Source organism: Camelina sativa, chromosome 8, assembly GCF_030686135.1.
Source record: "Camelina sativa cultivar CO46 ecotype springtype chromosome 8, ASM3068613v1".
NCBI classification, from domain to species: Eukaryota; Viridiplantae; Streptophyta; class Magnoliopsida; order Brassicales; family Brassicaceae; genus Camelina; species Camelina sativa.
Genome location: NC_141887.1, coordinates 6492578 through 6629632, shown reverse-complemented (window position 1 = coordinate 6629632; position 137055 = coordinate 6492578). Strand labels below are relative to the sequence as shown.

Here is a 137055-nt window from a genome sequence, read left to right as displayed (position 1 = left end):
AAAAGAGCTGATCTTGTTTTGTATCATTCCATAAACGGTTCACCATCTGACTCTTCCACTCCAAGATTAGACTCTGGTTCATGACGACACAACTGTATTCTTTCACCAGCAACCTTGAAATAAATCTTTTGAGTTTCTCTGGGGTTTTATATGATGTGATCTAGACACTTGACTATCTAAAAACTTTTCTTCACTAATACATAATAGGAGTATGAAAAAACCAGAGGAAGAAAATGAAAATGCTGCTTTCTGGGTTAAAGCTTTACTTTTGATTTGCAAGAGTCATAGAAGGTATTCTCCGATCCTCTTATGTTAAATGAAAATGACAGTCTTGAACCGACAAAATTGTGTTGTCTTAACTCTTTTCCCGAGTTCTTGCTATCAGCCATAAGGTTTTTAACCGGAGTTAGATTCTTAGAAAGTAAAGAACATTAACTACCAATGATACCAAGACATTAGCTCGATTGTTCCTGTTGTTTGCAATATTAGATTCATGGGGAGAGACGTTATTGAATTGCAGATCTCAGAGACGTTATTGAAGTGTATTCTATGGATTGTTATTGACTACGTAGAGACTCACTCTTTTCTCCTTATTGTGCTTTTTTGTTCAGGTGTGTTCCACCGCCCCGAACGTATAGTGGAAGGTTCTAGTGCGGCCAAACGCATCCCTGTGGTCGCCATGGCGTTCATGGTGGGAGTCCGGTTTGCTAACAATGTAAATGGCGGTATGCAATTTGTAGATTGGGCTAAATTTTCCGGCGTCCAGTAATAAACCGGTTCGGTTTTGTTATGGATAGTAGCCTAAGAGTGTATTGAAACCATGATTTTGAAGGTTTTGTGATGTTTTGTGGAATTGTTGGATATTTCATTTGAGAAAAGAAAAAATAGTTTGTGATTTGGTGAGATTTTAAGAAATTATGACGTGGTGTGTATTCATTATGATCATTATGATAGAAACAAAATAGTTTAGTTTACTTAAATCAGTATCATAACTAATAACATAATTACAAAAGTGATGATTGTGTGTGTGTCTGATTTGTTTTTAAGAAAGAAAGACAAAAAGTATAAAAAAGAATAAAGTTATTATTAACCTTCTATAATTATCTTCCTCAAAACAATTTTACTATTATAGTAAAATATATTTGATTGTACAGTATCCAAATAAACAAAAATGTAATTATTCAGTTATTCACCAAATCTCCTATATATTAATAGAGAAACACTCTCATAAAAAAGCTGATGTGTCACGCTCACATTGCTCATGTGCTTTTTTTTTATATATATAAATGACCTTACATCTCATTATTATTTAAATAAATATGTCATTGACATATATAAGTCAATGTTTTTCCTATTAATTTTTAAAAATGAAAGATTTCATCAACAATTAAAATCCAGAAACTTTCTACACCATCTTAAAATTATTTTCCAAGTTCAAATTTTCACTGGTAAAATGTATTTTACAGAAAATAAACGCAAATTTGAATAAACGGAAAAAGCTTTACTTACATATTTTGTTTTGTACAAATGAATCTTAAATCTCGAATAATAATTTTACTCATAATATTTTATTAAGATCGATTTCTCCACATATAGTGCGAGTTGGTATCTAGTTATTTCTTATTAATAAAAGTTGATGGTATTTTTCCCCCTTTTAATGAAATAAAAAACGTAAGGTGTGAGAATAATAAATTAATACTCTTGTTTGCTTCTGAGGTGTGTGAAGATTATATTTGTAGAGAACCACCAAAAAAAAAAAAATCAAACCTTTTCATGTTCTACACTTCCACCATGAAAGACTAGGTATATGATTTTTGTTTGTTCTACATCGAAATCATTTGGAATCGTTCAATGTATCTTGTTATGATCTTCGATTTCTACCTTCCATGTTCAATCACTCTTGATTTGTGAGGGTATTTTGAGTTTCTTTTTTTAGATTTCTTCTTTGTTAGTGTTTATCTGTCTTCTTCTTCTACTAAGACTTTGACATATATATATATATATATATATATATATATATATATATATTTCCTTCAGCATTCCTCTATTTTGATCATAATGTAGCGTCTCTAACTTCTCTTAGCTTTGGCATATATCTGTGCTCCAACTTGGAATTGCAGTCCTCTCTCTGAGTTTTTAAGTTAATTTCAAAAATTCTAAGAAAATGTCAAATATCACAGGATTATCAATTACTTAATTAGGAAAGTGGATTGCAACAACATATCAACAAAATTTAGTATGGCTCCTTTACCTGTTCTTTTCAGTAAATTTGTTGAGCATGTTGGAATCTTGGTAAGTGAACAACATCCTTATTATTGATTTAAGATTGTTTGTGGCAGTGAATACTTTTTATACTAAATAATTATGTATAACTTATGATGTTGCAGAAAGATGCGTGCCCATTATAAAAATACGCAGTACATTCGCTGTTGTAAGATATGCTTAAGATAGTGACTCCAGATATGATGAAATATAAATACAGGTTAGTGGAAACTTTCATTTGCAATCTCCTAGCCAAATATGCATTACAATTAAGTTTATTAAGTTCACAATGCGTCTTAACATCAACTTTCCCAGGCTAGAAATACATTGCTCTATTCACACTCATTCAAGCATTCTGTCTAACATTTTTGATGCATAGAAAAAGCTAGAGTCCAAAACAATGTGATCAGTCCTTTTTTAGAATTAAGATCATGTGAATCAAAGAACCTAAGGATTAAGAACTCCAAACAATAATTAAAACATCAATTCAATGAATCTCCTAATTGGAACCCTAAAACTCAATTGGAGAACTACTTACACATAGTAAAAGAGAAAACAAAAGTCATAGATGAAGAAACCATGATGAAATTACAGAAATAATAAGAAAGGGTTTAGAAATCTTCTTCAAATTGTCAATGAGGATGAATCTCTAGAATCCCAAAAGTGTGGCTTACAAAACGTTTCAGGTTGCAGAGTTTTTTTCTCCCAACAAATAAAAAGTATTTATAGAATTTTCAAAATAAGGTAAAAAGGTAACGGCCTAGTTAAGACATTTTCTCAGCCAGGTGGGTTTCTCAGATAGGCAGGTTTTGACGTGAAACTTGCCGATTAAGACTTTGCTTCTCAGCCAAGCAGGTTTCTCAGATAGGCATGTTTTAACGTGAAAGTTGTCGGTTTTGACTTTGTTGCTTAGCCTGGAGGGTTTCTCTGGTAGGCAGGTTTTCACGTGAACCAACATCAATATCATATGCCTGTTTGTATCCAGAATGGCTCATTTTTCCTCCAACGTGTCATAAAACCTGTAAAGACTCAACAAAGAACTAAAAGATTTCAAAAACACACTTTGACTTAATAAAAAGTATAAAATAAGAGAGAAAACAGACTCAAAACCAATAAAATCACTATATATCATTCTGCCTAACAAATACGCCCTCTCTTTAGCTTCTAAAATCTTCTTCTGATTCCTCCACTTACACATTTTCCAGACTTTGGTTCAAATTCTCAAGTTTCTTCTCCTACTTGCTCACTCTTTCTGCAAATTAAAGAAACGCCCAAATGCTCAAGCTTGTAGAAGAATTGGAATAAACTAACTCGAACGTCTCAACACTACCTACTCAAGCAATTCTGTTGTTCTATAATATGTAGTGTGCATGAACTTGGACTCAAGAATGGATTCCTCAAGTAACATCCGTACCGTCACAAAAGACGGAACAACATGTAATCCATCTGGTTTGGCCAAAAACGTTTCTTTCTTTAAAATTCACCAACGAACAAACTTCCAGATGCAACTCTTGAAATTTACTAACCTGGGAAAAAGGAAAAGAAGGGGTGAGTAAACAAGTTTACTCAGTGAGGAGATCAAACTCTTCCCACTGGACATAGAGTAATAACGTTCCAAATATAATAAATAACTATTACTTAGCATAGATTCAGAATGTTTATCAATCAAACAAACAAGCAAACATCTTATTTCTCCTTAATAACTTTAATCTTCTTTTATGGACTTTTGTGGCAACTACCACAATCAATTATGTTTCTTACATTACTTAAGAAGTTTTACTTTCCTTATAGGTTTGACCATTTTCACTTTTTCTGGCTCACAAACTCCATTCCTAGAAGACCACGACCCATAGCTCGATTCTTCCCGTACTGCTCTTCAGCGGTTTATGACTTGCAATAAACTCGTTGGTCCATTGCAGTCTTATATCCTCAAGTATCCTTTCCTTTCTCATTTTCATTATACGTTCATAATAATTTTTGTAATATAATATTTACATTAATTCATCAAATTGTATTACTAATGTGACTCACATATATCATATTACTAGCAATCTATTTTACCATGTACACAAATCCACACAAACACTTTCAATCAACAAATAATTATTGAGTTTATACTCATCAACTATCGAAGAGTACATAAGGAAAGAGGTTACTGTTATCCGCAAATACCACCCTCACCTTAGCTATTGGATTGAATCCGTAGTTTAGATCTAGCATCAACAGAAGACCCATTTCAACAACAATCTTTAAGCTGCAGCGGTTTAGATAACCCGATCAGAAATTAAATCCAAAATATTAATCCATAATATTTAATCTACAGTACTTAAAAGCAGCCCAAACCAAAGTCTTGATTTAACTGGTTATTTTGGTGTTTCTTCAGTTAAATTAATTAGACTAAAATCTAATAATTTAATACACCACAATTTAACTCCATGTGCACATGCACATGATCGACTTCAGTTCAATAATCAAAGCCCAAATCACTTTAAACATACAACACCATAATCCCACACGTGACCTTTAACGACACAAGCCAACGAGACACAGATATCACGACAATTAATCGATTGTAATTTCGAAAATGTTCTTCAGCATTTAGTAAAGAGATTTTTGTTTTTAATATTTTATTTTATTTAAGGTGGTGATGTCAACCAATACTGCAGGTTGGGTTGTTACTATTATTATTATTTTTAATTATTAGATTTTTGGAGCAAGTGAAAAATCAATTAACTCTAATTAATATTGTTTCCGTAAATGAGATGCAAGTGAAATTGTGAATGGAGCAAATTATACATTGCACCAAGGCATGTTCTGAGTTATGTACCAAGGGCTCATCCAATACAATTGAAACTGCCTAACAAGCATACCAACGAACTATGTGTTGTTTTCCCTGTTTTCAATAATTGTCGTGTATGCGACAAAAAGATGCTAGAGTCTTGAGCTAGCTTCTACTATTTCCAGATTTTCTATGTGACGTAGAAGAAGATCATTGATTCCTAGATTGTTTACCCCTTCTACTTGCTATTATTCAAATAAAGAATAATAATGTGTCCTTATCTTTTATGATCAAGACAAACTCTCGATTTAACGTAATTTTCTTACAATCAGTGTATACATATCTTCACAACATCCAGTCCCAAAATCTCGAATTATATAAAGCCTTGTATGAACAATTCAGAATGCAATCGATAGGTTGAAGTAATGGAAAAATGACAGTGATGATTGTTAAGAGTAGTAATCCAACAGACCTTTCGTTTTGATGAACGGTGAAATTCTCGGTAGTATATTGTCGACTGAATGATTACATCAAATCAATACAATAATAAAACTAGAATGTATTTCTCTTCGGTTGATGACACTTCAGCATTTTGGAGAAACCTGGAGCTGATACATCATTTAAAACGAAATGACCAATCAAAATATCAGAATTAATACAACTCAGCATATTCATCCAATAATATTTTTTTTTTTCATCTTTTCCACGTGTACACATGTGAAGCATGATATAACTTTAGTCATTTAAAAACTCTTCAACGCTTAAACAATTTCGTTTTTATATAAAGCTTCAAGAAATTTTTTAATCAAGAGTTATGTTGAATGGTAGCAATTCAAAATTCTCCAAAAAAGATAGAAAAATAAATATATCAGTAAATCTCTACAGAATTATCAATTGGATTGTAAATTTGTAATTTTTCTAACTACAAGGTTACATATCAGATAAAGAAATAATTTTGTGCAAATAATATAAAGAAAAATGGCTCCGCCGGTGCTGCTGCTTTCAAACAAAATGCATAGATCCCTTAATTCTATTGTTTATTTTTATTTATCAGAAATTGGGTATAAGAAATTTCTAAATTCTCTTTTTTTTTTATCATGAATATTATGTATAGAATCGGAGGAAAACTCTAATGTTGATTTTGGGAAAAACCTTTGGTTTGTTTTGGTTGACTAACTCGAATAATCTGAAAATTTTGGTTGTTTTGGTTTGTTTCCATCTTATGTGTATATACTTATATGGCTTCTTTTATGTGTCTCTGATCTGATTTGATGGTTTTAGAACTTTTGATGAGTTGAGGGAACTTCATATTTTCTTCATCAAGGGGACACAAGGTTCTTTAAACATCTTGGTTACATATTATTTGTAATCTAACATCTTTTTGGCAGTTTATTTTATTCTAAATAACAATCCACACTATGTTGTAATCTGACATTTTTTTGGCAGTTTATTTTATTCTAAATAACAATCCACACTATAAGCAGAGTAAAATAATTATTAAATAATGTTACTGTAATTTATATATACAAAATTTATAATATTTATCGGTAAAATTATTATTTGGGATCTAAAATTTATTTGTGTAGTATATATTTTCTGTTTTAATTGAATATATAAAATTCTTGTATAATAATTGTAACATCCGCGAACCAAATAGTGTGATTTGGAGAGTGTCGATCGACACCAGCTTTTCTGGTTCGACGAGATTGTTTTAATCTTCAATTTTTGGGTTGGTTTGATTTAACTGGTTTGCCTAAACCGAGTATATAAGTGGAGAAGCGACACAAGTCGAGGGTTTTTACGTGTTTGGTCGTCGTTTGCAGAAGAAAAGAGAGAAAAGAGAGAGTTTGTGAGTTGAGAGATTTTGGGGATTTTTCTTGGCTGTTTTGGTGAGATCTGTGGCTCAAGAAGGGAGAGTTGTTTCTAGGAACGAAGGAGAAACTTCTTGAGGTGGTGCTTCCACCGTTTCTCCATCAAATCTTCATGCAAAAGAGGTGAGTGTATGACCATGGCTTATCTAAGCTTGAGAATTCTATGTTTTTGTGTTCCTTGAGTTGTTTGATTGATTCCTTGCTTGCTTGTGGTCGATTTGGGGTTTCTATGGACTTATGTGGCGTGTGGAAGAGTTTGGGACGCTTGGGAATCGTTTGGAGGCGGAGATCTGCAATGGAGCGTCAAGGAAGATGATGTTCCACATCAGTGTCGATCGACACCAAAGCAAGGACGGCTCGGGAATTCTATGGAGTGTCGATCGACACCATGTGGAGGTGTCACTCGACACAACTAGGGTTTCGGGAGGTGTCAACAGGTGTCGGTCGACACCAGGTTGTCAGTGTCGGTCGACACCAGGTTGTCAGTGTCGATCGACACTGGTATGGTGTCGGTCGACACCAACTTTCGTTGGTTGATGATTGCTTGCTTCCTGGTTTGATTGTATTTATTTGATGATTGTTTGACATTGGATTCTCAAATGCTTGTGTGTATAGCCCAATAGATGGAAGGATTGCCTCACTAAGTATTTATGATAATACTTACACATCTCAATTGTTGTTTGTGGTGTGCAGGTAAAGGCAAAGTGTGATCGTGGAATCAAGGCGATAAGGAGGAGGATGTTCTAGAGGCTTAATTGATTGTGGTCTAGCTATTGTTAGGTTGCCCAATATTGTAGGATGTTGGAATTTGGTTATTGGATTATTTATTGTTGGAATCTTTATTGGTTTAATGGAATTGTTTGGTTATCCGCTTTTGTTGGTTGTTGCTAGGTTGTTAGTGGGTATGAGACCACTAGAGAATTATTATTATTAAAAAAAAAGCGGGAAAGGTTCTTTCAATAATTAAGATTTAATATATAAAAATTATTATAATATGAATTTTCTATTATCTCACTATATGAATCAAGAGTTCTTAAAACTTTATGAAAATATAAGTAAGTGATACAATTAAGTTATAAAGAAAATATAAGAACTAAATTTTGGGTGTCATTTAAATAAAAAAAATACATTGGTATGTAAATAGAAATACTATTAAAAATTGAAGACAAATAAAGAAATCATTTCTCGATCTTTGTGGGTGTATCACGTCAGTATTTTTTTGTTTTTGTGAGAAAGCTTATACGTATAAGGGATATGAATCAAACTAGAGTAATCTCTCAAGCGTGATTGGCGGATAAACTCTCTTTGTGAAGCATACATAAACTAGAGTAAATCAGTTACGTATTATCAAACAAAAATTCTCATACGTCTATCTTATTAATTCATTTTCACAGTGATGATTGTAGTGTTTGTATTTTGGCGTGTGATAACAAAGGTTTTTTGTCTCTTAAGATTGACATATAAGAACACCAATGACAAATCAAACAATGTTTAAGATCGAAAACCAAATATTTTAAATTAAAGAAAACTAAATTATTTATAACTTTTAAAATAACTTTGACAATTAACATAATCCTTATAAACGTTGTATACAGTTTAACATAAGAATAATATTTAAATAATAACACAAAACTAAACTAAAGTAAAAATATGTCTATTTACTTTGACATACGTTGACTTGTTATAAAAAGAATAGGTAATCTACAAAAGGAAACAAAACAAATAATAATGTAACAACAACACAAACTATATAATTAAATTTGTAAACTACAAAAATACACTACAAAATAAAACTACACTAATATATCTCCCATAACAAGTAACAGGAGAAAAAAAAACATAGCATACAGTAGAGTTAAACCGATTATATTTACCCGACTTAAATGTAAATGATTGTAATAAAAAATACTACGGAGTTACAAACTATTGTAGTTTTCTTTTTCAGTGCATTTCTAAATCTTAGCATCGTAAGGGAAGAAGAAACCATCAAATGTGGTTCCAGTGACAAAAGAAGACGACAGAATCCACAGCTACAAAGTACTATCAGATGACTGTTTTGCACATCTTGAGGTTCAGTTCAGATTCTTATGTGGTTCAGATGACTGTTTTGTACACCATCAAATTTTGGTTCGACCTAATTGGTTTTAATTGTCTTTTTGGTTTGGTTTGGCTTATTTGGGAATCCCTAACCGATGTATATAAGGGAAAACTCGACCTAGGTCGTGTAAAGAGGTTGTTTTAGCCGTTCTAAGAGAAAAGAGAGAAGTGAGAGTGTTCTTGAGGGGATTTGGAGATTCTAAGCTGGTTTGGTGAGATTTGTTCCTATAGAGTGGAGATCTAGTGATAGGAACGAAGGGGAAGACTTCTAAGGTGTTGGATTCGTTAGTTTGGATCAGAAACTTCCTGCAAAAGAGGTGAGTGCATGACCATGGCTGATCTAAGCATGAGATCTCTTATGTTTTGCTTGTTCTATGTTGTTTGTGGTGTTGTTCTTGCTTGTGGTGGTTGTTTTATGGTTCTCATAGGTTCCTAAAGCTTTTGGGTGAGTTTGAGACGGATTGGAGATGATTGAAAACGGAGAATCGATGATCGGCTTCGAGCAGAACGTGTCTGCGGGGTTGGTGTCGATCGACACCAACTTGTCTGTTGCGTGGTTTCCTGGTTTGTTGTGTTTGTTTGTTGTTTGTTAAACATTGGAATCTCAGTTGCTTGTATGTATAGTCTAGTAGTTGGGAGGACTACCGATGTATTTCCTTTTATCTCTGAAGTTTCTTTTGTAAACTCCTTCCCTCCAGCTTGGACAACTAACCGATGTATTTCCTTTTAATTTATTGTCTGGTTGAAAAAGGAAAAAAAAATAAATAGATACACTTCTAGTTAAAGAAAATAGTTGTAAATGAGTTCAAAGTTATTAAAAGAAAATTAAATTTAACAAATAATATATATTTAATTCTTTTCGTAAGTAAAAATAATGTATAAAAGTAAAGAGATAAACTTTTAGTTATAGAAAATAATTGTTTTTTTTTTTGCTATAATCTAATGTATATCCATTTACAAACCTACTATCTACATTACCATTAAAAGTGTATTTGTACACACAAATATATTTTACGGTTAAAATATACTCTTTAGTCTTTACTACTACCAACAAATTGTCTTTATGAACACATTAAATAAGCTACTACATGTCTCTTCACTTTAACATTTTTATAGTTACAAAAATGCATACGTTAATCACATACTCCTATCTTATATATTACAATAGCAGCCTTTTGAATAAATTATTTGATTGGTGAAAATAATATGAAACGATCTATTTTTTTTTACTTAGACAATCTTTTTCTTTATGTAAAAGTGAGTATTTACATTGTTTTTAGAAACAATAATAATTGTCGAATTTTCACAATCATTTTTTTTGGTCATCATTGAATCATTTTTTTATTTTATATAAAAAGTAATCATTTTTCTTGTAAAAAAAATTAGCAACTTAAAATTAAGATAAGTAAAAAATATTATAATTTCGAATTCTATGATATATATGTACATAATTTCCTGATAATGATCTTTTCTAAATTTTAAAGCTGTTTGAATTTTATAATTTTCTTATAATTGCCTTTTAATATTTTTTAAACTGTTAAAAACAAAACTTTTGTTTTACATTTGGAAGTTTACAAAGATTTTTTTTTTAAGATTTTAAATAAAATTAGGTTTTCTTTTTTCTATTTTACTTTTATATAAAATATTTTTATGAAAGATTTTGAACTTTTACGTTTTTTATTTTAAATTTTTTAAATAAATTTTAGAATTAACATGTGTCAACATCTGAGTGATATAATTGCAGGTTTGCAGGTTCATAATTTTGGCAGGAAATTTCGGATTTAGAATTTTGGCGGGAAAATTTTAAGATGATGATGATGACATCATGTTGTTGACTATGATATATATTGATATGATGATGGTGATGTTAATATGATTATGAAGATATGATGATGATGATGATGATGATGATAATAATATGACAATGTTGATGATGATGATAGTTACATGATGGTAATATGATGATGATGATAGTATGATGAGGTTGATATGATGATGGTAGGATGATGATGATCATAGTATGATGATGTTGATGATATTAGGTTGATAATGAAGAAATTGATGGGTTATTGGTTAACTCATAAACCCATTATAACCAAATTCATTTGACTCATGAATTCATTTAATCATCAACTTATTTAACACATCAACTCATTAAGGTCTAAAATTTTAATTCATTAAGATTCATGAGTTGAGTTGAATTGAGTTGACTTATTAATTTTGACCATTTTGACACCCCTATAATTGACACATGTCACGATTTTGGTAATGATTAACTTTAGTATCAAGCTTTATATAATAAGATATATATATAGATATATTGTTATTTTGGTTAAAGTGAATATTATAGTTTAAGTGAACATTTCGTTTTTATTGATCACGGAAGCGTGTAAAATATTTACTACTCTAGAATTATCAGTTAACTCTAACACACTTACCCGGATGGATGATTTTTTTTTTCAAATATTTTGGCACACCACTCAAATTATTTAGGCACCAAGCATTTATTTGGTCCCAACATATAATTCAAAACTCCAATACAAAGAAAAAAAGAGTTGGTTAAAACAAAAAGAAACACAAAACACGTTGTAACAAACTGTTTGGATTTTTGTCTCATATTTTAATTTGCCATCAGCTAGACAGAACTAGAAGGAGATTTGGTTATAACTTATAACTAGAAGAAATTTGGTAGAAGCTCTGACAACCACGAGAGAGTTGGTTAAAAAATAAATTAAGAAACACAAAACACGTTGTAACAAAAGTGAGAACTCAACCATCAATATCTACGAGTTCGCTAAACGTAAACAACATTCAACTTCCTACTAGCTAGTTTTGAAATCGTACTCTTTTTCTTTTTGTTCTGCGTCACTGCGTGTTATAGGCTTCGAAGAATTGTCGCTTTGCTCTGTAATCAAATACTTTTTTCGTCTGAGTCTTTACTACGCTGGCTTCATGTACATTTCCTCTCAGATTCTCAATAAAACATCCTTCCGTTGAACGTATTGCATTTTCAATTGATGAGAGGTGTCGATTCACCAATCTTGTGCATCCATGAACGCTGTGTAAAACTCTAAAACACATCGAACTTATGCTACTGTGTAACAGCTCCAAACATGATGTTATGGTCAATTGGTTTATATCATATTTAAAAATATTTTCTCCATAATTTTATACTGTAAGACTTCAAAAGTTTTATTATATACCCAGACATGCATCAAATCAATGACATGAAACTGGAAGCATGCCCTAAGATACCACACTTAAGAAGACATTAAGTCACAAGACTTCCTGAAAAATCTCTGCCGTGTCGAATCTGTGGTCCTAAATCGTCGACTCGTTCCTGATTCGATGTTGAAGGTAATTCAAACACCCGAAGAATCCTGTATCACGACAACATACTAGTCTACTCTTTTGAATGTGTAGATATAATTACACTGGGGAGATGGTATTGTGGATTCTAGAGGATGCTATGAAACATGAAGAGTGGTCGGACATGACGTATGCCCTAGATTCTGAATGGAGTTTTCAGATTAGTCCTGGGCGTTCGGATATTCGGTTCATTTTTGGATATATCCATTCGGTTCTGGGTATTTCGGATATAGGAGTTTAGGATCCATTCGGTTAATTTACAATTTCGGTTCAGATTCGGTTCGGTTTCGGTTATTTTCGGTTCGGTTCCGAGTACCCGGAATAGTACAATTTTTTAAAAAAATGTGAAAATTGAATAAAATTTTAACATATATGTCTAAACTTTTGAGGATATTTTGATTATATAAAATATTTTGCTATTTGGTGTACATATATATGATATTAGTTCCTTCTGGTTTTGGGTTTTAGTTTAATTTGTACATCCTTATGTAAGTCAAAATGCAAATAATTGTTCTAATGTCGTTGTGGTGCAGTGGTTGTGCTTGCATGCTTCAAAGATGGGAGGTTTTATGTTCGAATATCGGCGAATATACATTTTTAACATTGGTTCGGTTTTATTCGGGTAACCAAATGGATATCGGTTCGAGTAGTAATCGATATCCATGGATATCTGAAACACTATCCATTTGGTTATTCCCCTTTAACCGAACTCGAACCAAAATTTACGTTCGGTTCGGTCCATTTGGTTCGGTGAAATTGCCCAGGACTAAGTCTTCTACTTGGGGATTATGTAAGGGCCAAGGGAGAGATCCATGGTTAAAGTCATCTAAGTCGTTTAGTGTTTGATATTGTACTATTTACTAGATTATGATCCGCGGTATATCGCAGGGTAAGTTTTTTTTTAATTTTTTTTGTTAATATACTATTTTAATACTAATTTTGCTAATATACTCTTTTGTTAATTTTAGTGATTTAATATATAAACTGTGGTATATAGCAAAATAACTAGATACGGACCCGCGGTACACTGCAGGAACATTTTTATTCTAATAATATATTATATTATGCTGTAATGTTGTTAGAATGTTATAATATAGTGTTACATATATTAGTACTAATGTTATAATAATATTATGTAATTGTAATGTATATATTTTGATATAGATATCAAAATATTATATTATGTAAACGTAGAATTTAACTAATAGCAGTATGGTTGGATTGGGATAATAATATAATAGTGTATAGTATATATGTATCTTCGGTAATTTTTGTGGATAACATATATCCGCGGTGTTGGTCTAACTGGTCAAACACTAATGTATAATATAGTGTTACATATATTAGTACTAATGTTATAATAATATTATGTAATTATAATGTATATTCTGATATAGATATCAAAATATTATATTATGTAAACGTAGAATTAACTAATATCAGTATGGTTGGATTGGGATAACAATATAATAGTGTATATATGTATTTTCGGTATTTTTTTGAGGATAATTATGTTTCTTACTATTCAGTGATGGTCAATATTGAGGAATTTGATTGGACTAACTGATCAAACAAAAATTATATATTAAAACACGAAAAAGCATATAATGAATTGAAACATAGTTATGCATACGTTGGTATTACTATTAAGTAAAACGCTGGAATAAATATTAATAAGAAAATAGTAAGAAACACAGTTTTGTGCCCTTTTATTGAAAATACATAATAAAAAACCAAAGCAAAAACATTGACTTCTCTAATAATCCAAATGGACCAAATGCGATAGATGCTTCATCGTAAGAATCATACATAACTCCATTAATTGTTCTTAAGTCATCATAGGATGTTACACCTTTGAGAATTTTGAAAAGCAATTTCAGATTAAAGATCCTCTCACTCACCGGTGAAAAAAATAGCGGCATGTAATTACATCCACTTTTGTAATGACGTATCCACTTTTTGGATGTAATATCCAAGTGCGATAGATGCTTCATCATAATATCCCATGTGAACCATGTTGACATCCACTTCTTTTATGTCATTTCAAACATTGAGATATCTTTTGAAACCTAGATATGGATCCACGGTACATCGCACACACATGTTTTACTTTCGATTATTTTATTATTCAATAATTTAATGTTTTTAATATAATATATTATATATATATATTGTATACTAATAAATAATGTAAACGTATGGCAGTAATTTTGGAGTGGGTTAGTACTATTATAGTACACACGGGTACATCGCGGTTTTCTATCATTATGTATATGATATTTTGTTATTAATTAGATATTAGTGTATAGAGTACTCGGTTTGTCGTTCCGTGTTGAAGCCAAGTTCAAAGTATATATTATATAGAGCAGATAAAAAAACCGTACTTAAATACCCAACTCGGAAACAGATCCGAAAAGACAGGTTTGTGTTAGGTATGGATATACCTAAATAAATGTATTGGATTTTATATTACTAAACCCATAGGTTTGGATTCAGGTTTAAATAATACCAGCTATCCAAAGGCGTACCTATAAAACCTAAAATACAGAAATATCTACAATATTAATAATATTTAGCATTGATATAATCCAATTAATTATCTATTATAATTATAATTATAATTTTAAATATATCAATTAGTTTTATACCTAAATACCCAAAATAATCAAAATATGTGATATGTCAAAATTTAGCTAAAATTATTTAAATTTATCAAATTTTTAATGATTTTTTCGATTACCCAGTAGTTCGGGTAGTAAAAGTTGTAACCAAACTGAACCGCGGTACACCACAGGTATATTTTTCCTTTTATTTTGTTAGAGATGTTATATTTGTTAATGTTTGGTCGTTCGTGTCTACATTAAATTCTAAAATAAAGTGTTTTATATATTTTGTGTTTTATTGAATAAAAATCAAATATATATATATATATATATATTCTTTTGGTTTGATACATGGTATACTTGACGCATATCACACTTTCTTAAATTATATATTGTTTTGTCTGTTTTTTGTGTTAAATCTGTTTGTTTAGACTATGTGTCAAATGGACCAACCCACATCCATCTGGACTTATCTGCGAGATTTACAACCCGCATGGCCTTTGCTATTATATTTAATATATAGTACTATTTACGATTATATCTAGACTTTTAAAATAAAATAAAATAAATTTTGAGATACAAAATTAGTGCCTTATGGCATTAATAACTTTAAATATTAACTTTATGGCATTAATAACTTTAAATTTAAATTCTTACTGCAAAATAATTTTTTTTATAATTATATTGATTATAAATACAATTTATTAAGTTTTTACTGCAAAATAAGATTCTCAAATTCAGATCTTGTCTTCATAATTTGGATGTTAATTCTTATGTGATTTTTTATTGTTTTATTGGTCGTTTAGATTTATTGCTAAGATTAACTTTGAGAAATCGTTTTTAAATATCTTTTTTTTGTTTATAGAGAAAAAATACAATTAATGTGTTTTCATCCTTTTAGAGATGTTAATTTACATAACAAATAACATAGAATAATTTACACAAAAATTTGAAGTCAAAATCTTAGTATCATTTAAGACAGTAATTTAAATCATAATATTAGATAAGAAAATTATTAAAATAGAAATATAAGATACAAAATAATTATTTTTGTAGAGAATTAAATGAAAAATATTCTTCATGTAAATAAAAAGTTCATATTTGTTTTTAGGTACATGCAACAAAAGGGAGTAAATTGGTTAAATAATTGAATAATAAATACAAAATTTATTTATAATTTTTGTTAAATATATTAAAAATCATGGGATATAATCGACAAAACTAAAATAAAACGTAGTGCTTCCAAAGGATCTACATGACATGATCCCACATGCCATTGCCTTCTTCATTTGAAGATTGTCCCACATTACCTTTGAGTTTTCTTCATGTCATATCACATAATTAAAAATATTAGATAAATATTAAAAAAAATCTCAAAATTTAAAAAAATTAAAATTAAAATGTTACTTATCTACATCTCAAAATATTAATATATCAAGATTGTTAATGTGAATATATAAATTATTTAAATGATTTAAAATTCTTTTATAATAAAATTCTTATTGTAAACTCTTAATAAGATAATAAAGAATATTTCATTTTACAATTAATGTTTAATAATTATTCAAAGATAATAAAAAATAAATACATCCTATTTATAATACTTTTTAAAAATGTTTGATTACAATCTTAATATAATAAAATAATTAATATTTAAGATAACAAAAGAAACTAATAGAGATATTGTAGGAGAAAATCTCTCAAGATTTTAAATAAAAACTAAAATAAGGTATCGAAAACCCAATTATAGGAATCAATCACGTAACATAAAAGTAGGAAACAATTATGATTAGTATGCGACAATTATGATTAATAATTAAGAATCAATAAGTATTTTTTCTTAAATCTAAGAAAAAATAAATAAATTATAATAATAAATTTAGGTGAAAACTCACTTAGTGCTTTTGGTTTCAGTATTCAATTTATGCTTTGTTTTATTCAACACAAATGTATTGTGTGTGTTAGCTATGTTAAAAAACAAAAAAAAAACATAAATAAGAAAAGAGAACGATAAATTTGGACGTAATTGAATGATGACCTTATTGGTATGAATGGTCTCTTACATTTGAACTGTCAACAAAAGAATAACAAATATATATATATATATATTAGTGATACATATTTACATACAGAAATGTTTCACAACAACAACAATAATTTTATTACAAATTTGGAAATTCAAAAAAATCTATGTAGTAAATAAAATAATATAATTAAGATGAAAACTCACCTCGTGCTTCTGATTTCAGTTTTTGATTTATGCTTCTGATTTCAGAATTTGATTCATGCTTCACTTGATCCTACACAAAAATACAGTGCATGTTAGTCATGATAAGCTAAAGAAAAAAAAATGAACATAAAAGAGGAGGGGAAAAGATTGGACGAAACTGAAGTGTGACTCAGAAAGATGTTGAAAATGGTCTTAATATAGTCGTAGAAACATAAATTTTGGATCAAATTGTACTAAAGGATATTCCTTTAATAAGACTAGGTTTTGAACCCACGCGATATATTTTGATAAAAATTATATATGATTGATGACGGTAACGAAATATTATCTTATAAAAAACTTTAAATTACTATTAAGGAAAATTTTAAATTTCAGATACACAATTTTTAAAAATATAAAAATCATTTGTGTTTTAAAATCATGAATTTAACTCGACGTCCAGACGAAACGGATCAAACTGGTAACCTCACATATCCTAAACCATTTCTTTGACCACCAGAAAACGGAACAGTTTTATAATCATGAATTTATCCCGTTTTCATATTTAATTGATCGCTATCACCTATGTTTTCGCGTTTTTCATTCAATGTTTTTTTATTTTTCATATTCTTTCTTGTCATTTTCACTGTCAAATTTTATGGTAATTGTCATCATTACTTTTACCGTCTGGTTCTTCGTTATACTCTTCTTACTGTTTTTCCTCGTCAACTTCTTCACATTCTTCCACTGAAAAACATTTTTTTAGACTACCACACAACTTGTTAACCCATCAAACTCCAAGACCAAAATCATATATTTTCTCATAAAAATTGTGCAATTCATGAAAACCAGCATAGTCAATACATGCACCCAATTATTGATAATTTCATCCATATTATTCGATTTTAGATCCACACGGTTTGAAACTTCTCAAACCAAAATCCTTACTTGCAGAGAAAGTAATACAAACACATATATAGTTAAAACAATATTTATGCTTTTCGTCAATCCTTCTTCTTTAAACTCAAATAACATCAAATCAGATCTTGCGACGTCAATCTTTATTTTTTATACTTGAAAATAAATCATATGTAAAGTCATACACAAAAACATGTTTTACAGCTTATAAGATATATAAAGCACAAACGGAGATAAGTAAGATATTTTCAAGATATTAAAAATTTGATATATAATATTTTGTAATTCTTAAACTTTTAAAATTTTAATAGAGATTAAATTTTTAAAATATTTCAAACTTTAGATGTAGTTTAAATATTTGTAACATTTTTTTTGAGTTAAATATTAATGACACTTTAACTTTGTATAGAGTTTGAATAGTTATAATTTTTTAACATTTTTATTGAGGTATTTATAATATTTCTAAATATTCTATATTAAATATTTAAACCTTTATATATTTAATTTGCTAAAATAATCAAATAAAATTTCTAAATTTGGAAACCTGATAAATAAGCATAAATCAAGCAAACCTGATAAATTTATAGTTAAAAACATATTAGTTTTATTTATAATTGTTCTCAGCCATTGTCTAAAATTTTCTAATCGATGTGGGATGTTGTAAATATTTCTTTTATTGCTATAGATTTTACTTTTTTTTTCTAAAAAATCTTAATATATAGATTACTACTATATTTCTAAAAATGTTATTAGTGAAATATCTAATTCTTATTGATTTTTTTAAAATTTTATATCGACAGCTTCAACTTTTTATTAGTATAGATAAAATGTCTTAAAATTTATATGGAGATTAAGTAATTGTAATGTTTTAAAACATTCTATGAAGTTTAAATATTTTTAATATTTAAACCTTTTAAAATTTTCAAGTTTCAATATTTATAATATTTTAAACTTTTAAAATTTATAAATTATAATTTTTAAAAAAACTTTTAAATGTTAAGAAATTTTTAAAATTTAAAAATTATAATATTTTGAAACCTAAAAAAGCTAAGACTTTTAGAAGTTTCAATATTTATAATATTTTAAACTTTTAAAAGATTAGAAATATAATATTTGAACCTTTTAAAAATTTCAATATTTATAATATTTTAAACTGTTAAAATATAAAAATTATAATATTTAAAAACTTATATAAAGCTAAGAACTTTTGAAAGTTTCAATATTTATAATATTTAAACTTTTAAATTTTTAAATATTAAATATTTTTTGAAACTTTTTAAAGTTTTCATTTGATCAAATAAAAAACCAGATCAAACCAAATAAAACTTTTAAACTTGGACGCCTGATAAATCAAGCTTTCCTGCTCATTCGTTGTTGGAAGCATATTAATCTTATTTATACTGGTTCTGAACCATTGTTTAAAAAATTTCTAGCCCATGTGAGATATTGTGTTTAGTTCTTTGATGTCCATAAATTTCAAATTTTCCTTTTTCTAAAAAATTCTGTAAATTTTAAAAATGTTAATAAATGACATGTCAAATCATGATAGGTTGTTTAAAATAATTCTTAATATAGAAAATTCTGGAAATTGTATAAAATGTTAATAAGTGATATGTCAAATTTCTATTGGTTGTTCAAAATCCTATGTTGACGGTCTTAGGAGCTTATAGCTCATACTTTTTATTAGTATAGATTTACATTCATTGGTTGACTAATTATTTTCCTAATATATCTGTTTAAATTAGGTTGCGAAATTTTAGGAAATTTAAAATTTATGATAACTAAAATTGTAATATTATATAAGGAAATCATTATAAAATAGTATTAAAATTGTAATCAAGAATTTGAATTTTTTTTCTCCTTAAAGTACCTTGTTTGGTTAATTATCTCTTTAATAAATGCAAATTTATTATTAAGTTGATAAAATAAAAAATTAGGTAGAGAAAATTTAGGAAATTTGAAATTATACATTAAAATCGTAATATCAAATAAGGAAATCATTAAAATTGCAAAATTTGGTTAAAAATTATGTAAATATGAATAGATGGTAATGAAATAATTGTTGTTTGTTGCAAAAATTGTCAAGAATTAACTAAGGTCCGAATACATTAAATTTAAATATACTTGTTTGGTTACATGAATTGTAAAAATAAAATTTAAAATATATGTCTATTTTTAAAAATTCGAATCACAGCATATGAAGGAAAAAAATTCTAAAATTTTATAATCTATATAAATTATATAATATTTCAAAATAATTAAGTATAAGATCAAATATTAGTGAAAAGGGAATTGTATTATTATTTAATGTATTGCTTTAAATTAGGTAGACAGATTTTAAGAAGTTTGAAACTAATATTACAAAATAAGGAATCATTTTGTTTGGTTGTGAGGATTGAAGAGAACTAATTAAGACTTGTTTGGATACATGGATAAATAGAATAACGTTAATCTGAGTTTACCCTTAATGAGCTGATTTTTTTGTCTTTCAATCAATGGCACATTTCGTAAATAAGTGAGTAATTTTAGACATTTTCAAAATGTACTTCACTTTTAATAATATTAAGATACCCAAATTAATCAAAATATCCAAAAAATATTTGTTACATATGTGATATGTCAAAATTTAACTAAAATTATTTAAATTTAACCAATTTTTAAGCATTTTTTTGGGACACCCAATAGTTCGGATAGTAATCAGATTCTAAAAGTTGTAACCCAAACTGACACGTGGTACACTGTGGGTTATTTTTTTCTTTTATTTTGTTAGAGATGTTTTATTTTTTAATGTTTTGTCTTTCGTGTTTAGATTAAATTGTAAAATAAAGTGTTTTATATATTTTTTTTTATTGTACGAAATCAAATATATATTTTTTTTTTTGTTTGGTTCTGATTGACGGTATACTTAGCTTATATATTGTTTTGTCTAGTTTGTTATGTTTATTATGCTTGTGTAAACTATATTTGTCAAACATACCTGTCCGCATCCATCTGGATTTGTCTGCGAGATTTGCAACCTGCATAGCCTTGCTACTACTTGCATAGGCTTGTCCGCTAAATCTGCTACCTGCAAGGGCTTGTCCGCTAAAACCCCCAACTCGCGTAAACTTGTATGTGAGACCCCTTTTCAACTGTTTTAAGAATAACAAAATCTTTAAAAAAAAAATTGAGATTTAAAATTAGTACGTATATGACATTAATAACATTAACTTTTTATAGAAATAATGTTCCATTTGCTAATCTTTTGATATGAGATATATATTGGGTTACTAATAATTTGCAGGAAATAAATTTAAACTTAGTTAATTTATGTCTTGTTTGAAGTGTTTTTAATTATATTGATTTTAAATAAAATTATTAATCATAATAAATTTTAATTTTTACTGCAAAATAAATTTTTATAATTATAATGATTTTAAATAAAATTTATTAAGTTTTTACTGAAAAATAAGATTCTTACATTTAATTGGAATTAATTATTCAACTGTTTTCGCAAATTTACCAGGATTGTGAAAAGATAATTAGTGAGGTAATAATTGAAATTATTGGATCTTAATATCATTTCTGATTGTAATGGCATATGAAATTAAATATATGTTTGTTATTCCTATAAAATAATTATACTAATTATCTATATTTTGAAAATGAAATAGAATTCACTAAGTAAGATGAATCAATTAAGTAGCATAAAAATAGGAAACAAATTTGACTTAAATTGCATTCAGGGAGGAGAATCATAATAATCTAATGAAATTATGGACATTTTAAAAATGTACTTAATTATTAATAATAGAAAGATTCCTAAATTTTATCATCATTTTTCTTTATAATGAGAATCCAAACTTTTTTTTTGTTTTTAACAAACACCAAACTTCAATATATAAAGGTTTTAAGAAGATACATAGTACAAACTGTTAACCAATTAGATCATTAAATAGGTGGTATTGCATAAGTCAAGTACATAGAATAAAAAAACAGAGCCTCCTTGCATAGTAAATATGTAGCTGAGTTCATCCTGATTATGGTCCTTCATAATATTTGTGAGTTCCAAATTTTCAGCTCCTTCAAACCAGACATGAGGTCAGTCTTAGATTGTTGAAGCAAAATAATAAGAAGATCCAAATCTCATAATAATAATAATCATTTTTTCTCTAGATCTAAAACAATATGTATAATAAGGATATTTTTCTTTAGACTTCTTTTCAACTGTTTTGAGAATAAAAAAAATATTAAAATTATTTTTTCGATGTTATGTCCAAGTTCGCCACGATAAGTCCAACATGTTAGCGAGAAGACCTATAAAATTAATTTTAAAATAATTAAAAAAATCAATTTGTTTTTAATATAAATTAACGATTTACATATTTTAAAATTAATGTTATTATATTTTATATTTTTGTAAGTAATTTAGTTAAAAAAGAATGTCTACAAAGGTTAAAACAAAATATACATAAGAAATGGATCTCTTGCTGAACAAAATGATATTATCTTATATATAGGTAGATTTGGATATCCACTTTAAAAAAATTTAAATCACATCATATACAAAAAAAAAAACGAAAATTTTAAAAATTATAGAAGTTATATAATACCCACCAGCGACAAGTCAAGAGATGATAAGATAATTCGAATAAGCATAGATCTAACAAAGCCAACTTTTTACATAAACTTTTGTTTTTTGAACTCACTTGGTTGTTAATTTGTTATGCGAGTATATATATTTATTTGCTTGCATTAGATACATGAGCTCAAATAAAAGTAATGTAAAATTTAATAAGTTAATTTGTTACTACAGACAAATATTATTAATACACAAGAGATAATAGTGGACAAATAAAATTAGTGTTTATAGAACCATATGCAAGAGGAATATAAACTTATTGATAAATTTGCTTAATACATAGTTGACTGCATACCTTAAAAATCATATAAACCATAATAATTTAAATTTTTTATATATTATTCTAATTAGCAAAAACCCTGTTGATGTTTATTGTTGTTGTGGTCTTCATCATTATCACCTCTCGGTATTATAATTAGGCTTTTTCATGAATTTGGTCTGCTTATGTTCAAGAGAAATACAAAGAAAAATTAAGAAAGAAATAACCTAAACAAAAAAAAATACCATTTTCTCAAAAAAATAAAAATAAAAATAAATACCAACATAGTTTTAAACAGGAAATGAAACCTTATCCTTAACTACGTTTTTTAACCAAAACAAAAAACCTTAACTACGTTTATGCTTTTTGTTGTCACCCCGTTTGACATTTTCTTTTTAATGTTGGGTTGCTTAGATAGTTTGTACTTGCAAAATAAAATAATAAAACCACATGCATTCATATAAGATATCATTAGAGTTATGTTTCTATCTATCTATGAAAACAACTGTATATATATGTTTCGATAATTGAAACCGAACCTTTCTAACTCATGGTGTTGGATAGTATAATATGGTTGGACTTGGACCTCGACAGCAACAATTTACCATTTACCAAGTTATTGGCACACACACAATAACATATTATTAAAGATAATGCGGACCATTTAAAAGCATGAATATATGTTAATGGTTGAATGCCATAACATACAATAAAGAAAACTAATCTTACTCACCGATTTTTTCATATTCGCATATAAGATCAACATCTGTAGATTGCTAATATGATATTAGTGGAGTAGGAAGTAAATTGCGAATGTGAGCCGGTGATGGGAGAGTCAGGAATGGGAGGGTATATATAGATTTTTAAATAAGGAGTAGGTTTTCTAAAAAAATTCAATAATTTGCATACGCATTTAATCCAGTTTATCAAATTTGGAATTGTTACCAAGTTAAGCGGGATTATGAAAAGATATTTTGATAGGTAATTAATGAATTGATTGGATGCAAGCTATACTACAACAGATTTCCGGAAATTTTAAAGGCATATAAAATCGAATATATCAAATGTATATATATTGATAAATAGTCAACGTATATATATTGTTATTCTTTAGCAATAATTATAGTTAAAGAATATCTTACGTATATGGAATGAAATCACTCATACGAATCAATCATTAAAATAGGATACGAATTTAATTTGAATAACGAATAAAAGGAAAATCTTATTAACTTCTAAACGTTAATATGGTAATTAGATATGAAAATATTTGATAGAGATCTCTATCATTTACCATAAATGTAGTTAACAAATTGTCTGAATTATTATTATAGGAGGTAAAAGTAATGACATCCGATTTATATTTCCTTTTTCCAATATCTCGGTTTCAATTATATAAGATATTTTAAGAAATTCGAAATCAATACAATATCGCCTACTTATTTTGAATTTTAGAGGTTTATATTTTAAAAAAGAGATCAATCAATATCTTAATTATAGGAGGGAATATCTCAATTTCCAAAACGATTAACATTAATTTTGATCCAAGTAAGATCTGCGTCCCTCTATTCATGGTCCGATTGGCTTATCCCAAACCCGAATATAGTTTTCTCCGAAGTAGTAGTGTTTGGGAAAAAATTTAGGAGTGTCTAGCCGAATTTACCCTTAATGAGAAATTTGCGAAGACTGTTTTGAGTGGCAGATTTCGTAAATAGATGACCAATGTTAGACATTTTCAAAATGTACTTCATTTTTAATAATATTATTATAAGATTTTTGTTTAATACAATCATAATTAAATCAGTTCGATTCGACATATTTTATATTGGTGTTGTTAAAACATTAAAATGAGAATTTAACCCATATTGAAATATCATATTACTGATAGTTTATTTTTTAGTATTATTAAGTCAATTATGTAATATCATATAATTCGTCATGTAATATAACTCATTTGTGTAATTTTAAAATTTTAATATGTTTAAAGATTCATAATTTTAAACTTTTTATTAAGTTTCGATATATCAGTTATAAATTATAAACTTTTAAAATTTTATAACTTACTATATACAGTAAATTTACTATATATGTATGTTGAACACACACTTTTTATATTAATTGAGTAATCTATGTTTGTTTTAAAAAAATTCAAAGCACAATATATGCAGGAAAAATACATCTTTTTATTAACTTTATGTATTATATGATGATTCACTGCATTTGAATTTTAAAATCAAAAAGAGATGATAGTAGAATAATTTTTTTAATCTGAAATAAATCTTCTAAATATCTATATTAATTATAGAACATTATATATATAAATATTTAAAATATTTTAATTGTGTTTGGTTATAAGGATAAAAACTTACCAAAAAATATTTTTGAGAAAAAACTGCTGCAAAAATACTAGTATAGATAAACTTAAATAGCATAAGATTTATAAACTACTAGAATTTTTACCCTTGCACGTGCGAGATTTTAAATTAAAACTTTTTCTATTAATATAGATTATTGTGTTCAAATGTAATCATTCAAATTTTGAAGTATAAATTTATATAAACACTAAACTTAATTTACTAAATGATATACAACATATATATTTTTGACGATAATGTTTCCTTGACAAACAAATAATTTGATACTCCCTCTGTTTCATTATATAGGATGTTTTAGAGGTTTTTTCTTGTTTTATAAAATAAGATAAAATAAGATATTTTCAACTTTCTAAGTAACTTTTAGATTAATTTTCTATTTTTTATTATTTATTTTATGCAGTCTTGTTTAAGATTCTGTAAACTTTTTTAAAGTAGTCATTTCTTAATATGCGTGCTTTTAGCTAAAACATCTTATACTTTGAAACGGAGAGTATATATTAGGTGGTAACTAAGATCATTTTAAAATTCGTAGAAAAAAAAACGTCATTGATAACTATCTCATGATCTTTTATCCTTAAGATAGTTTCTTTTTTATTCATATTCCATGAAATCATTCTTTAAAGACTTTGATGTTGATTATTAATTGTTGATCTAATTGTATATTTTATTTATAATTAGATTTTGATACTTACATAACACTATCCCTTTTTAATAAAAGGGAAGTACACAACATAGCTTTTGTAGACTTTATATTTTTAATAAATGGTTACAAATGATTACAAATAGGTTATAGATTGGTTATAGATTAATATGTATATTAATATTAACATTAATGGTTACACCTAAATATTAGAGATATTCCAAATTGATAGTTGATATATTAATGGTAACAAATAAAATCATAGAAATTCCAAACTGTATTTTTGGAAGATTTTAGTCATATATCATGTTGTTTCCAAAGATCTTTAAGCATAATATTACACAATTGTTTTCCACAGATTTTATCAATAGACCACAACGTTAACCAAATATAGATTACGAAATTGATAGATTGATTGGTTACAAGTTAAATAGTGGGTTACAAGATAGATTACGAAATAAAAGTTAACCAGTATTATAGCACGAGTACTTATCTAGAATCATTAACAATGGCCCTGTTTGTTTGTTAATTGCAGCGACCAACATTAGCGACACAAAATATAACGGAAAACAGAAGGAGAGATGGAGATTTGATGAATGGAGAGTCGCTACAATAAAACTTACAAAATAAGTGTTTTTTTCAAGCTTTGATATTTAGCATATGATTTTATTGCATAATGTTTTATCCAAAAAAAACTTTTAAAAACAATAACATAAATTATATTTTATATAAAAAATACAATATAAATAAAATGAATTTCAACCCGTGCTCTAGCACGAGTTTTAATCTAGTTTCATATTAATCTGAATACACCAAATCTCATGAGTAATTCTTTTATGGTACGTTGCACTTGATTCGATGAGTAAAACTTGATATGATATCATTATAACACCTTTACCGAGCTTGTTTTACTCATCGAAGCAAGTGCAGCTTACCATAAAAGAATTATCGACTAATTCATAAATGTGTCGATCTTATCTAACTTGCCATGATTATATGGTCAAACGGTTAAGCCCAACTTGAAATCTAATAATCTATTTAATAATGTATGTTATGTATTTTTCTACAAACTCATTCGTATCACACAATGAATGAGATGTCAAAGATTTTAATTTACTCATATGCATTATTATCATTTCAAGTATTAGTAATTTAATTTCAATACTTTTAACTATGATTCCTTCATCATTATCTACGATGCACTTATTGCGTTTCGACATCTACTTTTTTTTCACCTTTTATTGGTTAACATATAACACATATTAGACTGTAAATTGATTTTCAAGACATATTATAATTATTTTCTATTTAATTACTATCTTTCAATACTCAAATTTGGATTAAAATCATTTGATTCAGTTTATGAAATATCAAATTTGTTATCCTTTTTGATTATGTTATAAACTAAATTTCACTTTCCAATTTATTTTTCTTGTTTAAAATTTATAAATACAATTACATAAATTTTTAAGTTCTAGTATGAATTTAAAATTTACTTCCATTCTAAAATTCAATAATACATTTAAAATTTTAAACTATCATTTTAAAATAAAAGTCTAATTATATTATTACCACTAATATAAAAAAGTTATAGTATTTTTTTCTTATTTTAAAATTTCATTTATTTTACATTATTAATGTTATATTTGTTTAAATATTTTATTAATTATAAGTAACATAAATATGCAATAAATGAATATTTTAAGTAAAAAATAATGATGCTTAGGTGGCTGTTTAGGTAGCAGAATGAAAAAAAAAGAGAAAAATTAACTTTATATATATACTAGATTACGACCCGCCCGATGTGCGGGTTTAGAGTTTTTAAAACAAAATATAAAGTAAATATTTTTAATAAGTAAAAACTATCAATAAAAGTAAATAGATAGACCGAGGTGTCCAATATGATATTCGGTGTAATAGGTACGACTCTGTGATTGAGACTATTAATCATGTTTTCTTTGAATGCACACGCTCGTGTGAAGTTTTGGATTTTTCACCGACTCCGGTCTCGTCAGAAAGTTTTCCATATGAGTCGGTGAACTCGAATTTGGATTTTGTTTTCTGGAGGAATGCCACTCAACAGGGTGATCCTGATCAACTTCTTCAATTACCATGAATTTTATGGGCAATATAGAAGGCCATAAATAAAAACATTTTTCATGGTTTTGAGATAGAGACAAATAATATAATTGTTCAGGCTTTGGGCGATAAGTTAGGCACTCTCTTTTACGGCGGTCATGTCAGCTACATCTCCTTCTTTGGATGTTCAGGTTTCTTCACCTCGTTGTCAGATTGATAGTTCTTGGAAAGCAACCAATGTGCATTCAGGATTGGGCTGGTGATCCAGCATTCGGATTTAGAAGCGTTTTTGTGGGCCATGGAGCGGATACGTGTTGCAGGGATCTCTTGTCAACATTTCAAGACTGATTCTGCTGAGTTACTCACTATGGTGTAGTCCCTTGAAGATTGGACGTCCTTCTCCAACCAGCTCGATGAGTTTAACTCGCTGGAGTCCTTCCCACTATTCTTCATCTCTTAGATCCCGCGTGCGTCAAATACGAAAGCGGATTGTCTTGTATCTGCTTTCCGTTCTCTTATCTCTGAAGTTTTTTTTTTGTTAGCCTCTTCCTTCCGGCTTGGGCAACTAACCGAAGAATTTTCTTTTATTTTATTGTGTAGTTGAAAAAAAAAGTAAATAGATACACTTTTAGTTAAAGAAAATAGTTTTAGATGAGTTAAAAGTTATTAAAATTAAATTAAATTTAATAAAGAATATATATTTAACTCTTTTCGTAAGTAAAAACAATGTATAAAAGTAAAGAGATAAACTTTTAGTTATAGAAAACAGTTGTTCTTTTTTTCTTTTGCTATAATACACTAATGTATATCCATTTACAGATTTGTGGATGGGTGTCGATCGACACTAGCTTTTCTAGTTCGACCAGATTGATTTAAATTGTCGATTTCGGGTTGGTTTGATTTAATTGGGTTTTCCTAAACCGAGTATTTAAGGGGAAAAAGTCGACCTAGTCGTGTTGAGAGGTTTTGGTCGCCGTTTCCAAGATAGGAAGAGAGAAAAGAAGCGGTTGTTGAGTGTTCTTGAGTTTTTGGGAAGATTGTTGGCTGTTCTTGGGAGACTTAAAGCTAGGAGATCATTAGAAGCTTGCTAGGAGTGTGGGCGTCGTTTGTTTTACTTAGCTTTCTGCTCTTGGTGATACAAATGGTTTGAGGTGAGGATTATGTTGGCCGCGGGCATGGTCGTGGTCGTGGGCGTGGTCGAGGATGAGGTCAGGTTCTCGAGGCCAGTGAGAGTGTGACCTAGAGCATGGCCAGTGAGGAGGTGGCAGAGTCACATGTTCAACTTAGAGTGTCTGGAGACCAGGCTGGTTTGGGTGGCGGCAGATTTGATTATCAGTACGGTGGAGCTGTATGATGTAATTTTGGGGATGGATTGGTTGCATTGTCATAGGGTGCACGGGTTACCACCAACTCGGTTGCATTGTGGAGGAGTTTGAGGATGTGTTCCAGTCGTTGCACGGGTTACCACCATCTCCGTCTGATCCCTTCACGATAGAGTTGGAATCGGGGACAACACCGTTGAAGAAGCAGCTGGAGGATTTGTTGAGCAAGGGATTCATCCGTCCTATTTGTTCACCGTGGGGAGCACCGGTGTTGTTTGTTAAGAAGAAGGACAGGGGTTTCCGCTTGTGTATCGACTATCGGAGTTTAAAACGGGTCATTGTGAAGAACAAGTACCCTCTCCCAAGGATTGATGAGTTGTTGGATTAGTTGAGGGGTACTACTTGGTTCTCTAAGATTGACTTGGCATCGGGTTACCATCAGATTCCGATACATGAGGCAGATATGAGGAAAACTGCCTTCAGGACGAGATATAGGCATTATGAGTTTGTGGTGATGCCGTTCCGTTTGACAAACACGCCAGCTGCGTTTATGAGATTGATAAACAGCGTGTTTCAGGAGTTTCTGGACGTGTTTGTCATCATATTCGTCGACGATATCCTGGTATATTCCAAGAGTCCTGAGGAGCATGAAGTACATCTGAGAGCAGTTCTGGAGAAGCTGCGGGAGCATAAGTTGTTTGCTAAGCTGAGCAAGTGCAGTTTCTGGCAGCTTGAGATGGGATTCTTGGGTCACATTGTTTTTGCAAAGGGAGTTTCAGTGGAACCCGAGAAGATTCAAGCCAATAGGGAGTGGCCGAGGCCGCAGAGTGTGTAACACCCGCGAACCAAAATCCCAGTTTGGGGATTGCATCGGTCGATGCAGAAGGTGAATCGGTCGATGCAGGTTCAGTTTTCTGCGTTTTGACTTAAGTGAAACACTGCGTTTTGGGCAAAGGGAAAAGGAAAACCCTTAAGTCGTTTCTTTTGTCTCATTAGTCGACTTTGGCCGTTTTTGAGAGAAACAAACGAGAGAAAAAGTGTTCTTAGTGTTCTTGGTGATTTCTGTGGATTTGTGATGTTTCCTGGTGAGATCTGAGGCTTAGGACGTTGTAGGAGCTTGTTAGGAGTGTTCTATTGCTTGTTTGAGGTTCAGATTCTTCTGTGGCAAAGGTAAGTGCAGGATCATGGCTTATCTAAGCTAGAGAACTCTCTAATTTGCTTGCTATGTGTTACTAGACTTGTTAGATCGTTATTCTGGATGTTAGGAAGCTTTCTTGTGGCTTGGGATCGAGTTTTGTGGTTGTAGGAACGAAGATCCGGCGAGAAGCTTCAGGGAAAACACGATGCTCGGCATTGCATCGGTCGATGCATATCTTGCGTCGGTCGATGCAAGTGCGAGGACAGCGTGTAAAACCCTAGAGTTTTTGTGTTATGTCGAGCATGCGTCGGACGATGCAAGTGCATCGAGCATCGATCTATGCAACCCTGTGTCGGTCGATGCATATTGGTGTCGGTCGATGCAGAGTCCTGGTTTGTTATTTGTTGTGTGTTGATTGTTGTTTGATGGTTAGAGATGACTCTATTGCTTGTGTGTATAGCCCAGTAGATGGGAGGATTGCCTTACTGAGTGTTTATTAAATAGTCATGCATTGCAATATGTGTTTGTGGTGCAGGTAAAGGCAAAGTGTGATCGTGGAATCAAGGCAATGAAGAGGAGGATGTTCTAGTGGTTCGCTTGGTTGTCTGGCTTCTGTTAGGTTGCTAGAGTTGAGTCCTAGAATGTTGTTCAGGATTGCTGGTTCTCTGGTTTATGTTGTTTGGATCATTAGTTTATGATTTGGAATTAATGTTGGATATTGAATTCTTATTGGTTATTTATGGGATATTGCTATTGGTTATTTCCGCTGTTGATTGTGATTGTGACTAGGTGACTAGTGGGTATGGGACCACTAGTTGTAGTTTATTATTATTATTTTATATTTATTATTTATTATTTAAAAAAAACGGGTCGGGTCGTTTCAGTTTGGTATCAGAGCCATTACGGTTCTAGGTTTGGGTTCACTAGGTTTCTGTTATGATGTTTGGGATTGCATGTCTTGATTGATTATGTGAGTTAGTCAATTTTGTGTGGCATGGAGTCCTAGAATATCCTCTTTGAGCCTACATTGTGATTCCACGGTGAATATATGTTTTTGTGTTATGTATAATTGCGTGCTTAGCCTTCTGTTCATGGTAGTGCAGATGGTTAGAGGGGATGCTGTTGCTGGTCGTGGTCGTGGTCATGGACGCAGACGTGGTCGTGGACGCGGACGTGGTCGTGGTAGGGGCAGAGTCCCAGTGGTTAGTGAGACCGAGGACCAGAGTGTGACAGCTGAGGGTGTTGGCGAGTCGCAAGGTGACCAGGAGGATTCCATGAGTGTGGCCGGAGGGGGCGGTGTGGATGCTCCAGTGGTCGGTGATGATAGGGTCCCGGGTGTGGGAGTCCCAGCGGATGGAGTTGTAACACCCCGCTCCCGTGGTACCTATCACGGTACACGCAGTACGTGACGCCGTGTCACGGTACGTATAATGGTATGTGTCACGGTACGTCCGACAGTAAAGGTCAAGATCCGGAAGGATCGGGACATATCCGGAAGGATCCGGAAGGATCCAGACGTTTCCGGAAGAATACGGAAGAATCCAGAAGGATCAGGAAGTATCCGGAAGGATCAGGAAGTATTCGGAAGTATCTGGAAGGATCAGGAAGTATCCGGAAGGATCCGAAAGGAAATGTCGCGCACTACCGAGAAAAGGAAATTATCGGCTAAGTGGCGCAGAAAAGGAAATAGTATGGCGGATCGGTTAATAGGCCATACTAGATGGGCCGAACCCTTGCAAAAGGTTAGACCGACCTAAGGGAAAGGAAGGATAAGGCAAGCTTGTGATAAGGCTGATTTCTTTAGGAAAGGATAGGGCGGTTTACTAACCCTATATATATGGGATCCGCGAAGGATGAAGGTATTCATCGGTTACTAGCGCCGCAAAAGAAGAGAGTAAGGTTCTCTAGGGTTTATTATGCGTGGATGCACGCTTAAGGAGTGCCGCGAAGAGTTACACTAAGAAGTCATGGAAGAAGAAGGATCCCTAGAGAGTTATCGAAGGGTTCTGAGAGAATGATCGACTAACTGGTCGAGAAGGGGTCGATCGTGATCGAGGAAGAATGAGTATAAGATATGGTATCGGACGAGTATCGGAGACGACATCAGACGAGTATAAGGAGACGATAGCGGTACATTGCTAGCGGTGATAGCGGTACGGTATCGAGGACAGTCGCGGTACGAGGATAACACGTACGGTGATGTGATGGTTGGTACGACAGTCCACGATAGACGGTACAGGAGTAATGCAGTACCATGCCCGATGGGTGGTATGGGTAATGAGTGAGAATAGACGACAAGGTCTTGGAGTACACCGAGACTTGTTATGGAGAATTGGCGGAGCAGACTTCCGCGGCTGGACGGAATAAACATTCCAGCCCATCTTTTATTGTTCTCTTGGTCACTTTGGGGATGGCTGGGTGGACAGGACTTGGTGCATCAGTGAGAGAAAATCGAGGGATGATGAAGTGTGTGAGTTTGTTGGGCGGATAATCTGGTTATTGGGGATGTAGTTTCTGTTCCTGGTGTTGTTGATGTAGTGCACATCGTCTAGCTGAGCAGTCTCCCCATCTTGTTGTAGAAACTGGTCTTCCTCTGATATAGCATGTACATGATGCTGCTGGCTGAGGAGCTTATCCAATTTGTCATTGAGGGCTTTCATGTCTCTCTTATACTTGGTATCATCCTCCCTATTAGATCGCACAGTGTAATCATATTCCTCATTGTAATGGCCATCAGATTGAGCTAAGTTCTCCACTAGATCCCAACCTTCATCGACATCCTTGTTGAGGAAGTTACCATTGCTTGCGCTGTCCAGCAACATTCGTATCTTAGGAACCACACCTCGGTATAGTGTACTTAGCAATGAAGCATTGCTGAATCCATGATGAGGGCATCTGCTTGTGTATCCCTTGAAACGTTCCCAAGCTTCACTGAACGTCTCATTGCTCTTCTGAACAAAGCTGGAAATGTCATTTTGCAGCCTTGCAGTTCTGGAGTTGGAGAAGAATTTGGCTAGCAACGCCTTCTTGCATGCTTCCTAGATGGTGATGGACTCCTTGGGGAGCGATTTCTCCCAGATGTGTGCTTTGTCTCCCAAAGAAAATGGGAAAAGGCAGAGTTTGAATCCATCTTCACTAACTCCATTGATCTTGGTGAGGCTACAGAGCCTATCAAACTCATCCAGATGGTCCAATGGGTCCTCCATTGGCAATCCATGAAACTTGTTGCTCTGTATCATCTGGATGAGACTACTCTTGATCTCAAAGTTGTTGTTCTGGACAGCAGGTGGCACAATGCCATGTCTTTGAGTGTGAGTAGATGGAGCATCTCCTGCTCCGATGTTAGTCCTCTCATGAGGAGCTGGTGGACCATTATGATTGTTCATTATCTCCTCAATTGTGTTTGGTTGCGGTTGTTGAACTTGTTATGGACGGAGTAACCTTGGTCTATCGATGTTGTCGATGAAAGGAATTAAGTTTTGGCTACCCTTGGATCGTGTTTGCATGCACAATCAGTTGACCGAGTGAGTACACGAAGGTCAACTATATCCAGGTGATCGAGTGACGGGTTGGGTGGGTACCCGGAGTGTACCTAAAATGCAAAACAAACAAACACGAAGGTAAACAAGTCAGTACCCAACCAAAATGTAAGATAGAACTTGACCTAGCAATTCCCTATGCAGTTGTAGTAGAACCAAATGGCAACGACACAAAATTGATAACTGGTTTTTTCTTTCACCCAGGGTATCAATTCCCTATGCAGTTGTAGTACAAAGGGTTATCAATCCAAATGGTTGTTATGCTAGCAGATGAGATATGATCAGAACTATGCAAGTCAAGCAAAGCAATCAATAGGTTTGATCTAACAGTTTTAAAAACAAAAGAGAGCAGATAAACAAGAACCACACGACCTAAGCACTCGATGCAAGCATTCGAGTACAGGATCGGGTGGGGTGATCGAGTAAACAAGAACAGTATGAACAACTCGAAGGTTTACTCGAAGCAGGTGATCGTGTACCTGTTCGGGTAAGGGATCAAGTTATGAATAAAAATGTAAACAATCTAATGCGAAAGCTCCTATGGATGGGGTAATCGACTCCTAAGTGTTCCTGACCAATATGGATGTCCTACATGCCTCAAGCAAATATTCCCTAGACAATGAATCTCTAAAATCTTGTGAAAACACTCTCGTGATAGAAACAATCAACCTTGATCACTCCCCTACCCAACTCTCGTTGGAGAAACATGACCAAGCAGACAATACGAACCGATTCATTATTGTCAATAAACCCCTTACTCATCTAATCTCTTAGGCTAAGTGAGTAAATCACTAGCATTGATTGATTCAAGCGTTTCATCTACACCTCTCGGTGGTAAAACACCCTAGATCTAATCTCAACCTCTCGGTCTGTTGATAGCATTAAGAACACCAATCTAGAAGAAAATTTATAAAACACAAGCAATCAAGTTAAGACATCCTAACCGATCAAGAACACAAAATCGTCTATTCCATCCCTAGAAACTTTGTTCACTACTCAGATCTCATTGCAGAAAACACAAAAGCATAGATAAACGAAAATTGCATTGTATTGAAATATAAAAATAGAAGTGAAGAGTACAGAGTAGTAATCTAAAAGAAGTGCAAAAAGAAGTAAAATAAATCCTAACAAAATGGAAAAAGAGTTTGAGTCGCTCTAGATCTCTCTCATAAGCTCTCGCTCTCTGGTTTGAGTGTCTGCGGCGAGAGGAAGAAGAGGGGGGTTTATATATGGAAATCCATTAACCCTAGCTTCTCAGTCCTGCCCGAGGGTCTGCTCGATGAGGTGCTCGAGGATGAGCTCGGGTTGCTCTTCGGATAGGTCTTCGGATTGTTCTTCCTGCTCTTGGATCCTCTTCGATTGGGTTGGGGTTCAGACTGTTCTTCCTGCTCCATAGCTCCTTCGGGTACATGCTCGGATTTGACCTTATTTCTTCCCATTTTAGGTTCTAAAGCACCTGTTTTCATCAAAAAAGTGCAAATGCAAGAATGCAACACCCTAAATGGCCTAAATGTGGATTTCTACAGTAAATGACCTAAAAATGCTAAGGTTAGGGTAAATACTATGTAGAATATGGACAAAAAAAGATGCTTAAAACATGTAAATTAAAGAGTTATCAATACCACAAACTTCTAGTGTGGAAAAGTTTTAATTTAGATACACTAGGATCGACCGCTCTGAGACCATGTAGAATCTAGAGAAGGATTTTAGGGAAAAGTCTTTATTATTTTCTTGCTTTATTAATCAATAAGACAAGGGTTTATATAACACCCAGTTCTTAGGTTTACAACAATATTAAAATTTATAATAACCGACATAAACAAAGCCCAACATGGACTGTCAGCCCATACACCAATAACACTCTTCATCAATACCCGCTGAAAATAAATCCCATAAAGAACCACAAACTCGTTGTGCTTGATAGTATAAAGCTTCTTGCGCTTGATCGTGACTCCTAGAGGAGGGAATGCGAATTTGAGAGGAACCCTTAATGGAGGCCGAAGATAGCGTTGTGGAGCGTCATGTTGGATATCCTTGTCCTAGCAAGGATTTGTGGTCTTGAATCTTGCATCATTCACATTAATTGAGGTTAATTTCTGAATTTGCATCATTTGTGTGGTGCAGGTTGCATCATCCCCAATGGAGGCTGCATATGTGGTGGTGGTGATCGCAACACATTATCCTCCATGTTAGCAAAATACTCAAAAGCAAGCAATCATACATGGCCATCTCCACTCACTCCTCCTCCTCCTCTTCCTTTTCAAAATTTTGATAAACAAGATTGAGGTAACCATCAAAAACGGCCTCCATATTTGTCCTCAGGTTTTGGGAAGGTATCAACGCTCTCGAATACCCATCAAATACCCGCATGTAAAAATGATAATTACTACTAGTTTGCCTCACTAACTCAAACAGATGGTTCACATGCGACCTGATTGTCAACTCCAACTGCAAAGTCCTCCCATAAACAACCGCAAACAGTGATGCGAGCTTGATGGTATCAAGCTCCTTGCGCAATAAACACAATAGAATTTCAGGTTCGAATGCAAATTTGAGACATGGATGATGAAGAAACGGACACCTTTGTCGCATTCTGTGCTGGTCATTTTTCCCTACAACAACCAGAAAGAAAATAAAACACAAAGAAACATTCAAATCAGACTCGATAGATTAAGAAGAGGAGTGAATACTTAGGGTTTCAGAGAGGGATAAGAATAAGATGTAAGAACTAGTGAACCACCGTACCTTAGTCGGGAAGGTAACAACAAAGTTACGTCGAGGAAGCGGAGAACGAACGGCTTTGAGATCTTAACCAACAACACGTACACAAGGAAACGAAGAAGGTACTACTGTCAAGAAAAATATATACCTTTATCCTTATATGCTTCCCTCTAGTAAATTGAAGAACACAAATTAAAGGTGTTACGTTAGGAAAAGAATTATTATTAGACTCTCAGTAGAGATCATTTCCTAAACTAAGATAAGAATGAAGAAATGTAGGGGGGTGTATTTAAACAATGATTTTGGAGGATTTTATGGGATTTAAGAAATTTGGAATTTTGATAGATTTTAGGGAAGTTGATATGATTTATGGTAAAATTCTTTCAAATCCCACCTAAAACCATGAGATTTGGATTTATGTTTTTTTAACTAAACAAATCCTCTCAAATCCTCCAGAATCCCTAAAACTTATTAAAATCCAAATCCACAAACTATTTTAAAGTAGATTTTTAAATCATCAGTTCAATAACAGTGAATTTCAGGAGACTTTTTAAAATCCATGATTGAATAACATAGGATTTGTACTTTTACACAAATCACCTAAAATATCAAGTTGAATACATCCCCCGTATATTTAGATATAATACTAAATTTCCTACAGTCTAGATACATTCTAGGAAGCTTCTGGATGGTCTTGAGAGTCTCACATAGGCGCAGCATTGAATAAGGAAAAAGTCATTGTGTTATAAAAAACGAATCCAGATAAGGAAAGTTGCACTTTAAGTGGATCGGTCTAATCAAGTGAGGTGGGGTGCATCCTAATATGTGTGCTGAAGTCTCGAAGTGATATAGAAGCTCTCCAGGGAGCCAAGTGATGCTTTGGTTTGAGCCATTTGTGGAAAGATCCATTTTGAGTGATAATTGACTTGCGGAAAGGCTTCCTGAACCATTTCTTGAACTAGCTCAAAACAAGGGTGGTTTTCTTTGATCATGCACCTTAGAATATGTGTAGGAAGATGTGGAAGGATGTTGCCTCATTAAAAACCTTTCTAGGTAAACCCATTGGGAAAAACCCTAGATAAGAGAAAAAGAGTGCAACGGTCTCATTCCAACGATATGATCTTTCGGCTCGTTGAATGTCTGGATCACTTTTTGTTCCAGCGGTCAGATCCAAATTATGTTTGGTACTGATTCTTTCACATATTGTAAGGAGATGATAGTTCTCCTTAACTGTTACAAGCTGGTCCTCTCCAAAAAGTACTTCAGACAGTCTAATGGAAAGTTCGTCAGATTGTTCATCAAGCAGTCTGTCAAGTAGTACTTCAATCACTGCTTCAGCCGCTAATTCAGCTCCCATTCTTACATCACATCATTCCATAAATGGTTCACCATCTGACTCATCCACTCCAAGATTACACTCTGGTTCATGACGACAAAACGGTATTCTTTCACCAGCGACCTTATCTGGCTACTTCTCAATGATTAAATAAATCTTTTGAGTTTCTCGGTGGTTTTATATGATGTGATCTAGATAGACACTTGACTATCTAAAAAACTTTTCTTCACTAATACATAGTAGGAGTATGAAAAAATCAGAGGAAGAAATAGAAAATGCTTCTTTTTTTTCTCAAACAAAACACAATTAAAGAACTCTTAACCTAATTAATTTTGTGATCGACGACGTGAGAAGGTTTTTTTGCCTCCTCAACTTTTTTTTTTGGGTTTAAATGTGAAATTTATATATGAAAGATATGGCTATACAATGTGAAAAAAAAATTAGCAAAAAACAGGGCCCTTTAAATTAAAACAGAGGCTGTACGTACGGGAGTATATAAAAAAAAACTGGCCAAAACTATGTCATCGTCGCAGCTCCTCCCAGCGGGTCTATAGACCATGAAGCTTCGATGTCGATGTACGATGTCATCCCTAGGGAAGTGATCCGTTCAGTAATGGCTTTGGCAATGGTGCCAGTTAAAGCGGTTGTTGAACCCTTGTCCATGATCCCGACCGTTTCTCTCTCGCCAAACCATGTAGAGAGTAGTTTGGAAAACCATAAGGAGGAGTGCATGTCATGTCATGTCTTTGTGGCTGTAACGATTCCAGCATAGTGTGGCTAAAGTTCTCGACCACTCCGGGTTGAGCTGTCGCCGGAGTAAACGGTGGGTGAGGTCAGAATATGTGAAATTTTCTAAAATTGTTTACCTCGCAAACTTTTAAGAATCATACACTCAATCTTTTTCATATTATTTTTTCTAATGAAAGTAGTTGAGTTTGATTTGATTGATATTTTTTTTAGTAAATAATTTTTATAGTTGTAAAACATAAAATAATAGAAAAAATAATAACTTAATGTTTTTTAATTAACTATGTAAAAATAAGCAATTCCCTTACTAAATTGATTACAATAGGAATTTTCCAGTTTTAATTAAAAATTTAATATCTTAATATAACTAATTAATTATTAATTAGTAATATCTAAATATTACTAAACCTGATCTAAGTTATATTGCTAGGTTGAACTCTAATGATTTTTGATTTATTCTTTGTAGTACAACTCATTGGAAGTGAAATATCAATTTGTTTTTTTATATAGAAAAAAATTTAAATTACAAAATTTGAATTAAATAAACATTATAATGATCTTTTTATAATTATATGTTGGATAACAATAACTAAATATAATAATGACTATACTAAAAAAATGTAATACTTTTTTTGGACGTAAGAAAGACTTAAGAAAAGTTGATTTAATAATTGTATTACAATTTTTTATTTCGTTAAGAGATTGCATACTTTTAAAAATAAAATAAATATGTAATAAATAATCAAACATTCAGATTAAAGAATGAAAATAAATTCTTTAGCTTGATTCTCTCATTTTGCAATGATCAAAATTAATATTTTTGAATCTGCATCGATAATTTTTGTATAGCCATTAAAATTTTATTGTACATATGCAATTTAAAAGTAAAAATAATATGAAAATAAAGACGTAAAGAAGAAATACATAAAAACAAATAAATAACATTGAATACATATATATAAGATATATCTAACAAAATATACAGTGAGTTTTCAACTCATGCAAGAACATAAACAAAACAAACAAAATATTTAAATTTTTAGATATGGCGGAGGAGGATGTGAGAATTGTTATTTATAAGATTTCCAGTGATAAAAGTTACATTTTTAAAATAATTAATTAAAGGAATTACAATTATAATTTATAGTGGGTTAAATGAAAATGAATGGAGAAAAGAATAGTCAATTCATAATTAGTGTTAAAATGTGGATTTAAAGTATGGATTAATGTACATGATTACATGTGTAATAGTTTTTGCTTATTTGAAAATAAATATTTTAAAAATTTAATGCCAAATGAACCAATAAGGAAAGAGTGAAAGGTACTTTTATATATATATATGAGTGGTATATGTTACATGAGTGCCTTTTATGTACATTAATATGAAAGACACTATTTAATCCGATCTTACATGAGTGGGTTTAGGTATATTAGATCATCTCCAACCCATTTTTATTTTCATCTCCAAACTCTATTTTAGAGAAGAAAAAAAGCTTCTTTAACCTCACTATATTTTCATTTCCAAAATAGGTATCTACATATTTGAAGATTTTGGAATTGAATTTTTGTTTAAATGTTTATTTTTGTAGATTTTCATTGCTGACATGATTCTCAATATCAACAAATCTTTTACTATGAACAATTTCGTTTTAAAGGAGTCAGAGTCCAAGGAGATCACTGCGGCTAGAGATGGTTTGGAGTGTACTTCTAGACTAATTTGGAATGAGTCAATTAGATGCGCATATCTCCATGCTTGGTTGAGATTTATATTTTAACTAGTATTGGACCCGTACTTCGTATGGGAAAAAAAATTATAAGATTAAGATGTAAACAATTAAAATTAGGCTATTTACCTTGTCATCCACCAGTATTAAATCAAGTCCATCCACATTTTTCTCCAGTTTATTGTGATTCGATAATCTTCTCAAATTCAAGTAGGTTGCGACCACAATAATATCTGAAATCAAATTGAAAAAGTGACATTAGAATTAATAGACAAACATTCTGATAATAAAAACAAATTCTAAAAAATCAATGAAGAGAAAGACAAAATCTAGAAAACTAACTATCAAATCTTCCAAATGAATAGATAAATTCAAAATCAATGAGTTCAAGAGAAAATGAATGAATAGAAACAAAGTTTTAAGTATTCACCTTTCTGAGAATTGTAACTGTCGGTTTATATGGCAACCATAAGAAGAAGAAAAATGGAGAGGAAAATAAAGAAAATCGTAATTAACAAAAAAATGTATGAAAGAAACAAAATTTGGTGTTAAATATGAGATGAATTCAGTTATAAATCTTGATCGTGGAGGTGATAGTGGGAGTAAAATTAGGGATATAATTTTTTACAGTTTTTGTTTAAAAATTCTCAGAAAAAGAAACGATGAAAAGGGGATAATTAAAAGTATTTGTTTTAATTTTTTTTTCCACGATATCTTGCATTTTTTTTGTACATATTTTTTTTAATTTAAATGTAAAATAGAAATCTATGTGACATGATATAATTGGCCAGGTGATTTGTGTTTTATAGGATAAAGAATATAAAAAACAGTGAAAAATATGTATTCTTTGCTTTTCAAAAAGAGAAAATGTCAGGAACTAGAGAAAACATCTAATTTGTGGACTTGCTAATTGCGACTTAAGGTTTCACCAAAACTTTTTTTTTCTTTCGTTTTCACCTTTTTCCTTGTTAAAAAGGTGAAAAGGAGAATTGTTGGTAGATGAAGAATCAAGATAGTAAAAGATCAATAAATATATAAAATATTTTAAGCAAAGAAAAATAAAATACTTATGATATGTTTGCAAAAAAAATCAAAATCCAAATCAAAATATTCTTAGGATACTTGATGGCAAGCATCATTTTTATAGAGATGGAGGGATCTTCTTAGTGACAGCTTGGTCACCACTGTCATCCAACTGGTTCATGATCCTCCTCATCTTTTTTGTTCTCTTGTTTCTGTTTTGTGCCCCTTAATAATATTTATACTCCTTTAATTAACTTTAATAATTCATGTTACTGTTCCATTTAATATATTAATAATAAATTTTAATTTTTTTACCCATTCCCATTCAATATAGTTAAAGTATGGAATGTTATACTTTTTTCTAGACCGACAACTTCATGCCTACTCGATCCGGTCCCTTAAACTAAAGTTAGTGAAAATTCATGTCCAAGATTTATAAGAAAAGTCAATACTAAAGTTAGTGAAAATTTTCTTACAAAGCTAATTATGAAAGAAGTTATAACTTTGTTTGCTCAAAAAACTAATACTATAACTAGAGTTGTCTACAGAATAGTGTAGACCATTATCCAATAGTTAATTTGTGTACGCAAATAATACCTACACTGTCTACACTTGCTGTGACAACATTGAAATTTCTCTATATATCTATATTATTATTTTTGAAATACATTTTGTGTTATGCCCTTGAAGTTTTGGTTATTTAATTTGTTTTATTTATAACATTAACCCCTAACTATTTTCCTAAAATAACAATTCCTGGAAATTAATTTAATGGAACTATATTAATCAAACAAATTTATTTACACTTATTGCCATAATAAGTTTGACAATATCTATACTTTCTGATGTTCCCAAACACAACTCTACGCATTAAATTTTAAAACAAGATTAAAATCTGAAAACCTATTTTAATAGATCTTAAAAGACTGTATGTGATAGTTGAATGTAAATCGACCGACTTTGAGAAACACATATTTACAATCTCAATAATTATTATGATGTAGATCTATATCTACATTTTAAGTACATTTTTGAGTTCTACCCTTTTAGTTTTACTTATTTAAAATTTTATTTACAAAATTGATCCCTATATATTTGTCGAAAGTCAATAAGTAAAATATGGTAAATCGTCCACCAAATCAGTTTAGTTGTTAAGGAATAAAAGATTAGCATTCAATTGTCTATGAAATCATAACTTTTTTTAAAAAATTCAAATTTAAATATTTTACACAAACATAGAAACTAGAATATATTTGCTTCTTTTTGTCGTTTGTTATTATTGATTGAAAATATTATAATTAACCACATTTACCTTTTACATACAATCATAATCAAAAAACAATCAAAATAAATACATAAATCTCGATAGTTTGGAAATATGATCAAAACTAATCAAATCTAAATTGCCATATTCGCAGACCATATTCGCAGATTTAACCTACTTGATCACCAAGCATATCTAAACCCGACGACATCTATATATACGTCTAAAACAAAATTAAACACACCAGCACCTAAAGCGACAAACACATACTAAAAAACATTGTGAGAGATATGGTGGTTGTTTCATTTCCGTATCTTAGAGACGCCTTACATAGCCATATGGTGCGTTCAAATAAAGATCCTGCATTCACAGTTAAAAAAAAAAAGATCTCCATGAGATAGCCACAACCCACAACAATACTTCCTACCTTTAGTCTATAGCCAAATCACAATACTTCCTAATACAGCTTCCGGCAATATGAAGTCCATGATCTTTTTCTATATTATTGAGCTTAAGGTCTTTCTTTGAGATTAAGAGATTTAAGCATGTCTATAAATTCGTGACTTATGCTGATGATATGGCGTGCACTTTTGTCGGAATGGTTGCATATGTTGCTCCTGAAGTTCGATACTCCTCTCCAGCAACTTGCGGGTAAGAATTTTACGTTAGACCAAACTTTGACCACTATATGATGATAGATGGACTTTTCGGTTTTGTGGATTACTACGCGCCTCTTACTTAGAACAACTTTTCTTTAAACCAAGGTCATGTCTGGCTCAAAACAATGTAAGCATCTAGAGTAAAGGTATGACTTATCGTAACTCCAACTAAACTATAATAATTGGTCTCTTGATTTTAATTTGCAGGCTCCAAAGCAAAAGAATATAAAAAAGAAATCAAAAAGACCCATAATGATGAAGAAGCTTGATTTAATATACAAGCAGATATGATTGTCGGATTTAAATTTCTATTTTGATCTATTTTTAGGAACGACATAAGTTTATTTTGAAGTTAGTATGGTTTTTATTAAGGATGTTTTTGGTTTAACTCTCATTCTCTATTCTTAAGTTTTTTAATTGTATAAATTAAAGGAACGATGAGAGAAAAAGTTTACTGATTGTGCATATTTCACGTGTTCAAGAACATAAGCTAAATCTTTTAACTTTTAGTATTATGGTTTATTATTATTGGGCTTAGTTTTAATGGGTATGATTAAAAAATTTTAAAAATATAATTATATATTTTACACCATGGGTTAAATCTTGAAAATCATTATTAAATATATATAGTTTTAATACTAAAATTAAAAACCTGTAAAATCTTATGAAATTATATATAAATTTTTTTTTTTTTTACATTTTTACATATTATTATTGATACCAACTTAATAAAAGAACATTAAAATATATTGAATATGTAAACTTATAAAAATTTCAAAATACTTTAGAACGTGGTTATATGGGTTTTAAATAACATTAGTATAAATACGGGTTAAATCCTCATTTTATTCTTTGGTAAACACTACAAAAATTTGGCATATCAAATCAAGTTGATTTAACTAAGATTATGTAGAATAATTAAATCATTAGCAATATTATGACTCAATCAGATAATAGCTTATAAATTACTTATTATTTTTTCTAATAATTAACAATCCAAACATAATCTAACACTAAACAAAAAAAAAAACTAAATATAACAAACAAATAGAAGTTAAAATTTAATATTTTAAATATAAAAAATTATACACCGCGGGTTAAAATCTAGTCTATATTAACATTTTTGGAGTACATTTTTGTGTCATCCTCTCTTATCTTTGTATCTAAACAAGTCTCAACTAAATTCTCTACAATCCTTACAACTAAACACAATCATTTCTTTATTTGATAATATTAATTTCCTAAAATATATCTATCTAATTTAAATCAATATGTTAGATTAAAATATAATTCTCCTTTCATTATATTTAATCTTATATTTAATTATTTTAATCACTATTTAATATATAAAGTTAATGAAATTTTAGATTTTTTTAGCATATAATGTGATTTGAATTTTTATAAACGGATATATATTAAAAATTGTCTTAGGATATTTGTAACCAAACAAGTATATCCACATATAGAGCTCGGATTACATTTTTGGAGTACAATAGGGTGTCATCACTTTTTGCCAACTTCGGATCGAGTTTTTAACTAAAATTATAACCGATTCAATTATTCGGATCCTCCTTAAGATTGCCGAATATTTTAGGCCAGTTTTTAATTCATAGCATACTTATTTACATCCAATTAATGTCAATTAATGTCTATTATACCTTAGGAAATATCTAATTTGCATGCCGAATTTTTAGGGCCGAGTTTGATAAAAAGAATTGATAACCCAAATTATGTAATCACATCCTCTTAATCACATCCCTATAATATAACAACTAATTCAAGATGAATACATCTTAGGAAATATCTAATTTGCGTTTAATAATCGATTACATATTTGGTAATATCTTATTAGCTTTATATATACACTATTAATCCAATAATATCAATTGATAATCATAATAAGAATATGGCAGATCATTCATTCCTAAATCATAACTAACAAATCGTAAAATGTATATTCTCAACTTGTGAATCAAGAGTTTCTACAAAACTCTACCTACAACCGTTAACAATATATATATCAACAAAATAATAGACTTGTGGTGTACCACGGGGTAAAACCTAGTGTGATTATATTATTATGTCTACACTTCCTTTGACAAACATTGAAATTTCTCTCTGTAATAACAGTATTACGAGTCATAAGGATTAATTATTTTTTCTGCCTCTTCATTTGATATAGATGGAAGAAAATATAAAGTTTAAGAAGAAGATGTCTGAAAATTTTCAAATACTATTACTAACTAGTAAACTAAATATCTTGGACATGAATTTCACTTACTGATAGCCGAGATAAGTGTAAATATTCTCTTGATTTTTTCTTCTAGTAATTGTAGCAATGATAATATAATATAGTTCAATAAATGTTGTAATGTTGTAATGAATTTTTAATAATATTTATACTCCTTTAATTAACTTTAATAATTCATGTTACTGTTCCATTTAATATATTTCTTCAACTATAGTAAAAAAAAAATGAAAGTTTTTAACCCATTCCCATTCAATAATCTGAAATAGTTAAAAGTATGGAATGCTATACTTTTTCTCTAGACCGACAACATCATGCCTACTCGATCCGGTCCCTTAAATATTGTGGTCGGACAAGCTAGCCCAAAACACCAACGGTATGACCCGACCCGACTCGATTGAATGCATTGACCGCGACCGAAAAATAAAAAGGTAAAACAAAATAAGAGCTGCAGTAAATAAAATATTTACCCAAAAAGGTAAAAGGACACGATTTTTGACAAAATAGTACGCAAACTTATAAATTGTCCAATTAAGTCCAAATGACTAGACGCGTAAATTTCATAATTTCCAAAATTAACAGTATACTACAAAATTGGAACAGTCATTAGTTGTAAATAAAGAAAAGTATAAGTCGTCTGAGACTCTCGTCTCTCCCCCGCAGGCTTCTCTCTCCTCCTTGTGTGCACAGATCACTCTCTCCTTTTTTTTTATTGAATTTTCTTCTTCTCCATTCGGAGGTGTCATATTTTACGTTTCTAGATTAGGGTTTCGATCTCACCTCCCGCGAATTTGCTTATGCTTCAGCTGTAGTTTGCGGTTTACTTTGTTGGTAGATTAGATCCGGTTTCGATCTGCTCCGTGTGAGGCGGCGGAGGACGGTGGATCTGAGGGACTACGTTCCACCATGACCGGAATGAGAGGTCTCTCAGTCTTCATTAGCGACATACGTAATTGCCAGAACAAGGAAGCCGAGCGACTCAGAGTTGATAAGGAGCTCGGGAACATACGTACATGCTTCAAGAATGAGAAGGTTTGAGGCTTCTCTGTGGTCATTCCATTAATCTTCGTTTATGTTTTTATCTATTGAGAGTGGTAGTTCAGTGTTTAAGTACCCGTAGAGATTCTGAATTGGTTAGAGATATTGGAGATATTTCCCCTTTACAGTTACCTATTCATCTGAGATGCCTAATGTTAGAGGTGATGATATGTTGATTAGGGAGTTAGAGAAGAATGTAGTTGAAACGAAGATGCAGTCAATGGGAGAATCTTTTGTCGGAAAACCCCACAGTTGACGAGAGGGTAGCTTTGACAGGGTGTATAGAGTTTCCATTGTATAACTAGCTCATATGCTTTGGGATTAGCCATCAATTACCCTTTGAAAAATCATTACTGCTTTCTACTTGGAATGTCGTGTGTCTAGATCAAGTTCATAGATGAGAGACTACTTTATGTTTAAACTACTTTATATCTTGTGATCAATCAAGATATATAAGAACAAAGAATATCTGAAGATATTAAGGAGCTATAAAGAAAGAACGGCCAGACAGTAAATTCGGTTACTGAAAGATTGGAATAGCAAATTACGAAGTAGAGTAAGCTGTGTTGATGTAAGATGTTTTGGGTGGAATTTTGGTTCGATACCATAAGTAGCAGATCTGTACCCGGCCTGTAGTGGCCAATTGAACCAACACCAGATTTATTCTTTTCTGAGTTTCATTGTAGAAATGATTTATTCATGCACTCTTTGATTGCTCTCCATGTTGTTTTAAATTTTACAGGTTTTGACACCATATAAAAAGAAGAAATATGTCTGGAAAATGCTTTATATACATATGCTAGGCTACGATGTGGATTTTGGCCATATGGAGGCGGTTTCTCTTATATCTGCGCCAAAGTATCCAGAAAAACAGGTAAGCCAACGTTTTGTTTGCTCAAGAAATGAAATATTACTTTCTAAGGCTAGGAGAAGAGAAGAGGCGGGGTTATTTGTTTGACTAGTCTAGTGATCAAGCTGAAACGGAAAAAAAATCTCCGAAGATAGTGGAAAGCTAGATTTAGATACTATTTCACGTGCTTGGAACTTATTCAGTTTGACTGGTTCTGTGTAAGTATTGGAGATATTTATTTATACGCATGAGTTACTAAGTTACATCTTAGCAACTCTTAACCAGGAACCAGTTATTGCTTTCCTAAGGGTTTGCAATTTCAATTTATAGTAGTTTATGCTCCCTACCTCAACTTTTCATCCATGATTACAGGTTGGCTACATTGTTACATCTTGTTTGCTCAATGAGAACAATGATTTTTTGAAGTTGGCAATAAATACAGTGCGGAACGATATTATTGGTCGGAATGAGACTTTCCAATGCCTAGCACTAACCTTGGTATGTGGTCTTTTGTCCATACTACGTTGAGATCTTTACTTACAGCATAGTGAGCTCTTTCTGATTGAGAGATGTAGTTAAATGACTATTTTTTTGGAAGTCTTTGAATACATTATGTCTTGTGCTCTAGTATTTCATGATTCGAAGCCATTTTACTACATTAAACTGGTATTACCTTTTTTCTAGCTTTCTTACCTTGCCATGCTTACTTTGTCCTGTAGGTTGGAAATATCGGTGGAAGAGATTTTTCTGAGTCATTGGCTCCTGATGTTCAAAAGCTACTTGTAAGTGAATCCAAAGGAGGACAGGTTATGGGTTATTTTCAATATAAGTAAAAATATTAATTTTATGGGGCTTCTCTGCTGTAGATTTCTAGTAGTTGCAGACCTCTTGTAAGGAAAAAAGCAGCATTGTGCCTGCTGCGCTTATTCCGAAAAAATCCTGATGCTGTCAACGTGGATGGCTGGTACGTATTAGCACTCTGGGTTACCGGTTGTTTGTTTTTACTACTGCACCTTTCATATATCCTCATTGTTGTATATATTCAGGGCGGATCGTATGGCACAACTTTTGGATGAACGAGATATTGGTGTCTTGACGTCTTCAACAAGTCTTCTTGTAGCTCTGGTATCTAATAATCATGAGGCGTACTCAAGTTGTCTACCTAAATGTGTCAAAATTTTGGAACGCCTTTCTAGGAACCAGGACGTTCCTCAGGAGTACACATACTATGGCATTCCATCTCCGTGGCTCCAGGTTTGTCTTAACAAGGCTTATTTACTCTTGTTTTGATAGCTTAAATTTTTTTTAAGCACTTCTTTTTATTCACGTGCATTTTAAACATTTTATGTGAAATTAGCTTATAGAAATAGAGGCTTGGCCCATCTTTGGTGTATCTTTGTTGCTCAGTTAAAGGTATCTTAGATACTTATATATCTTTGGTTAGTACAGGTTAAGGCAATGAGGGCTCTTCAATATTTTCCAACCATCGAAGATCCCAGTACCAGAAAAGCTCTCTTTGAGGTTCAGTTTTTCTTGTGTAAGTCTCTAAAATATGTCTTCGAATTCTTTCTCATGGCATTTCATGGGAATTTCAGGTCCTTCAGCGAATATTGATGGGGACAGATGTTGTGAAAAATGTAAATAAGAATAATGCGTCTCATGCTGTGCTGTTTGAAGCTCTATCCCTGGTAAGTTCGTGAGACAGCTGAGAAAAATTGATGCCATGAATTTTACTAGTGCACTAGCATCTATTCCCTTCCCCTTCACACTTCCTTAACTTCCGGTTAAATCACAGTTACTCAAAGCAGGATACTAGTGTGTTTTTGGATGTTTTAAAATATGTGTTTGGCTTCGCTGGAGAAACTTCGAGTGTTGAATTGCTTGCAGCTACGTGTACAAAATACTCCGTCTGTTCTTATTCTTTTTTGAACGTAAATAATATTACATGCTCTGCTTGAAGGTTGCAACACTATTTTTAAGAGGTTTATCATGGATAGTTGACTTGACTTTGCTCAACAATTCTCTGGCTTAGTGTGCGACCTTCTAACTTATTAATGTGTTTCAATATAGGTCATGCATCTTGATGCTGAGAAGGAAATGATGTCACAGTGTGTTGCTCTTCTTGGCAAGTTTATTTCTGTCCGTGAACCCAACATCAGATATCTAGGCTTGGTGAGATCTCACATACCCACTTCCTGCATCTAAGCCTAGCTAGAACAGTAATTTGTAAAGTGTTTGGTGGTGCACTGTGTGGCTTCTCATGATGCATTTGTCGAGAACATTGCAGGAAAATATGACACGAATGCTGATGATCACAGATGTTCAAGATATCATAAAGAAGCATCAGTCTCAGATCATTACTTCTTTGAAAGACCCTGACATCAGGTTGGTTTATATGTGCCATCTCAGCATCAGCTTTTATGGCTTGCGAACCTCTTTAATAGTCTACTGTGGAACCTTTACAACATTATTTTATCCAGAAAAGATGACTAGCTTGGATGAATATCACTGTCCATTTGAACTTAATCCTATTTACGTTGCAAATTGTGGCTTCTGTTTCAAGAGTAAATAGATATTCTCTTGGCTCTTATGTTATTGGTATCAGATTCACTGTTTGTTGAACTTTCCTGCAGTATTCGTAGACGTGCTCTTGATTTGCTATATGGGATGTGTGATGTGTCAAATGCAAAGGATATAGTTGAAGAGTTGTTGCAGGTAAGTCTTTGACCTTGCTTCATATTAATAATTTCTTGATTTGTAGTCTCCTTATGACTTGTGAAGTTTAACAGAAAGGAAGGATTAAGTTGTGTAGTCTTTAAGCTTACATGGAACCCAAAAATACATTGCAGTATCTAAGCACAGCAGAGTTTTCGATGCGGGAGGAATTATCACTTAAAGCTGCTATCCTTGCTGAGAAGTTTGCTCCTGATCTCTCATGGTAAGGAGAACTCGATAGAAGTATATGTACACGTTTTTCATGCACACAATTTCGGTTACAGTGACATGCATTGGCGATTGGCCATTTGGTGTGACCTTTAGATCCTTACACAAGCAATTGGTTAAAGATGTTAATTTTGATGTTCTCAGGTATGTAGATGTGATCCTTCAGTTGATCGACAAGGCTGGGGATTTTGTTAGCGATGACATTTGGTTTCGTGTTGTTCAGTTCGTAACAAATAATGAAGACCTACAGGTTCTTACAATTGTTAGGATAAATATATCGTTTATCCTATCCATGACATTTCAAAAGCTTACAAATTTCTTTGATCTGACAGCCATACGCCGCATCAAAAGCAAGAGAATATTTGGACAAAATCGCAATACATGAGACCATGGTGAAGGTTGTACATTCTTGCTTCCCATAAACAAATTCTCTATATTGCATACTCCAAATAAGTTATAGTATCATTTAAATTGAAATTAGAGCTACTACCTTGCTACACATTCTGATACAATCGTATCTGTATCTAAATTGTTGGAAAAGTAAAAAACAACAATGCTTAATACAGAAATATTGGTTATCTTCTAATTTTTCAGGTCAGTGCTTATATTTTGGGGGAGTATGGTCACCTTTTAGCTAGACAACCTGGAAGTAGTGCAAGTGAACTCTTTAACATCTTGCATGAAAAGCTTCCCACAGTATCGTAAGGACAACACAAACGCTGCATTGTGCTCTTCTTGTGTTTGGGTATGTCTTAAATGCTTCCTCTTTTTTTTTTTTTGCTCAGGACTCCCACCATTCCTATTCTTCTTTCCACATATGCAAAGCTTCTTATGCACACTCAACCCCCGGATCCAGAACTACAAAAAAAAATTTGGGCTGTATTTAAGAAGTGAGACTTGCTAACCTTGTTGTCCTTCCCCAATGTTTTGCTTATTATATTATGTTCTGTTCTTTTCTGGTAATCAAATCAAGTTTCCTAAAAGAGTTTTGTTTTGGCAGGTATGAGAGTTGTATTGATGTAGAGATACAACAGAGAGCAGTTGAATACTTTGAATTGAGTAAAAAAGGGGCTGCCTTTATGGATGTATTAGCTGAGATGCCAAAATTTCCAGAGCGCCAGGTTTCTAAATTATTTTATGATTCTATGAGAAGTTACTGTGATGGGACTTTTGTGCTATAAGATTTAATGCTGGATTTTTTGTGTCTCTACTATAGTCTTCACTGATAAAAAAGGCAGAAGATGTTGAAGATACCGCAGACCAGAGTGCCATCAAGCTAAGAGCACAACAACAGCCTTCGAATGCTTTAGTTTTGGCTGAACCACAGCCTGTTAACGGGGCACCCTCACCTTTGAAGGTTCCAATTGTTAGTGGAAGCACGGTAAGTACTTCTCTTTGTAAGATTGAGACATTTTTTGTGTGCTTTGTCTTATATAGCACTTACTGTACTTTTATCTTACTAATATTATCTCTGATAGTCTGTTTTTCCTTGCATTTCTAGCAGGACCCCGATTCAGTTGCTCGATCTCTTTCTCAGCCTAATGGAACTATAGGTAATATAGATCCACAAATTCCATCACCCGATCTCCTCAGCGACCTGCTCGGTCCTCTTGCAATAGAAGCCGCACCTGAAGCTGTCTCAACTGACCAACATGGTCCTATAGGGGCAGAAGGCGTTCCAGAAGAAGTTGATGGTTCCGCCATTGTACCTGTTGAAGAGCAAACAAATTCAACAGAGGTATTCTTTTCTTCTTCCTTTGCTTTCTTTGGCATAGTAGATTTTAGCATGGATGGAATTAGACTTCTAATTTCTTGTAGCTCATTATTTCGCTATGTTTTTTTAACTATCCGCCATTTTCCGTTATGATTCCTCTTTTGTATTTTCCATTAGACTTCTAATTTCTTCTAGTATAATGTTTACTTAGATGGAATCCTACCTGAGATGTTCTATCTCAAATAATACTCTCTGAGGAGTTTATAGATTTTGTTTCACATAATAATGTTGCAGCTGCTAAACTTGATGGACTTGTCGTAATTGACATTGTATACATTTACAGTCGATGTCAATAAAAGAAACCAAACCACTTTTGTACCCCATAATACTATTGGCATGCTAGAATTGCTTTCTTATACACTTTTGTTTTCTTAACAGCTGATCGGAAATATTGCCGAGAGATTCCATGCTTTATGTCTGAAAGACAGTGGTGTCTTATACGAGGATTCTCATGTTCAGGTTTGTTTTTCTTATCTCAGTTTTGTTCTCCCTGCTTTTATCTATTCCAGTACGCAGATTGCAGACAGGCAAAGCTCCTACTTTTTGAGCTTTCTTATGTTTCTCATTATGTTGATTGTTGCTATTCCTCAGATTGGCATCAAAGCTGAATGGAGAGGACACCATGGGAGACTTGTTCTCTTCATGGGAAATAAGAATACTTCTCCACTTACGTCAGTCCAAGCTCTAATACTACCCCCTGCCCATTTAAAACTAGATCTGTCTCCAGTACCTGATACAATTCCTCCTCGAGCACAGGTACTTTTGTTTGTTGACTTTTTGTTTTCAGTTTACTACTCAATCCGTCAATTCCTACTCATTTCTGCGTACGTTACGAAGTGTTGCAATTTCTTTCATGGCTATAGGTACAATCTCCACTTGAAGTGATGAACATCCGCCCTAGTAGGGATGTTGCGGTTTTGGATTTCTCCTACAAGTTCGGTACAAACATGGTACTTACTGCAACCGTCCTATTTGATGAATGGTTTTAGTATAATAGTTTCTGTGACTCTTTCTGATATGCTGGATATCTATAGGTCAATGCCAAATTACGCATCCCAGCAACCTTGAATAAGTTTCTTCAACCTCTACAATTGACGTCTGAAGAGTTCTTCCCGCAGTGGAGAGCACTTTCAGGGCCACCCTTGAAACTTCAGGAAGTTGTATGTATTTTCACCGCTTCTCTGACCAAATGCTCCTGAAAATTTTGTTTTCAAAGGAATTAGTGAACTAGCTTCTCCGTAAAACCCTTGTAACAACTAATGATTGTTCTAGCTAAATCACAACACTAATAAGTAACATCCTATATCCACTGATAGATTATTTCCAACACTTCTACATATGCTTGTTAATGCGGTATAACTTATACGTGTATCATAATCTGAATCTGCAACTTTTTGCAGGTTAGAGGTGTAAGACCTCTAGCTCTTCCGGAAATGGCGAATCTGTTCAACAGTTTCCATGTGACCGTTTGTCCTGGGCTTGTAAGTAATTGTTTACGATCTCTGTTCTTCTTTCCCCATGCTTGTGTGCTAACATGTATGGTTTTCTGTTGTAGGATCCAAACCCTAATAACCTAGTGGCAAGCACAACCTTCTACTCAGAAAGTACAGGAGCCATGCTCTGTTTGGTGAGATTTCAACAAAGTTTCTCTTACTGGTTTTGGCACTTGTCCTTAATTTCTTATACGTACACACGTGATACTGCACCCTCAAAAAGTCTGTTTTGTGACATCGTTTGTTTGTGATTTTCAGGCAAGAATTGAAACAGACCCAGCGGACAGAACCCAATTGAGAATGACAGTAGGCTCCGGGGATCCTTCCCTTACATTTGAGTATGATAATCTCTGCCTCTTAGTACGAACTCAATTACAGACGCGAGGTGTTTTCATCTGCATTTGTTGACCGACCTCTTTTATGTTCAGGTTGAAAGAATTCATCAAGGAACAACTTATTACTATTCCAATGGGATCTCGAGCTATAGTTCCAGCAGCAGGATCAGGACCAGCCCAACCTGTAGCTCAACCACCTAGCCCAGCGACTTTGGCTGATGATCCTGGAGCTCTACTTGCTGGCTTACTTTAAATTGATTGGGGTAAGATATTACTTGCACATGGCGAAAGTTTTTTTTTTTTTTTTTTTTTTTTTCCGTTATTGTAGAATGTAATGTGGAAAATATGGAATGATGGGAGAGTAAATGTAGAGAAAAGGGAGAGAGAGGGGGAGGGTTTTATTAGAAAAGCTAGTTTTTGATTATATTTGTGCCTGGTATCCAAAGCGGGCGAGTTGAGTTAGCTACGAAATTTTGCATTCATTCTTGCACATTTGTATGGTGAGGTCAGTGGTTGTATCAGCTTGTTCTTGTTCCTATATATTTTCAGTCACTTTCTTCTTGATTTTATCCGAGTGAAGGTCTATTTTTTTCATAACCGCTACCAGAACATCCAAATATATAGTTACTATACCAAAAATTACCACTACTAATCGTCTCATCTACATTTTACAGCTATCATATTGTATCGTATAGTAGTATTATATGACTACTAGGTTTAAAAAAGATGTTCAATACTTCATAAAGAAGTGTACAATATCGTCTCAATCCCAAGCACGAATAGCATCGAAGGAGTTGAGTCAATCCCATTTTGAGGCAACAACAAATTGTCATATTAGAAGTCTATGTGAGATGGCTTCATACAAATCTAATTTACTCCATCTGCTTCCGATGCAAGTATATTCCTCCACACCCTCCCATGAAGAACACAGAACACTGAGATTTTATTGCCATATTAGAAGTCTATGTGAGATGGGTTTCGAAGTCCATGTCTTCGTAGTTAAAACATTAGCTCGCCTTCAACCATGTTGTTGCCAGATGCATGCATGACAGGCAATGTTGTCTTCGTTTCTGGTTTCGCAATAGGCATTGATTCGGGATGCATCTGCGTCTTGTCTTCACGTTTCACTAGCCTCCTCCTAACTTGTAGCTTGTGCGTCAAATTTGGATAAAACATGAAACGGCATGACCCGACCCGAATTCACTACCCCGGTTTTCCCACGGTAGACTGAAGAAATAGATAAACCAATGTTGTTGCGTTGACCGCGACCGGAACGGTAAATATTAAATAAATGAAAAAAAAAAAGTGAAAACAGAAACAGAAGTAAATAAAATATTTACCTAAAAAGGAAGAGGGAGACGAGTTTTTTACAAAATAGTACGCAAGCTTATATATACTAAAATTCAGTCCAATTGCTTACACGCATAAATTTCGGATTTTCGATCATTTGACATAAAACTAAACTAAACAAAATTGAAGGGTCAGAGTTGTAAATAAAGAAAAATAAAAGTCGTCTCTCTCCGTTTCTGAGATCGTCGTCGTCTGCAGATCACTTAGCTTTTTGAATTTTCTTCTCCATTGGAGGTGCCATTTTCCCGTTTCTAGATTAGGGTTTCGATCTCAGCTTCCGCGAATTTTCGTATGTCTCATCTGTAATCTACGGGGTTTACGTCGTAGTTAGATCTAATATCGCGAGTTTTGGATCTGCGCCGTGTGAGGCGGCGGCCGGAGGACGGTGGAGATCTGAGGATTCGGTTCCACCATGAGCGGAATGAGAGGTCTCTCCGTATTTATCAGTGACATTCGTAATTGCCAGAACAAGGAAGCCGAGAGACTCCGAGTTGATAAGGAGCTCGGAAACATACGTACATGCTTTAAGAATGAGAAGGTTTGTGACAATTTCCTCTATATTTTTTTTTCTCTCCAACGTTTTGTTCTCAATTGAGAGGCAATTCAGTGTCCAAGTATCCGCTGAGGTTATGTATTCTTACGAGATTGTTTCACTTAGACTCAGTGAGAGCTTTTAGGTTGATAAGGGGGGTTAGAACTTAGAAAAGAATGTAGTGGAAACAAAGATGCTGAATTTTTTTGAATCGGGAGAAACGAGAGTTTTGGAGCCTGTAGTTTCTGACTTTATCGGATTGAGAGACCATAGCTTTTTATTTAACGCAAATTCTGTACCTGGAAAGGCAGTATAATGTTTCTGTTGTATAACTTTTGACACATCACTACTACTGCTTTATACTTGGAATATCATTAGTGTATTTTCAGGTTGATAGATGGGAAACTATAAACTACTATTTGTTCATTCTTTTTCCTAGTGATCAATCAAGATATATAAGATCACTGAATTTTCTGAGGATGTTTAGGAACTAGAAGGAAAGAATGGCCAGGCAGTAAACCCGGTTATGTAGTAATGGTCTAGGAAAAGAAATCAAGGTTACTGAAATATTTGAATAGCTTATTACGAAGTAGAGTAAGCTGTGTTGATGTAAGATGTTTTGGGTGAAATTCTGGTTCCACACCATAAATAGCAGATCTAACGTCGGCATGTAGTGTCCATCTGTGGCGAATTGGACCAACACCCGATTTATCCTTTTTTTTAGTTTCATTGTACAAATGAATTATTCATGCACTCTTTGATCGCTTTCTCCATGTTGTTTTGAATTTTACAGGTTTTGACACCATATAAAAAGAAGAAATATGTATGGAAAATGCTTTATATACATATGCTAGGCTACGATGTGGATTTTGGTCATATGGAGGCGGTTTCTCTTATATCTGCGCCAAAGTATCCAGAGAAGCAGGTAAGCAAACGTTTTGTTTGCTCAAGAAATGAAATATTGCTTTCTTGGGCTAGGAGAACGGAATAGGTGGGGGTATTTGTCTGATTCAAGATTTCAAGTCTAGTGATCAATATTAGGAAACAAAAAAAAAAAATTCTCTGAAAAGAATAGGTGGGAAAAAGCTAGATGTAGATACATTTTCACGTGCTTGCAACTTACTCAGTTTGGCGACCTGGTAAAGTACTGGAGACATTTACTTATACACAATGCATGACTTACGTAGTAACATCTTAGCAACTCTTAACCAGAAACCATGTTTGTATCCCAAGGCTTTGCGTTTCCAATTTATATTATTTTCTGCCCCTACGTAATTTGCAGGTATTAAAATTTTCAACAATGATTACAGGTTGGCTACATTGTTACCTCTTGCTTGCTCAATGAGAACCATGATTTTTTGAGGTTGGCAATAAATACAGTGCGGAACGATATTATTGGTCGGAATGAGACTTTCCAATGCCTAGCACTAACCTTGGTATGTTTTGTCCATTCTGCGTTGAGATCTTACTGTACAGTGAGGTCTTTCTGATTAAGAGATGTAGTTAAATGACTGTTTTAGTGGAAGTCTTGAAAACATTATGTCTTTTGTGCTCTTCAAAGCCATTTACCTCAACAGAACTGGTGCTTACTTTGTCATGTAGGTTGGAAATATTGGTGGAAGAGATTTTTCTGAATCATTGGCACCTGATGTCCAAAAGCTACTTGTAAGTGACTCCTAAAGACGATAGGTTATTTGGTTCTTTGTCAGTATGAGTAAACATATTTATGATATGGGGCTTGTGTGCTGCAGATTTCCAGTAGTTGCAGACCTCTTGTAAGGAAAAAAGCAGCATTGTGCCTACTGCGCTTATTCCGAAAAAATCCTGATGCTGTCAACGTGGATGGCTGGTACGTATTAGTACTCTGGGTTACTGGTTGTTTGATTTTACTCCTGCGCCTTCTATTTTATACACTCTCATTGTCGTATACTTTCAGGGCGGATCGTATGGCACAACTTTTGGATGAACGAGATCTTGGTATCTTGACATCTTCCACAAGTCTTCTTGTAGCTCTGGTATCTAATAATCATGAGGCGTACTCAAGTTGTCTACCTAAATGTGTCAAAATATTGGAACGCCTTGCTAGGAACCAGCACGTTCCTCAGGAGTATACATACTATGGCATTCCATCTCCTTGGCTGCAGGTTTGTCTTAAATCGGCTTACTTACTCTTGTTTAACGTAGCTTAAATATTTGATCGTCACATCCTTTTTCCAATCCCATGCATTTTAAACATTTTATGTGAAATTAGCTTATAGAAATAGAGGGTTGACCGGTTGACCCGTCTTTAGTGTATCTTTGTTGCTCAGTTAAAGGTATCTTGGATACTAATATATCTTTGGTTAGTACAGGTTAAGGCAATGAGGGCTCTTCAATATTTCCCAACCATCGAAGATCCCAGTACCAGAAAAGCCCTCTTTGAGGTTCAGTTTTTCTTGTGTAAATCTCTAATACATGTCTTCGAATTCTCTCTCTCATGGTATTTCATGGAAATTTCAGGTCCTTCAGCGAATATTGATGGGGACAGATGTTGTAAAAAATGTGAATAAGAATAATGCGTCTCATGCTGTGCTGTTTGAAGCTCTATCCCTGGTAAGTTCGCGAGACAGCTGAGGAAACAATTGATGCCATGAATTTTAGTTGACTTGTTGAGTTGCTGAACTATAGTATTCAACCTACTAACTTGTTAATGCGTTTCAATATAGGTCATGCATCTTGATGCTGAGAAGGAAATGATGTCACAGTGTGTTGCTCTTCTTGGCAAGTTTATTTCTGTCCGTGAACCCAACATCAGATATTTAGGCTTGGTGAGATCTCGCATACCCACTTTCTGCATCTAAGCCTAGCTAGAACAGTAAATTGTTAAAAAAGTGGTGATGTATTATGTGGCTTCTCATGATGCATTTGTTGACAACATTGCAGGAAAATATGACACGAATGCTGATGGTCACAGATGTTCAAGATAGCATAAAGAAGCATCAGTCTCAGATAATCACTTCTTTGAAAGACCCTGATATCAGGTATGTTTTAGATTTGCCATCTCGGCATCAGCTTTTATGGCTTTTGAACCCGGATCAATATCTCTTTATTTTTCGAATTTGGAACCAGTACGACTGTTTTTTCAATATTGAGTCGGTCATAGTACTTTTCTTTTTCTCCAGAGTAGATGTGGATTTAAGATCATTACAATCAGCATTGAAATTGTTTAATTTTGGGTTGTCTATATGAAACTCTTAGACAATCGAATATGTATCATTATTTGTTGATTTGTTTTCTTGTGAGAAATAGTTATAGGTATAATTATCTATGAGCAATTCCTTTACGGTCACATAAGAAATATTGTACTATTGTCTGGTGGGTCAGTCTATTTCTTTGACGTTTTGCATAACAAGATGACTAGATTGGATGAATATCATAGTTCATTTGAACTTAATCGTATGTCCGTTGCAAATGGTGGCTTCTATTTCAAGAACAAATAATTTGATTTATATTTTCTTGGTTCATTTGCTATTGGTATCTGATTCACTATTGGTTAAAACTTTCCTGCAGCATTCGTAGACGTGCTCTTGATTTGCTATATGGGATGTGCGATGTGTCAAATGCAAAGGATATAGTCGAAGAGTTGTTGCAAGTAACTTTTTGACCTTGCTTCATATTGATATTTTCTTAATTTGTAGTTTCCTTGTGACTTGTGAAGTTTGGCAAAAAAGAAAGATTAAGATGTGTAGTGTTTAAGCTTACATGGAACCCAAAAATACATTGCAGTATCTTAGCACAGCAGAGTTTTCCATGCGGGAGGAATTATCACTCAAAGCTGCTATTCTTGCTGAGAAGTTTGCTCCTGATCTATCATGGTAAGGAGAACTCGAAAAAAAGCATATGTACACTTATTTTCATGCACACAATTTTGGTTACAGTGACATACGTTGGCTATTTGGTGTACACTTCTAATTTTACACTTTGGATCCTTACACAATCAATTGGTTCTCAGGTATGTTGATGTGATCCTTCAGTTAATCGACAAAGCTGGGGATTTTGTTAGCGATGACATTTGGTTTCGTGTGGTTCAGTTCGTAACAAATAATGAAGACCTGCAGGTTTTCAAAACTGTTAAAAGAAATATATTTTGCTTATCCTAATTATGACGTTTGAAAGTTGCTTACAGATTTATTTGATCTGACAGCCATACGCGGCATCGAAAGCAAGAGAATATTTGGACAAAATCGCAATACACGAGACTATGTTGAAGGTTGTACATTCTCGTTTCCGATAAGAAATTCTTTATATTGCATATTGCGGATTAGTTATAAGATATTTCTAAAATCTTGTCTGTATCGAAACTGTTTGGAAAGTATAAAATAACAATGTTAATTAAAACAAAATTGTTATGGACAAGAAATAATATTTCTTTCTCTTTTTCAGGTCAGTGCTTATATTTTGGGAGAGTATGGTCACCTTTTAGCTAGACAACCTGGATGCAGTGCAAGTGAACTCTTTAGCATCTTACATGAAAAGCTTCCCACAGTGTCGTAAGGACCACACGAACTCCGCATTGTGCTTTTCTTGTCTTTGGGTATCTCTTAAATGCCTCTTCTTCTTTTTTTTCCTCAGGACTCCCACCATTCCTATTCTTCTTTCCACATATGCAAAGCTTCTTATGCACACTCAACCCCCGGATCCAGAACTGCAAAAAAAAATTTGGGCTGTATTTAAGAAGTGAGACTTGCTAACCTTGTTGTCCGTCCCTAGTGTTTAGCTTGTCATTTTATGTTCTGTTATTTTTTGGTAATCAAAACAAGTTTCCTAGAAGAGTTTTATTTTGGCAGGTACGAGAGTTGTATTGATGTGGAGATACAACAGAGGGCAGTTGAATATTTCGAATTGAGTAAAAAAGGGGCTGCCTATATGGATGTATTGGCTGAGATGCCAAAATTTCCAGAGCGCCAGGTTTATTAAGTATTTTATGATTATATAGAAGTTACTTTGATAGGACGTTTGTGCTAATAGATCTGATGCTGGATTTTTTTCCATGTCTCTTTCATAGTCTTCATTGATAAAAAAGGCAGAGGATGTTGAAGATACCGCAGACCAGAGTGCCATCAAGCTTAGAGCACAACAACAGCCTTCAAATGCTTTGGTTTTGGCTGACCCACAGCCTGTTGATGGAGCACCCCCACCTTTGAAGGTTCCAATTGTAAGTGGAAGCACGGTAAGTACTTATATGTAGGCCCCAATTGACGAGACATTTTTCTTGTGCTTTCTCTTTTTATAGTACATACCTTTATCTTATTATCTCTAATAGTCTATTTTTCCTTGCATGTCTAGCAGAACCCCGAGTCAGTGGCTCGATCTGTCTCTCAGGCCTATGGAACTTTAAGTAGTATAGATCCACAAACTCCATCACCCGATCTCCTAAGTGACCTGCTCGGTCCTCTTGCAATAGAGGCTGCACCTGGAGCTGAACAACATGGTCCCATAGGGGCAGAAGGAGTTCCAGAAGAAGTTGATGGTTCCGCCATTGTACCTGTTGAAGAGCAAACAAATTCAGTGGAGGTATTCTTTTCTCTTCTTTTGCTTTATTTTGCATGGAGAAAATTATATCCCTAGGTTTTTTAACTATCGGCCATTTTCTTTCTGTATCCTCTTTTTGTATTTATTACTTGGAAATGGTATTGCGATTAGGTGGAATCCTACCTGAAAGATTCTATTTCTCTACTCTCTTAGGAGTTCTTTCACAGATTAATGTTATAGCTGCTAAACTTGGTGGACTTTTCGTAATTGACATTGTATACATTACAGTCAATGTCAAAAAAAGAAACCAAACCACGTTTGTGCTCCATAATACTATTGGCATGCTAGAATTGTTTTCTTATACACTTTTGTTTTCTTTTAACAGCTGATCGGAAATATTGCCGAGAGATTCCATGCTTTATGTTTGAAAGACAGTGGTGTCTTATACGAGGATCCTCATATTCAGGTCTTATCTCAGTTTTTTTCTCCCTGCTTTTGTATATTCCAGTACGCAGATTGCAGACAGGCAAGGCTCCTTCTTTTTGAGCTTTTTCATGTTCCTCATTATGTTGATTGTTGGTATTCCTCAGATTGGCATCAAAGCTGAATGGAGAGGACACCATGGGAGACTTGTTCTCTTCATGGGAAACAAGAATACTTCTCCACTTACATCAGTCCAAGCTCTAATACTACCCCCTGCCCATTTAAAACTAGATCTGTCTCCAGTACCTGATACAATTCCTCCTCGAGCACAGGTACTTTTGTTTGTTGATTTTTTTATTTCAATTTACTACTCTATCTGTCAATTCCTACTCATTTCTGCGTACTCTACTAACTGTTGCAATTTCTTTCATGGTTATAGGTACAATCTCCACTTGAAGTGATGAACATCCGGCCTAGTAGGGATGTTGCGGTTTTGGATTTCTCCTACAAGTTTGGTACAAACATGGTACTTACTGCAGCCGTCCATTGTGATGAATGGTTTAGTATAATAGTTTCTGTGACTCTTTCTGATATGCTGGATATTTATAGGTCAATGCCAAATTACGCATCCCAGCAACCTTGAATAAGTTTCTTCAACCTCTACAATTGACATCTGAAGAGTTCTTCCCGCAGTGGAGAGCACTTTCAGGACCACCGTTGAAACTTCAGGAAGTTGTATGTATTTTCACAGCTTCTCTGACCATATATCAAATAAAAGTATTTGAGTAGTGCAGGAAAGAAGTCAAATGCTCCTGAAAATGTTGTTTTCAAAGAAATTAGTGAACTAGCTTCTCCGTAAAATCCTTTTTCGACTTATGATTGATTGTGTTTAATCACAACGCTTATAGATAACTTCATATCTACTGATGATCGTTTAAGCTTACTCAAAACGCTCATAGAGGACTTCCAACAAGTTTACTTATGCTTGTTAATGCAGAATTACTATAACCTGTTATATAATCTGAATCTACAACTTCTTTCAGGTTAGAGGTGTAAGACCTCTCGCTCTTCCAGAAATGGCGAATTTATTCAATAGTTTCCATGTGACAATATGCCCTGGGCTTGTAAGTAATTGTTTACGATCTCGGTTCCTCAACATGCTTGTTGCACACCCTTTAAATTAACTTTTATTGTTTTCTGTTGTAGGATCCAAACCCTAATAATCTAGTGGCAAGCACAACCTTCTACTCTGAAAGTACAGGAGCCATGCTGTGTTTGGTGAGATTTTAATCAAGTTTCTCATACTGGTTTCGGCACTTGTCCTAAGTTTTTTATACGTACACGCGTGATACTGCACTCTCGAAAGGTCTGGTGTATGACATTGTCTGTGTTTTTTTTCTTCTTTTCAGGCAAGAATTGAAACAGACCCAGCAGACAGAACCCAACTGCGAATGACAATAGGCTCGGGAGATCCTGCTCTTACATTTGAGTATGATATCTCTGCCTCTTAACAAAGAACTCAACTTCAAACAAAGCTTTTTGTTCCTCTGCATTTGTTGACCTCTTTATCCGCAGGTTGAAAGAATTCATCAAGGAACAATTAATTACTATACCAATGGGATCTCGAGCTCTTGTTCCAGCAGCAGGGCCAGGACCAGCACCTGCACCACCTGTAGCTCAACCACCTAGCCCAGCCGCTTTAGCTGATGATCCAGGAGCTCTGCTTGCTGGCTTGCTTTAACTTCATTGGGGTAAGAGAATACTTGCAGATGTGGAAAAAGATTTTTTTTTTTTTTTTTCGTGATTGTAGAATGTAATGGCGAAAATGGGGAATGATGGGGGAGTAAATGTAGACCGATGGGGAGTGAGGGAGGGTTGAATAGAAAATCTAGTTTTGATCATATTTGTGCCTGTCATCGGAAGCGGGCGAGTTGAGTTAGCTACTAAATTTTGCATTCATTCTGCACATTTGTATTGTGAGGTCAGGTGGTTGTATCAGCTTGATCTTGTTCCTATATATTTTTAATCTGTTTCTCCAATGATTTTATCCGAGTGAATGTCTATTTTTCGCACTAGCCTTGTTTGGTCTTATTTTATGTCTCAATTGAGAGGTTTTTTTAATCTATTAAATACAGAATAGAATTGGGCACATCCTAAAATCATTTCGTCTCAAAATTACAAGAATTCTAGTACCCAAAAAAATATTGGCATTACGTCACTACCAGAACAAAAAAGAATGAAAAAAAAAACAAAAAAGAATGCGAGCTACAGCCACTCACGGCAACGACCGCATCTCCAGCTACCTCCCGTGCAAGTAGATTCCTCCTCCCATGGAGAACAGTGGGAATGAATAGTCATAGTACAAGTCTTGCATGTGAGATCAGGTCCAGGATCTACATGCATACATATCTGGCATGGAATTGTATTGTCACAGAGAAATGCTCTACACTGTTCCACTGTTGTCTCAACCTGGGGGTTTGGGTTATCCGTGTTTCCTGAAGCACCCTTGTCATCTCCATATCCATCGCAGTGTCCACTATCCTCTGTTGTGAGTAACTCGGTAAGCGAGAAATATGTTTGGGGTTCGAATTCCATGTCTTCGTAGTCAAACATTAGCTCGCCTTCAACCATGTCACTGTGGCCAGATGCATCCCATTCCGTGACAGGCAATGTTTCCATTTCTGGTTTCACAATAGGCATTGATTCGGGTTGCATTGAAAACTCGGTATAAGACAGATTATTGTTCCCGTCTGTGTCTTCACGTTTCAATTGTCTCCTAACTTGTAGCTTCTGGGGTCCCGGCACAGAACCATCCCCGTTCCATTTGACATCCAAATTGATAGGTGTAATTTGTTCGATTTTTGAAACTGACATTAAGAGAGGATCATCATCTGGAACAAACGTATCTTCAAAGGGGAATGAGGGAGTAGAGGGCATGGAGTCTTCTTGTTCAGACATTCTTTCAGAAGTAGAATCCATTCCGATACTTCCTTTCCCATGTTTTTGCCTCCTGAAGACTACTGGTTTCATCTGCTTCTGTTCCTTCAGTATGGGATCCATGTAAGGGCAATCTGGTGATCGTATACGACGGCATTTGCAACACTTGAACCCAACAACTTCAGGAATTTTCGATTCCTCGAGCTTAATCGCTTCAATGTGGTACCACTCTGCATACAAATGCTAGGATTAGATGTATAAGAGGAAAACTGGTGGCATTGACGAAATTTAGAATTTTAGAGTAAAATTTTCTTACTGTCACAATTGGTACAGTGAATATATGTTAGACCAGGATTATACGGCAGTTTGCAGAGACAGCAAACTGGTTCCGGATTCGGCTGATCAGAGCGTGCAGCCAACAGAACATGTTGATGTCTGAAGCTAACACCTGTGTCTTCCACGTTCTTTTTCCTCCATATGATCCCCCAAGACAATGTTTTGTGTTTAGTTTTAGGTGCCAAATTGGAATCAGGAGTGATTTGTTTAACTCCTGAAGTGGTGCTGCGTATGTTGGAAGATGGTAACTGTTGATTAGGAGGCTTAATCTGTGTCTTGGTGACTGGAGTGACTGCATTTTGAAATGGTCTGTCGATCAGGACAGCGGCTGTTGTTGGATGTTGTCTGTGATTGATATTGATTAGTGAACGGGCTCTTGCAAGGTAGCACCGTTTGCAGGTTACCAAAAGTTCATCTTTCCCAACTGTATGTTGTGTACTCATAGTACATTCCTTATGACAGAAACCTGAGGGGGAAAAAGAAAATCCATGATTATATCGCCACATTTTCATATAAACGACAAAAAAAAATATGAGTGAGATTCATGAGAATTTAAGAACCAAGCAAAGTAAACAAATATAAGCACACGACACTATCCTCGGAAGATATGAAACAAACAAATATAAAAATAAAAACTAGAAATGCATCAAGAAATACAAATGATTTTTAGGCGTATGCTGGAATCTTTCTACTTGTTCTTGAGATAAGGAAACAGATCCTGTAACTTTAACAAGTAAAAACAAAGAAAAAGGCATAGGAAATATTGACATCTCTTGTCAAATGCATATAGATACCAATAACTTGCAAAAGTCTCAATTCTAAAATGCAAAATTAAAACAACAAGCAGGTGTATTGTACCTTGGCAAGTACTGCATGTTGTTGCATCCCTGTACACATGTGGAGAACGGGAACAAAAAATAGTGAGGTACATAAGATTTTTAATTAAGTATCCTGAAAGGTGAAGAAAGCTAAAGAAAGTACCTCACAAAAACATCGAGATGGCATGATGCACAAGAACACTTCTCTGTGTTGTCCCTCCGAGAGGCTAGGAAAGAAAATATGTTCGCTCGAGAAGCTTTAAGTTGCATTTTCTGGAGCTTTGATATTTTTCGTGATGGCTTCTTGATGAAAGGTATGTGTACCCTAGGCAGACTTTCTTCATATTCTTTGATCAAATATAAGGGAACGCGTGCTTCATGAAACCAATACTTTTCCTTTCCATCTTCAGTTTTCTCGACTTCAGTGATCTTCTTCATGACACGGGATGGCAGATGCTTTTGATTCCCAAAGACAACTCCATATCTAACCTTGTTATCTATAATCTTCTTGTCACAAATACTAGCGTTCCTAAAAACAGTGGCATCTGTCTCTGGACCTTTAACATCTTGCACGTTTTGCTCTGGGCGTACAAGTTCACTCCATCTTATATTCATATCCAGGTATCTAACCTGGCCCAGATTCAGTTAAATTTCAGGGGATCATCAATAAATAATCATAGACATACAATCATTTGAATAAGCATTGATGATAGAAGACAAACCTGAAGAGCAAGCTGAGATATGTTTTTGCTACTTTCAACTGCTGCTTTCCAAACAGACCGCCTGCTTCTCTTAGGAATGTAAGAACCATCACCATAACTAAATTCAGGAAACTTTTTAATACCACCTAATGTGAAAAAAAAAGGAAAACAAATTAGCATTATCTTGAGAGTAGAATTTAACAGGATATCTCCGTTAGAAGTATCCAAAAAACAATATCAATAGGAAAACATTGTATGTTTACGTGAGATTTGTTGACAAGCACCAAAAACATAACCTAACATTATTACCTTGCCAAGCTGCTTTCCTTCTCTGAGGCTTCAACAAGACTGCCTTCAGGAGTATAACTTCTGATAACTTCCCCCCTCGCCACCAAGTAAAGCTATCATCATCAGAACCTTGGGCTGTAATTTCAGCTTGGTTCCTCTGCCTCTTACCAGGTCTACGTTTCTGTGTGTCCGCAACAGTAAATGGAGCGCTTTGAAAAAAAGAATGTTCTATTAACCAGTCATCCACTAGTTTGAGCCAGTCACTTGACAGAGAAATACTGCAAATGTCTTCCTCAAGCTGCGAACAAGTAAAATGAACCATATCATGCCAACGAAAACACCATAAATATAATGACAAACCAAGGACTGTTAACATATCACTATATTGTTGACAAGTAACGACATCACATCCGAACAGTGTAAATGACAAAAAAAAAAAAAAGCACAATTATTTGTTAATAGGAAAAGACAGTGAATATGAACAAAATAATTTTTGGAAAGAAAAAAATATATATACTTACTTCAAGCAAGAGGGCTTTCATCGCTTTGCATGTTGAAGCTTCCACTAACTTCTTACGCCACTGATACCTAAGACTCTCACTAAGAAATGGCCCCGCAATGAGACCACGTAAGCTTTCCTCGAGATAAAGGAGATATGCTGCAATACTAGACAGTACTCCATCCCCATTTTTTAGTGGAAAAAGGCCACTGCAGACTTTCATGGCACTTTTGGTGGCCCCTGTTACAGCTGCATTTAACATGCATCCTCTCCTACTTGCAGAAGTGAGTTTGCAAGAATGACACCATCCACACCTTTCCCTTGTAATTTCCTTTTTCTCAGGACTTGGCCAGAAGAAACTTAAGGCTACTAACGAAAATGCTTTCACCTGTAGCAAGATGTTACTTGCTGCAGCTTTCTTGGCATTACTAAATTTTTGTAGATCAGGTTCATGGGTTTCCTCTGACGAAAGGACAGCCAAAGTAGCAGCAGCTGATGCAGCCAATTCTCCATTTGTGTAATGATTAATGTAAGTATTAGGTTTAAATGATAAACCCTTCTGTGTAATACCAGCAACCAAATTCTTCTCTTGCACTCCACTTGATCTTCCTAATACAGGACTGCCAGAAGCAGATGCGTGGAGGCCAACCACATTCTGAATATTATTTCCAATGGAACTACTTGCACTATCAGGTCTAATTGCGTCTGACGCCTCGTCGCACACTTCTTTTGGCATGTGTGCTAAATCAATCTCCACTTCCTTCAGATAAGAGATCAAACCTCCAGGCAGATCCCAGTATTGTGAGATCGCTTTGCATATATACAGATATTCCATTCTATGGTTCGTTGCAGACAAAAGTACCAGGACAACTTTTGGAATGTCGGTGGCATTGTAGTATTTGATATCTAAATCCGCCTGAACAGAAATTTTAAGCCTGTGATATAAGCGAAATATTCATCAGCGTCAAGTGATATGGGTTTTCCAACTTTAAGCAAAATCTAGACAAGATGATAAGTTTAAACTACAAAACCAACTTGTCAAGAATCTAAATGAATATGGAGAAATATAAAATTGAAAGATCAGCTTGAATGACAAGGTATCTGAAATAAGGCGTCGAAAACATACACCAGTAAGTGATTGCATGTACCCAAGAAGAGTCGCCCATGTGGATCCACTCCAAAATACACTGCTCCCCTGAGTGACGTTTTATGAGCAATAGTTGGCCCCATTTTGTTGATAGTGCATTCTGGACAATACCACGGCCCATCTGGTATGTACATTTTGACCACACCAATGCATCTCGAGTGATATGCTAAAGGGCATCCATCACAGCAAAGCAACGTCCCATCCATGCCGCAGAGCCTACATTCATCACTGTTCCCATCCAGATCTGAGCTATCTCCATGACCACCATCAGTATATCTTGAGCTCAAAGTTTTTGACTCGCTCATTGAGCTTATCACATGGTTCATTGCAACATATTCACTAAGCTCTTTCTCCTTGCAAGCTGAGGTTTTAGCAAATCTGGGATGGACCCTTCTAGGTCCATTTTCAGGAAGGTCAGCAGTAACGCCATCAGGATCAAGTCCAACTTCAGATTCTTCTCGAGAATCAATTTCAGATCTTACATCTGCTACATCAAAGACGTCATCACACAGAATTTGCAGGATCTTCAACTTCATCACTACAGGTGAGGAATAATAATCTTTTTCAACAACGTATTCATTAAAAACTCTCCAGAGAGGCCCACTTGCATGTCCCATGGCAGCGAAGTAGTGAACCAAATAAACAGGCCATGTTAGCGCATCGAGCAAGCTCCAATCAATGCACCTGCAGATGGCAATGCAATAAAATCCCTGAATTGTTATCCACTTAGATATTGGGGATCCTAAAACAAGCTTCACCTAAACTATAAATAAGATATTTATGTTACAGTCTCTCTACAGCCATATGCCTTTCTCTTCCAGCTATAAAAATAACAGAATTCATGAGCTTCAAGATTAATGTCAGCTAGTCTGCTTCCTTGAAGTACATATACCCAACAAACTAATCTGCTGTTTCACAGAATGATTAAGGCACTAAAAAAAACTAAGGATACGGGAAAGTTAACTTAAAACATCTCCGGAAAGCAACACAAAATCAAGAAAATAAGTTAAACAAAGACATCTGTTGAAAACTGTAAACAACAAAAGTTGTCTGCGCTTACCTCAGGCACTTTGAAGCCACTTCAGACCCTTCCGAGGAGAGTCTCTCAAGATGACCCTTCAGTGCCCGCATTAAGGCAACATGAATGGCATCCAGCAACGAATTGGGTCCTCCGAAATTCAATGCTCCCACAAAATCATCCAATCCAAATGGGAGGATATATAACTGAACACTGAATGATCTTAAGAAACCGTATACAGATAAAAGATGCACCACAGCCTCCTCAGGGATACAAATCGTTCCTGATGAAGAAGGCAAATCCACTGGTGGAACTGGGACAAGAGGCGACATAGTTTCTATATCTGGATCTCTGCTATCTTCACAGCCAGGTAAACCACAAGATGAATAACCACTTTCAACTTCTGCCACAGAACTTGGGCTAGTGGATGTGGGCACCTCAACTTCACTTACTCGATTTTTCAGCTCAACTCCCTTCTTCTCCATGTCATCTTTTTTCTTCTTTTCATCCTTTTTCAGAATAAAGTCATCTAATTTACTTCTTCTAACACGTAATTCATCATCAAAGTAATTATCCCCAATAATTAACTGACGAAGAGAACAAGTTTCCAGATCCTCAAACTCACCATCCTCATATTCAACTCTGTACAAGCCAGTATTATACGAAACTATCTTCCCAAGAGAAACTCGACAGTCATCAAAATCTTTCAACACATAACGACCAAGAAGAGATCTAGGCACTGTCACTTTCAAAGTCTCCAGAACCGGCCTCTTCCCTCGATTAGACGACACTCCATTTTGATCCTCTGGTCTCGGGCGTTTCCTCGGTCTACCTCTAGGTCTGGCCACCTTTCCTTCCACCACTTCCATCTAAAATCAGATCCGAAATCAGTCCCCAGATTCCAAAAAACCGTTAATCCATTTCCAAGCAACTCCTATGATTCCAAAAAAAATCACTCCTTTTTCCCCATAAATCGAACCACATCAAAATCTAAGATCCACGAAACTCGTAAAAATAGAAGCTGAATCAAAATAAATCAGAACCATGATCCAACAATAAAAAAAAAAAAAAAAAAAAAAAACACTCCCTACCGATAAATCTGAAATCGTTAACTTCTGAACTTGGAAACGGATAGAATTGATACCCCAAACCTTGCTAGATTTTGATAAAAGCCCCAAAATGCCAAACCTAGCGACGTTGGGGATCTACTGAAGACGGCGACGCGTACGCAAAGGGGTGATTTTTCTCCAAACCCTCAATCACTAATCTCGTTCAGGATTGAAGAAGAAGAGCGTTAGGGATTTTTGATTGCAGAACGAAGAAGAAGAAGAAAATTTTGAAGAACCAAGGAAAAAATATTGTAGTAAGTGGGCTGGGCTGGGCCCTATTTTAACCCGAAATGTTTTTATAAAAGCCCTTTAATAATCCCAAATTGTTTTTGTTCAACTGAGTACAACTCGGGAACCGGGTTACTCGGATCTAGACCCGCTGGATACTTCGAAAACGTCGTCGTTTTAGTATTTCTCTTTTCATTATTGTCTATTAAATAAATAAAAAATAAAATAAAGGCGGGAGTTTGGATACTGAGAGAGAGACTCGTCGCTAATTTACGCGGGTTTCTCGGGGCCGGCAGATTTCGTACGCCGTCGTCGATCTCCTTCAATTTCTAAATTGGGTATCCTTGTTTCGGCGTTCTCAAACCACAATCCGTCTGAAATTTCAAGAAAGTTCCAACATTTCCCCCTGAAATTTTAGGGTTAGGGTTTTGAAATGGGGACGAAAGTTTCAGACGATGTGGTTTCCACAGTCAGATCAGTCGTGGGTTCCGATTACTCGGATATGGACATAAGACGGGCTTTACACATGGCGAATCATGATCCAACGGCAGCCATCAATATCATCTTCGACACTCCAAGTTTCAGCAAACCACCTGATGTTGTTGTAGCCGCCACTCCTAGCCCAAGCGGCGGCTCCTCTAATGGAGGGAAGAAGGTCTACAATGGAATAAAGGGCTGTGCTTTCGCAAGTGTTGGAGCGAATCATCGCGTGGAGGAAGAAGATGAGAGTGTTGATGGTGGTGAAGAGAGTGTTTCAGGGAATGAGTGGTGGTTTGTGGGTTGTTCTGAATTGGCGGGGTTGTCGACATGTAAAGGAAGGAAATTGAAGTCCGGTGACGAATTGGTGTTCACGTTTCCGCATAGTAAAGGATTAAAGTCTGAGACTACGCCTGGGAAGCGCGGCTCTGGACGGGGAAGGCCAGCTTTGCGTGGTAGTGCTTCTGATATCGTCAGGTTCTCTACAAAGGATTCAGGAGAGGTGCTTTTTTATTATCTGGTTGCGGATTCTCACTTTTTAATCTGTTATGGGATGAAAATTTGTTAACGAATTCTATCTATATTGTGGTAGATTGGTAGAATACCAAATGAGTGGGCACGGTGTCTTCTACCGCTTGTGAGAGACAAGAAAATTAGGATAGAAGGGAGCTGCAAGTTGGCGCCTGAAACATTGAGTATCATGGACACAATTCTTCTTTTTGTAAGGTATGCATACAAAATATTGTGTTCCAATTGAAAATGCTAGGATATAGATGCATTGGTTTTTGAAGTGGTGTGTTTGTATTTGAAACAGCGTGTACATTAATAGTTCCATGTTTCAAAAGCATAGTGCAACATCATTTAAGGCAGCCAGTAATACGGCAGAGGAGTCAATGTTCCATCCTCTCCCAAATCTCTTTCGGTTACTCGGTTTGATCCCCTTTAAGAAGGTACTGGTTTTTCCTTGCCTATGATACTTTAAATTGCTGACTGTTTTATAGATTGCAGTCTACAGTTCCCATATGATGTGACTGCGAGCTCTTGAGATGGCAAATGAATATTTTCATTCTTTGATTTTATTTTAGTTGGCTAGTTATCTGTGAAAATGTTTCATCGTTCTTCTCCATATTTAGGCTGAGTTTACTCCTGAGGACTTGTCCACTAGGAAGCGACCTTTGAGTTCCAAGGTAAATATTGCATATTGTATTAGCAATTTGAACTTCGACGCCTTTCTTGTCTAGTTTTACATCTGCTGTCTGCTCCTTTGGAAATAGGATGGTTCTGCTGTTTCAGCTCCGTTGCTTCAGTTAAACAAGGTCAAGACTCTGAATCAAGATGAAAACAGAAATGAAAATGAGCAGTGCATCAGTGATGGTGATCTTGATAATATTGTTGGTGTTGGTGACAGTTCTGGATTAAAGGTATCCTCATTCCCAGGAATGTTTGCGTACTTATATTCGGCCTTCGAAACTCATTTGGCAAATTACGTGAAATATTTTGCAACAGGAAATGGAAACTCCACATAAACTTCTGTGTGAGCTTCGTCCATATCAAAAGCAGGCACTTCATTGGATGACCCAATTGGAGAAAGGAAATTGCACTGATGAGGCAGCAACAATGCTTCACCCATGTTGGGAAGCGTACTATTTAGCAGACAAGTAAGCCATGTTTCTGTTACCTGCCAACTTTAGTGCGAGTCAGATGAGATATTTACTATCTAATTTATGTCAATAGGAGGGAACTTGTTGTCTACCTGAATTCTTTTACTGGTGATGCTACAATACACTTTCCTAGCACCCTTCAAATGGCAAGAGGAGGAGTATGATCTCAAAAACCCGCCTACAAACAATTTTTTTATTTATCATCTACATTTTGTCACTTTGTTATATAGCTGTTTTGTAATATCTTAATGATAACACTTTTGCAGATTTTAGCAGACGCAATGGGTCTCGGAAAGACCGTAATGACCATATCCCTTATGCTTTCCCATCCTTGGAAAGCTGAAGGAGAGAAAGTGACCAGCAGTTCTTTAGATGAGTTCACTAGTCTACCAAAGGCAACCAAATTTCCAGGCTTTGATAAGAAGATTCTTGAACAGAAAAGTGTACTTGAAAATGGTGGTAACCTGATTGTATGTCCGATGACACTTTTAGGACAGTGGAAGGTATTCTATAAATCTGATGCTAACAATTTATTTCTATTCTTGATGCACATGCAAATTTAGTTTGGTTATACATCCAAGTTGTTATTTCTTCTTTGTCAGTGGTTAGAGTGATTTTTTTTTTGCCCCTGCTTTATGATCAGTCAGAGATTGAAATGCATACAAAGCCGGGGTCTCTATCTGTCTATGTTCATTATGGGCAAAGCAGGCCAAAGGATACAAAACTTCTTTCCCAGAGTGATGTGGTAATCACCACATATGGAGTTCTTACATCCGAATTTTCGGCAGAGGTGGTTTTCATAGTCTTATTTCGGGTCATTATTAGTCCATGTATATAGTTTAGAAATGCATCACATGAACAGATTTTTATCTTCTCTTCTTTTTATTCTTCTTCTTAGAACTCAGCAGACAATGAAGGACTTTATGCTGTTCGATGGTTTAGGATTGTTCTTGATGAGGCACATACCATCAAAAACTCAAAAAGCCAAATTTCCTTGGCTGCTGCAGCTCTGGTTGCTGATCGGCGTTGGTGTCTTACGGGTACTCCTATTCAGGTGATTGATCTTTTTGTCGAGGATTTAGAAAGATATCTTTGTTTCTGGGTCCTAGGCCAAACTTTCTTAGGACAGTGCCATTCTATTTGTGAAATAATTTTAGTAGTTGGACATTTCATATTCATTTGAGATTTGAATAGTCTAAATCTCTACTAGAAGGATATCAACTTCTTGTGCATGTTTTTAATGCACAGAAGTCTCGATTCTACCTCAAAACTTGTTTTTAAGGATGTGTGCTATAATGGCTTGTAGTTTACTGGCATAATAATATCGGCTCATTCAAATGGATGATGGATAATGATTTGTTTATCATATCTGGGACTTTGTGATCATTCCACATGTTATCTTATTAACAGAACAATCTGGAGGATTTGTACAGCCTTCTACGGTTTTTGAGGATTGAGCCATGGGGAACTTGGGCATGGTAAGGGTCCTTATCTCTCTTTGGTTGAAAAAACAGTACATTTGGTATGGAATGACTGAAGCTTGTTAGTTTGGAACATATCGATTCGTAGGTGGAATAAACTTGTCCAAAAGCCATTTGAAGAGGGCGATGAGAGAGGCCTAAAGCTAGTGCAGTCAATCTTAAAACCCATCATGCTTAGGAGAACCAAGTCTAGCACAGATCGAGAAGGAAGGTAGATATACTACAAGTAAAAGATCTGTCATCTGTTACTTCCTGATACTTATAAAATATATTATTTTCCTTTGAATTTCCTCGGTTAACGTGAACCATGTTTGATTTATATTAGGCCGATTCTTGTTCTACCCCCTGCTGATGCACGGGTCATTTACTGTGAACTCTCGGAGTCTGAGAGGGATTTCTACGAGGCGCTATTTAAAAGATCCAAGGTATTGTTTGTCCTCGTGATTATTTAGGATTTTTTACTCGGACTTTGAGATGCCTTTACTGAAGATACTAACGAATTTTTTCAGGTCAAATTTGATCAATTCGTTGCACAAGGCAAAGTTCTTCATAATTATGCTTCCATCCTGGAACTGCTTTTGCGTCTTCGACAGTGTTGTGATCACCCATTTTTAGTGATGAGGTGCGTCTTGTATCCCCTTGCTTTGTATTTAAGTAGAGACACATAGTGCTGGTTGTAACTTCCATGGCTTCCATATCAAGTATTATTCTCACATTCAATCTACTTAATCTGTTGCACGACCTTGTCTGAAATATCAAAGAAAATATCATAGACAATATATGGGCACTTTGTTATATGAAACATGCAACTGTAGCCCTTTTCTGTTTGACATTTTGTTGACACAATTGCCATATTTCTTATAACAGTCTCTTGTTTTTTATGCATCAAGTCGAGGTGATACAGCGGAATACTCTGATCTGAATAAGCTCTCTAAACGTTTCCTTAGTGGAAAGTCTTCTGGTCTAGAAAGGGATGGAAAAGATGTACCATCAGTGGCTTTTGTTCAGGAGGTGGTAGAGGAACTGCGCAAAGGAGAACAAGGAGAGTGTCCAATATGCCTTGAAGCATGTGAGGATGCCGTATTAACACCATGTGCTCATAGATTATGTCGTGAGTGTCTTTTGGCAAGTTGGCGAAATTCTGCTTCTGGGTTATGTCCTGTGTGTAGGTATCTTGACGTTCTTCCTGCTATTACTAGTTTCCATTTGATGACGTTGCTGCCGATTCCACCGAATGTTTGAGTTAGGTCAAGGTTGGCCAATAATGGTTAATCTCTATTTTGCAGGAAAACTGTAAGCAAACAAGACCTCATCACAGCACCAACCGAGAGTAGATTCCAGGTTGACGTGGAAAAGAACTGGGTAGAATCATCCAAAATCACTGCTCTTCTGGAAGAACTTGAAATTCTTCGTTCTTCAGGCTCTAAGAGCATTCTCTTTAGCCAATGGACCGCTTTCCTCGATCTCCTCCAAATTCCCCTCTCTCGGTATAGCATTTACATGTCTTGCTTATGTTCACTTGCCATGGCAATTATGAGAAAAGAAAAAAAAACTGTTTTCAAGAACATAAACTAGAAAAAAAATTATTTCATCTCAGGAACAACATTTCATTTGTCCGTCTTGATGGCACTCTAAATCAGCAGCAACGAGAGAAAGTCCTTAAAGAATTTTCCGAGGATGCCAGTATAATGGTTGGTGGTACTCCCATTACATTGAGATGTGCAAACTTATACTTTTCTAGGTTTTTAAATTGACGTCAATACTCTTTTTTAATTGTTGGATAGGTAATGTTGATGTCTCTAAAAGCTGGTGGTGTCGGGATAAATCTAACAGCTGCGTCCAATGCTTTTGTCATGGTATGGCATATCTATTTGTGTCCTTAGAGATCATACCAGTTATAAAAGACCATGTAATAGTTCATGCCACATTGGGTTTCAAGATCTTGTAAATGATTACTGCACAATACTAAATAGGTTTCGAAATGAAATAAAACCGAACTGTGTCGTATAGGATCCATGGTGGAACCCAGCGGTTGAGGAACAGGCTGTCATGCGTATCCATCGTATAGGACAGACTAAGGAAGTCAAAATCAGAAGATTCATCATTAAGGTACCCTCTTCATTTTCAGCGGTTAATTCTCATTTTCCATATCCAAATCATCAAATGTTGTTGCTGAGTATTGATCATTAGAAACCTTGTGGGATATGTTTGTCTTTACCTTTGTGAATCCCAGGGAACAGTTGAAGAGAGAATGGAGGCGGTTCAGGCGAGGAAGCAGAGAATGATCTCTGGGGCTTTAACGGATCAAGAAGTACGAAGTGCGCGTATAGAGGAACTCAAGATGTTATTTACCTGAAACTATACAAAACTGTTCTCTATCATACAAGGGGTTCTACATATGTGAAACTTGTCACATTCTAATGCAAAGAGAATCAGAGATTATAACGTATCTGAAAGCGTGTTTTGTCCTTTTCATGAGATATGATGAACAATTGTCACAGTTTTGGGGAATGTGCAGTGACGGTTCCCAAGTGTATCATAAAACCTATCTGAGTTTTGTTGTTTTGTATTATAGAAAGCTCCCTTTGTAATTGGAATTCAGATTATTTTTTGTACTTGCGTTCGTTTAATGAGTTGTTGCAACTTTATATCATACAGTTAACTCAATGTGACAATCTGCGCTGGTGAGAGTTGATCGTGGAGCTATAGGTACTAGTATATGATAATGTGTTTAGAACAGATGTTTTAGGTATTGTATTAGCTTCTTCGAAGCCAAAATTATGAACTGATTGATTGAAGTCGTCAAGTCGTATTACGTGTAAATTACTGTATCAATGGTAGATCATATGTCAAATGGATCAGGTGCTAAATTCTATTTTCTAGGGTTTATGAGTTTAGTCACAATTTGTTCTCAAGTTAGGTAACAACTAACGTGTGCGTGAGTATTATTAAGTATCTTATTATATAAGATGTATATAAAAAAAGAGAAACCTCTAAAACCTTGTTGAAAAATTATCAAATCCGATCCTAACTCGAAATAGTTTTGGATATAATCCGAAACTATACATACCTGACGAGTGTTTACCCGAACTTAACTTGAAATCTAAAATTATATGAATGGATCTTATTTCTCTAAATCCGATAAACTCGAAATACAATTCGAACCCGGATACCCGAATGCCCACCACTAGTTCACTAGGAAAATAATTATTATTAGACTATCATTAGTAAAATAATTTCCTAAACTAAGATAAGCACAGAAATATATATTTAGACATATATAATGCTAAATTTCCTAAACTCAATATTAACATTAATCGATTGCCAAAATGTGCATATAATATCCGGTACTATTACATTTTTAAAAAATATGCAGTATTTTTATGGCCATGCGTCCACGGTCTTGGATCATTTTAATATCAAAATGATGATCCTAATGAGTCGGTTTCTACTTCTCTTCGTCGAAACTTAGATGAAGACAACATAGATAGCTAACTTACCCATAAATTTATCCGTCGCCAGTTTGTAACACGTCTTGGCTAATGGTTAGGAATTCTTTTGTGGTTAACTGTGGCTATTAATAGACACAAACAGTTTTGTAGCGATTTCGTGGCTATTAGCTACAAACTCTGTTATGGCTACGTCGTGGCAATGTAACAATGAATAGCCACAAAATTCAATTAGCTACAACGCTATATAGCTACAAAAAAAATTTGTGTCTTTCCATTGCTATAGGCAATATAGCCACAAGATTTGGAGCATATGTGCAAAAGAAATTGTGTCTTTAGACAGTTTTTCTTGTAGTGAAGGAAAAGTGTTAAATGCAACTTTGATAACCATCAAGTCATATCCATTAAACTCTCTGGGTTGGCTCTAGGTGGCGTAATCTCACCTGCGGTAGGACTTCTAGCCAATTTAGAAGAGGTTTATCTCCAAAGAAACAACCTCGAAGGAGAAATTCGGTCATCCTTGGCTGCACTTCCCTTTCTACGGATTCTCAACGTATCCAACTTAAGTGGAGCGGTTCCAAAGTTCGAGAGTTCCGTACAACCTAGGGAATTCTCTGCCCAAGCATAAGTCGAGAGGAGGTGTTTCGGTTTTCATGATTGTAGGGATTGTAGTTGGAGCTACAATTTTCATCCTAACCATTATTGGTTTATTAATTTGGATGTACAAGTGTAGGAAACCTATGGAAACAGAGGAGATAGCCTTTGATTCGCCAGGATATTATTGATGAAAGTGAATGTGGTCATACATACATAATAGACATTCTTCAAAAAGCCACTAACGATTTCAGCAATGAAAACGTCTTAGGAAAAGGAGGTTCCAGCATTGTTTATAAAGGAGAACATCCCCAAGGAAACATGATTGCTATCAAGCGAATAATCTCGAAAACAATTGATGAGAGAGAAGGATAAATGAATTCAAAACCAAATCGATGTGCTTACCGGTTTGAGGCACAAGATTTTGGCCTATCTTTTCGGATATTGTGAAAATAGTTAAGAAAAATTAACTGTTTAGAGAAAATTACTGAGGTCTTTGACTTGTTCAGTTGTTTGGAGCTGATGTTGTTCTTGCCGGCAACTACATTGTGTGGTTAGTAATTACTGAATGTTAACTTTTTTTTTTTAATATCACAAGTTTTAGATCTTTAATTTTGTATTTAGTCATATATTTAACTTATGTTTTACTCAGTTTTTTCTTATATTTTTCATAGTTTTTGCTTACCTTTAAATAATCAATAATTTTTTTATTATTATTGTGTAACTTATTTCAAGGAGAAAAAGTCTAAGAAGTCTCTTTGTTGCAGGTATATACATCCATGTTGAATCTGTGTGTTTATAGTAATTTGAAAAATAAACACTAAGTGGACTTTTATGCATTTGGAGTGATCAGGGAGAGAAAAATTTGTTGATAAAACTTTCGGAGAAGAGGTATCAAATTTGGCGATGTGGTTACGCCTGAAGTTAAGAAATGGGAAGTTCTGGGAGGAACTAGACGAAAGCATTGTTACAAACAACAAAGAAACAATGAAGAGCATTAAAACGGTTGCGAAGTTGGCAGAAAACTGCATAAATATAGAGCTCAATAGCCAATATAAGACCCACAATGGTTCAAGTGATGAAGAAGCAAAATCACGTCATTCTACAAGTGATCTCCAAGAAATCCAAATGGAAGTCTTTCAAAAATTGAGAGTGTATAGATGTCCACAAAAACAAAATCCTTAAAACAAGGTTCACATTGAAGGCAAGGTTAAACGATGGCAAAACCAGTCAGGCTAGCTAGTACAATGTTGTGTTTGCAAATATTCTCTATGCACGTCTCAAGTATTTATTCGTAATATGTTTTATAAGTCTTTGGCTTTCATGATAAATATTACTTCTTGTTTATGTCGAAATTTTTTTATATTACTCTTAGCCTTTTTTCAAGCAGCTTCACATCAACTACATGCATAAACGTTAACACTAGATCCATAATTTTCTTGTTATCTGAGTGAGCAAAACATATTTTTATCTCTTACAAACACTCTTAAAAAAAAGACATCTTCTAGATGACAGAAGGATTAAGACTATGTATAAATTGTAAAATGCGTATAATAATCTGTGCATGGCTTCCTTTAACTCTTTTGCACAACTTTTCTCGGTATCTAGTTCACGTTCCTGCTTTTCCATTAACAATTTGTTTGTATCAAGATCAGTTCCGAATTCCTCACCAAAGTCCTTGAACAAAAACATAATATTACAAGAAAAAAAATCTATACTAGTATTTTTTTTTTTTTCAACCTAACATTAATTAAAATAAAACTCCTAGACTGGTTGTCCAAACTGGAGGATAAGAGTTTACAAAAATCGTTTCAGACACTAGCTTTCTGGAAGAACGAGCTAAACAATCAGCCTTCACATTTGACGTCCTTGGGATCTTGGAAAGGGTAAAAGGAGGCAAGGAGGCACTAAACACCTGGAACTCATCAAGAAGCATTGAGAAAACCGGCCACTCTTCCGGATCTTGCATCATCGCTAGTAACTCTGCGAAATCCATCTCGAACCTCTGACAATCTATTCCTCTGGACAGAATACACTCCATCGCCCATAGTAATGCTTCTAGCTCTGAATGAAGTGGGGATGCACTGCGATGTTGACATCTGGCACCCATAACTAAAGTCTGATTTTCACCATCTCCACACCACCATCATAAACCTGAATTTGGTTCCGTAGCTTTCCATGAGCCATCAACTTGACAATGAATTATCATCTCCGGAGTATGCAAGGATTCCGTCGAAACGGAACCAACCCTTGCAGCTATTTGGGTTTCCGCCCACCACAATTGTTCACGTAAAGCCTGATTAATGATATCTATTGGCTCTGACTGTAACCCTTGGAAAACTTTTTTATTCCTATCTTTTCATAAGAACCAGAGCAACCACGGTATCGAACTGTGAGTAGTTCCAAAAGCCATAGGGTCTGACCCTTTACCATATATAAAATCTAAGTTTGAATAGATCGATCCAAAAGGGAACTTATCCTTGTCTGATCCATTAAAAACCCTCTCCCTAACCTGTCGTGAATAAAGTATGAGGACACTCAAATAAAGTATGAGGACACTCAAATAAAGTATGATCTATACTAGTATTTTTTAGAGTTTTTTGAGAATTAAATCTGTTTTGGAAACTATTACCATTGAATTGAATGCCAATAATTATTTAAACCCATATCCAAACAACATTATTTAATTCTCTCTACGATCCTTATAACCAAACACCATTAAAACATTTTATATATCCATATATATAATATTTGTACAATTAATATAGATATTTAGAAGATTTATTCCAGATTTAAATTTTTTACTCTCCTATCATCTTTGTTTGAATTTAATTTAATTGTTGTGAATCATCATATAGTACATAAAGTGAATAAAAAATATATTTTCTGCATATATTGTGATTTGAATTTTTTAAAACGGATTTATATTACTCAATTAATATAAAAAGTGTGTATTCATACATATATAGTAAACTTACCATATATAGTAAATTTTAAAATTTTAAGATTTTTAAAATATATAACTGATATCTTGTTTAGATTTGAGGATTAGATTATAATTTTATCAGAATTAGATTTGAGGATCTTCCAAGAACGAATAACTGTGAGTCTCATATCTTGTTTTCTTAGTTATTACTTATATGAACTAGATTATGACCTGCGGTACACCGCAGGGCAAATTTTTTTTTTGACTTTTTTTTATGTACTATTTTAATACAAATTTTGCTAATGTACTATTTTGTTAATTTTAGTTATATAATTTTATAATTTGTGGTATACCACACAACAAATTTTGTTTAATTCAGTCTTAATTAAATCAATTTGATTTGACATATTTTATATTGGTGTTGTTAAAATAGTAAAATAAGGATTTAACTCGTATTGAGAATCATATTAATTATGTTTAATTTTTTATTTTTTAGTATTATCAATTCAATCATATAATGTCATATAATCCGTCATGTAATATAACTCGTTTGTGTTACTTTGAAAATTTAATATGTTTATATTCATAATTTTAAACTTTTATTAAGTTTAGATATATTAATTATAAATTATGAACTTTTTAAAATTCTATAATTTACTATATACGGTAAATTTACTATATATGTATGTTAAACACACACTTTTTATATTAATTGAGTAATATATGTTCGTTTAAAAAAATTCAAATCGCAATATATGCAGGAAAAATACACATTTTTATTAACTTTATGTATTATATGATGATTCACTACATTTAAATTTTAAAATCAAAAAGAGATTATAGGAGAAAATATTTTTTTTTAATATGCAATAAATCTTCTAAATATTTGTATTAGTTATAGAACATTATATATATGGATATTTAAAATATTTTTAATTATGTTTGGTTATAAGGATAGTAGAGAGAGTTAACTTGTTTGGATATAAACATAAACATTAAATGGCATTCAATGGTAAATGTTTCCATAAACATATTTTTGAGCAAAAAGTGCTGCAAAAATACTAGTATAGATGGAATAGTGAAAGTGATTGGAAGTCATGAGATAAGTAATAAAACTAAAAAAAAACTAAAGAAAAGACAAATAAACATGTAAAGTTTTCTCATTTTATTACCTTACATGCCTTAAATAGGTAGAATGTTTTATAAATAAATTTCAATCTATTTGATTTTACATATAAAGGAATATTTTCCCCTTACAAGACTTTTCGTGTCAATCGTCTCATTTAAAGTCAATAAAATAAAATCCTTTCAAACACAAAGTAAGTTAATTTTTTATCTTCACATATTGTGACATTCTTATTATGTAGTTGGTAATTACTAATTGCTTATTTTGTTACATTTCAATTTTAGATCTTTAATTTTGAATTTTGTCAACTTTAACTTATATTTTGCTTATGTTTTTCTTGGTTTTTTCTAACTTTTGATCATTATTTTTCTTTTGATTATTTAAGTTGGTATACAATGAAAAACAAGTCTCTTTGCTAATGTACTATTTCCATTAGTTTTTACTTTGTATATCATGTATGTTATTTACTTTTTGATATCCGACTACTTTGACAAAAAGTTAAGAAGATATTTGTATTTATTAATTTCTAATTTATGATAAGATTATTTCAAAATTTTGATTAATTATTTTACATAATGGAAATCTTATGTAATAATCTCTATATAATTATTTAAGTAATCACTACAAGAAACATGCTTGGAGACGTCGGTTTTTTTAAGTCATTCCTTAAACGCAAAATATTAAAATGGGACGGGTTTTAGCGTCATTTGGTTAACCGACGAAACATTTTATAATACCGATATTTATTAAGTTTGTGAACCAAGACGGTGTGCAGTAGTACGTGTGACATGGATGAAACATTCGATTACGTCACACTGAAAATTTTGGAAAAACAAAAAGTTTGTTATAGACTTATAGTAATACTATATAAGCAAAATGAACATTCCATTATTATTAGGTACACTTCTTCCTAATTAATATATCTTTCTCTTTTACCTGCAAATACAACTTACAAAGATGGCACTTAAATGTGGAGCATCAATTAATCTATTAAATGGTGTATCAAATGTAATGGTTAACTATTTAATTAATCCATGTTATTGTATACTATAAAAAAGAATAGATGACAAAATTTTATCTGAGTACACTAGGGTAGAATCCAGACTTATTTTGTATTTTTAATTTTGGTTTATAGATGAAATTTGATTAATTCTTATGAGTACAACTAAATAATTAAGGGAAGATGTATATATATAAACATATATGTATGTTGCAGTCATGTGCTTGATAAGTATGGAAGGTGATGCCATAGTAAGGTTGTTAGAAGTTTAACTTTACCATCATGTGACATATTACAAAACTAAACTTAGGCTGTTACGTTATTGTATTGTGAATTAGAGCCAAAATCAAAACTAAACTTTTTGTTCTTTTTAAATTTCATTTTTCAATTAAATTAAATAATATTTTCTCCGTTTAAAATTACTTGCTTTTTAAGTTTTTTTTTCACACAAATCAAGAAAAAAAAATTTATATTTTACCATTTTCAATATATTACCTACTTTTTTTAATTGGTCAAAACATAAAAGCATTTGGGATAGAATATGAATTTTTTTCAAACATGTATTAAAAAAATCTGAAATAACGATTATGAAATCAAACTTAAGTCATAAAATGACAGTTAAAATGAACGTAATATTTTATTAATTCAGTACATTTATATTATAGTTATTGAACTAATTTAATGTGACTACACTTCTAATGTTATAGTTATTTAAATAATGAAAAGTAGCAAAAAATAAGAAAAATATAAGAAAAATATGAGCAAAACATAAGTTGAATATGAATATATATATATATGTATATGTATTTAATTCATCCGTTTGTCCAAATATATATATATATATATATATATATATACTCCATCCCGTTCCACATACAAAATGAATTTCTCCATTATCACGAACACTTCTACCTAATTATTCTGTCAATATGTACTATCCCGCAGAAAACCGCGGGCTGAACTTTTTTTTGATGAAATTTTGTAATAATTTATTTTGTTATTATTTATAATGGTTTGTGATTAATTTTTTTTTGCTTATATAATAATTTTTGTATTTTAAAAATGTTTATTGAAAGCCTGTCAATAAAACTTTTGCATGTAATGAATAAAATTATTTAAACCGTTGTGAAATCTTTGCTATAGTTGTGAAGTAAGTAAAAAGATATAACAGTGGAAATTAGTTTTGATTCTAACAGATTTTTTTTTTAGTTTTCTACAATTTATTTTATTTGATGTTTCCCCTATTTTCGTTTTTTTAATTAAAAAAATTATTTAATTAATTATTTAATCTTAATTAAGTTTTTCTAATGACAATTGAATGTAATTTTTTACACATTTTAAGGTTAGTTTTATATTTGTACTTCCTAATTAATATAATAGGATATAAATTCAACTTTCAGTAGCTTCCACTTGAATAAGGTGCATCAATGATGGTGTATCAAATGTGATGGTACGTCCACTCATAGCCGTGCATACAGTGTAACAAAAATGCCATCAGCCTCAGCCCCTATATAATATACAGTATAAAAATTTGGTCTAATGTTTCAAAAATATTTTATTTATGTTTTCCACTTGAGTTCAAAACCAAATTCTTATGTCAACAAAAATTTTTTCTTTCCTTATATTTATTTATTTAAGCTCTAAGAATCCTAAATATTTTTGTTTTCTCAAATGTGTTTATACGAAGTCTTTTTGTATTTGTATATTATATTTTATTTTTCATGTTTATAGTGGTGTAAAAGTTGATGTTTAACTTGCTAGATTTTGAATTTTTTTTATAACATATATAAAGACTGATTCTTGTTTAGTTTTCCTGTTATATGAATATTGGTTAATATTTATGTTTTCTGAATCTGTAAAAAAAGTTCAGAAAATGATTCTATATATATGAATATGATTTTTAAGAAAAAAAAACACAAAAATTAAGATCTTTCAGACATATAATTGTTGTTTTAGACCTCTTTCTTATTTTCTTCTTTATTATTATTATTATATATATATATATATCTATATAATTATATGTTAATTATCATTTAAAAAATCATTACACTTTAAGACTTGCCTTAAGCCCATAGAAAGGCTGGCACGGCACTGCGTCCACTGTTTAATTTAAATTTATGTTGTTTTTACACCATTTGTAAACAAAAATCCAAGTAATAATACACAAGGATAAAAACTCACGCGTATTTTGTATTTTGGTTAGTTAATGAAATTTAATTTCTTCTTATGTATATAATGAAACCATCAAAAATGTATGCCAAAGGTTTCTGCCGGATTTGTTATCAACTTATCATAGTTTCACTTATCTTTTTTGATATTTTGCAATCTTGTAGTTGATTTGAGTGATAAGTTGTATAATCAATCACAAAGGCAGCGGCAAAATCCAACATTATATACATGGAGGAGGGGGTGCTCGTGCTGCTGTCGGGGATGGTATATACCTGCCATCTGGTTTGTAATGAGAAACGTTGTATTAGCTTCAATTGCAGTAGATTAGTGAGTAATTTAATATTAACTTGTGCAAACGATGTTGTGTTTTCTTTCTCTTCATAATTCAAGGAATTAAGGATGACAAAGTCTCGCAATTATGATTGTGAATATTTCGCGTTTGACAATGTCTGTCTACAGAAACTAACAGCTGGCAATAGAGTTTGGTTTTGTGACAGACTCACAACTCACAACATTATACGTGATCATCATTTGGTTCATGCAATTGCAAACTATAACGCGCTATATTTCCAATATGACTCATAACAGCTCAATCCTAAGCGAAGTCCAGCGCGCGCAACTGTATCATAATAAACAACATGTCCTGTAATCCAACCTATACGAGGTTCGCAATTTGATTAGGATTAAGATATGCATGGTACAAAACTTAATACCAAAGTTCTTGAACAAAAACATAATATTACAAGACAATTTTTTAATAAAGACAAAATTAAAAGTTTTCAATGTTAGTTGATGAGTTTAGAAAACAAACAAAAAAAGACTTTGTTCAACAAAAAAAAAAAAAAACAAAAAAAACAATGACTACTCAAGATTGCACGGCGAGCTTCTGAAGATGTACAAAGAAGACTTGAAGGCTCACGTCGTCTGTGAATATCACATCTGACCCTGTTGACATCTCGTTTGCGTTGTTGTATGTCGCTGATGGATTCAGCTTAGCTAATAGAAACCTCGCCTGCATTTTCCCATTCAAATCTAGTGAGATGCAAAAACCAAAATTGAAGCTGACAATTACATGAAGACATATAGATAAAGATAAATGACTTGCGAGCCGTGCTGATCACAGACAACTAATCTTGGGACAGGGAAATGCTCCCGGACTATCATCTGGGAATCCTCTTGTGGAGCTTGCAATAACTCAGCAAAAGCCTATCTCACAAAAATCGTAATAGCTAGTCAGTCACTGGAAGATTAGTTATTCAACCACAATGAGATGGTTCTGCATCATGAAAAAATCTATTTGTCACAGCTAGTTAGTAGTACCTGGTGTTCAGACTGATGATGATAACCCATGTTTCGCCATTGTGCTACAGTCATTCCATGGAAGACAACGACACTAAAATATGCATCTAATAAATGAATTCGATCGGCTGCAATGGAAGCCACATCTAGCAAAGCTGGTTGAGGTGGTGAATGGAATGAATACATTGTCAACGACGGTTGGATCATGACAGTTGCATTCGAAATATTCTCCCGGTTTAACAACATGCAGAAGTATGCGGTTTCATCAGGGCTATTGTTAAACACCTGCCATCATCATAACCCCGCAAAAGAAAACATGACACTAAGTTAATGATATGATGAGCACAAACCATGACATGTAAAAGCAGTGGTACCTGAACAAACTGCGATCGCCGCAGATTAAATATAAACTGAGGAAATAACGAAAAATATGGATTCAGCGTGAAGGAGGTTGGATCATCCTTTCTATAGTCTCCAAACTTTGAACAAAGACGAATCAGATTCCGATCTAACCACCGAGTAGCATCAAATCCCTCCTGCGAAAAAAAAAATGATGAATTGTATAAACAAACATGACTTGCTGATAGGCGCGCCTTAGATAACTAGTCCCTGCAGTATTTTCCAAGGATTCATTTGGATCCTCCTAGTTCAGATTACTATATATTATACAGCTGTGTCAACAATAAATTTTGAATGTCTTTCGTATAAATAGATGAACATTTGACCTCCTAGGTTTCCTGGTAAGTATTTTCGCAAGGAAAGACACATATTTAAAAACATTGCCAGCATTAAGAGGTTACGCCAGCACAAAAATAAAACAAAGCAACTACCAAACTGACGCTGTCTACTGTGACGTACCTCTGACTCCATTTTCAAAGAAGCTAATCTAGCCATTACCACAGCAGCAGTTTCTTGAGCAAACCCATGCACAAGTTCCTGAAAAATACATAACAATAGGTAAAATAGAATGTTAGCTCACTAGAAGCTTTTAGGCTATAAGAAATCCTGCATTGCAGTTTTTTATAGTTATTTGCCTAATCCTACACCATGGGCACATGTCTAAAATTCATCTCATGGAAACTTAAAAAAAACAATGAAAATGGATAGGCTGGTATGTGTATCAAAATGTTTGTCAGAAGCTTTGCTTATTATTCCATTTAAATTAGCTTTGATGATACATTAGTGATGGATTGTTTCTGATTAGGCACACAAGGAATGCCAAAATATACGACTAATAGTACTGTACTGACAAGAATGCAAGAGCTAAGACTTACTGCCTATCAGTAGTAACTGTAACAGTATAATTGATGCAAATCTGTGGTAGTAGATTATATAGCACTAATTTGAAAATTGTAGTCAAAGAAAGAGTGAGATGCAAAACATGTTCTAGTCCTAACAGTGATACTAAGAGTACAGTAAAGTTCAATTAAATGGAGCAAAACCCAAAGAGTTGGCCTACCCTTTACTACGGATTCAGAGAATAGGTCATGTTAAAGAAAATTTTCAAATTGCTTATCAATTGAAACTAAAGTCATAAATTTATGAATAAAGCAAAAACAGGACAAACCTCTGAACTCACAGCACTGTCTTTCCACTGTCTGCATACAGTAGTAACCCGGAGCAATGTTTGGCCTTCAGGGTTTTGGTAACTGCAATCAAGTAAACAACATGATACTTTCGACAATGAAGCCCACAATGTAATGCAGAAAGGCACGGACTTAAAAACAAAAATAAGAAAATAAGAAAACAGATAAATACAAGACTAAAACACTGCCCAAAGTACCTTGTGAGAAACTGCAAATAAAACTGTGGATTCGCAGGTCCTGGAGAATTTGACCCGCTTGAAGATATGTCAAAAAATACTGTCAAACACGTACTTTTATCAAGGCCACACAACCTCCAAGCAGAAGTATTCCCCTCTCCAATAACCGTGTCAGCAACACTGGTACCTTTCTGAAAGGATTCAAATAAAAGAAAATTTCAATTTAGTTGAGAAGAGATAGCTTTGTTCATCTCACAAATTACTATCAATGCATTTTTGAAAGAAGGGTTTATTCAAGGACTCCATGTTTAACCTTCTCTAATGATGAGCATGGCCCAATAGCCCCTTGAATTTTGATGTCCTGTGAACAACAGATCTCAAGCATCCCACTAGATATAAACGATTTAAGGTCAGTTTATATTGAAGTACGCACATAGTTTTATTTCTTACACATATGCTTGAAGCGTATGATACTCAATAAACTAGAAAGGTTATTGCATTGCCAAAATTTTCTCTATCATGTAATAATAGATCAAAGAGAGTGATGCATCAGCAAAGTAGAAACTTACTTAAAGCAGAGGCCAAGAGCCTGATCGCCATCTTCAAATGCCCGCTTGAAGGAATCTTTGAATACGGAATGGCCAAAACTTTCAGACAGAACAACAAGGCCACCAGTTCTTTCAACTGCAACATTCATCTCAGCAACCCCAACCTAACTATATCCAAAATGCAACAGCAGAAACAATTATAATTAGATATCCAATTATAGTTATCAGAAATGAGAGCATGACAATATACAACAAGCAATGCCTTATGTTGACTAAAGATAGAAACTATTGGAAGAAACACAGTAGAGAAAAACATCATCAAAAACAAGAAATTGAGAGGATTAGTTAAATTGATATCACAGGCTAGTTAACAAAACTGAGGACAAGTGAGAGGATTCACATTTTTTTTATATATATTGACCATGTTAAGTTTGACAAACAGTTAAGTAAAACTTATTGCATTATCAAGACCCAAGAATAAAAGATGCATCTCATTTTCTAGATTTCCAGCTACAAAAAATACAAAACAGTATTGCAAAAGCAACTAATACAAACTGCAAAATGAAACTTGAAGAACTAATTCAGAGCCTTGTGCACCAATGATTTATTATCATGTCAAAGTAATACCTGATCAAATGCAGAAGCAAAAAGGTCTAGCACATGACCCTGAGTGACTAGTTGTTTCGCGATGCTATCATAAAACTTGACAGCCTTCTTATAGTAAGGAGCGGCATCTTTATCTACATCTTTGTGAGAATTGAGAACGCACAGGATCCGACAAATCTTTTGAGACAATCTGTACAAAAGAGATTAGAAAGAAGAATTTTACCGAGACTCACAAACATGCTTCATACACATGCTCACAGTGCCAACAATCATCAACAGGCACTAACCGTTCCAGGGCCTCCTGTACATGGACCTCCGATCAAAGCAACAATTCTAGCCCCAGTTCCAGGCAAGCAAGCTCCAAGCAATCCTGCAGCTACACTCAATGCCACACCTGTGCATCGTTGGGAACGATGACCTGGCTGAACCGGACACTGATCACTTTGTAGCTCATCCAAAAGCTGCATACAAAACATCATCCACACAATCAGATGAAAAAGTTCCAACTTGACAATCAACACTAGCTAAATGATAAATAACTTCAAAAAAAACAAATTTTACTTACAGAGTTGAGAGTGAATTCACAATCCGAGGCAGGCAACAAGAATCTATTCAAACCAGAACCATTTTGAGCTCCTTTAGGATGATATCCAGAAACAGGACCTCCTCTCCTTGAAGAAGCTCCAAGTCCCAACTGATCCAAAACCTGATCTTTCGAAATCTCTTTACTCCTTTAAAAACATAAACTTTAGACATCTCAGAGAATCCCAATTCATGTACATGAGCCTGAGTACCAAACGACACAAACCCAACCAAAGCCTTCTCAGGAAGCAATCCAATCGCCTGCTTAACCGCAGATTTAGCAAAATCCAATTCCTCTTCAATCATACAAGTATCAAGAACAAACACAAACACCGCCTGAGACGGAACCTCCCCATTCCTATGATCATGCGGAGGAGGAAGCGTGTATTCAACAGTAGTATACTGAGGATAAAGCTCACCAGGAAGATTAGTCTCAGAGATCACATGGTAATGAGGCGGGAACTGATTACGCTGGAAGCAAAAGGGACAGATCCAGAGCTTAGCGGTGAAATCGACTTGCGCGTATGCGTTTAACGCTGCGGAGCAGGTTCGGCAACGGAGAGGAGCGTAAGGAAGGGTAGGGATATCGGAATGTCGCCGGATCGGAGAAATGGAAGCGGCGAGTGGGATCACGCATTTGCTTGCTTCGGCTTTGGAACGTGGCCAGACGTTCCATGTCATACGAACTCCATCGATTCCTTCTAGATCTGTGTTCGCTGTCTCCGCCATTGTTGTAACTTCAGATAAGATCAGAGGATTTGAGTTCTTTGTCTTTTTTTTTGTTTTGTTTCTTTGACCAAAAAACTTAAAAATCTCAGCTCTAACGTTTTTTTTTTTGTTTTTTTATAGCAACTGAATAAACACTCTGATTTTTTTTTTTTCAGCAAAATTAGTTTTATTAATTATAAAATCTGTCAACATACAAAAGTTCCAACTAGGTGGATTGATACAAACAGAATAGAAATCATTATTTATGCATCCGAATTTTGCCAATAAATGTACAACTTCATTAGTTGAACGATGTGATTATGTAAAGGAAACTCATCTGAAATGTCTAGAATATCTGAGTAGGCTATAGATGGAGATGTCCATCAATGAACTATTGATAGCGTCGATCAACTATTGACAGCGTCGATCAAAACTTTACAGTCACCCTCAAAGCATACATTATCAAAACCTTGGTGTAATGTTTGTTGCATTGCGAATAATAAAGCTTCCGCTTCCGCTTCCAAAGGTGACTGTGCAACTCATGCTGATTCAAGACCAAAAGAATCTCGAATAACCCAACCTCCAACAGATTTATGTGAAACAGTAGAGAAACTAGCATCAAAGTTGCATTTTACAGAAGGATACTGAGGGCGTTTCCATTTGTGTTGAAATGTTTGTGATGATGTAGAGAGGACTCTTGTGTTATCACTTGTGGTGTTGATCCATTCCCAAACATCTCATTTGGCTTGGTTGCAGATTTGTTGAGGATCTTTAATAGCATTGTTAAAAACAAAGTTGTTACGCGATTTCCAAATACTCCATATAAGCGAGAAGGGTAATAGGTTCAGTTCCTGTGAACACAAATTATCATTGTACACCTCTAACAAAAGTGAGATGTTAGTTTCCGTTTCAATTATATGAAAGGCAGAGGGAAAAGGAATATTTACTGTAGTCCAAACTAATTGGGATGAAGGGCAGGTGAAGTGAGTGTGATTAATTGTCTCGTCTGATCCCTTACATCGTTGACAAATTTTCTCAATAGCTACACCACGAGTAGCGAGTCTTGTTGTTGTTCCCACCGACCGGGATAGAACATTCCAAAGAAAGTGTTTAATTTTATGTAGGATCTTCAACTTCCAAATCTTATTTTTTAGTTCTATGGAACCGTGTGGTACAAATGGAGCAGGAGCATTAGCCAAGGGGTCATGAGTGGCCCACCAGTATCCAGAGCGAACAGTATACTCACCTGATCTGTTATAATGCCAAATTAATTTATTTTCTTGGTGTGAGATGGGGATGTAGAGTTTGGTGAGGCCCTCTATGTCATCCAACATGATAGTTTCTTCAATAGCTTGCAAGTTCCATTCAGAGGTTTGTCCGTTATTTTGGATTAAATCCGATATCAGACCATTTGTAGTGTTGTTGATAGAGGAAACATGACAAGGAGTGATATGATTCTTGAGGCACTGATACCACTTGATATGATCCTCCCAAGGAATCGGCACCTTCGAGTTGGTAAATAGATACACCTTGACTGTAAAGACAATGAAGCCTCAAGAATAAGGATGGTGGAATGAATGGTCGCACAAGAGTTGCGGAAAGACTCTTGATATACCGGTTTGATCTTTCAGCCTCGCACCAAAAAGATCGGATCTCTCAGCCTCGCACCAAGGAGATCGGGGTTTTGACTATTGGAATCACACCAAGTAGTCGGTTTTGATTGTTGGAATCACACCAAGCAATCGGATTTGTTCACAAAGAACAGAAGAGAATCACTCTCAAAGAAAAGAAAAGGTTTTATAAAAAAATTGGATTGATTAGTTCTTTGCTCTTACATGAGTTTATATAGGATAAGAAAACTTGGTAACAAAGCCAAATATTATTCTTGAAACTAAAAAGAACAATAAAGATAGATAGTTGAATGAATATTCAACTCTTGAAGTTTGCATTTCCAAGGTGTCCTTCCCAAGGTGAGTTGAACTCCAATTTTCGTCACTTCTCTTTGACCACAAAATAAAATGATTATTTTAGGCTTTCTTGGACTTGAATTAGGCTCAAACTGGGCTGGAATTGATAAACATCATCCCCAATATCATTTTCCCATTCTCCCTTTGGCCATAAGCTCTTGAATTAGCCCATTAAGTAGTTCTTTGATGTTTTATCTCTTTGACTCCTTGATCTAACTTTCTGATGAGAAACAACATAGGTTGTATCATTTCTTCATCTTGGGATTAGTTGAAACAAACTCCTGGTTGCCAAACATAATTTTGGAATTTCTTAAACCAACTGGACCTAAAACTCATCAAGTTAAGAACTAGATTCACCTCCTTTGGAAAATGGGACGTAACTCTGTGGTTTTTTGGCCAAATCTTGTGTTCTTGAGCTTGTTGGAAACATAAGAGATCCATTGACATCCTCCTGTTGATTTCGTGTCGAAATTGATGCTGAGTTGGTCTTTGTAACACGATCTTTGGCTCAGACGTGAAACTGGAACTAGGACAGATCCACTGAGTTGAAATATCCATATCTTTCAAGTATGAACTGATTTTAACGTGCTTCCAATTCTCAGTAGTTCTAGGATGGATCAAAATTTCAAAACAGTTTTGTTCATAGCTTGAATACTTCTGGCTTGGTCGGAATCCTCCTTTGAATGCTCGTAGGTCTAAGTCGCGTAGCCATGAGTTCACCTGATTTTTAAAATGAATAACTCCTTCACCTAAACTCTGATTGTACTGATTTAACTTCGATATATTCTCTAGATGCGGTAAGAATGTATCCCAAATAGCAATTTGGCTTGAAGAGGTTATCTTTGACTTCGTTCGTGTTGAGTAAGACTCAAGTGTCGTCTTGGATGGTCTCATGATTATTTCAAGGAGGGTGTTCAGCGATAACATTATCCACGTTAACACGAATACTGGAACCATTTCCAACTATAAATCTAGATCCTTTTTTAAGTAACTGGAGACCTGTAAGTATTGACGACCACCCAAAAGATTGCAATTTCTTTGGTGTGGCATCAAGTATGGACTCATCTGGGAAATATCTTGCTTTCATTACCTTGGCAAACAAGGTGTTTGGATATCTGTTTAGCTAATAAGGAATCATTAAACTTTGCTAAGTCTCGGAAGCCTAGACCATCTTCTTTCTTTGAATATTGGAGTTGTTTCCAAGCTACCATGGTATACCATTCGTATTTGTGCTCTTCTTCCACCAAAACCTCCTTAAAATTGTCTCTAGTTCAGCAATTAGACCAAGGGGTAATTTAAAGCATGACATTGCATAAATAGGCATAGCTGCAGCCACTGATTTCAATATCACTTCTTTACCGGCTGGCGAAAGAAATTTAGCACTCTAGTTAGAAGTTCGTTGGCGTACACGTTCGACAATGTAATCAAACATTTCTTTCTTCTTCCTACCAAACTGTTCAGGAAGTCCAAGATATTTTTCCCCTCCTCCTTGATTTGATATCTGCAATATTCCTTTCATTGCGTTTTGACGGTGTCCATATACCCGAGAGACAAAGGTGATTAAAGATTTTGAGGTATTGATCTTCTGACCCGAATAATACTCGTATACATCAAAAGCATCTTTTAAAGCTTGACAGTTTCGATTATTTGCAAGACAAAAGAAAAGATTGTCATCAGCAAATTGTAAATGAGTTATGGTTGGAACACCATTACCGATTTTGATTCCTTGCAGGTGTCCAGATGAGACTTGAGATTTGATTAAGTGACTCAGAATATCAGCATACAGGATAAAAAGATAGGGTGACATGTCTAATTCCACGTTCCGGAAGTACCTTCCTTGTTGGAGTTCCATTAACTAAAACCGCATATTCAACTGATTTGACTGTGGCCATAATCCATTTAATCTATTTTGGTGAGAAACCAAAGAGATTCATGGTAGTCTCCAAGAAATCCCATTCGACTCTTTTATGGATAGCAGCTGCGATAGCATTTGGACCTGGTGTGTTTTGTGGACTAGTGATCGGACATATCTTCACTTCATACAAATACGAATGGTTCATAGCTTATTAAACCCATCGATCTCTCTCTCGCAGTTTCGTCAAGTTTTTTTTGTTGTACTCCGGTTTGTAGTTAGCCAGGTGTTTATTATGTAATTTTCCATTTCGTGGTTTTCTTATAAACATTGTCAATGTTCAAAGCTGTAATGTTATCCCCCAATTTATGTAATGTGATCCATGTCGGTTGCCTACGTTTCTTTTTTAATAATCTTTAATGAAGTGTCTTGAATATCATGTTTAATATAGCCATCCATTTATCTCTAATTTGAGTCTAAAAAAAATTCATATTAGTTGATTTAGTGATCTAGAATTATGTGTGAATTAGGAGGAACACAACAGATGGAGAGTTTTTGTTTCTCAAATCTTAAATTAAAAGCCTTATTCCGATCAGTTTACAAGCTTTTCCAAGTATCATGAGTAAAATATTATAGTGACTCACATGCAAATCATAGCAACCCTTGCTTTTAATCCACTATTAAATTAAAGGCTCTACAGATATTTCCCATGCAATGGCTCAATACATCCTCTAATAGTATCCAATATATACCTCAAGAATAGTTGGAATACATCTTTCAGTAACTTTATGACGTTTCATCCAACCCTTGGTTGGCTCTAAGAAATAAAATCACGAAAACAAAGAGACGACTTGGTTCGCTTGACTTGGTACGCTGTAATGTTCTCACCATTTTGTGTAATATGATCCATGTGTATGTATGTATCTTTGTTATAAATCTTTAACAAAGTGTCTTGAAAAACATAATTTAAAACTATATCTCATAGCCGTCTATCTCTAACTTAAGTCTAATAAAACTTTATTTTAGTTGATTCAATGCATTTATTTACATCATCTGTAATATGATATAGGAGGAATAAAACAGAGACTCTGTTTTTTTTTTTTTGAATAAAGAACCAAATAATGATCATTTTGAGAAATACGTACAGTTTCTCAAATCTTTTTAGAAACAGAGTAAGATAAATCCAAAAATTCATCCGCCTATTGAAGAAGATTTGGGAAAAATAAATCATTTACATGCAAGATTAAATCTTCAAGAATGAAGCCAAATTTTTGTGGTAAAAAAGCTTATCGAAAACATTGTTATTTTTCACAGGAGACTTACTAAGAAAGAAGACAAACCTTGACGAGTGGCTTGGCTCTTTCGGCACCTCATGAGTCATGATGACCTATTTAGTTATAAACCCATGACCCATCTCTCACGGCATCACAAGTTTGTCTCTTATTCTTTCTATCATTTACTTTGTGAGCTTCTTGTTTTTGGATTTTTGTATTTCTTTTTGTCTATGGTTATGAAACCGTGATTCCTTCATTGTTTTCGCTTGATGAATACATCTTCGAAGGGCCTATTGATTTCGGGGGAATGCATCTTCTTCGTTTAAGTGAAACAGAAGTAAGCAAAAAGTCTTAATGACTTGATGGTGAGAGGACATGTTTCCATTTTGGTTGGGATCTCTGCCATACTTAAAAGTTATTATGCTTTGATCAAATTCATTCTATGGTCCGGTCTATAAACCCTCTGCCTTAGGGCTTCCTATTTGTTGGATCATTGCCACATGACTATTTTGCCAATTGGACTGCAATGTCATTGGTGTGGAGTAGTTCTGACATCCCAGAGCCAAAGTTCGATTATATGAGGAATCCTAATTTCACTGTGTATGATTCGATCGATTAGGTGTACAAAGGATTAGATATGGATTTCGCTAAGATCTGTAAAGCTTTCAAAGCCATTCATTTTTCTGGCAACCAATTCTCCCGACATATCCTTGGATCCATTGGTTTATTGAGCAAACTACGTCTCGTCAACTTGCCAGGCAACATTCCACTTCCTTAGCAAGTATCACTAAGGGGGGTGTATTCAAAACAGAATTTGGGAGGATTTGTGATTTTTTTTTAAATCCCCTGTTATTCAACTAGTGATTTTAAAATCACATCTCAAATCCACTGTTATTGAATATGAAATTTGTTAAAAATCATTCAGAATCACTCATAATCCACTGTTATTCAATCAACAATTTGCAAAAATCATAACAAATCCACTGTTATTCAAAACCAAATTCTTTTTTTTTTTAGAAAAACATAATAGTGATTGTGTGAGACTTTGGGTACATTTTTGTAAAGGAAATGATCTCGACAGTTCTATTCCTGATGTAAGGGAGCTTAGATACAAAATCAAAGCCGTTCCACCATCTGCGAACCAAAATTGAGAGACAAAACAAAAATGCAATAGCTATAAGAAGATATATTGGAGATATTTGACGTGAATATTGAGAACTAGCTAGCGCGACTATACTTGGTGAGAGCTTTTAGCTCTTTGATGAAATGAAGCCGACAAAAGTTGAAGTTGAGCTTAGCAAACTCGAGGAGTGTCTCGTCATGGCCTTCTTCATTGTCGTAGAAAGTGATATATTGTCTAGCGACTAATATCTCTATGCTATGATATCGAGCTCTATACAATGCGTTTTCTACATGCTTTAAGAGATTGGAGCTTGTTCCTAATTGGTTTGTCAACGACTCCAAGTGTTACTGCGTAAAAGTCAACGCTTCGTCCATTATATCTTCACATAGTGTCCCGAGATGTGCTGCTTCGTACAGCTGTAGCATACCTCTAATATCCTTGACTAGACTTTCCTTAAACTTTCCATCTGTACCTTTGAATCTATCAAACACGTCTGTACCAGACCATATGTCATGTTATCTATATATGTTAATAAAGAAAGCTTATAAAACACGTTAACGTTGTTAATTTACCGCACGGCATTTTGTGTCCGTATAGTCTGAAAATTTCAAATATGATTGCGATTGTTTCCAAATCGTCTTCTTTCGAAATTAAACCGTCCAACTTTCCAAAAGCCTTGCGTAGAATCTCTTCGATTTCGCTCTCGAAATAATGAGCGGTACCGAGGCTGATAAGCAAATGGATGAGATGAATCCTCACCGTGTCACTGCTGTGAGGAGACATGAGCATGTCTCTTACTTTAGGCTTCATCACGGATTCAATTTCTTGCTTAAGTGCTTCAAATTCCTACATTAATATAGCTTAGTTAAAGAAATCTTTTTACAACAAGGCTTACCATGGGGATAAGGAGTGTACTTACAGAGTCAGCGACGGGGACATAGAGGAAGTGATCTCCCCAAAAAGATGGAGAAAAGGACGTCAATGGACGAGTATTTTCTAGATCGCCACTATTCTCAGCTTTAACACAGAACAGGCCGTGTTTTGTGGGTTTATTGGAGGAAAGAGTTTGGTTTTTGAGCAAATGGCGAGGAAAGAGAGAGAGGCTAGTCTTAAGACAGAGAGGGACGACGTTGTGAACACTAGGAAGAGCTTTAGGGCCAAAAGTCATGCTTGATGCTTCCATTTTTAGTCACCTGTTACTAAAAGATAGACACTGCTTTTTTTTGGTAGCTAGGATGTATACATTACTTTGCTGTCTTATCTCTACTATGTTTTAAATAGAACCGGAATATTGGGGAGAGGCTGAAACGTGCTCCGATTGGATCAAAGATAAAATATAATTCAGGGTTTGGTGGACATCGTGATTTATAATGTCATCTTAAAATAAAATGAAAATAATAATATTAGAAGTATACTTGAAATATATCAAAGCTTTAAATAAACAAACATGTGGTAGATGATGTATATATTAAAAGAGAGAAGATAACTTTATATAACAAATCGTTAAGGACAGCATGCTATATATGCATATACATATGTTTGAATCCGAACAAATCACAATTTATGAGCTTTTAGTTACGTTATCCGGACCGGTCCTGCCAGGCTGAAATTAAAAATGCGTTGAAGGATTTAAAATGAGCAAAACAACATGGATATATATAGCTAAGATAATTCTCACGCCAAATGATACCATTATTAAGAATTGGTCTATTTCTAGTTACTTCTCTTTCCTCATTTTTTATTTAAAAACTTGTTGATTTGAGCTACCCATATCGTATAATATTTATTTGAGATATCATTAATGAAAATGTCATACCATCAATGAGAAATTGTTTGAGCTATCAATTTTTTGTATAATAAAAGAGTGGTGAGATCTTTGAGCTATTCATGCGTATTGGTGTATTCGTCAGGACTATATATCCTTGCAGAAGACATCTATCGACCGTAAAATGTTGAGGCATCGCACAAAAACTGGGTGTGGCACATTGATCAAGAATTCTTCAATGACTATCTTATAGGTATTGCAAGCCATCTGAATCAATTCTTCTTCTTTATTGTAATACAGTGTTGCCACATCTCTTTCTGCTTCTTCTTTGTGAATACCCATGGAACTAATGATTAATTTACAAAACTATCTAACGTCCCATAACAAAGAAATTTGATTAATTAATAGTAATCTTGAGTCTTGATATATCATATATTGTCATTTGTTACAATACCTCGAAGCTGGCTATGTCATATACACACGTACGTTGAAGAAGACTATGTCATTCATTAAAAAAAAAAAAGGCACTGCTTACAAACTTTTGGGTTTTGACTTTTGAGTTAAACCAATTGTTCAATTGTCCATGGGCTTCCCATAATCATATTTGTTTTAAAGAACATACAAATGATCACACCATAATTGGTTCATAAGAAACAACACGAGGAGAGAAATTCAACTAGACGGACTTGTTAGGAAATTCAAATGCATAATTATGATCGATTGTGTCTTCCAGCAATGTAACTAGCAAGGGCCACCAGAGGAACCGCCTTATTTGGATCAAACCCTAGAAGCTGTTCCTCTGCTTCTTTGCTTAATTTCTCCGCAAGTTCCCTCGATCTCTCCAAACTAATCAACCTCGGATATGTAAGTTTGCCAGCAACAACGTCATTTCCGGCGCTCTTACCCAATTTATCAGTAGATTTCGTTACGTAAAGTATATCATCAACCACCTGAAACAACAGCCTAATACATCTCGCATACTTTCTTAGCTTTTTGATCTCGTCCTCTGTTCCACCTCCCAATATGGCTCCTACAACCGCCGCTGCCACCAACAAAGCAGCCGTTTTGTGGAGGTGGATGAACTCTAGACGCTCCAATCCAGCATCGTCTCGATTCAACCCTTCGCTACATAAATCGATCACTTGACCACCTACTAGCCCTTTTGTCCCTATGGCCTTTGCCAACTCAATAACCGCACGGACCTTCCTCTTAGGGGAAACAACCAACGCACTTGACAAAGCCGTCATGTGCTCAAACGCTAAAGCAAATAGTGCATCACCCGCCAAAACCGCCATGTCTTCTCCAAATACCTTGTTTTAAATCATCCATACGTTAACGTCAATGGATGATTCAACTATAACGATTTAATAATATACCTTGTGGTTGGTGGGCTTGCCTCGACGGAGGTCAGCATTGTCCATGCAAGGAAGGTCATCATGAACGAGAGAGCTCGTGTGGATCATCTCGACCGCGCAAGCAGTTGACATGGCAGTAGCCTCGTCGCCACCCACGAGCTCGCAGGCTGCAATGCAAAGTAGAGGCCTGACACGTTTTCCACCCGCTAGCAAAGAGTATCTGATCAGAGGTCAATTAAACCTATTGTGCACTCAACCACGATCCAGTGGTGTCGTTGTAACACTTTAGGGTCAGATCCACAGAGACCAAACAATGCACTATGAAATTGTTTAGACCGAATATAGCTAAGGCAAAAGAAAGATTGTATTCTAAATAACCGATTAAAAAGAGGAAAATAAATAAGAGTTTTTGCAATCAAAGAAGGATATTGGGCGTAGGGAATCAGTTAGGGGATACAACCGTAAATTTAGATGATAGATTGGGAAAGCATTAAAAACTGTTCCCGAACTCAAATCTCAATTATAAAGCTAACCTACTTCCGCAGCGTTAGCTAACTATGCAAAGAAATAACTAGACCCTAAACTTCCGTTTGAATCTAGCTAAACAAGCAAGCATTAAAGTCCAAGTTTTATTCGTTCACAAGGTGCCCCAACTTCAACTTCCGTTGGCTAGGGTCCACCTTGCTCACCTATGTTTCTTTCAAGTAACTCAACAACACTTTCAGTGCCACGATGAATTGAACCTAAGATCTTAATCTAGGTGATCAGTCTAGCTTAAGCAATAAGAACAACAATAGATGAAGAACAAATAGATCTATCCTAAATCTAGCAAACCTAAGTTCAGAGAATCATAAACCCCCTTTTGAAACCAGAAACCCAATAGTAAAACTACTTAGACATAGAAATAAAAGAACGGCAAAACAAGGATGAAGAAATCATAATTGAATTTCAAATAGAAGTAAAAGGGTTCAGAAATCTTCTCCAAAGAGATACAAAGGATTAGAGATCTTCTCCCAAGCTTACAAGTACTCAAAAGCTGCATAGATTAAAAGTTGTCTTCTTAGAGGTCGAGCCTCGTGCTTAAATAATAAAATAAAACCCTAAAAGTCGGTTTAAAACATAAAAGGAAAAGTTGCTTCGGGTACGGGATCGGTCAATCCCTAATGCGGATCAGCCGATCTCAGATGATTTTCTGCGTTTGCTCTATCTGCATGCTAGTCTGAACGGTCTTCAACCAACTTTAGCTCTAGATGCTTGTTTTCATTCCCAAAACACTCAGTTTCCTTCCAAAGTGACCTAGAACCTGTGGAGATTCACAAAAGACTAAAAAGACTTAAAAGGCACACATTGACTCAATAAAAGACTAAAAACAAATGTAAAAACTATGGTTAAAATCCTATAAAATACAGACACATCAATTCCCCCGGACTTGAATCTTTGCTTGTCCTCAAGCAAGAATAGACAAAAAACTCGGGAACAAAAAAAATGTTTGAAAGTGGAAACTCACATATTCTTAGAAACTTCTTCTTTGCACTCTTCATCACATCAAATTAAGAACTACTTTATGTACTCTGCCATGATTAGGATCAACACTCCCTACTCTGAACTCCACAACCTTAGAGAACCCTTAGTCTCCCCATCGTTGTCTCTCTACATCAGATTAATAAAAAGGTGCGGTCTTACCATGGGAGTATCGATCATTGAACTTTTTGACTCCTTCAACCGTTTATCGCCCAAGACCTCCTCATATGCTCCCTTTCCTCTCTCTTTTCTCACTTCCAAATGATTGATTTTTCCCTAATTTTCTAGGGTATCATTTTATTTTATTTTATCAATCCTTTGCTCTTTTTCTTTTGGGACAAGTTTCCATGAGTTCCGAAAGATGCACGGGCTTACGCACACCCCTTGGCTCACTTCTTTTATTACCTATATCCTTTTATTCCTTTCTTCGTCTTTTTTTTTTTTTTTTTTTTTTACTGAGTACTGAAGGGAAGAGAGAGGGGAAGCATACTTTGCGAAGAGATGCATGTCTCGTGAGGCTTAAGGGAGGAGTCTTGTCTGATGTATACCAAGCCCCAAGGTAAGCAATTAAATCCGGTTAAGTATTGTCAAAGCTAGAGACAACTTTTGGTTCAACTTATTGTCCTCCTTGGCGAGTGTCTTTTGGGGCGTGTTGAACCTGCTCCTGTTCATTCCAAGCTTCATTCCAAAATCAGAAGTACAAAAGTAATCATAAGAGTGTTAGATCAAAGCAGAAATTCCTAGAAAAGCTCATAATTTCCAAGTTTTTTTATATATATATGAAGACTCGATAAAAACGACTCAAATGAAACAAAACCAAAAGGAAAAACAAACAAAGAAAACATAGTTAGCAACTTGGAGACACCCCACCCCGGACTTACTTCACACAGTCCCGGTGTGAAAATAAAGCCAAGAAAGGGAACCGCCGACAAAAAGAAAGGAAAAATAAAATCCTAGATAAAGAGAAAGGAGAACCCGTGATGAAACAGCAGTCTAATGAGAGGGCGAAGAGGTCGTGGAACGGTCAGAACAGAGAGGCTCAGTAGCTTCATCCTCATCGTCACAAGTAGCAGTGAAATCCGACGGTGGTGGTGCAAAACAGGAAGGAGCGAGTCCTTGAAGCCAAGTAGCCAGTCGAGTGAGCAGCATGTTGTTCTTCCTCTGAGTGTCGTAGACCCACCGTTCAAACTCAGAGTGAGGTTCTTGAATAGGTGGGGTAGCAACAAACTGACTGACAGCAAAAGGAGGTAATGGTGGGAAGGAGTGAGCACGGTGTGAGGACTTGGCAGCAGCTGCCGGCTGTGTACTGCATGGGGGCCTGCGGGAAGCATAGCCACTCTCCTCCATCCAGACGACTTCGTCAAGATCACACAGTGCTAACTCAGGAGGCTCAAAGGCAATGTTCTCCGTTTTGCGAAGTGAAGTGCAGGAGAGCATAGGAATCCGCATGTACCGAAATTTACCAGCTTTGTCCTGAAATCGGTAAACAAAATTCTGACGCACAAGAATCTCACTAGTGAACAGGAACTTAAGATCAAGGAGCTTCGTCTTCTGGATCGAAGTGGATGAAACAATTCCGCAATAGTCGATGATGGGGGTCACTAAAATACCGATGAGTATCCTCTTATTCTTTGCTTTAGCCATGTCTTTTCGGACCCGCTCAAACTCCTTAGAAAGTAAGAATCCAAAATTAACGTCATGAGTTTGATGGTGGACTGGAGAAGTCGGAGGATGCAGGAACCGACGAAGACTGTGAAAGAACATCCACAACTCATGTAGCTGCAATGTGCTAGTCTCAGCCCTAGCATAAATGGTGTTGCTCAGGAATTTAGCTGTGGTCCGAAGGACTGGGTTGCGAATGCGGGATTTCCTGGCTCCGCGTGAGACATAGTTTCCAGCTCCTATCAGGTTCCAAGCATCTGACCGGCTTTCGAGCTTGTCCATTTTGCATTGCCTGTGCCGAGGGAAACCAAAAACGTCACAATGGTCGAACATGGAGATGGTGTAGTGCTTCCTGCACAAAAAAGAAGCTGAGCGAACAATGCTCAGCCAACGAATCAGGACCAGGAGACAGATAAACCCTCACAGTTGCCAGAAACTCGCGTGCAAGCTTCTCATGTAAGTCCCATGCCTTCTCACAAAAAGAACCAAACCCCATGTTCTTAACCAATTCATCAAAATCCGCAAGTATGGCCATCTTCTCAAAAAGGTCTCGATCAGCAAACCTAGTTGGCTCCATCTTGCATTGACTCAGCAATTTCAACCACTTGGCGTCCTCATCATTCCAAACGCGGGTTGGTGGCTCGTCGGAAGGAGTTGCAGGTTCCTTACCACTGCGTCGTCGTTTAGGCATTTGCTGCAAAAGAAAAGAATTTCAAGATGTAAGATAATAGAATCAATTGAAACTTCTCCTAATCAGCCAACACAAGTTATAAACCTATTTCTAAATTCAAGCCACAACAGCCTAAATCTAGTTCCAAAACTTTCATAGACCTCAAATAGAGCTTAAATAGGTAGGAGGATTGAAAGAGTCATGGACAACCAAAAGTGAACCTTGAAATCGCCGAGAGTCGAACATAAGAATGGGCAAAAGAAGAACTTACCTTGGTTGACTTCGAGTCTAAAAGTGGGAATATGTAAAAGGTTCGATCCAAGTGGAGTGAATCCACACCTCAACAAATCAAAGAAAAATCGAGAGGAGACAGGTGGGTGTCGAAATCGGGGGCGGCGAGAGGGAAGGGAGGAAGAAGATGAAATTAGGTTGAAATATCTGGTAGTGGACACGGATCCGGTTTAGTCCGGTCCAATTTAAGTCCGATAACCAGATTAAACCGATTTCCTTCTCTTTTCTCTTTTTCCCTCGGATCACTTACCTGGATGGAGATTGACTGATCCAGAAATAGATTTGTCGATCCTTAATGGCTGGGGAACACTCTGCTTGTAAGAGATTCACGTCTTCTGCGCTTTGAATATGTCCCATGAAGACTCAATACGACTACTACCAGCGGGTAACTCCTAAAAGGAAATAAAACAAACCAAAAATCCTAAAAGAAACAAGAAAAGATAGGGGAAATGTATTGTAGCTCTGTTTCCACAACAAAAACTTCTGACAACAATGATAGATAAAAAATGATCGTATTGTTGAAGAAACTCTTCCAGTTAGATGGTAATCTTCTTGCATATTAATGAATTCAATACGATTATAAGTTAACTGTCATCAGTTGAAATCGAGTTTGATGGCATCTCTACCAGATAATTAAAAACCTCACGAGGGAAAATATTATATTATGCTGGATATTTCTTATATCTTTATAGCAGAGACGTTGTCACCAACTCATCCCAAATTTAACATGTCGCTAGTGATGTTTTTCCGAACAGCAATAATATTATATGAAAATAAAATTATTCAAAACCCTAGATCCCTAACTGAAACGGTGAAACCAATCGTTATTCTTAATCACATTATGTGATTCATATATATACAATATTTATAGAAAAATAGAATTCATTTTAATTGTCTCTTTCTAGCTAGCAACGAAATTAATCACTATAATAATAGATAAACCAGTCCAATGCTCTCTTATGATCTCATGCGCCACGAGGAACTCTGTAAACTGAAAGATCAAGAGAATATTGGTGTGAGATCAAAAGGGTGAGTTTAGTGGCACTTACTTCCGCAGTAAGACCCAGGGACCAATATATTGTTGCAAGCGTGAGAGAGTTTAGGAAGTTTATTTACGTCTTCCATGACTTTTGTGACACTCTGACATATACATTTCATTTTGTTATTTTGTATTTTTTGGCAACAAAATTTTGATGGAGAAACCCATGGGTACGAAGTCGAAGAGAATCACCGCAATAATTAAATCATCATAAATTTGTGTTGCAGTACACGCATTAATCTGGGATGATATTGATCTCGTCACAAACAATGTAACCTAGATTTTAACCCGCAGTATACTGTGTGTATATAATTTTTATTATTATTTATATTTTATGTTGTACTTGTTTGTTAAATATCATATGTTTTGTAAATAGAAAAATAATTAAATTTTCTGGCAGTTTGTATGGCTAAATGTTTATATTAATTTTTAACCCGCGATATATTTCATGACTATTTCTTTGTTATATTTAGTTTGTTTTGTTTAGTGTTTGAGATTCTATTTTGATTTTTAATTATTATAACAAAAAATAAGAGATCTAATACGTTATGGTTAAGGCATATTGTTCATAATGATTTAATTATCTTACACAATCTTAGCTAAATCAACTTGAATTTATATGTCAAATATTCTAATATTAATAGTGTTGAAAAATAATAAAATGAGGATTTAACCCGTGTTAACACAAATTTATTGATATTTTATTAATTCCAACATGTCCTCTTTATAACTCATCTACTATATAACCATATTGTAATAAATTTTTTTTATTTTACATATTCGTAATATTTTAAAATTTTATTAAGTTTATATATATTAATTATAATGTTTAAATAAATATGAATTGAAGTTCTTCTTACATTAAATAAATGTGAATTGAAATTCTTCTTACGTTAAGAATCAAAGCTCACAGGTATTGGAAAACAAAATGGGAATCAAATTGTTATTTTCTTTGTAAATGATTCAGAGATAGGATATTTTCAAAACACAATAGAAGGTATGGTTAAATAGATCATAGTTTCTGTTTTCATATTGATTATGTTGTAATTTTTTTAGTTGGAATGTAATGTAAAGTGTTTAGGAAACAAAATCTGCAGTAATATTAATTTTTAGAAATTTTTTTAGGGATTAACTTTGTAAATAAGTTTTTAAGTAAGTACAAATAAAAGGGTAAAACCCAAAATGTACTTCAAAAATGTATATATAGATATGAGCATATTGATGATGGTATAGGCCCTTGCCATTGTTGCTATGATTTTTTTCTTTTATACAAATTTTTCCTTGAAGTTTGCTTGTTTCTATATAAGTATATATATAGGAATATTGTAGACCCTAGTTAAGGAATTATCAATCCTATCTTAAAATAATTAGAAAGAAAAAGAAAATCTAGTCAAACAAGGTGATATTAATTATTCATTTACCATTTAATAAAGTAAGGAAATAAATAAATGACGATAATAAAAAATGATAGTAAAAAGGAGAAAAACCACAATATAGTGAAGTAACAAAAATGTTATTTATCTAACAAAAATTGAAGGGCAAAGTTAATTACTCCTTTCAATTAATGAAAATGTCATATATATATATATATATATATATATATTATACAAATTGCTCATACTTGGTGAAGATGGTGTCTTCTCCTCAAGACTGGTTGGCCTTCAATACCTACCTCGAATATATCAAGATTGACAGAGAGGAGTTTTCTTCTTCCTCTTTATCTCTAATTTCACGAAATGCAAATGTAAGTGCGGATTCTTTTGCACGCCAAGCTGATTTTTCCTTCCAATTGGTTAATATAAGCTGATTTTTTGTTGTAAAAAAAAATCTGGAAAGCTATAAAATAAACACAATAAACACAAACACAAAAATTAAATGGAAATGAATTCATATGTAAATAAGCAATGAATATTATGTAGTTTCGTTTTTCTTTTGAAGTATGTAAATAAGCAATTAATATTATCCTGTACAATTTAATTCCGTTAAATGGTTAAAATTATCTTGCAGTTAACAGTAATGTACTTTTTATCCTTATATATATATATATATATATATATATATATCTTTTTGAGCTATGTTTTTTTATTTTATTTTGTTAATTTTCAGTAATGTAAGTAAGCATTTATATGTTTCTACTTTCTTGTACTTTTTGGGTTATATGGTTTTATCTGGTAATTCGCAATTAATAATAATAATTCATCTTTGAGCTAGTTTTATTTATATTCTTCATTTTAATTTTCTCTTTAAATGTTAAGATCTTAATGACTTTATCATATTTGTTTTTTTCTTTACGTTTACATTTGTCAGATTTGATATTGAACCCTAATGTGTTTATATATTGTAATAGAAGATAATACTAGAAGGTAATCGGTTGTGTATTCCAATCAAAGACGTATAGTATATATACAAGAAGAGTTGCCTAAAAGTGATAAGACCATATCATAGTAAATCTAGGGATATAGAATATTAACATATATCCTAATTTAATACCCCCTCACGTTTGATGGTACGTAATCCGTAACACCTAACGTGGACAATAGTCATTGACATGTCGGTCCCGAGAGAGCTTTGGTCGGAAGATCAATAATCAGATAATATGTTCGGTTGTAATGAACTTGTCAAGAACGGCATCCCGGACCTGATGACCATCAGATTTAATATGCTTCGTCCATTTGGTGGACTTCCCAGTTCTTAGAAGCAGCAACACCAAGAAGATAACGAACGGTTGTCATTTCTGCAACAAGAGCAAAAGTTTCTTTAAAATCAGTCCCCTCTTTTTGAAGACTTCCCATGGGGACTAGACGAGCCTTATGACGTTCCAAAGTGCCATCGGAGTTAAATTTCAATTTTTCGACCCATTTACTATTGATTGCTTTCTTCCCATGAGGTAAATCAGTAATATCCCAAGTATGGTTTGCCTCAAGAGCATCAATCTCTCTCCTCATAGCCTCGCACCACTCTTTGATTAAGACAACATCTTTAAAATGTGTTGGCTCCGTGCTATCAAGAATGGCTGCCATGTAGGCAATATAATTGGCCAAAAAACCCACGTCAGATAAATAAATGGAAATAAAATAAAGAATCTCATCAGAGAGCGTAGACGAGGAAGTTGAGTCGGAGAAACCCGGAGCAAGAACGTGAGAGGAAGAGTGTACAGGCGGAATAATATAGTCTTTTAGGAGAACTGACGGGATCTTTTTGGGATGTCCCTTGCCCAATAACTCGGGTAAACCAGGTGAGGAAACCTCATCAGTGTCAGGTAAAGGAGGCTTCTGAACCGGTGAAGTAGTAGAAGGAGAGACAGGCGTGACATGCTCTGCCTATGGTGTAGAAGTTGTAGAAATAGACGCCGGAGACATCTCATTAGTGACGATCGTAGCAGGCGGCATCGGAACCTCAATAAACTGTGTAGGAGTAGAAGAAACAACCTCTACAGAGGCGGTAGGAACTGGCAAAAACCAATCATCGTCAACAAGAGTAGGCGACACAGAAGGAGATATGACCGTCTGTTTGTCAAAGTATGGAAACACGTCTTCAAGGAACCGAACATCCCGGCTGGTGAAAAATTGTTCTATTTCAAGGTCTACCATAGGGGTAAACCACAAAACACACATTTACGACTTCGAACCCCAAATTTATCTTTGTCACGAGATCGAGTGTAAGCATAGCAAAGACATCCAAAAGTACGAAGCATGGTATATGACAGATGTTGCCCAAATAGAACTTTATATGGTGATTTGCCCTTCAATATTGAAGACGGTGTCCGGTTGATCAAATGTGTAGGGGTGAGTGCATTTTTTCACCTATATTAATGTCTACTGGTAATATATACACAAACGCTTTAACAATTTAAATTGATTTTGTGAGTAATTCAAATGTTAACAGATATTAATCAACTGTTACAAATGCTGACTCAGGTGACGTGTATGACGAGGTGGCTATTTTGCTTCGTAAAGCGACGTTATTTTGTGTTTGAGATTTAAAAAAAAAATGGTAAGATATGTAAGGGCATTATTAATGGGAGAACTTTTTTTTGTGTTCTTAGATTAAATATATAGTGAAAATAATGTTAGATCAGTTGTTAAGATCATAGGTAAAAAAATGGGAGAACTAATTATGGTGTTCTTAGAATAAAGATATAGTGAAATAATATTCATAAACATTTTACAAATTATAAAAACTTATAAGATAACATTTAAATTGCTTACTTATATAAAAGCAATTGTATACTTATAAATTAATATAATATTCATAAACATTTTACAAATTATAAAAACTTATAAAATAACATTTAAATTGCTTACTTATATAAAAACAATTGTATACTTATAAATTAATATAATATTCTTAAACATATTACAATTATAAAAACTTATAAATTAACATTTAAATTGCATACTTATATAAATGAAATATTTTCTTTTTTTTTTCCAAAAAATCTCGTCCAATCACATGAAGCCACGTCAAATAAAAACTGGACTTAAATCAGTTCTACATAAAGAACTAAAAAAAGTGTTCTAAGCCACTATTCATTATTTTTCTATTTTTTTGGGCTTAGAACACCAAAGGTGTTCTCCCATTAATGATGGCCTAAGAGAAAATCCATTAGACATATTCCATAGAAAATCAGAAGAATAAAAAAAATGAGAAAAATGTGGAGAGATAAGAAAAAGTGTCTCTGCCCAAAACTATTAAGACATCAAATCTACAACTGTCTTGATTTTATTGGTTGGATAAATTAAAAAATAATTAAATAATTAAATTAAATTAAAATATTATTAATTAATTCTTTTGACATACAATGGGATTGCCCTAAGAATTAAACCATCTACCTATGTGTAACATCTTTAACCGCACAGGCGCAAACTATACCAGTTGAGCCATGATATAACATTTTTAACCATACACAGTACCAATAGAACCATCTACAAAAGATCTTTCTCTCCTAATGTTATTTGAATCAACAAGAAAACATTACGAATCTTAATAAACTCAATTCACATTGATTAAGTTTACATTTTTCGAAGACTTATTTTCTCAGTATATCTGAAACCGTCATTTGAAATTAAGGAAGTCAAGGGTGCATTAAACATAGGTTTGACCCATTCACAAATCCCTCTAACTTCAATTATTAAACAGAGGTAGTTAATATGGTCAGTAATTAATGTTTTCATTTTTTAGACTTTATGAAACTTTATGGTTGGTTTTCGTTATATAAAATGTCATCTTAAATATTATATTTATATATCTGATTTTAATTGACTCTTTTCGTTTCTACTAAAGAAAATATCGTCAAAAGCAAGCAAATATTCACGAAATTAGACAAGAAAACAGTGTCACAAAATCATTAGGGTCATGTAAATCATGTATGTAATACAAAAATGAACACCAGAACTAATCTATATTAATATTTTTATAGTACATTTTAGAGAGTAGCCTTTTTATTAGTAAGTATTTACAAACAAATGCCATTTATTTCAAAAATAAATTAAAACTTTCATTAAGGATAAATGGAATAGATAAATGCTTATATATGTATCTAAACAACCCTTAACTAATTCAATGGGCCTTCCTATGTAATTTTTTTTTATATATAAACAAAAATATAAATGACCACAACATAATTGGTTCATAAGAAATTCAAACAACACAACACGAGGAAAGAGATTCAACGAAACAGACTTTTTTGGACATTTAGACACATTTATGATCAGTTATTCAGTTGTGTCTTCCAGCAATGTAACTAGCAAGAGCCACCAGAGGAGCCACCTTATTCGAATCGAACTCTAGAAGCTGCTCCTCTGCTTCTTTCCTAAATTTCTGCGCAAGTTCCCTCGATTTCTCCAAACCAATCAACCTCGGATATGTAAGTTTGCCAGCAATAACGTCTTTCCCGGCGCTCTTGCCCAGTTCATCAGTAGATTTCGTACGTCAAGTATATCATCAACCACCTGAAACAACAGTTCAATACATCTCGCACACCTTCTTAGCTTTTCGTTCTCTTCTTCTGTTCCACCTCCCAATATGGCTCCTACAACCACTGGTTCCTCCAACAAAGCGGCCGTTTTGTGAAGGTGGATGAATTCTAGACGCTCGAATCCCACATCGTCTGGATCCAACCCTTCGCTACATAAGTCGATCACTTGCCCAGCCACTAGCCCTTTTGTCCCTATAGCCTCTGCCAGCTCAATAACCGCACGGATCTTCCTTTCAGGGGAAACAACCAACGCACTTGACAAGGCCGTCATGTGCTCAAACGCTAAAGCAAATAGTACATCACCCGCCAAAACCGCCATGTCTTCTCCAAATACCTTGTTTTAAATCATCCATACGTTAACGTCAATGGATGATTCAACTCTAACGATTTAACAATATACCTTGTGGTTGGTGGGCTTGCCTCGGCGGAGGTCAGCATTGTCCATGCAGGGAAGGTCATCATGAACGAGAGAGCTCGTGTGGATCATCTCGACCGCGCAAGCGGCTGACATGGCAGTAGCCTCGTCGCCACCCACGAGCTCGCAGGCTGCAATGCAAAGTAAAGGCCTGACACGTTTGCCACCCGCTAGCAAAGAGTACCGCACCGCCTCTTGGATTGTGAGGGGTTTCAAAAGTGGTACGGAAACGTCGAGAGCGGCACTTACGAATCATATATGACTTAAAGTCAAAGGAAGAGTGGGATCATTGCCTTTTCCCTCTAGTGGAGTCATGTGTTTGTCGACTTGTGAGGTGAGAGCAGAAGAGAGGGCTAAAACAGTGCGTTTTTGGAGATTGTTTACTAGGATATGGAGTTGTATCTTCTTACTCTGGATTGGATGAAGAAGAAGGATGAGCTGAGATGAATATAAGTAGTCATCGCTGATCCAATAGTAATTGTATTTGGCTTTTAAGAGGATGTGGAAGTCTTTAATAGGTACTCTCTCTTTCTAATTATAAAAAGAAAAAGTTGTTTAAAAAAGATAGATTTTTTATTAGTTATAAATATAAATGATGATTTATAAATTTTAAAAATATAAATCTAATGTTATTGCCTTATAATTGTAACAAATTATAAATCATTAATATTGATGTATTTGTATTTTATAGTCAACTTTTAATCTTAATATAAATGATTTTTATATTAGGGAATATATTGGATTTGGAAACATGATTCGGATGTACGTCTTCACTATTATCAGAAAAGATATGGTGATAGTTTCTTTTTTAGAAAGCCAGAAACCAATACTTTTATGACATATTATAGTCACACACACTCACACACAAACGTTACATTCTAGACAAACCTAAGAATTTTGGTTTGCTGAAAATCTCTGTATATTTTTAATATACTCTGTTTTTAAAATCACTGTTTATATAGAAGAACTCCATAATATATTTGATTTGTTGGAACTTATTTTTGATAAAATGATAATGTTCATCGGGATGACAATTTTAAAAATAAGTTCATCGGAATGACAATTTTCTGGTGATAATGTTCATCGGAATGACAATTTTCGGCATGATGGAATCACCATGCCATCACTACACGAAACCTTGAAATAAAATTAGGGGCAAAACTGACTATTAACTTTGAGTTAGAGACAAATGTTGATGTGAGCGCCAGTCGTCTCGCGGTACGGACAGAAAGTCGCGTCTGCGGGTCGCTTAGCTTAGGTGCTACTTTCCTCGGGCAAAACTTTGGAGAATGGTTGTAGAGGTTAAACAAACGGTGGAAATGAGGTTTGGTGAAGAACAAACGAGGGAAACGCGAGATGGGACGATGGTTGCGACTTCGAGCGTACGGACGGTCCAATGTGGTGGCGATATAGAACGGACGTCGAGAAAGGGAAGCGGCTAACGAACCAAGGGATGGTTTTGCTAGGAGGAATGGAAGCGAGGGTGGATTGAATGACGACACACGAGTGTTGGTTCTACTCGCGATATGGTCGGCTAGGCGATTACGAACCCGGTTCGTGAATCGGCTAGAGTTTCTCGATAGTTAGTCCCGGACTAGATCTAAAGAGAGAAATGAGACAAGAGGCAAAGATTCACTCTTTGAGAAAACTAATTTCATTCAAGTCTGCCTTTTACAATAAAGAGAAAGGTTTAAATAGTATGAAAGTTTAGAGGGAGCCTAGGACACGCGGACTCGCTATCGTCCGCACACGTTTGCCCTTGACGTGTTTCCTTTGATGGAGAACACGTCGCCCTCTAAGTAGTTTAAACAGAACCACAAACACGTCACACAACTCTAACGTTCAAAAGAAAGTTCTAGACAAGTTCAAAACGCAACGCTTAAACAAAGATAACACGTCCTTGGGCTTTGACGCGCGAACCAAGTCATTGGCTTCAAAACGCGGAGTTTTGCGTTAGGACTCGTCGCCTCATTAAAACCTTCTCCGGTAAACCTCGTGGGACAAACCCGGAGTAAGGAAAAAGAGTACGGGTCATGATCCTAACGACTTGGTCGCCTTCATCCTTGGGTAAGGATGAAGGTTGTGCGAACGGTCTCCACTTGAATTGCTTTGGCCGGGTCGTTTTCGTGAACAAAGGCTTGCATGAACCGGTTGATCTTCTGTCTTGCGGCCTTAGGCGAGCTCTTCGAATGTGTAGTGACTCCTGGCGTGATCCTTGGTGCATCGGCTCGATGTTGTCCCGCGGGTAAAGCAAGCGTCTCGGCCGCGTCCTGGGCGTCCTGGTCCAATACGAGTGTTTCTGGCCGCATTTCTGGTCTCGTGCTCACATCAAATGTACTACTTTCGAAATTAAAGAGTAACCCAAACACACGTCACATTTTACTCATGGGCTGTATTTGGAATTTGAGATTAACGACATCATTTCGAATTGCATTGAAACGATGCCAACAAATAATGATGTGGTTTTTTTTTTTTGACAATTTTCAAAGCCTGTTTTGGTGTAATTTCCCACGTGTGGCCATCAAATAGGTAGAAGTGTAACACACTTGTTCTTGGGAAATCCTTATGTTCGAATGTTCAAAGTTTAATATAAATCTGTTGAAGGAAAAGGTAAGAAATATATCAAATACTATCTTGTCAAAACAACAGTGAAGGAAAAAGATTGGCCATAAATACTAGCCACGAAAATTTGTTATATTTTTATAGCAGAGACGTTGTCACCAACTCATCCTAATTTAACATGTCGCTAGTGATGTTTTTCCGAACAGAGCATTAGAGCAATTATATGAAAATAAAGTTATTAGAAAGTAAAAACCCCAATATACATAACCGAAACCAATCATTTATTCTTAACCACATGATGTGATTCATATACGATATTTATGGAAAAATATAATTCATATTAATAATGGTCTCTTTCTAGTAATGAAAGTAATCACTATAATATAATAGATATAGATTCAAGAAAAAGAGATAAATCAGTCCAATGCTCTCTTGTGGTTCATGCACCACCAGGAACTTTATAAACTGAAAGATCAAGAGAAATATAAAATTTATTAAGATAAATTTTGTGTGACTCAAAAGGGTGAGTTTAAGTTTAGTGGCACTTACTTCCGCAGTAAGACCCAGGGACTAAAATTTTGCCGCAAGCGTGAGAGAGTTTAGGAAGCATATCCACGTCAAAATCTTGCATGATATTTTTTGAGACACTCTGAAGTATACAAAAGAACAAAATGAAATGTATGTGTCAAGGTGTTACAAAAGTTTTCTTACAAGACTTTGACGTAAATAAACTCCCTAACTCTCTCACGATTGCGGCAACCTATTTTAGGAGTTCAACTGTTATGTCTTCTCATGCAACGGTATAATAAAAATTTAAGCATAAGAACCTTGGTCCATCATACTCTTCTTCCTTTCCTGAACAAGATAGAAATCTCTACCAAGAGGATACTCGAAATCAGATTACTGAGTTATAAAAAAAACTTCTTTATGGGGTTTACTTGCGTTTTGATCAAAAAGATTTGAGGATCTGCCAAGAACGAACAACTGTGAGTTTTCTTGTTTTCTTAGTTATATGAACGGAATAGTGAAAGTGATTGGAAGTCATGAGATAAAAAAAAAAAAAAAAAGAAAAATAAACATGTAAAGTTTTCCCATTTTATTACCTTCCATGCGTTAAATAGGTGGAATGTTTTATAAATAAATTTCAATCTGTTTGATTTTATTTTGTTGGACATATAAAGCAATATTTTCCCTTTACAAAAAATTTAAAGTCGATAAAAATAAAATCCTTTAAGAAAAAAGTAAAACAATTTGTTTATCTTCACATACTGTGACATTCTTATTATGTATGTTGGTAATTACTAATCTCTTATTTTTGTTTTAATATTTCAATTTTAGATCTTTAATTTTGAATTTTTTCATATTTAACTTATGTTTTGCTCATATTTTTCTTATGTGTTTCTTGGTTTTTGCTTACTTTTGATTATTTAAGTTGGTATACAAGGAAAAAACAAGTCTCTTTGCTGCAAGTATATACATCCATGTTGGATCTTTGTTTTATAGTATTCCAAGAAAAAAAAATTATCTTTTTACTTTGTATATCATGTATGTTATTTACTTTTTGATATCCGACTACTTTGACAAAAAGTTAAGAAGATATTCAGATTTTTTAATTTCTAATTTATGATAAGATTATTTCGAAAATTTGATTTTTTATTTTACACAACGGAAATGTTATGTATTAATTATATCTATTTTCGACTAAGTGAAAAGCAGTTAGGTCATCCTCAATGGGGTTTTTTCGAGGGGTTTTAGTTGAAAAGAAGCAAAAAAATAAATCAGTGAAATCAAAAAAAAAACAAGAGAGCCTCTTATTTAGCAGACTCATTTATGGTTTAAGAGACCATATGTGTCGCTTATTCGTTGGCTGAACAAATAATAGCAGAAGAAATTTTTTTTGCGGATCAAATATTTCTTCTTTTCATCTCTCTGTCTCTCGATCGAAATTCACAACGGAAGGAGATTGAATGACAGCTATGCAATCAAAGGAGATTGGGGTCGGCTGGGGTCCTCATGCAAAGCTTGTGATTAAATCTGCGGATGGGCAATCGGAGGATAGACGAATCGACTCCGAGATTGAATCGTTTGAGATTTGATTTTGGAGTCGATTGATTTTGATGAGATTGAAGGGAATCGGAGGGTAAGTTTTTCAGTTAAATAGTATCTATTATGATTAGTTAAACAGATTAGGGTTGTTTGGGTTTGTGTTCGCAAATTAGGGTCCTTTGATGGTTGTTCAAAATTTTAGGGTTCTTGGTTGTCTCGCCTTTGTTCCGATATGATGCAATTTTTTGGTGGAAGTTGTCATTTTATTGTTGGTTTACGAGGAAGCATAAAAGATTTGGTTCAGTTTGTGTTATTGTTGGTTTATGATCAGGTTGTACATGATCATAAGCTAGGGAATTTGATATCGCTGAGCAGCAATACGGCGGATTAGGTCGTGGAACTGTCGGAATGTCAGAAGCTACGTCCAATACAAGTGTCCCGCAGGTGAAATCTTTCACTATATGTCAGAGAATTGTGTTTGTTACAAGAAAAATACTAACTTTTGTGTGTGTGTGTTCAGGTTCGGATGATGCAAGGAACTCAGGGAATTTGGGTGATGGGGACACTTGGATCAGGTTCACAAATAAGACCGAGTGGGATGGCTCAACACCAATAGATACCAACTCAATCGTCTCTAAGGCCAGCTTCCTCTCCAAGTACCCAGTCTCTTGTTTCTCTATATGGATTTGTACTTTAATTTATTTATTTTCAAAAAAAAAAACAAATTTAGAGACTCAATATTAGAACCCACCATTGGAAGGATACATTTTAATTACAATACCAAAAGTTCTTATTCAACAAAAAATACAAATTATATTAATTAAAAAATTTTACAACTCCAAAAATATATCCTCCCATTGTGGATGCTCTTAGTGCGTATTTTTTTCCCCAGAAGTTACCACTACCAGGTAAAAGATTCAATATATATATACACATATACATATATATATATATATATATATTTCTGTTTTTACGGCATTTTATCATATTTCTGTTGTTTAAAATAGTTCTTTTAAATAATTTGGAAAAAAAATTAGATATTAATTTGTTGAATCTGTACTACAACTTATACGTGGTACCAAAATGATTTACTGGGTTAAAATTCTCTGATCCAGTACAAACCATTTGAATTTCATATAGAAAACAAAGTCACATGGATCCAGGACTTGAGGGCTAAATACATTTCTACTAACTTTTGATGAGGGTCGTTCATCAGTATTTTAAGATAATTTAGTTAATACATTTATTTTATTTTAATTTCTTAATGGATTCGGAGAAAATGTGCACTATATTCTTCATCATATGATTTGATATGATAATTTTTTCCTTTTATGCGAATTACAGCCTAATAAAGACATGTAGAACTTTTAAATTTTAATTTGGAATTACAAGTTCAACTTTTGATAGCTATCCAATTGTTAGCTTCCATAACAATCTAATGTCATCGGGAGGTTGTCTCGATAGCAAAGAAGATGGATTGACCACGGTTTCTCCATGGGCCTCCCGTATACAAGACCAATTTTTTCATACGTTTACCAAACCCATTGAGAACGTAAATTAGTTTATAAGCGACATCAATTCCTTTGCTCAAACTGGAACTGAAAGCTCTATGCGGCCTCAACTTCTACAACGGGGTATTAGTCCGGTATCTCCAACCTTCTTTATCCTTCTTAGGCAACAAGTTTTCCGGTGTGGAATTTGAGTTCACATATTACAGAAGCATAGATCCCTTGGTCCCTCATATGCATGAAGACATTATGGAGGAGATTGAACAAATGGGGCTATATTTAGTATGGCAGACTGCCACATTGAGGCAAAAACAGAAATATAGCTTTTATCGGGGCGATAAAGAATAAAAATTACTTTAAACAAAAGTAAAGTCCGGCAAAGATTCCATATCCGCCAAGACGCAACTAAAAGTTCTTGGTAGTCAGAGGAGGTTCGATCCATTAGGCTTGTTTTCAAGCGAATTGACCGACAAGATACTGAGACTGCGCAGAGACACTAACCACTGACAGGAAAGGATGTGCATTGGAGGGAAAATGGATATGTTTAAAATACATGCATATTATGATGTAAATAAGCTTCCTAAACTCTCTCAATCATGTGGCAACCTCTTGACTCCCGGATCTTACTGTGGAAGTAAGAATCATTAAATTTGCGTTCTCAAGTTTCATTATTATTATATTTATCTAATTCGTGAAACTAAGAAGCGTCTCCACACCCAAACAATCAGAGACGAAAGTGACAGAGGCAATTAAAACATGAGCCGAGATCATATTTTTTTTTTGGGCAAACGAGCCGAGATCATAAAGAGCAAGAAGATGGTACCCAAGTTTATGGAATTCGGTATGAGGCACAAGAATTTAGTCAATCTTCTAGGATATTGTGAAATGGTGAGGAAAAATTAATTTTTTAGAAAAAATTTCTGAGGTCTTTGACTTGTTTAAAGCTGATGTTGTTCTTGCCGGCAACTACATGTTCTTTTTGTGTAGTTAGTACTTACTAAACATTTAGTTTTGTTTTAATATCACAATATTGTGGATCTTTTAATTTTTTCTTTTGTCATATTTAACATATGTTTTACAATTTTTTTTCTTATAATTTTCATAGTTTTTGCTTAATTTTGATTTTTGATCAAATTTTTTTTCTTTTGATTATTGTGCAAAATATTTCAAGGAGAAAAAGTCTAAGAAGTCTCTTTGCTGCAGGTTTATACATCCATGTTGAATTTCTGTTTTATAATACTTGTACTTGGAAAAAAAAAATATACTTGTACTTGGAAAAAAAACAACTATTTGTTTGCCTTGTATATGACGTATGTTATTTACTTTTCGATGTCCATAAATTTTTTTAACATTATTGTTGCATTTTTATATATATCTTTTTGTTAAAAAAGGTATAAAAAAAAAAGATAATAACTAATAAGATTTTTTTTTTTGTTTTGAGATGGTTTACGATATCTTCATTTGCTTATTGCAAATGGAAAGGTCTTATATGCAACTTCGATAACCATCAAGTCATATCCCTTAACCTCTTTAGCTTGGCTCTAGGTGGCGTCTCCCCATCTTCCTCTTTAGAAAACAACAAACCCAGAGCTTTTCAATAGCTTCTGTAAGACCACGGTCCTTCTCTTTGATGTACGTAAGGGATCTTTTGAACATCTTTTCCAATTGGACAGTCACCTGGAAAATGGGATATTTGGTTAACAACCAATATCTCCTTGCTCTTTATTAATTGGAAAAGAAGTATTAATATTGAATATAGTGTACCTCCGAGATGACACCAAACACGCGAGGAGAGACTCTGGATGCATCTAACTCATAGGAGTTGCTACCATTGAGAAGTCTAACTCTGGCATATCCTAGATGTGGTGCCGCAGGGGTGACCATTCGCATTTCCGTGACATATATAGTCATGGAAATCAGATCCATCGCCGTGCCAAGTACTGCCGTGGGCACCAGTAGACATCATCCCTCCAACCGTCAGTCCCCACCAATGTGGTGCCATTCTTAGTGCGAGTCCGAACTTCGCAGCATCTTCTATGAGTTGACGCAATGAAACCCCACTCTGAACCGTAAACGTCATTGCCTCCACGTCCACACTTAGTGTACGGTTCAGAAACTCTGTGCTGATTAGCCGGCCGTCATAACCATCAGTGCAAGTAAGCTTCGTCATGCTGTTGGAGAATTGAGTCATACACGCATCTTCTGCTTTGCTTGTGTTCCTTGAGCTACGGCATCGAGTAGATCTTTCTCTGTCGTTGGATATGCTGTCATGGAAGCAATGCATGTCGAACGGTCCGAGAAGGCACCATAGGAATTAGGCCTGGGATAATTAACCGAACAAACCGAAGTCTCAGGCCAAATAGGAATTGACTATGGTGCAATTTCTCCCATTAGTGCTACACTCGACCGGATCTGCTGGTGGAGTCGAGCAAGCCAGGACGAGAAACCAGAAAAGGCATAAAATACCTGATCCACAACAAACATGAGATAATCACGTAAGAGGATGAAGACTACATCACATCACCTGATGATAGAACATGTGACTTTGTTCAAATGGTCATTTAGGTACCTCGTAGAAAATGTAAATCGATACGAGTTGAAAAATCATTCATTAAAATGCAGTTTTTACTATATTTCTTTTAAAGTTTTTACGTTTAGAATAATATGAAACGTAACTAGTGTAGGCTTATGCCAAAAACTGCACTTGCTCAACTTAGCAAACAGTTTTTGCTTCCGCAGCTTCTCCAGAACTGCCCTCAAATGCATTGCATGCTCTTCAGGACTCTTAGAAAAATACCAGGATATCGTCGATGAAGATTATGACAGACACGTCCAGAAACTCCTGAAACACACTGTCCATCAACTTCATAAACGCTGCTGGTGTGTTAGTTGATGCGTGGTTTATTTCGCTCCAAAATCTTTTACCTTAAAAAGACCACACAATGGCTGCAAGTGCACAGCTAATCGGTAGTAGTATTTAAGGATCGATCCCACAAAGAGAGAGTTGTTGTTCAACGGAATCCAACAGAAGTAAGTAAGGCTAGGACTGAACAAAAATGGGGGTTTGTTGTCACGGACGCAAGTAGGCAGTAAACGTAAATAAAAATGCAAGTAAAAATAATAAAACAAGCGTTGGGCATCAAGGAGAATCGCAGGGGTTCAATGATCTATCTATCTAGAAAAGTTTAGGGTTAATTTGTTTATCTAAAACTCGGACTATGAAACACTAATGAACCGTTAACTTATAGTTCACAAGCTAACCGTCTAAGATCTCTACACTCCGTTACTCAACTGTCGCAGGCAACGACGCATAGATCAAAGCATTTAAAGCAAGTTCAATTCTAATCCATGGAATTCCATAGGTAAGGGTATGTGCTTCCTATGTCTCCCCACACATCTAAGCTAGGTCAAGCACACATGAAAGCTTTTGGCAAAGCACACACACTTTAGATCATAGTTCGTTCATGAGGCTAACTTAAAGCATTAAGCAAAGACTTAGAATTAAAGCATAGAATAAACATAATTTAAATCTAACAAACCCTAAAAATTGCCACCTAAACTAAGATCATCTCCCCCCTTTGATTATTCCTTTAAACCCAACTAGAAAATTACTCTAGCATGTTTAAGGGAATCATCAAAGCAAGGTTTAAACAATTCATAAACATAAACGAATAAAAAGTAAGAATAAGGTCTAGAGATTACTTCTTAGAATCAAGTACAAGATGTAAAAACTTGTCCTTAAGAAAACTAGTGTATCAAACGAACAAGAGAAAGAGAAAGAGTTTGGTAGATCTCAAAGCTTCAAAGAGAGGTACCAGGGAGAGGTCTGGACGTCGGCTGCTCCTCTGGTCGTGTCTCTTGCCTGCTCCAATGAATGCACACTCTAAACCCTAGGGTTTAGAAGAGTATTTATAGGGTTTTGTCTAGGTTTAGGGTTTTGTAAGGGTAGAAACATCTTCTATTGTTAAGTGCATGGCAAGGGGCGGCGTAGCAAGCTTCTAGAACGTGGTGAAGACTTGGACTGGACCGCCGTGGTGGTCGCAGTTCAGGCCTTCAATAAAAGCCCATTGGTTTGATGGTTCTCCTTACGTCGGTTTGAGATACGTCTAGGTAAATCGGGCATAACTTCCGGATGAATGAATGGATTGACTTGATTCCACTTTGAAGAGAAATATGACTCTTCCAGCTTTCCATAGACACCAAGTACGTTGAAATGTGAGTTATGGAAGTTCTTTAAAAGTTTCCCGTACTGTAGAGCTCTGAATCTTTCCTAAAACGTATTTTCCTTTCCTTTTGGTCCTTTTTGCTATAAAACCTGTAAAACCTTCTTGAAACCTAAAATACTTGATAATAGACATTATAGCCTTGAAATCATACTAAACTCTTCCTAAATGCATACTAAAAATATAACTAAAATGAGTAAAATAATGATGTTATCAACTCCCCCAGACTTAGACTTTGCTTGTCCTCAAGCAAATAATCAGAATAAGTCATGGAAAAGAGGTTTTGAAAATAATGGGAATTCACTTATCTTTGGAGATAATGTCTTTGCACTCTTCTTCGCCTTGACATTAGGAACTTCCATTTGTAATCCACCATGAGAGTCATCAACGCTCCTTGATCCCACAATTCTTTAGAGTCTCCAGAATCTCCATTGTCATCTCTTTACATAAATTAAGCAATAATAAAAAGTGAAATCTTACAATGGGAAAATCGATCAATAGCTTGCGGACTCTCTTCAAGCCAAGGCTTTCTTCATATGATTCCTTTCCTCTCCCTTTTCTCACTTCCTTTTTCTTTTTCTTTTTTTTTAATCAAAGGTGTAGGGGAATACCAGGGTCATCGGTAATTTACCTACCCCTCGCTTCCAAGATTTGTGTGATCATTTGACTCAAGAGTAGAATAATGAGGTCACAGGTAATTTACCTACCTCTCTAAACTGATCAAAATCATCTCATCTTTTATTCTCTCTCTTTTTTTCTCTCTTTTTTTTCTCTTTTTTTTTAGAGTATTGAAGGGAAGAGAGAGGGGAACATACTTTTGAAGAAGTGCAATGTCTTGTGTGGCTTGAATGTAGAGATCTAGTCCAATGTATACCAATACCCAGGGCTTGATAATTAAGTCCGGTTTAGGTCCTATAAAAGTTAGAGACAACGTTAGATCATCTGAATATCCATCGAATAGGGACTTGGGGGATTGTTGAGTCGGCTCACAGTCTTTCCAAAATTTGGTTCTGTTGTCAAGCATAATCAAGAGTCATAAGAGTGTTAATCCAAATCAAATAAACCGTTAGAATAAGATCATAATCCCCTACTAGTTTTGACTCAATAAAAAAAATGTGACTCGATAAAAACGTCAAAATTATTGATGTAAAAAGTAGAAAAAGGTTTCAAGTCAACAAAATAGAAAGTATCGTTAGTATAGGATGAAACATCCTTCCCCCCAGACTTAAATCACACCGTCCTCGGTGGGAAAAAAGAAAGAGTTGAGGATTAAAAATCATAAGGAAAAGTGTAGGATTTAAGAACAATGTCACCTTGATGGAATGATGTTGTGTCGACTCTCAGACGTTTAAAGGTTGCCCAAAATTGTCTAGAGTTCGGCTGTGGAATGAAAATTTGGTGACTAACCGTTTGTACTTCCTTTGGTTGCTTGACAACGAATATGAACTAGGCTAAGTTCATTCGAATTCTATTTGATATATCTCTAAATGAATCCTCCTTGAAACAAAAACCTAAAACCATCAATAATAATGAGAAAATAAAAATGCTAAAAACATACCTAAGTAAAAGAATGGTGATGGTTGGTGGTAGGATGGTGGTGGTTTGGATTTGTCTCGCGGTACACGGGTGAACGGTCGCGGACAGCAGCAAATGGTACGGTGGTGGTACGCGGTACATTGTACATCGTACGCGGTACATGGGACAGGACATGGCATTGGCTACGGCTGGTATGGCCAGTGGGGACTCTCGGCATCATTCACATGAGGATTGTGATGATCCGTCACCTTCGGCTTGCATCGGTCAAGTTGAACATGGCCGGTCAGTAGGTGGTGCTTGCCACTAGACATGGTTGTGTAGACAATCCATGGTACTTCTTCTTCCTTCTTTTTGGCTTTTCTGTTTTCTATTTTTTTGTGTTTTTTTTATTTATAAACCTGAAACTAAAATGTAAAAATATTAAAAGCAAAAGAAAATAAATTCTAAAAATAAAAACTTACTAGACATGGGTTGCCTCCCAAGAAGCGCTCTTGTTTAACGTCGTTGGCTCGACGTTAGTTGCTTTCTCAAGCAGAGTGAGGATAGTGGGTTGTCCTTAGACAAGCTCTCTTGGATCTTTCTCCATTGTAGGCATCAGGTGGCTCCTTAAGTTCATCTTCTGCTCTTGTTTCAGCAATACAGGTTGCGGTTGGCAGCTCCGCTTCTCCCTTTCCTAGACCTTCTAGGTCTCATGGTGGTGGAGCATAAAATGTGCTTATAGCAAAACAAACCTTTGTATGGTTTTCTCCCTCTTCTTCTCGAGAATGCTTAAGTGAGTCGGGGTTGTTACCTTTGGCTTCCATGGAAACTTGTAGCTTGTCTCCCATGGTTCCTTCTCCGAGATTTATGGCCCCTAAGATTTCTTCTCCTTGTTGATTGGTCTCGTGTGGGTTGGGGTTGAAGGTTTCGACCTCCATGGAACCTTGTAGCTTGTTCTCCACGTAATCCTCTTGTGATTTTGTATAAGAAAGTTTTCCTTTTTCTAAAAGGAAACTAGAATGTTTTCCTTTTTCGAATAGGGTTCCTTTTTCTTCTCCTTCTTCCTCGACGAGCTGAGCTTCTTCTTCAGGTTTGTGTTCAGCAACACATGAGGTTAGATCCTCAATCTTAGCAGCAAGATCTTGGTTCTTCTTCTTTTGTTCAGCTTCAATCTCCTTAAGTAACTCATGGTTCTCCTTCGTGAATGTAAACTTTTCGGATAAGACTTCTCCAAAACGTTTTTGTTCAAAGTTGAGACCAAAAATCTTCCTCTCAGCTTCATATGCTCGGTTATCAAGCTTCTCCACACGCCTCCTTGTGTCTAAATCCTTGTTGATTAAAACTCCAAACGTGGACTCATGGTCATTTGCTAAGTTCGAAACTTCATTGCCCAAGTCTCTAATGTTGATAGCATTGTCTTGAGCACTCTTGAGATGTCTCTCTTGTTCTTCTTCAAGCTGATGAAATCTTCTCTCCATGGCTTCAGCATCTTTAGATCTTTGATCCTCTATGCTTCTAACTCTTACAGCAATGTCATCGATTTTTCTTGAAAGATTAGAATCGATTTTGTCAAGCTTCTCATGCAGCATCTTCATAGTCTCATCTTGAAGATCAGCTAACTGACTTATTATGTTCAGCATCTTCTCTTCTTCAGCTCTTTGTTGTGTAGACTCACGAAAATTGTCTTCAAACACTTGGTGAGGGGATCAAATTAAATAAGGCTCTTGGCGTGGGTAGAGGCGGTTTAAATTGGTATCGGCCCTCCTTGGATAAGGCCTTTAAAAACGGCTTGGGCGGTGACTTGGGACAAGTTCCCAATCTTCATAAACTTCAAATGGTGCTGGAGATGGTCGGGTTCTAGGGTTACCTTGGTAGATAGCTTCTCCTTAATGTTGAAATTGTCAAAAAATGTGATTTTCGGGACTTTCTCCATTAGGGATATGATATGTCATGAAACAGTAGAAGTCTTTGAGCTCTTCTTCTCCATCTTCTTTAGTAGATGATAGATCATAAGACTCATCATTCTCTCTTGGCAAATCTTCATAACGGTTATCCTTAGATTTTTCTTCAAAGTAAGCATCTTCTTCATCGGTTTAATAGTGTTCTTCTCTAGTCCACTCCTTGGACTTGTTAGGATCGGTTGGATCATCATGTGAGGCTCCATATCCTTCTTCAGCATCAGCAGGTTGGTATACTTGATCATCACTCTAGTTGTTGCATTCACCGGATTTGTTAAGCAGGGTTTCTACTTTCCACTCCAGGCAGCTCTCGATGGTGTCAATGGTGTAGCCCATGTTAATAAGCTTCGTACCATGATCTTGTAAATCCTCAAAGTTGTTTGAAACTTGTTTGTTGACAGCATTGATTTGCTCCTCCAGGCGTGTGACATCCTTGGTTTTAATTTCGAGTTTAGCTCCAAACTCGATACTCATCTTATCCAACTTAGCATTTATAACTTTATCAGCCTCCTCTTGACTTAATATGAGTTCATCCATCATCTTCATGAGCTTGTCTTCATTGTAAGAGCTCCTTGAAGTGATTGGCTTTCGATTGTCATAGAAAAAGTTTTCATTGACATCGATAGTCATGACTTCTTGCGGATCAAGGTACTGGTCCGTTGCGAAGGATGGCACGTCCGTGTGGTACGGCGTGTAAGAGTGGGCAGCTGGGCATTAAGCTGGTCCCATAGGTGCTCGGCCCCCAGATGGTCGAGAATGCTTGGTCGAGAATGACCAATGCGTGAACCTTACATCGGGTGGCCTTGCGGACCGGATGGGTCTCCATCCGTGGCTCGGTAGTGTGACATGAGCTCAGCAATTGTAAATTTCTCAAAATCTCCTGGGAGAGCGTCGAGGTTCATCCTCAAGGTCTCGTGAAACAATGAAAAACAAAAAGAAAAAATAAAAAGCAAGGTGTCCTAGACGTTACTCTAGTTCCTCGACTCTTGTAAACAACAATCTCTCCCCGGCAACGGCGCCAAAAATCTTGTGATGTGTGGTTTATTTCGCTCCAAAATCTTTTACCTTAAAAAGACCACACAACGGCTGCAAGTGCACAGCTAATCGGTAGTAGTATTTAAGGATCGATCCCACAAAGAGAGAGTTGTTGTTCAACGGAATCCAATAGAAGTAAGTAAGGCTAGGACTGAACAAAAATGGGGGTTTGTTGTCACGGACGCAAGTAGGCAGTAAACGTAAATAAAAATGCAAGTAAAAATAATAAAACAAGCGTTAGGCATCAAGGGGAATCGCAGGGGTTCAATGATCTATCTATCTAGGAAAGTTTAGGGTTAGTTTGCTTATCTAAAACTCGGACGGCGAAACACTAATGAACAGTTAACTTATAGTTCACAAGCTAACCGTCTAAGATCTCTACACTTCGTTACTCAACTGTCGCAGGCAACGACGCATAGATCAAAGCATTTAAAGCAAGTTCGATTTTAATCCATGGAATTCCATAGGTAAGGGGTATGTGCTTCCTATGTCTCCCCACACATCTAAGCTAGGTCAAGCACACATGCAAGCTTTTGGCAAAGCGCACACACTTTAGATCATAGTTAGTTCATGAGGCTAACTTAAAGCATTAAACAAAGACTTAGAATTAAACCATATAATAAACAGAATTTAAATCTAACAAACCCTAAAAATTGCCACCTAAACTAAGATTATCTCCCCCCTTTGATTATCCCTTTAAACCCAACTAGAAAACTACTGTAGCATGTTTAAGGGAATCATCAAAGCAAGGTTTAAACAATTCATAAACATAAAAGAATAAAAAGTAAGAATAATGTTTAGAGATTACTTCTTAGAATCAAGTACAAGATGTAAAGACTTCTCCTTAAGAAAACTAATGTATCAAACGAACAAGAGAAAGAGAAAGAGTTTGGTGGATCTCAAAGCTTCAAAGAGAGGGACGAGGGAGAGGTCTGGACGTCGGCTGCTCCTCTGGTCGTGTCTCTTGGCTACTCCAATGAATGCACACTCTAAACCCTAGGGCTTAGAAAAGTATTTATAGGGTTTTGTCTAGGTTTAGGATTTTTTAAGGGTAGAAACGTCTTCTATTGTTAAGTGCATGGCAAGGGGCGGCATAGCAAGCTTCTAGAACGTCGTGAAGACTTGGACTGGGCTCTTGGTGTCGACCGACACTACCCCATAGTGTCGATCGACACTCCCTCTGCAACCGCAATCCACTCAAAGCCGAGAGTCGAATCTCGCTCCCAAACTCCCCCAAATCGTCCAATGCCCAAAACCCAAGCCATATACCTCTGTAGGAACATGTAGCAACCAATCCCAGCAAGAAAAAACACACACAACACAACAACAAACGAGCAAGAACAAGGAATCACAGGCTTAGATAAGTCATGGTCATGCACTCACCTCTCTGCAGGAAGATTCTGACCAACAATAAACGAATCCACACTCCTAGCATGCTTCCCACACGTTCCTAACCTTGAATCCTCACTCCCACAGCAAGATCTCACCCACAAATCCTTGAAATCTCTCAATCTCTCTCTAGAACCTCAAGAACAATTTTCTCTCTTTGTTTTCTCTAAAAACGGCGAGACAAACACCCAAAACACGACCTAGATCGCTTTTCTCACTTAATTGTCCGGTTATGTGATTTTTCCTAAACCGAACCAACCAAAATTGACGATTAAATCAATCTGATCGAACCATATAACATTCGTGTCGACCGACACCACCTTGGTGTTTATCGACACCCATCCCAGAAAACCAATAATTGGTTCGCGGATGTTACAATTCTCCCGCACCAACATAGATTTGTCCTCGAATCTCGAACAACCATCAGTCAAGGACTCCCGTCCAACCGTCTCCATGGCCCGCACTCCTCCGACTGATCTACGAAAGGTCACCTCTAGGCGATAGACTCACGCTTCAGACATTATTTGCTCTCGACTTTTTGACTTTCCTTTACTCATAGGTTATTATTGGCTCCTCATCAGACCTAAGTCTGCATGCCATAATGTTGGCTCCTCATCGGGCCTAAGCCGCATGCCATAATATATAAGGAACTCCAATATTCTTATCTCGGGTTGCCACCCTACAGCGCGCCCCTGGATCGTCATCCAAAGTCGATATACAAACCATACTCCCAAGCCACAAAGTCTCAGAATACGACAGTACTAGGAGAACCAAAGTCCCCCAAAAGTCGCGAGCAAACAATACTGAAGACGTCTGAATCCTATCCCTATCCAGGTTTCCTTCCCATGGCTCGCGTAAAACATCACAATGTCCTACCAACCACATATTCCCTCACTGGAATACCTCATGACCACACAAGGATCATATACATGCCACAAGGCCAAATAAATGTCCTAAACAGGACCGCCACAAAGGCTCAACAAATGTCCTAAACAGGACCGCCACCAAGGCCAAAAAAATATCCTAAACAGGACCGCCACTAAGGCCACTCGTCCCGATGGACCGTCACAAAGACCACTTGTCCCGAAGGACCGTCACAAAGACCACTTGTCCCGAAGGACCGTCACAAAGACCAAACTGGCTAAACAGCCCGCCACAAAGGCCACACATCTGGCTAAACATCCCGCCACAAAGGCCACACATCTGGCTAAACAGCCCGCCACAAAGGCCACACATCTGGCTAAACAGCCCACCACGAAGGCCACACAACTGACTAAACAGCCCGCCACAAAGGCCACACATGGTCTCGAAAGACCGCCACTCACGGCACAATTACTCAAAAGTCCGCCACTAAGGCCACACAAGCCCCTCTAAGGCTCTCCACCACTAGAATGGACAAATTCTAACTCACATAAAACTTTCCATTTTAGCACTTTCCCTTTTTAGACACTTCTATTTCCGGAAACTTTCTCCCAAAAACCCCGCATCACGGAAACTTTGTACCCCGAGAACCACCTCATCTTGTTACTGAGTTGCACAACCAACCACCCTAAGCGACCAAGGAAACAAGAGAGATGGGCTGGAATACTCCATTCCCGCTCCAGCCACAGATTACAACTAGGACCAGGCTAGACAAGCTCAAGTCGCGGCTTGCTTCTCATACCACTTCATAAACCTTGCCTTCATCTTCGCCTCAGGCTCCCAAGTCTGCTCCTCAACACAATCACAGTCCCAAAGGACTCTCATCGAAGGAATCTTCTTCTTCCGAAGTTCCATGATCCCCCTCCCGAGAACCCTCACTGGTCTCGCCTCCAAAGTCATGTTAGGCTGAAGATCTTCAGGAATCATAGCTAACACCCGCTCACCCTCACGGAGACACTTCCGCAACATAGACACATGAAAAACCCTATGGAACGCATGCATAACCTCAGGCAACTCCAGCCTATATGCCACCGGTCCCACCCGCTCAATCACTTTGAACGGCCCCATATACCTCGGACTCAACTTAGTCTCTGTTAATGACCTGTTCGGACCCTGCAACATGGCCATCTTGAGGTACACTCTGTCTCCTACCTGAAACTCAAGATCTCTCCTCCTCTTATCAGCATAACTCCTCTACTGATCCTGAGCTTCCTTCATGTTCAGCTTGAGAATTTGAATCTTCTCTGAGGTCTCCTGAACAAAATCCGCCCCGAACATGCTCCTCTCCCCCACCTGAGTCTAGCATAACGGTGTACGGCATGGTCTCCCATACAAATCCTTATAAGGAGCCATCTGAATGCTCGCCTGATAACTGTTGTTGTAAGCAAACTCTACCAGGTTCAGGTGATATGCCCAATGGCCACCCCAGTCCAACACACACATCCTCAGCAAATCCTCCAGCGTCTGGATCGTCTTCTCTAACTGTCCATCTGTCTGGGGATGATAAGTTGTACTCATATGCACCTTAGTGTCCATCTCTGCCTGAAAGGCCTTCCAGAACACCGAAGTGAACTTAGAATCCCTATCAGACACAATGCTCGTTGGCATCCCGTGCAATCTGACTATCTCTCTCACATACTTTTTAGCCAAGACCACTGCTCCATCAGTCTTCTTAATGACCAGAAAATGTGCTAACTTAGTCAACCGGTCCACAATGACCCAGATAGCATCAAAAGTCCGAGACACTGACAGTCCTACCACAAAATCCATAGTGATCATATCTCACTTCCACTCAGGAATGGGTAGACTCTTCAGTAACACGCTAGGGACCTGAAGCTCAGCCATCACTAGCTGACACACAACGCACCTCGCGATCCAACTAGCTACATCCTTCTTCATCTCGACCCAGTGATAGTACCTCTTGAGATCATGGTACATCTTAGTCGCTCTCGGGTGAATAGAAAAATTGCTCGCATGAGCCTCTCTCAGAATCTCCTGCCTCAACTCCTCATCCTTGGGCATACAAACCCGACCGTGCACCAAGATAGTACCATTGTCCGAGACCTGATACTCTGAATCAACATCCTTTGAGGCATTTACCAGCCCCAAATCACTCTCCTGAGCCAATCGCACCCTACTCAGAAGATCTGCTCTATCAACTGCCTCCAAACCCAACAGTTCCTGAGACACAACACACAAACTCAACGCACCGATCTCTCCTACCAGAGATTCCATCTCCTGCTCCTGAGCCGAAGCTACCCTCTTCCGACTCAAAGCATCTGCAACCAAGTTAGCCTTACCAGGATGATAGGCTATCTCCAAATCATAGTCTGCCACAAGTTCCATCCACCGCCTCTCTCTAAAATTCAACTCAGGCTGAGTGAATATATACTTCAGACTCTTATGATCTGTAAACACTTGTACCTTCGCACCATAAAGATAAGATCTCCAAATCTTCAGGGCAAAGACTACAACACCCATCTCCAAATCATGAGTAGGATAGTTATCCTCATGCTTCCGCAACTACCGCAAAGCGTAGGCAATCACATTCCCTTGCTGCATCAACACACACCCCAAACCAACTCTGGATGCATCAGTATAACCCACATAGGGTTCTCCCTGCTCAGGCAAAGCCAACACTGGCGAAGTAGTCAATATCTCCTTAAGACTTTCAAATCCCACCTCACACTCATGTGACTAAACAAAAGGAACGTCCTTCTCCGTCAACTTAATCAACAGACGTGCTCTGCTCACAAACCCCTGCACAAACCTCCTGTAGTAACCTACCAAACCAAGGAACCTCCTGATCTCTGTGGCATTCTGCGGTCTAGGCCAATCCCTGATAGCCTGAACCTTCTCCGGATCTATAGAAGCTCCCTTTGCAGAAACGATATGACCCAGAAAACCCATCTCACGCTGCCAAAAACTGCACTTGCTCAACTTAGCAAACAACTTCTGCTCCTGCAACTTCTCCAGAACTACCCTCAAATGCACTGCATGCTCTTCAGGACTCTTAGAACATACCAGGATATCGTCGATGAAGATGATGGCAGACACGTCCAGAAACTCCTGAAACAAGCTGTTCATCAACCTCATAAACGATGTTGGTGCGTTAGTCAACCCGAAAGGCATCACCACAAACTCATAATGCCCATACCTCATCTTGAAAGTTGTCTTCATCATATCTGCTTCATCTATCAGTATCTGATGATAACCCGACGCCCGATCTCCCTTGGAGAACCAAGTAGCACCCCTTAACTGATCCAACAACTCATCAATCCTGGGAAGAGGGTAATTGTTCTTCATAGTGACCCGGTTCAAACCCCGGTAATCTATACACAACCGGAAACTCCCATCCTTCTTCTGGACAAATAACATTGGTGCTCCCCACGGTGATACACTAGGACGGATGAATCCCTTACTCAACAAATCCTCTAGCTGCTTCGTCAGCTCTGCCATCTCTGCTGGAGCCATTCTGTAAGGAGCCTTGGATAATGGCGTCGTCCCCGGTTCCAGTTCAATAGTGAAAGGATCAGACCGAGATGGTGGTAATCCCTGCAATGACTGAAACACGTCCTCAAATTCCTCAACAACCGGAATACCGCTAACCGTAGACTTCCCCACTGACTCTGGCATTGATATAGTAATCAAATAAGCCTCACAGCCCTTCTCGACCATCTTTCCAGCCTGAATGGCCGATATCACGAGACTCCCTGAAGTCGGTCTAATACCCTGAAAACCCAACTTCCCTCCTGGACGCTCAAACTCCACTCTATCCCGATGGCAATCCAAATGCACCATATGCCGATGCAACCAATCCATCCCGAGAATAACATCATACAACTCCACTGGACTGATAAGCAAATCCGCTGGCCACGAATCTCCTGCGATCTGAATATCAACTCGTCTAGCTCGTCCAATAACTCTCAGGAACTTGCCTCCCGAAACTCTGATAACTCCTATACGCTAACCGGGATCCCCTCTGATTCCCACACTCTCTGCACACTCCAGAGTAATGAAGCTATGAGAAGCTCCATAATCAAACATAACGTGGGACTTAAACCCGCCCACCAACAAGGTATCTACACAAACCTCATGTGTTGAGAATCTAACACTTTATCACAGGAAAAACATAAAATCTGAACCTACTGAAATTCACAAAGTTGAAGTACCAGAAATTATACCTGTGATCGCCCCAGGACTGGTTCCACTAGTCTCTGCAGTCGTGTAAACCCGTGGCGCCTGCTCAATCCGTGCCACCTTCTGCCCTCCAGGCTGCACCTGTTGCAACGCTGCCACTGCCACCGGCTGCAACTTGGGACACAAGGGCCTGATGTGCCACGGCTCCCTGCAATGATAGCATACACGAGCCGCTGCCGTCAGAGCACTCCTCTTGGGACAGCTAGCAATCTTGTGATCCTTGCTCCTACACTTGAAGCAACTCGCACCACTCGGCGTCTGTGTAGCCTCCCACCTCCTCTTGGTTCCCTGCACAGGCTTGCCGCCCCTGCTAGAACCTCCATGATGTTGAGCTTTACTAGGCTGAACTGTTGGACTAACCGCCACTGACTGTGCCCGGATATCCTCCTCGATCTATGCCGCAATCTCAACCAGCTTTGCACGCGTAGCATAGCTCCACCCTCTACAGTGAACCCTCAAATCGTCACGTACGGCCCTGAAAAACCTCCTGATCTGAGCCTCCTGAGACTCCATAGCCCGACCCCCATAACATAGAAGTCGACTGAACTCCAAGTCCAGCTGCCGCACTGACCGCGTCCCCTGAGATAACTGCAGAAACTGCACCTCCAACCGTTCCAATGCCTCTCTAGGAATATACTTGCGGTTGAACTCCAAGATGAAGTCAGCCCAAGACATCTCCCTCTGCACTCTCCTAGCAGCCACTGATCTCCACCACACCTCAGCATCACCAATCAAATGGTGAACCCCAATGTCCACCCAGAACTCCTCAAGACATCTCAGAGTATGGAAGTTACATTCCACACTCGTCCTCCACGCATCTGCAGCAGTAGGGTTTGTACCACCCGAAAACTTCGTAGTCTCGATACCTTTCATCTCCTTGAGCATAGACAAATAACGCCTATGTGCTCCTGCATCCGCAGCCACTGGCTGCCGCTCCTCCGCCACCACTGGTGGCACTACCTGAGCATGAGCCGGTACCATTAGTGGCAACCGCTCCTACAACTGTGCTAGCAAAGCCGTAAAGTCAGCACCAGAGACCCCACCCGCTGGGACTCCCACACCCGGAACCCTAGCATCACCGGCCACTGGAGCATCAACACTGCCCCCTCCGGCCACACTCATGGAATCCTCCTGGACACCTTGCGACTCGCCAACACCCTCAGCTGTCACACTCTGGTCCGCAGTCTCACTCACTGCTGGGCCTCTGCCCCTACCACGACCACATCTGCGTCCACGACCACGTTTGCGTCCACTACCAGAAACAGCACCATCTCTAGCCATCTGCACTACCATGAACAGAAGACTAAGCAAACAAATTTCTATTATAACACAGAAACATAAACTCACCGTGGAATCACACAGTAGGCTCGAAGAGGATGTTCTAGGACTCCATGGCACACACAAGTGACTAACTCACATAATCAATCAAGACATGCAATCCCAAACCTCACAACAGAAACCCAGTGAACCCAAACCTAGAACCGTAAGGGCTCTGATACCAAACTGAAACGACCCGACCCATTTTTTTTAATAAATAATTAATTAATTAATAATAATAATAAATAAACTACAACTAGCGGTCCCATACTCACTAGTCACCTAACCACAAGCACAACCAACAGCGGAAATAACAAAACCAATAACCAATAAATATCCATTAATAAAACCAATATTATAACATAAACAATATCCAATAATCAACCAACAGGAAACATAGAACCAGCAACCTAGAAATTTTTCTAATGACCCAACTCTAGCAACCTAGCAATGCCAGACAACAATCAATCGAGTCCCTAGAACATCCTCCTCTTCGTTGCCTTGATTCCACGATCACACTTTGCCTTACCTGCACCACAAACACAAATTGAGATGCATGAGTATTTTATAAACACTCAGTGAGGCAATTCTCCCATCTACTGGGCTATACACACAAGCAACAGTAATTCCAATGTTCCAAACAATCAACAAACAAAGCATACAAACCAGGAAAACGAACATCAACTCGCTGGAAGGGAGGTGTCGACCGACACCAGCCAAGTGTCGATCGACACTGGCTCTTGGTGTCGACCGACACTACCCCACAGTGTCGATCGATGCCGCTTCACTGGTGTCGACCGACACCAATTGTTGTCGATCGACACTCCCTCTGCAACCGCGATCCGCTTAAAGCCGAGAGTCGAATCTCGCTCCCAAACTCCACCAAATCGTCCAATACCCAAAACCCAAGCCATATACCTCTGTAGGAACCTGTAGCAACCAATCCCAGCAAGAAAAAACACACAACACAGCAACAAACAAGCAAGAACAAGGAATCACGGGCTTAGATCAGCCATGGTCATGCACTCACCTCTCTGCAGGAAGATTCTGACCAACAATGAACGAATCCACACTCCCAGCAAGCTTCCCACACATTCCTAGCCTTGAATCCTCACTCCCACAACAAGATCTCACCCGCAAAGCCTTGAAATCTCACAATCTCTCTCTAGAACCTCAAGAACAAATTCTCTCTTTGTTTTCTCTAAAAACGGCGAGACAAACACCCAAAACACGAATGTCACAAAACGCGGATGTTACAAAATGTCTGAGGTCTTTGGCTTGTTTAAAGCTTATGTTGTTCTTGCCGGCAACTACATGTTCTTTTTGTGTAGTTAGTACTTACTAAACATTTAGTTTTGTTTTAATATCACAATTTTTTGGATCTTTTCATTTTTTATTTTGTCATATTTAACATATTTACTCATTTTTTTCTTATAATCTTCATAGTTTTTGCTTTATTTTGATCAATATTTTTTTCTTTTGATTATTGTGCTATTTATTTGCCTTGTATATGACGTATGTTATTTACTTTTCGATGTCCAACTACTTTTTAACACTATTGTTGCATTTATATACTATTTTTTTGTTAAAAAGGTAAAAAAAAGATAATAAGATTTTTTGTTTTTGTTTTGAGATGGTTTACGATATTGTATTTTTAATTGTTGCTTCTCTTTTGCTAACGAAGTTTTAATTGACTTTTTTTCTCAGATGGCAATTAACAAACAAAGGGCATATCTATATCCATATAGTCTCCATCATTTTCCTTGTCTTCATCAGAAAAGATTCAACCGACAAGCCCTGGAAATCAGAAATTAAGAACATCAGTTCTTGAACATATGTTCATGTTTGTTAGGAGTTTCATTTATGTACCTCACTTCTCGTCATCAGAGTCAACTTTCTATTTGCAAACCTCACTTGATCAAATAGCTGATCATGTTTTGTATCAGTCC

At 35.4% G+C, this 137055-nt stretch overlaps 5 protein-coding genes, 2 long non-coding RNA genes, 1 other non-coding gene and 4 pseudogenes across 25 annotated transcripts; 4 read left to right on the top strand and 8 right to left on the bottom strand.

The window, feature by feature from the left end:
• The first annotated feature begins 33419 nt into the window (after window positions 1–33419).
• On the top strand, window positions 33420–33526 carry LOC147939760 (small nucleolar RNA R71). The gene has a single exon (XR_015564844.1). It is a non-coding gene; the product is annotated as a small nucleolar RNA R71 (small nucleolar RNA).
• Window positions 33527–38577: 5051 nt separating this feature from the next.
• On the bottom strand, window positions 38578–41178 carry LOC147939759 (uncharacterized). The gene is made up of 3 exons (XR_015563791.1): window positions 41040–41178; window positions 40739–40842; window positions 38578–38943 (listed from the first exon to the last, which is right to left on the bottom strand). It is a non-coding gene; the product is annotated as an uncharacterized LOC147939759 (long non-coding RNA).
• Window positions 41179–46350: 5172 nt separating this feature from the next.
• On the top strand, window positions 46351–54833 carry LOC104706573 (AP-2 complex subunit alpha-2). 3 transcript variants are annotated; one of them, XM_010422769.3, is made up of 27 exons: window positions 46351–46835; window positions 47584–47715; window positions 48064–48189; window positions 48411–48473; window positions 48558–48655; window positions 48738–48945; window positions 49141–49212; window positions 49287–49379; window positions 49762–49863; window positions 49979–50076; window positions 50325–50406; window positions 50541–50629; window positions 50779–50884; window positions 50967–51032; window positions 51229–51335; window positions 51420–51524; window positions 51635–51755; window positions 51851–52015; window positions 52139–52372; window positions 52787–52867; window positions 53000–53164; window positions 53272–53358; window positions 53443–53568; window positions 53809–53889; window positions 53964–54035; window positions 54160–54239; window positions 54330–54833. In XM_010422769.3, the coding sequence occupies exons 1-27, from the start codon at window positions 46710–46712 to the stop codon at window positions 54487–54489; spliced, it is 3045 nt and encodes a 1014-aa protein (XP_010421071.2). In that variant the 5' UTR covers window positions 46351–46709; the 3' UTR covers window positions 54490–54833. The 3 variants fall into 3 exon arrangements, with proteins under 3 accessions (XP_010421071.2, XP_019084751.2, XP_087318673.1); XM_019229206.2 differs by having other exon boundaries at window positions 52136–52372; XM_087462547.1 differs by lacking the exons at window positions 51420–51524; window positions 51851–52015; window positions 52139–52372; ... (6 more) ...; window positions 54160–54239; window positions 54330–54833 and having other exon boundaries at window positions 46416–46835; window positions 51229–51379; window positions 51635–51754.
• A 760-nt stretch (window positions 54834–55593) lies between these two features.
• LOC104706572 (AP-2 complex subunit alpha-2) lies at window positions 55594–64091 on the top strand. 2 transcript variants are annotated; one of them, XM_010422767.3, is made up of 27 exons: window positions 55594–56124; window positions 56912–57043; window positions 57429–57554; window positions 57721–57783; window positions 57870–57967; window positions 58055–58262; window positions 58470–58541; window positions 58618–58710; window positions 58824–58925; window positions 59041–59138; window positions 59668–59749; window positions 59884–59972; window positions 60110–60215; window positions 60302–60367; window positions 60541–60647; window positions 60730–60834; window positions 60945–61065; window positions 61163–61327; window positions 61447–61671; window positions 62015–62095; window positions 62220–62384; window positions 62492–62578; window positions 62662–62787; window positions 63096–63176; window positions 63259–63330; window positions 63462–63541; window positions 63628–64091. In XM_010422767.3, the coding sequence occupies exons 1-27, from the start codon at window positions 55999–56001 to the stop codon at window positions 63791–63793; spliced, it is 3042 nt and encodes a 1013-aa protein (XP_010421069.1). In that variant the 5' UTR covers window positions 55594–55998; the 3' UTR covers window positions 63794–64091. The 2 variants fall into 2 exon arrangements, with proteins under 2 accessions (XP_010421069.1, XP_010421070.1); XM_010422768.3 differs by having other exon boundaries at window positions 55655–56124; window positions 61163–61312.
• Window positions 64092–64143: 52 nt separating this feature from the next.
• LOC104709288 (DDT domain-containing protein PTM) lies at window positions 64144–71158 on the bottom strand. Of its 5 annotated transcripts, none has more exons than XR_015564230.1 (10): window positions 70888–71126; window positions 69839–70665; window positions 68758–69462; window positions 67654–68566; window positions 67154–67430; window positions 66866–66990; window positions 66307–66768; window positions 66184–66212; window positions 65306–65791; window positions 64144–65219 (listed from the first exon to the last, which is right to left on the bottom strand). XR_015564230.1 is itself a non-coding variant. In XM_087462545.1 (10 exons), exons 2-10 carry the CDS (start codon window positions 70663–70665, stop codon window positions 64318–64320), a joined length of 4731 nt encoding a protein of 1576 aa, XP_087318671.1. In that variant the 5' UTR covers window positions 70666–70817; window positions 70888–71158; the 3' UTR covers window positions 64144–64317. The 5 variants fall into 5 exon arrangements, 3 of the variants coding, with proteins under 3 accessions (XP_087318671.1, XP_087318670.1, XP_087318672.1); XR_015564231.1 differs by having other exon boundaries at window positions 69839–70817; window positions 70888–71113; XM_087462545.1 differs by having other exon boundaries at window positions 66307–66773; window positions 69839–70817; window positions 70888–71158.
• A 179-nt stretch (window positions 71159–71337) lies between these two features.
• LOC104709287 (DNA repair protein RAD5A) lies at window positions 71338–77405 on the top strand. Of its 8 annotated transcripts, none has more exons than XR_015564210.1 (20): window positions 71338–72112; window positions 72203–72336; window positions 72425–72560; window positions 72744–72797; window positions 72885–73031; window positions 73117–73268; window positions 73345–73429; window positions 73538–73774; window positions 73915–74061; window positions 74170–74325; window positions 74682–74749; window positions 74841–74963; window positions 75078–75177; window positions 75262–75374; window positions 75643–75917; window positions 76039–76239; window positions 76350–76443; window positions 76537–76608; window positions 76763–76861; window positions 76986–77405. XR_015564210.1 is itself a non-coding variant. In XM_087462532.1 (20 exons), the coding sequence occupies exons 1-20, from the start codon at window positions 71567–71569 to the stop codon at window positions 77106–77108; spliced, it is 3066 nt and encodes a 1021-aa protein (XP_087318658.1). In that variant the 5' UTR covers window positions 71338–71566; the 3' UTR covers window positions 77109–77405. The 8 variants fall into 8 exon arrangements, 2 of the variants coding, with proteins under 2 accessions (XP_087318658.1, XP_087318659.1); XR_015564211.1 differs by having other exon boundaries at window positions 75620–75921; XM_087462532.1 differs by having other exon boundaries at window positions 75643–75921.
• Window positions 77406–86711: 9306 nt separating this feature from the next.
• On the bottom strand, window positions 86712–91637 carry LOC104706568 (protein transport protein SEC23 E-like; annotated as a pseudogene). Its single transcript, XR_015564048.1, has 12 exons — window positions 90797–91637; window positions 90519–90692; window positions 90253–90421; window positions 89647–89789; window positions 89391–89466; window positions 89099–89268; window positions 88883–88964; window positions 88174–88251; window positions 87690–87851; window positions 87337–87600; window positions 87142–87222; window positions 86712–87028 (listed from the first exon to the last, which is right to left on the bottom strand). The product of XR_015564048.1 is annotated as a protein transport protein SEC23 E-like (transcript).
• A 45-nt stretch (window positions 91638–91682) lies between these two features.
• LOC147939758 (uncharacterized) lies at window positions 91683–93336 on the bottom strand. The gene is made up of 2 exons (XR_015564049.1): window positions 92469–93336; window positions 91683–92372 (listed from the first exon to the last, which is right to left on the bottom strand). It is a non-coding gene; the product is annotated as an uncharacterized LOC147939758 (long non-coding RNA).
• A 4245-nt stretch (window positions 93337–97581) lies between these two features.
• On the bottom strand, window positions 97582–99011 carry LOC104706566 (terpenoid synthase 25-like; annotated as a pseudogene). Its single transcript, XR_015564537.1, has 4 exons — window positions 98657–99011; window positions 98310–98583; window positions 97852–98230; window positions 97582–97748 (listed from the first exon to the last, which is right to left on the bottom strand). The product of XR_015564537.1 is annotated as a terpenoid synthase 25-like (transcript).
• A 1201-nt stretch (window positions 99012–100212) lies between these two features.
• LOC104709286 (geranylgeranyl pyrophosphate synthase 11, chloroplastic pseudogene) lies at window positions 100213–101076 on the bottom strand (annotated as a pseudogene).
• Window positions 101077–105966: 4890 nt separating this feature from the next.
• Window positions 105967–107284, bottom strand: LOC104706565 (uncharacterized). Its single transcript, XM_010422762.1, is given in 5 exon segments — window positions 105967–105992; window positions 106051–106221; window positions 106224–106247; window positions 106250–106317; window positions 107250–107284. Coding segments are annotated over 5 exon segments (324 nt in total).
• Window positions 107285–111517: 4233 nt separating this feature from the next.
• LOC104706564 (geranylgeranyl pyrophosphate synthase 9, chloroplastic-like) lies at window positions 111518–112893 on the bottom strand (annotated as a pseudogene). Its single transcript, XR_015564481.1, has 2 exons — window positions 112418–112893; window positions 111518–112351 (listed from the first exon to the last, which is right to left on the bottom strand). The product of XR_015564481.1 is annotated as a geranylgeranyl pyrophosphate synthase 9, chloroplastic-like (transcript).
• Between the last annotated feature and the right edge of the window lie 24162 nt (window positions 112894–137055).

Bases quoted from the DNA above. Each gene is read 5' to 3' on its own strand.
- LOC104709287 (XM_087462532.1), top strand. From the start codon at position 71,567: ATGGGGACGAAAGTTTCAGACGATGTGGTTTCCACAGTCAGATCAGTC. The intron at 74,750-74,840 runs GTAAGGGTCCTT...ATCGATTCGTAG, and splicing joins CCATGGGGAACTTGGGCATG to GTGGAATAAACTTGTCCAAA. The intron at 76,609-76,762 runs GTATGGCATATC...TGTGTCGTATAG, and splicing joins CGTCCAATGCTTTTGTCATG to GATCCATGGTGGAACCCAGC.
- LOC104709288 (XM_087462545.1), bottom strand. From the start codon at position 70,665: ATGGAAGTGGTGGAAGGAAAGGTGGCCAGACCTAGAGGTAGACCGAGG. The intron at 66,213-66,306 runs GTACTTTCTTTA...ACATGTGTACAG, and splicing joins CATCTCGATGTTTTTGTGAG to GGATGCAACAACATGCAGTA. The intron at 65,220-65,305 runs GTAAGAAAATTT...ATTTGTATGCAG, and splicing joins TCACTGTACCAATTGTGACA to AGTGGTACCACATTGAAGCG.
- LOC104706572 (XM_010422767.3), top strand. From the start codon at position 55,999: ATGAGCGGAATGAGAGGTCTCTCCGTATTTATCAGTGACATTCGTAAT. The intron at 58,711-58,823 runs GTAAGTTCGCGA...GTTTCAATATAG, and splicing joins TGTTTGAAGCTCTATCCCTG to GTCATGCATCTTGATGCTGA. The intron at 61,066-61,162 runs GTTTATTAAGTA...TCTCTTTCATAG, and splicing joins CAAAATTTCCAGAGCGCCAG to TCTTCATTGATAAAAAAGGC.
- LOC104706573 (XM_019229206.2), top strand. From the start codon at position 46,710: ATGACCGGAATGAGAGGTCTCTCAGTCTTCATTAGCGACATACGTAAT. The intron at 50,077-50,324 runs GTTGGTTTATAT...ACTTTCCTGCAG, and splicing joins TTGAAAGACCCTGACATCAG to TATTCGTAGACGTGCTCTTG. The intron at 53,569-53,808 runs GTATGTATTTTC...AACTTTTTGCAG, and splicing joins CCTTGAAACTTCAGGAAGTT to GTTAGAGGTGTAAGACCTCT.